This window comes from Spermophilus citellus, assembly GCF_964194105.1.
Source record: "Spermophilus citellus genome assembly, chromosome: 2".
Lineage (NCBI taxonomy): Eukaryota > Metazoa > Chordata > Mammalia > Rodentia > Sciuridae > Spermophilus > Spermophilus citellus.
In genome coordinates, this window is record NC_138183.1 from 227,391,575 (window position 1) to 227,513,470 (window position 121,896).

Here is a 121,896-nt window from a genome sequence, read left to right on the forward strand (position 1 = left end):
TATTAATAATGTTATGGTATTTTGGCTATGTTACTCTAAAGAGTCTTTATCTTTTAGAGATACATACTGAGATATTTACAGGTCAAAAGATACGATGGCATTTATTTCAAAATAACCCAGCAATGGGGAAAGAAGTAGGAAGCAGAGATAGATAAAATGGCCCATTGTGGAAGCTGGGGGCTGGTCACGTGGCAATTCATTATAATTTTCTCTCTACCTTTTCGATAGTCAAAGTGTTTTTTAAAAGAGAATTTTGTCTTCCTTTTGTATCAGAGGTCTCCTTCCCTTAACCACCCCATCTTCTTTCAGTCTTTTTTCTGTAGATAAATGTGAAAAGAGACTGAGCAATTACACTCTTCATTGTTTGATGTATTGAAAATAAGGTCATATTTCTTTGGTCAATATTAATGTGTTGCACATTCTATTTCAGGAATTTCAATTCATGTTTGGTACTTTAATTCTTGAGATAGTCCTCAAAAAAAGAGTGTGTCTATGATCAAATGATCTTGGAAAAAACTGCCTACTATGTACAGTGCTCCTATCCTGGCGAGCAGGGACTAGGTGGGCTTGCTCCCCGCTGACCCAGTGTCTAACACAGGGCCTGGCAGCAGCCAACACTCAACAAGTGATTGAGAGGTGAAAAAATTAAGGACTAGCTCCACAGCAAAGAAACCTGTTAGCCTGTTTACCTGGTGTTACCCCCCCCCCAAAAAAAAAAAACACCTATCTATGAAAGCCTCTTATCAATAGCCTCTTATATTAGTAGCCCTTGATAATTAACATTTGGGGAAATGGTTCAAAGCATTTTGTAAATAACGTTAAAATTAATCTCACAATGTCCCAGTGAGTTGACAGAGAAGACACAAGTTTACAGTCCAGGACTACTTGGACTGTTTTATCACCTGTAAACTGTGTCCAATTTCCCAGATGGCTGAACTGGCAATCAAACCCATGTTGGTACCCTGCTCACCTTCTTTTTGCCCAAAACCCTCTCCCAATGTCTTGGGTTGCACAAACCTATTGTTCTGGTGGAGGATGCAGAAGAAGAGTGAATAGGAACTTTTGGAAGATGTATTGAATGAGGATCAGTCAAGTGTCCCCTTTCCACCATTAATTGTGGCATAGTGGACAGCATCAGTCTAGGAAATAAGTGAAGGACCAGCACACTGACTTGACCAGCCCCACATTAGGAGAAGAGATGGAGGAAAGGGCCCAGAGGAGGAGCCAGGGATGGAGTGAGATGTGCAGAATACTAAACTCTGTTCTCCCCTTTCCCCTGGACTCACAGGTGGACTACATTTCCCAGCTTTCCATGCACATAGGATTCCAGTTGATAGTGTGGAAGTGGAAATGACGGTCCCCCAAACAGGCCTGGCCATAGAAACTTCCCAAAGTGTACTCTTCCATGCTTCTTTCCTTTCCACCAACTGAATGGAAATGACCCCACAACACTTGAAAGTCATGTGTTGAAAATTACAGAACTTTCATCAGCCCAAATTCTCCATCCTGCCCCACCATCCATCTGTGCAGAAACTCATGACCCATTTTATCTATCTCTGCTTCCTACTTCTTTCCAAATGGCTGGGTTATTTTCCACAAAACTAGATGACTCCCTCCCACCCCCTGCCAATTTTCTACATGTTGATCATTGCACATTATTGAATCAATTTGTTTTTATTATTTTTGGTAAACTTCCCCCCACCAAGCCAATGAACTACTGCATAGGAGAGGATTGTCTTGGAGAGTGACTTGGACCCACAGCTGACTTAACATAGCAAGAAATCATCTGAGTAGTTGTGCTAAACTATTGTTGATATTACTGTAGCATAACCCAGACCACCCTGACTCATACAAATTAATCCTCCATTGTGATCAGAGATATCAAATATTAAATATTATTATTTATTTTTTTTCTTTTTGGTAGTGCTGGGAATCAAACTCAGGGCCTAATGTGTGCTAGGCAAGTGCTCTACCAGTGAGCTACATCCCTACTCCTTCTCATCCAATTCATCAAGGGCTTTTACCCAATAAGCTGTAAATTGTTGGAGTCTTATCATAGTAAACCTAAGTTTTCACTAGTAATTATTAAATGAAACCCACTAAAATCATTCCATTGCCTCAGCATAAAATTCAAACTTCTTACCAAGGCCTATAAGACTGCACAAGAGCTGATCTTACCCACCTCTTCAATCTCATTTCCTGCTCTTTGTTTCTCTGTTCACTCTGTGTCAGGCATATTAACCATTTCTGTTCCTCAAAACCACCAAGAATTCTTGAGTCTTTACTTTTGCTGTGTCTTTTTTAAAAATCTCAGATTTGTTCTAGATTGGCTCAAATGTCACCTCTTCTCTTTATGCAGACCTTCCCTGATCACTCTGCACCTTCTTCCCACTTCCTCGGTGATAACAAACTATGAATCTGTCTTTCTGCGCTGTTGTATCCTTAGTATCCTGGGTAGTGCCTGGGACACAGAGGTGTTTCCTTAATCCTGCCTCAACTAATGGGGCAGTGGATCTGCCAACCCTGAACTAGACCATAATCTCTTTGAGAAGTGAGGGCATGTCCTGTTCATTGTTGGCTTTTCCTCTGTGCTTAGGCCATGCCGTGAATACAAAAGGTATCTATCAAGTTCCTTGATGATTAGAAAACTTTTATTTTCCTTCATATCCTGGTGGATTCATGCCTGGGTTTTGTCTTTTCACCTCCCTACACTCTATCAAGATGCCTCTTTCTTCTCTCTCCTTTTCCCTCCCTCCCCACATCCTCCTCTAATTAAGTTCAGTTCATCAAGTCTCTTTCTCACCCACACAGTGCTGTCTGGAATAGCAGTCTTCTGTGGTTGAGGAACAGTATCCAGCAATGAACTTGATTTTGACCTGGCTTCACCTCTGTGTTCCATACGTACATCTTTTCTGCAAGTGTTGATGCTGAGCCCAGTCAAGACTTGGCTGGAGCCTTTTGCCTGAACACTGGAGCCCAGAAGTCTTACCCCATGGGTGTTTAGAATCTGTTGCCATCTGCCAACTCAAAGATTTTTGCCTTTCGGGTAGGCTGTGAGGCACGTTCAGGCAGAAAGGAGCTCCCTGCAAGGGCTGAGAAGGCACGACTCAGAAGACCTGCCACTCATCTGGATTTCTATGCCATCAGGGGCAAATCATCTGGGATGCCTAAGAGATCATTGCATTCTTTGGGTAGAATGAGATGATGTTGGGGAGAGGTCCTAAGTGAGGCTAAGTGGTAAAAAAGAGCATAGAACTTGGAAGACTTGAGATTTCTAGTCAAATCCTGAATTCAAGACCTAGTAGTAGGCATATATACTGTCCACGTGAGCCTCTGTTTACCTGTCTGTAGAACAAGAGAATGAACTCCTGCAACTTCAAGTCCTTTGGGTTGCAAGGAAACCACCTTAGGCTAACTAAGAATGAAAGGAATGCATTATAAGGACACAAGGATACCCCACAGCAACCAAGGAACCTGCAAAGTGCCCAGACTTTAGAAATATTTTATGCTTCTGTTTTTCTCTGAACTTCTGTCTTCTTCTTATTTTGCCTTCTTCTTATTTTGCCTACTCTCCTACTTCATGTGGAGAGAGGTATATGGCTACCCCACAGCTTCTAAATTTGTGTCATATATATTCGACCACAGTTCAGTCCCAAATTTCAGGAACAGCTCTGATTGGCCAGGCTTGTGTCGACCACTGGATCCAGTCAGTCATGGGACAGAGGCTGGGGTTACACAGTGAACTTATGGCTGCTGGGAGCTACTTATTAAGATCAGAGAAGGAACTCTAACTTGTGGGCTGCCCTCAAATCCAAAGGGTCTCATGAGAAAGATAGTCACTGAGTGAACTCTCAGGTTCTATACACAGAATGGTGTTCATTTCTAATCAGAGCACACAGACATCTCATGATGAATCTCTAAGGAATAAAGGTCTAGCATTTTGCAAATCCCAGATTTTCCAATCAGTTTTCAGTGCCTGAGTCTATGCACTCAAAGTAGTTGTATTCTAGGATTCTAATTTTTAGGGAGCTGTGAGAATCTGCATACTCTGTCTTCTACCTTATCAACCCCATTCCACCTCCCCAGCTCCAACAAAAGATTCCAGAGGAGACTTTTTCCTTCTTAAAAGAAACTGACTAGAATCAAACTTGGTGAAGTCTAACTTGAACTCCATTGATTGAGCACTCTTTCCAGATCAAGAATCAGGAAGGAAGAAAACTTTTCTATCCTATGTCTCTGAATGGCAGGAAAGATTTGCTAAATAAAATGAAGATGTGGAATAGTCACCTAACTTATCTCAGTTTTTTTCCGATTTGTAGAGAAGGAATACCTTTTCACAGGATTGTTTTGATAATTAAAGGACACTAGCTCTGACAGGTAGTAAATTCTGGTTATTATTGTTGAAGACAGTGGTGGTTGTGGTGATGGTAGTGATAATGCTAGAGGTGATAATGGATGATGCTGGTGGTGATGGTGGAAATGGTGTTGGTCATGATGGTGGTGATGTCAGTGGAGGAGCTATGGTCATTAATTATGAAAAAACCAAGAATGCATAAAGTTTGCCCAATAGGTGGTGGTCACATTCTAAATAAATGAAGAGGACAAATGTTTCCATGTGTACCAGTCACCACCTATGTATCAATCATAGATCTGACCAACATAAGCCATGTCAGTAGATGTTTACCAAACTGTTCCGCATGAAACGAGAAAAGAGAATTTTAGTTACTATATGCACTTAAAAGGAATAAAGTTACATTTATTTTAAATAATAGTGCACAATTATAAAAAATACAAGCAACAATAAATGTTGGTGGGATGTAAAGAAAAAGTTACACTCCTACATAGCTGGTGGGACTGTAAATTGGTGCAACCACTGTGGAAAACAGTATGGAGATTCCTCAGAAAACTGGGAATGGGGGGCTGGGGATGTAGCTCAAGCGGTAGCGTGCTCGCCTGGCATGCGTGCGGCCCAGGTTTCAATCCTCAGCACCACATACCAACAAAGATGTTGTGTCCGCCGAAAACTAAAAAATAAATATTTTAAAATATTCTCTCTCTCTCTCTCTCTCTCTCTCTCTCTCTCTCTCTTTAAAAAAAAAAAGAAAGAAAGAAAACTGGGAATGGAACTACCATTTAGCCCCAGCTATCCCATTCCTCAGTAATTACCCAAAGGACTTAAAATCAGCATATTACAGTGACACAGCCACATCAATGTTCATAGCTGCTCAATTCACACTAGCCAAGCTATGAAATCAATCTAGGTGCCCTTCAACAGATGAATGGATAAAGAAAATGGATAAAGAAAATGATATATATACACAATGGGATGTTACTCAGCTTCAAAGAAGAATGAAATTATGGCCCTTGCTGGTAAATGGCTGGAGCTAGAGAATATCATGCTAAGCAAAATAAGCCAATCCCCCTCAAACAAAAGGCCCAATGTTTTCTTTGATATAGGGATGCTAATTCACAATAGTGGGGTGCTAGGGAAAAACAGAGGTACTTTGGATTGGGCAGAGGGGAGGAGAAGAGGAGGGGATATGGGGGTAGGAAGAATGGTAGAATGAATTGGACATTTTTACCCTATGTGCATATATGACTACATGACCAGTGTGATTCTACACCACGTACAATAGAAAAATGAAAAGTTATACTCCTTTTATGTATGATGTATCAACATGCATTCTACTGTCAGGTACAGCAAATTATAACAAATATTTAAAAAGAAAAAAAATAATAGCACACAAAACAGACTTTTTCATTGTCGTCCTTGCAAAGACCTTATTATACTCACCATTAATTCCAATTATATCTTCAAATATGCACATTTCTAAATTTGCTACTGTCTGACTGTGGAAATTGTTCTATTCATATACCATTTTGAGCTCCCAGGTTTTGTGTAAACCCATTTTGTGACTGACATGAGCATATCTAGAATTGAGGGGCACCTGTTCCCTGGGCATTTCCAGCCGCACCCACTACTTTATTGACCACAATTTGAAAGCCCTGCTAATCCTAAAGGCTTAGCTCCATGATCACACTTGGTTAGCTTGAGACCAATCATTCAAAGTCACTTATTTATCAGGAAGGTTGCTTCCCCGTTACCTATTTATTTGGACTATTTTAGTAATATTTAATTTATGTACTTTTTAAAAAATTCTCACCAGTACTCATTTGCATGTGTACCATTCACCCCCGTGAGAGTGAACCAAGAATGGATTTCTTGGGGAGTTCAAGTTTAACGGGAATAGCACTCTTTCTTTACTTTGATGGATTGCTCCTTTTCTGGGAAACAGCTCTGTGAAAGAATGGAACATTGTCCCTTTAAAAGAATCCATGACCTGCTGCATTTACAGTCCTTGAATTCAGCCCCAAGTCCCCAGCCTTGCTCCTCGTACTCCTATTCACATTTGGTTGAGATTTGACTTTGCTTAAGAAAAGCAAGATCTATTATTACTAGTCAGAAGCCATTAGGTCCCAGTATTTCAGCAAAAACCCCTAGTCTGCCAGAGTGAGCAATGATGCGGCCCCACCTCACTCTCACTAAACCAGTCTCCCCAGATATGGAACTGCTGCTTGCATCTATTTAGAAATTTTCAAGTTGTCTAAGTGCTTCCACCTATTAGCCCATGTGATTCCTGAAACACCTCTGGCTGCAGTGATGGGAAGGAAAAGAAGAACAGTAATTCATGCATTTGTGTAATGCTTATTTGTGGAGCCAGAGAGATATGGAGAGATATGCCAGAGGCTGGGATGTATCAGACACAGAGACTGAGTCTGTACTGGTGCCCAACACGGGCATGTCCCAGTTCTCAAGTAGCTTTGAGGGTGGTAGATCACTGACCCCTCCATAAGGCAAGAAAAGAGACCTCATGGCTTATTTCACTTACTGCTCATAAACTATGAGAGAGAGCTTATCACCCTCATTTTGTACCTGAAACTCCCAGAGGTTAAGTCACTCAACTGATAAGAGGAGAGACGATGCTCAGACTCTAGCTTTTGAATGCCAAGACCGCTGATTGCATTCTGGATTCTCTCCAAATAGTGTGATCTCATGTCAACCCAGATCAATTCAAACTCTCCTTCCCAGTTTCCCACATGTCCTGGTTCAGCCTAGATAGGTGGCTGGTGCAACACACAACAGACTGACTGAACATTTCAAATGAAATGCTCTAAGGATTTCAACCTTGATAGAGGCTCAGAGGAGATGCTCGCCTGGACTTAGTGTGACTAGTGGTATGGGTAGGTTGTGTTTGGGGTGGAAAGTGGATAGCAGGGTTGCTGGGAAAGGTGATCCAGGAATTCCCAAGGGATGGCCCTGACTCAGTAAGTCACCAGGCCAGTTATTTGAAATGAGTCATTCGGGGCGCGATGGCAAGCAGCCTCAGTCCCTCTCTAAACTATCGGGAAGCCGGCAGCCAAGATATTCCCCTCTGAGAGAATAATCCTAATAATGATTGCTAGAATTTGCATGCCCCTCTACAGTTTGCAAAGCACTTTCAGACCCAGTTGTTTCATTAACTGGTGTTGTTTACTGGACTAGTTGCAAAAGGGAACAGGGCTCACACTTACCTAGTTTGGTGGGTTTCTCTATATTTTTAAGAGTAAAATCCTTCATCAAAACGAAATCTCTCTCAGGGCTCTAATATTTAAACTGATGCAAATGGAATTTCTGTGGTGGGAGGGGACAGGGAAGGGGCCCAGTCCACCCTTAAACCTTTGCTCTGACCACTATGTCTCCAAGGAACCCCCAGAACAAAAAAAAAAAAAAAAACCTGCACAAAACAAACATTCTTCCTAGTGACAACCCCCTTCACTCCCACCTCCTTCTAGAAGGGAACGCTGAAAGCCCTTGGAGGTGACATCAGGTTGAAAAGCCATTCTCATCCAGGAACCCACCGGGGCTGTCCTCTCACAGGGCTATAGCCAGAAGCTCTACCTGGGAGCCAGCCTGCCCCAGGCTTTTCAGGCAAGCAATGCCTTGGTCACAAACAGTAGCAGGGACAGCCCTTTCCTGCTATGGCAGCCTCTTCAGGCGAGGGCTCAGAGGTACTACCTTCATGTCAGATGTGGAATGCCCCACCACTGGGAGGGCAGGCAGTATTTCTAAACAGTGATTTTTTTTTTCAGCCCCAAATATTCTCTCTGAAAATGCAAGAAAATGTAAGGCTCTCCCCAACTGAACAGCTTCAGTTAGACTAGATGGTGGTGAGGGTTGGGAAATATGGTGAGTGCACTGAATGCCACTGAATTACACACTTGAAGGTAAGATGGCAAGCTTTACATTGTACGTATTTTAACATAATAATAATCATCTTAAAAACGTACACTGCTCTTTAGTTCCTACAGGATCAAGTTCAAACTCACTGGCCTAATTTAAAATCTGGACCCTTTCTACCTCTCTAGCTTCAGGTCTTGCTGCCCCCCACCCCATCTCTTCATTTGATCTAATATTCAAGAAGTTATTCCACATACATGGTGCTTGATATATATATATATATACACACACACACACACACACACACACACATACATACATACACACACACACTTACATTTATCTAGTACTTAATAGATGCAGGAATTTTGAATCATTTAATCCTCATCAATTCTATGAAGTAGATACTATTACGAAGCTCACTTTATATTTAAGGAAACTGAGCTACATACAGGCTCATTGTCTTATTCAAGGTCAAGCAGCCCAGATGGGATTTGAACCTGGATGTTCTGTTCCTGAACCTGTAGTATTCCTCACTACAAGACTACTACCTGTGAATGACCTGTCCCTACAATTTTATCAGGAGAATTTCTCTCCTCCTTCTAGACCTGGCTCAAATATCACCTCCCCTGGGAAGTTAGAAAAGTGGGTGACTTCTTTCTCTAGGACTGTAAGACTGATAGCACTCTGAACACACATATAGTCATCCCTTGGTATTCAGAGGGTGCTAGGAGCCACAAGCAAATATACAATGTATGGCACCTTTGGTTGTAAAGTGACGCCAGCTAGCCACTGAGATGATTATGTTAAGATTTACATTCATATGCAAATTGGACTCCCGCTGTTCACCTTGGCCTGCTACCGGACTCATGTTACGGACTCATGTTACCAGACTCTTGGAGAGTTCCCATTGGTTGGGGAAGGATAGTAGGAGGAAATTCCGGGGGAGGTCCGGGGGACCCCGGGGTTCCGGTCGGCGCGCGGTTCCGGTCGGACACCCTCGTGGGAGGACCGGTTTTTGACTTGCTGGCGCTGAGAGTGTTAGCGGCTTTTTCAAAATAAAGTTTTGTTCCTGCTTGATTGGCTCGTGATTCTGTGCCCAGCCAAGACTGCGGCATTTGGCGGCCCGTGCGGGGAACGCCTGAAGCTTAGAGGTGAGTAAATTGCTCGCCCCTGAGGGAAGGCGACAGGATGGATGACCTTCTCAGAAAACAATGTGTTCTTGTTTTGATTTATTTTGTTTTCATTTCGAGCTCCCTAGCCCTAGAATTTTCTCAGGCGAACTGGAAAAAATGGTTGGCTCAAGGTTTGAAGTTATTCAGCCCTGAGAAAGAGAAAATTGATACAACCATTGTCTGCTCCGTCTTTGTTTCATTCTGCTTCGGCTTTGTTTTATCCTACCTTATTGGGTTAGGTTATAGTAGATTAGAATCCAATAAAAAACAAACCGAAAAACTGTTAAGTAAATTGTTAGAGGTCCAGACTATGGTAGAAAAAACGCTAGGTCAAGCAAAAGAGAAGGTCTCTCAAGCTAGTCAGACAGAGGAGAATTTAAAGAAAGCAAGCTTAGAGGACAAGCAGCCATCAGGTGGAGAATTACAACAGGAGGTTTCTACCAACTCCGTTCTATCACCAGAGGGCGTAACTCAGCCAACAGCTCCATCTACCGCTGAGCGGCCCTCAACTACCGTAGTTGATGGACGGAATTCTGAGGCAGGACCCCAAAGATTAGCATGCCCTGTACTTGAGCAGGCAGGAGGGCAACGAATTCACCGTGCTTTAGATTTCAAAACAATAAAGCAATTAAAGGAGGCTGTAACGACCTATGGGCCGCAAGCTCCCTTCACAATAAGCATGGTTGAATCTGTTACCAACTTGGACATGACACCAGCAGATTGGGCTAACATGTGTCGATCTGTGCTAAACGGAGGACAATATTTGTTATGGAAGGTTGCCAATGAGGAATTTTGCATGGAGACAGCTAGGCGAAATGCAGAAGCTGGGTACCCTCAAAGAAATATGGACATGCTTTTGGGGAAGGGACCTTATGAGGGTCAAAGACAACAAATTGAATATGACCCTGGTGTGTACGCACAAATTGCTGTAGATGCAGTTAGGGCATGGAAAACTTTACAGGGGCATGGAGACTTACAAGGTCAATTATCTAAGGTAATACAAGGAACTAATGAACCTTATGCTGAATTTGTAGATAGACTTATTCAGTCAGCCTCTAGGATATTTGGAAATACAGAACAGGTAATGCCATTTATAAAACAACTGGCTTATGACCAAGCAAATCGTTGCTGCAGAGAGGTCATTAGACCATGGAGACATGAGGATTTAAACACATATATTAAATTATGTAGAGACATTAATGAACAGGGGCAAGTCTTAGCAGCAGTACAACAGGCTTTAGATGCCAGGCCAAGAACATGCTATAATTGTAATCAAACAGGACATTTTAAAAGGAGTTGCCCCATAAGAGGAGGGTTTAACAAAGCTGGATATCAAAGGAATAGAATACCAGGTATTTGCCCACGATGCCGTAGAGGGAGACATTGGGCTAATGAATGCCGTTCTCAAACCACCATAGAGGGTATTCCGTTATCAAAAAACGGACAAGGACCAAGTGTTTACCCACGATATCGTGGAGAAAGGTATCAAGCTCCATTGCCAAAAAACGGACTAGAGGGCCCAATGCCCCGGGGCCCCAAACCACAAATATATGGGGCAATGGAGGAACCCAACAGCCCCATCAAGGTAGTGCCCAGGACGCATTATCCATTAAATCCCTCATCAGACAAACTAGAGGGAGCGCAGGGCTGGACATCTGCGCCTCTGCCAGAGCAGTACTAACCCCAGAGATGGGAATTCAAATCATTCCCACAGGAGTAAAAGGACCTCTTCCCCAGGGAACAGTAGGCTTATTATTGGGACGCAGTTCTTCTACACTAAAAGGACTTATGATAAGTCCTGGGGTAATTGATCCCGATTATGAAGGTGAAATAAAAATTATAGCTAGTTCTCCAAGAGGTATATCAGTAATTTCACCAGGAGATAGAATAGCACAGTTATTAATAATACCCAGCCTGCATGATAAATTTTCCAGTTGTAATGTAGAAAGAGGTTCCAAGGGATTAGGCTCCACAGGTGTAGATTGGGCTATGCTGTCTTTAAATTTAGATTCTCGCCCAATGCTAAAATTAAAAATTCAAGGACATGACTTTAATGGGCTGCTGGACACAGGAGCTGACCTCAGCATCATATCTCGTCAAGAATGGCCAAAACATTGGCCATTACAACAAGCCACTCAAACGCTTCGAGGCCTAGGAGTGGCAACAAATCCCCATAGAAGTGCTATGGTATTAGATTGGAGGGATCCTGAAGGATGTGAAGGAACTATACAGCCCTATGTATTGGATCATCTTCCTGTAAATTTATGGGGACGAGATGTCCTAGATCAATTAGGATTGACATTAACAAATAACATCAATCCTAACGCGCCCACTACTAGGGCTAAACAAGGCTTTAGGAAAGAAAAAAGATTAAGAGAACAAGAACAAGGTATGACAGCACCTATTCAAATAGATCAAGAAATAAATAGACATGAATTGGGTTTTCAGAAAGGGCCACTGAGACAATCAAAATTACTTGGAAATCAGAAAGACCAGTGTGGGTTCCTCAGTGGCCCTTGACTAAAGAAAAGATACAAGTAGCCCATGACTTGGTCAGACAACAGTTAGCGGAAGGACATATACAACCTTCCGTATCCCCCTATAATACTCCCATTTTTGTCATTAAAAAGAAATCTGGTAAATGGAGATTATTACAAGATTTAAGAGCCATTAATAATGAGATGGTTATTATGGGACCTGCTCAATCAGGGATTCCTCAATTGTCTGCTTTACCAAAAACCTGGCATGTTTTAGTTATAGATATTAAAGATTGTTTCTTTTCAATTCCAATTCATCCCGAGGATAGTCCACATTTTGCATTTACTATCCCTGCACTGAATCATGAAGGTCCTGATCAGAGATATGAATGGAAAGTACTCCCTCAAGGGATGGCTAACAGCCCAACTATGTGTCAAATTTATGTTAATAAAGCAATCCAGCCACTTAGAAACCAAAATCCTGAACTACAAATATTTCACTATATGGATGATGTGTTACTGGCACATAAAGATAAAAACACATTACTAGAATGTTATGCCACACTTACAAATTTATTGAAAAATTATAATCTAGAGATAGCAATAGATAAAGTACAATTAAATCTTCCAATTAATTATTTAGGAGTTCTATTATCCTCAACCATGGTCCGTCCACCAAAAATTCAAATACGAGTAGATCAACTCAAATCACTTAATGACTTTCAAAAGTTATTGGGAGACATAAATTGGATAAGGCCTTATCTAGGCATACCAACAGGAGAGTTAGGACCTTTATTTGATATTCTAAAAGGTCCATCAGATCCAAATTCACCCCGCATGTTAACGCCTGAAGCAAGAAAAGTATTAAAAATCATTGAAACATATATGGAAAATATGCATTTGGATAGAATTGATATAAGTTTGCCTTTATTATTTATTGTACTACCAACAAAAAATATTCCTACAGGAGTATTTTGGCAAGAAGGTCCATTATTGTGGATACATTTATCTTATTCCCCTAACACTATTCTTACTAGATATCCTGAGGCTGTAGGACAATTAATACTCAAAGGAATAAAAGCAGCTAAGGGAGTGTTTGGGATTTCTCCCAATAAAATTATTACTCCATATACTATGGATCAAATTGATGAGTTAGCTAATGAGTTAAATACTTGGGCAATAATCCTGTGTAAAACTAGTGTTTCATTTGATAATCACTTACCATCTAATCCTTTGTTGTCTTTTTGGTCTAAGCATCCTGTAGTTTTTCCAAAAATGACAAGAAAAACCCCTATCATAAATGCTCCAAATATATTCACTGATGGGTCAAACAATGGTACAGCAGCAGTAGTTACTCCTGATCAAACTTTTACATTTTTAGTACCCAAACATTCAGCTCAAAAGGTAGAGCTTAATGCAGTATTACAAGCTTTTATGATGTTTAAAGATTCTGTATTTAATTTATTTTCTGATAGTCAGTATGTAGTTAATGCTATTAATTCCCTTGAAGATGCTGGTAGGATTTCCCCTTCCTCTACTGTTTTCTCTTTGTTTTCCGCTATACAAAGTCTAATCTGGGACCGAAAAGATCCATTCTTCATAGGTCATATCAGGGCACATACAGGATTGCCTGGAGCCCTTAGTATGGGCAATGAACTAGCAGATAAATCTACACATGACATACATATTTTCTCCACAATAGAAGAAGCTATAAATTTTCATAAAAGGTTCCATGTCAATGCTAATACTTTACAAAAGCGTTTTAAAATAACTAAAGAACAGGCCAGACATATAATAAAACAATGTCAAAATTGTGTGACATTTTTACCACAAGTTAATCTTGGAGTCAATCCTAGAGGACTAATACCTAACCATATTTGGCAGATGGACGTCACACACTTGCCAGAATTTGGAAAATTAAAATATTTACATGTTACAGTTGATACCTCTTCCGGATTTTTGATGGGCTCCCTTCATGCCGGAGAAAAAACTAAAGATGTTATAGCTCATTGCTTACAAAATTTTGCCACTGTGGGCGTTCCAAAACAGTTAAAAACGGACAACGGTCCTGGTTATACTTCCTCCTCTTTTAAACAATTTTGCTCATCATTTGGTATTACTCACATAACAGGAATTCCATACAATCCACAAGGACAAGGCATAGTTGAAAGAGCTCATCAAACTATTAAAATGTACTTATTAAAACAAAAGGAGGGAATTGGAAAGGGGTATATATCCCCCAAAGATAAACTTAAAATAACCCTTTTTACTCTAAACTTTTTAAATTTAGATTCATCGGGACTTAGTGCTGCGGAAAGACATTTGTACCCCAAAAATGTACATAAGCCTAAGGTACTTTGGAAAGATATTCTAACAGGACAATGGAAAGGCCCGGATCCAGTGATAGTCTGGAATCGGGGCGCTGTCTGTGTTTTCCCACAGGATGAACAGCAACCGATTTGGATTCCAGAGAGATTAACTAAAACAATTTCTACAGAAAAAGAAGATGATTTGACTCAAATCCATAACAGCTGACATCCAGAGCTCCAGCTTGGCTATTCTTACATCTGCGACAGTGATTAACCAAGGTTTTTTTTTTTCAGTATCTATTTTATTATTGCATTTTTCCACATCATAAAGTTCTATTTTATTTTTGAGCTCATACAAACCTAGGTTAATGTTTTTCTGATCAGTTTTATTTTTTGACTGTGTTTTATTTTTTATTTATTTATTTATTTATTTATTTATTTTTTTTTTTTGACTGTGGAGTTTTTAAACATTGCAATGGAGATTTCACCTAAGTATAGTTACAAGGCCTTTATTTACTATTGTCTTATGTGTTGTATGTTGTGTGCACACTTCTGTTTTGTGTTGTATGTCTGTATGTGTGTATGTCCATATTTCTTATATGAGGAGCGCTCATGAAAAAATGGATCCGAATTTTTTCTTTATTCACGTGATTTATATGGTTTAATTTAAATTAGGTGAACAGCTGTTTATGATTGTTGTTAAAGATGGTTAACAGATCTGTTTGTTTACTAATTTAAATTTGGTAAACGGCTGTTAAGGATTGTTTTTAAAGGAGTTTAACAGATCTGTTTGTTTACTTTCACCTTTTCTTTTTATTATATTTAATAATTCTGTTCAGGATAATGTCTCTTTACCATCATTGCCAGAATTTCCATCTCCATCCCAATTCCAGTGAAGACTGAGATAAAACCAAACTACAGCTTCTATGATAGCTATCACAGTAAACTGTATAAACTGATGCATCAATGAATATAACTCAACAAGTAATGCTATCAAGGACTTGATTTACTTTGGGAGGATATGGACATATTGATAGACTCCTCCAATTTGAACTGCTTGCAGAACTTGCCTGGACTATATATCAGTTGCATACATTGTGAAATATCATCTGGTGCACCGAATTGTGGTACTGCTGGCATATTTTTGCTGATGGTGTCACCAGTGATGCAATTTCCTTGCCAGCTCACCCCATGTTTATTGTGGTAATACTGGCATATCTTTGCTGATGGTGTCACCAGTGACGCAATTTTTCCAAAGGAGCCGTCAATTGGCTTGGTGTCGTGGCATTTCTGTATCCTCCTCCCTTCTACTAGTGATGGTCTAAATTTGGGGGCCAACAGAGGTGAGGCAAAGAACCTCACCCCCCCACTGGCACCAAGGCTAAATTTGGGGGCCAACAGAGGTGAGGCAAGAACCTCACCCCCCCACTGGTGCATAGGCCTATCCACAAGCATGGCTGAATGCTGGACCGGTAGTCAGCGACGGGTTGCTCTGATTACAGTGGATTCAACCTAAGACAGGAAGCTGACGCCTAAAGGTCAGTTCTCCCATGACGGGTAAGAACCATATGTTAAATTGGACAACCTACCAGGCACGGTCCCTAGCCACATTGCTTGTTGCTTAATTAAACAGAAGGGGGCAGATGCTAGGAGCCACAAGCAAATATACAATGTATGGCACCTTTGGTTGTAAAGTGACGCCAGCTAGCCACTGAGATGATTATGTTAAGATTTACATTCATATGCAAATTGGACTCCCGCTGTTCACCTTGGCCTGCTACCGGACTCATGTTACGGACTCATGTTACCAGACTCTTGGAGAGTTCCCATTGGTTGGGGAAGGATAGTAGGAGGAAATTCCGGGGGAGGTCCGGGGGACCCCGGGGTTCCGGTCGGCGCGCGGTTCCGGTCGGACACCCTCGTGGGAGGACCGGTTTTTGACTTGCTGGCGCTGAGAGTGTTAGCGGCTTTTTCAAAATAAAGTTTTGTTCCTGCTTGATTGGCTCGTGATTCTGTGCCCAGCCAAGACTGCGGCAAGAGGGGATTATTTTCATGATACTCCCCTCGCATGGATAGCAAACTCCTTAGACGCTGAAGTCCCTCATATAGAATGGTGTCATGTCTGCATATATCCTACAATCTTCCCATATGCTGTAAATCATCTCTAGATATCTTACAAAAACTAACACAATGTAAATGCTATGCAAATGGTACTGGATGTATTGTTTAAGGAACAATGAGAATATCTTCAATCCATAAATACAGATAGTCGACTGTATTTGGCAGGATACTTCATATTGTGGGTGACAGGCTGCTGAGTCTGGCTGTCTATTAGAGTATGAGGCCTCTGAACACAAGGCCAGGACTTATTTATCTTGAAGTCCTTGGGTGCTCACTGCATGAATGATGAATGAATGGACGAGTGGATAATTAGGTGCATTTCTCTCCATTTTTCATTTTCCTTTAATAAATTTCAAAATCTTACCTTCCCTCAGAAGTTCTGGCATGGTTCCTTCAGGGTCTTACACAGCCACTGATAACCACTTGCGTTTTTCTGTGTATCTCATCAGGCAAAAATTCCTGCTTTTGCTTTCCCAATATTAATTCATACTATATTATGGGTAGGTATGGAATAATGATTAAAAATATGATTTTTCATGTTTTCCAACTTGAAATGCCTCCCGGGAAGAATATGATAATCTCTGTCCCTCTTCGAGATTTATTGGCCAGGATAAGGGGGGGGGGAAAGTGGATTAAGATTTGCATAAGCAGCATATGTAGAAGCAAGAAAGAATTTGGATGAATGAGTAGATGAATGAGAGGATGGATAAAATGATAGGTGGTTATGTTGATGGATGGCAGATGAGTGGAGGAATTCATACATAGGTGGATGAATGGAAAAGAGGATGGTGGAAAAAGATGTATGGAATGATGGATAAGTTGTATGGTGGATGAGTGGAAGAACTAGTGGTTGGATGGATGGTTGGATGTGTGGTTGGTCTAGTGGATGTTGGGAAGATGGATGAACATGGGTGGATACTGGATGGACAGAAGGATGGATGGGAGGATGTAAAGAAAGATGGTAGATTGATGGATGGGTGGATGAAAAACTACTTGGGAGGATGAATGAGTGTGTAGGTGAGTGGAAGGACTGCGGTATCATCCCGGGACCTGAGAATGAACAACACAGGGATTTGAGGAGGCAAATTCCAGCCCGTGGCTGGCCATCACTAGCTGCCCCTGACCCATCTGAGCAACACGGATTTCACTACTCTCTTAGGGGAAGAAGGATGAGCGCTCCCTCAAGCTCTCCACCCCTCACTCCTCACCATGGCCCTGGAAGCGCCATCTGGGCAGGATCTCGCCACTGCCCCAGCTCCTCTCCCAGGATCTCCAGCCGCCCGCCCGCTGGGGAAAACCAGAGAATCCTTCCCAGCCTGACTCAGAGAAATTTAGCGGGAAAGGAGAGGCCAGAGGCAGAACTCAGCGGGGAGGTTTTAGGACTCAGTCATCCTCCGGCTGGGGGCGAGCTGGTGGGAGAACCCGGCGTGCGTCCGGCGGGTGGGCGCCTCCGGGCGCTGCCACGGTCCCTTCCCGGCAGCTCCGATTTACAACTTCCATTAAGAACCGGGCGGGGGCGGAGGGCCAGGGCCGAGGAGGGCTGGTACGTCTTTAAACCGCTGCTGGCTGCTTAGTCACAGCCCCTCGCTTGGGTGTGTCCTTCACTCGCTCCCTCCCTCTTAGGTCACTCTTTCAACCCTGGAATAAAAACTGCAGCCAACTTCCGAGGCGGCCTCATTGCCCAGCGGCCCCCAGCCTCTGACAGGTTCGGTCCGCCCTCGTCGCCGCGTCCTCGGCCCGCACCCCGCCCCGCGCCCCGGAACCCCCCAGCTCCACTTGCTTGCTCTCGCGGTTCGCGCACACACACCATGGACAAGCTCTGGTGGCGCGCAGCCTGGGGACTCTGCCTCGTGCAGCTGAGCCTGGCGCAGTTGCAGATCGGTGAGTGACCGCGGCCGTCGGGGCCAGCGGAGTGGGAACCCAGGACAGCGCCGCGGGAGCCCCGCGGGCAGAGTGGCCCTGGGGGACTGTAGTCCAGAGGAAGGCGAGCGACTTGGATTGGATTCTGGAAAGCAGGGCTGGGATTGGCGCTGAACTGCCGGTAGACTTTGCTGGTGGGAAGCACCGTTGTGTTGAGGAGAACGGGGAAAGAGAGAGGAGGCTTTGCTGGGCAGGCTGCCCGCGCGCAGTTTTGGGTGAGGTCCTTAGGGCTGGAGCACATGGCCGCAAGTTAACTGTACTCCTGGATGCTTAGCTGGTGTCTGGACTAGCAGGCTCCTGCGCCCAAGGGCTCTCTGAGCCCCACAGGCTGTGGTTGACAGGGCAGAGCTAAGGCAGGGCAGGGGCAGGAGCTGAGGCACATGCTGGCACTGGGACAGGAGGGGTAGGAGCCTGGGTAAGGTGGCCACGCACTTAGAAGCCCTTGGCAATGAGCTTTCCAGAAAGACTACTGGGAAAGTGAGGGTGGCTCCCCACTGAATCTGGTTTCCCAAGTCCTTATCACCCCTCCAGTCACTGACCACCATAACTCTTGTGGAAACTTGAACCAGCTCTGAGGCCAGGTCTGGATATCTGTGAGGGACCATTCCCGGCAGCTGGGCAGTGGCAGGGAGACTGTATAGGAGAGGCAATGACTGGGCCAGCTGCGACCTCCTGGTTCTGCCAATCAGTCAGGGAAAATCCAAACACGGATAGGACTCCTGTTCCCTGCCTGGGAGCCTGGCAGCTGGAGGGAGCTTGGATATCAGGGTAACATCAGCGACCCAGAGGCTAAGGTTCCAGTATCCCATCCAGAGGAGATTGGGGGCTTTTGGTGGCTGTAGAGGGGAGGGACTGTGAGGTATTCCAGCATGGCTCAACTCCAAGTGTTCCCTCTCTTTGTCTATATATGAACAGATAATTTTTACATGACCGATTTGCTTATCACCAGCAAAATTAATTTTTCTTTCAAGTTGTGCCAGCTGGGTCAGAGACAGCTCAGCCTACAGTTAATTCTACTCAGCAAATACTTATAAAACCCAGTTCTTAGGAATACCAAGAAAGCAAAAGACACAACCCAACCTGTGGGATCTAGAATTTTGATTCCTGGAACAGAAGCAATGCAAAAAATGATAACAACAACAACAATAATAGTGCTGTGGTAGCACTAGTCACTGTTGTACACTTTGTGTTAAATCCTTTACATGTGTTATCTCATTTTACCCTTGCAATAGCCTGGTGAGAAGTACCCTGTTATTAGGCCCATAGGAGGAAAACAGAGGCTCAGAGAGGTTAGGTGACTTGCTGAGGTTACACAGCCACAGGTGGTACTGAATATGAACTCAGGTTCATTGAGTTCTGAAGCTTAGGCTTAGAATATGTTAGAATGTATTCCAGGATGGGCGAAGTTGGGTAGGATTTGGGGCAGGAGTAGACCAGAGGCCACAGGGAACTGGAGCTCCAAGGGGCCTTTGAAAGGCAGAAATGCTCATTGTGGGAGGGGAGAGTGCAGGAGCCCTGGGCCCAGCCTCAGAGAACAGAGGCCGGGGAGCTTCCCTGAGGCTTCCAGGGAAGGTTGCTGGCATGTTACCCACCGGTGGTGTCTTCTGCTTTGTCTCTGAGTATCTTGATTCTTCTCAGCCTGTCTCCTTCTAAAGGGCCCTGTCCCCAAACACTCCTGACCCTTGGGGCTCTCCCAGAGACCAGCAGGCTCACTCCTGCCTCGCGTTTCCCTGATCTCTTTGGGGGCATCATTCACAGAAGTGCCAGCTGCAGTGAGCACCTGGGTCCTGACTTCCCTGTGCTTGTGGAGTTGTTTAAAAGGAACTGAGACTTGAAAAGGAGACAGGACTTAACGGCAGACCCAGGGCTGGGTAGGCAGAGGGGGAGGAAGAAGGAAGGGAGAGGAATGGAAAGGCACCGCCATGGCCCATTCTTGGTTGTGGAAGACTCTGGAAGACCATGAAAATAGAAAGGGGCAAGACTTTGAGCAGAGGAAAGAAAGGTCCAAACTCTGCATCAGAAATCAAAAAGCATAGCAATGGTCAAAGCTCCTTTAAGCTCCTTTGAACCTAGAAACTCAGAGTTGGAGAACAGGTGCCTTGAATGAGGTGTGGGGAGAAGAGAGTGGCCTTAGAGGCGGAGGAGTCCTCTGTACACCCATCACCTTTCCTCTGTGGTGAAAGGTCAGTGCTAGGGAACTGTACCCCTGGTTTTGAGAAACAGGGGCGCCTCTGAGAACCATGCTGCCTGGGGATGGCTGGTACCCTTCTGCTCCCACTGGGGCTTAGAGATGCCTCCCCCTGCTGGGAGCCAGGGCTTTGGCTGTGTTCCCATGAGAGGAAACCAGGAAGCAGAGCTGCATCCCCTGGGGGTTAGCACCGATTAATTCAGTGATTCCCCTGGCACACACGGGGCATCCTGAACACGCTTGGTGTGAGTACGTGTGTTGGAGGCTGCAGCCTGCAGGAGAAGGGTCTATTTTCTTCCAAATCTTCCCACGTGGGAGGGGATGCTGGACCACATGAAATTCCTAGTTTATGACACATCCCCTTCCATTCATTCAAGAAATATTCCCTGATTCATTGTCATAAACTCAGAGAGGGGGACTCTAAGCATCATTTAGGGAAACACATACATAGACACACACACACACACACACACACACACACACTCACATCAAAAAATCCCTTCTTTTTCCCAAGGAGGAAGTAGACCATGAAAGAGAGGGACTAGTCACTTGCCCTCTGAGACTGATTAGGGCAGGGTGCCCTTCATACATTTGGTCTCTAAAATACCTCTATCTTGGAGGTCTGTAGGAGGCCGCCCCAACCCTGCTGAGCGCTTGTTTAACACCTTAAATACTGTCTTACCACTCATTCCAAGTCTGTAGTTTGCCCTCACAGTAGTTCTGTTTGAGCTTCATAAAGAATGATAATAAGAAGGGAGGCTGGGGGAGGAGGAGGGAAACACTGGGGGAGAATAGTGACCAAATTTTATGGCCACAACATGAACATGTACAAATATGTAACAAAGAATTGAATCCATTATTATGTATGATCATAATGCATTTTATTTAAAAAATAAAAATAGGAATGAATATATATGTTCATATATGTTCCTATTCCATAATATATGTATATAATATATTCCATTATATATATGTATATATACACACACACACACACATACACACACACACACACACACACACACACACATACATATATATGTATTATGGTAAAGCAAGTTCATGCTCAAGAACAATTCCGCCTTGTCCTGGGGCCTCTGTTGCCTCCTGAGACATCTGTGGATGCTGGTTTTAAAACCTGGCACTTTGCTGTTGTACCAGATGGTTCTATGCAAAGCAGGGTCCTAAGTTTCTAGGAAAATGGCACTCACTAAGCACCAATTCTATGCTAAACATTGAGCTGGGGTTTGCCATGAGTCTCTTACGTAAGCCTCACAGCAGCCGTATGCATGAGTGCGTTCTTCACTCTATTTTCTTGATAAAGAATTTGAGGCTCCAACTTCACCCATCCTGGAGTAAATTCTAACATATCCTAATTTGACTTGCCCAAGGATAGAGTGGTAGAGTCATGATTCCCGTGGTCTCAAATCCCCCCAGGTTGAACCTCAGGGCCTCTGCTCCGTCCATTCATTACTTGCCTTTGGAGAACTTTGGAAACTGTGTGTGATCCTCCCATCCTCCTGTCTTCCGAGGCCAGCACAGCCTGGCATGAATGGCTTTCCCCTCCACCCTCAGGCTGGTTTTGGATTCTCAAATACCCTGCCCTGCCCTGCCCTGTCCTGACTCGTCACTCTGCAGGCCTGGCCACAGCTGTCAGAGATGTCAGCCTTCTTAGTTGTTGCTAAAATAAGTCAGTCGATTCCCTTATCAGAGTCCAGCTGCCCTTCTAGACATGCTCTCATTTGCAAGCTTGGAAAAAATGGAGAGGTTGCTCCCTAAGAGACAAGTCAGAGCAAAGGCCTCTCCTGAAATTGAGAAAGAGGCCCTGCAGATGCTCTCACACTGACCTTGCAGGCACTTCTTATGCAGCAACCCACAGGGGCCCTTGGTCACATGCTCATTAGCAGGTTCTATCTGCCCCAGGTAAGGGGAAGTCTTGGTTCCCCCTTGGGCTGACATGGTTCTCTGCAAAAGTCAAGGATTTTGAGCCAAAACCAGTGTGGAATGCTAGGTGACATGGAGCCACCCAAGAGATGGTGAATCAGCCTGGAGTCTGCTGATGGTCAGGAGGTAGCAGGAGGCGAGCGGGGCCTCCCCAGTAGCCCAGCCAGGGGCTGAGGAAGAGATTAGCTGTGGCTGTTTCCCCAGCACCTCTGTTTTAGTCAGCTCCACCCAGACCCTGAAAGGGAAGTGATTCTTGTGAAGGAAGGAGCTGAAGCAGGTGGCGGAGTCTGCCTCCCACAGCGTTGTTTTCAAAGGGGATCTTTTGGGCCCCAGAGAGAAATTCTGGGGGTTTGCACAGTGAGATGCCAATGACTCAATTTCCGTTGTGTTCTCTGCTTGAATGAGGACACGAGTGTTCTTTAGGGAGAACTGGTTCCTCCCTTTTGAAATTTAAACCCTACTCTCCACTCATGGAGCAGATGAAATTTTTTTTTTTTTTAAAAACACTCCCCCAAACTGGGTCTGAGAAGCCGGCCCCATCTGCCGAGAGGAATAGAAGGGGTATTTCTCTTATCTGTCTTCTACAGCTCTGTGGGAGCCCCCTGATATCAGGGATCATATCCCCTTCGTTTTTTGGAGTCCCAGACCCTAGAGCTGGTACACGTTTGAGACCAGAAACTGTTTGTTGAACTGAATGGAAGTTCTAGGATATAGATCTACTTCTCCATAGGAATGCTAGCTGGCTGGCTGGCTGGTCTGCTTATGAGGCCGGTGCATTCATGTGTACATGCCATCAGGGGGGCTGGCTGGCTTGGCTCTGGGCAGGGCTGAGGGGCAACTGCCTGCCACAGGGCTCATGTTTGGTCAGCCCGAGCAGAAAGCTCACTCATCTGCTTGTGGCTTTAGTGGCTGCTTGCTGTGGCGGGGGAGGGCCGGGCTGTATAGATGGTTAGGCCAAGAAGGGAAAGGGAGAGGATGACACCAACCCCAAACTGAAGCCTCAAAATATAACACTCCCCAGCAGTGCCCAGCGTGGAGGTCTGGCCATTTGGGATGGAATCCACAGGTGAGAGGCCAACCTAACCCCCACGCCTGCTTCTGAAAGGTGATGGCGGCTGAGAGAGAAGCAGGAGGGCTTCACAGAAGATTCTGGTTGTCTCCTGTGGGGCTCTCTGGGTAATTATCAAGCTGCCTTCCAACATGATGGTGCTGCAGGAAAGAGGCCCGTGTGCAGGGAAGCCTGACCCCTGGCAGAGAGCCACACTGACCTCCTCTTCTCAGTTTGCCAAGTGGGAAGTTGTCCACAACTGGGCCAAGTCCTGCCTTCCCGTGGGTCCCCTGCCCCATGAAACTCAGACGGGAACTCAGGCACAAAATGAGTGCATGGGTATTACAGGGGACAGAAACTCATGGAACCAGATTTCTCCGAGTTTGGGGTGCACTGGCAGCCTGGGTGTGTCCTCCTGAAGCAAGTGTCCTTCGTAAGGGCAAGTGTGGGCAGATGGGGCTCAGGTGGGTGTGGAGGGGCTGAGTCACCAACCGCTTTGCAAAACTCAGATCCTTAAAAACTTCCTTGGGTCTTCACCTTTTTAAAATTTTTCTTTCTATTTTTTTTTTTTACTAAAAATATTTTCTATTGGTTCTTTTTAGTTCTGCACGACAGTAGAGTCCATTTTGACATAATTATACAAACATGGAATATATGTTGTTCCAATTCAGACCTCAGTAGGGTCTCGAGCTTTTGAGAGTAAAAGTTAATTGCAAGACTTGGTATGTGTGTGTGGGTGTGCTCATCACCAGTCATTTTGAGCATTTACTATGGTGTCACTGCAAGTCTTTTCTGGTGGTGGCTGAAATTTCATGTTGTTGTTTTAGAGTTCTTGTATCTTCTGCACTTGCTTTTTTTGTGGCTGGTTCTATGTTTCTGAGATACCATCATCACCCTTGGTAATAATAGCAAACACGGGGTGCTGACAATGTGCTAGCACATACCAGTTGTTTCCTTTACGCTAACTCACCACACACCAGCCTCATGAAGGTGATGCTGTTGTTATTATTCTTATACATATGAGGAAACTGAGGCATGGGGAATTTAAGTAACTGGGCCAAAGGCCACCCAATTGGGATTTAATGGAGCTGGGATTCAGACCCAGCTGGTCTGGCTACAGAGTTCATGCTCTTGGTCAAAATGGTGGTGATTTTCTTGGTATATTAAGATTTCAGGGCATCCCCCAAACCTAGATGATTTTACCTGGGAGTATTCTGGTTGTTTCCAAAAACTATTTGGGAATCTGGTTGTGTGTGGGATCATAATGCCCACAGAGCTGGTTTTTCTTTTCCTTTTCAAACACAATGTCAGAGGAGAGAATTGGAATTGCAAAAATGAAGGGGGAAGAAGTCGTCATGAAAACTCTTCCCATTCATACTACGAGTGGCTCATTCATTCCAATCCTTGAATGGAAGTTCTATACTCCTCTACTGATGGGATGTTGTGGAGGGTGTAGGACTGGAGAAGATGGTGAGTTGAGTTCACTGTTACATCAGTATTTCTCACCAGGATGAAAAGTGAAGGCTCTTGATTGGTATTTCTCCATCAGCTAGGACCATGACTCTTGCAAGATTGGGCAAAATGGAAATGAACCAACCGAATAGCAGCAAAATGTCGGCCTGTTTAAAGGCCCTAGGTTCGAGGGTCTTCTTTCTACCACTTTGAATTGGTAGGGAGGAGGCTGTCATGAGTCAGGCTCCCTGCATCCAGGGCACAAAGAATTCAGCCCAAGCCAAGTTTGACCCAGTAGGTGAACATCACATCGTGGAGCAAGTGAATTTTCTCCGCATAGCCCTGGATGAAAAACAAGCCACCCAGGAAGACAGGAGGCAAAGCCCCTTGGGGACATCTGATTTACTTTGCAAGACAGAGTTCAGGCATTTAGCCTGGGAACGGGGATGCATCCAAGGTTCCCCATCAATTTTGGTTTTGGTGCACTCAAGCGGGTCTTTGTGCCTTCTGGAAGGACCATGCACCAGTCAGAGAATTAAGCAGCACCTTGTTGTACTTCATCTCTTGAAGACATGGGTGATGACCCTAATGCCTCTTCACAGGTGTTCACACTATGCAAATTAAGGTGCCAGGGACTAAGGAACAGTTTCATGCAGCCTCTGACCTAGAGTGTTGTTTTCACCCATACCTCTCGCCCCACAATTTGTAAACTATGAAAGTATTAAATGAGTGTCTCCTATATGTCAGCCACAAATGTTGCCAATGCTGAATGTTCCCAGTTCAAAACACAGAGTCCAGCAGACCTGAGCACCATCTTGCAGCCTTCAGAAGACCAGCCCTGTAGCTACTAGGGAGCTGCAGGCTCCACACCTTGGAGGGGAAAACAGGAGCCTGGAATATACTGATGCAGACAAGAGTTTGAAGAAGAAATCTCTTGCCCAGGAGATTGCACTCTGTGCTGGGACCAGCTGTTTTCACATTGTCAGCCTTAGAGGTCAGGTTCATCCCTTTAGGCACCTTAAGTAACTTTCACTTTCCTTTATGATCTTCCAGTTGTTCCCCCTGATAATTTATAAAGACTCTGTGGTATGCCTCCAGTTAAAAAGAGGTTCGAAGGATGCCTCTTAGCTGTGTGATGACTCTAAAGTCCCTTAGGGGAAAGCCCATGCCTTGGATACATTTTTGTACAACTAGAGCTCCCAGCTGTTGGCATATCCCCCCAATTATAGTAAGTGCTAAATAAATACTTAGATGGTTGAATGAATAACATTTCTAGATTTGACTAGCAAAGCAATCCCCATCATTTACCATTCGTGATTTTTATAGGTTCGGTCTAATTCTTTTTCATCTTTTTTCCCCCCTCTTTGTTCTACAGGGGAAAAATATTTTTTCTAATGCCTCTAGTAATGAATCTCAAACCTTGAAATATCTTTTCTCAGCACACTCTCAGGTTTTAGTGGATCCTTCTTGAGGCTTGACATATCAGGCAATATAGGGGAAGTTTAGAGCTCATTCATTTCCTTTAAGACTGGCTCCTTCTATGTCTCAGTTTTTATTTTTGAATCTGGTCTCATGTATCATGAACTCCAACCCTCATAATCAAATTCTCAGTATACTCAGAGAAAATATGTTGGCTTTTTTGTTTCTCTTTTTACATTAAAAGGAAAAAATAAAAAGTGTCTGTTCTTTCAATTGATGATTTAAAAATCTTCCAAACCACGGATCACCTCCATGTAACTGCATAGCCCAAAGGAGGAGGCCGGGCCTTGTGGGAGGGTGCATGGAGGTGTTAGGGTTACAAAATAAGACTTCAGTTTATTCCCCTCTCTCCCACGTGGAAGCAGTATGAGCTCAGGCAATCGCACTGTTAAGCTTCAAGAATGATATTTTGTTCATCATTCTAAAGCTATGTGTCTAGTACATAAAAAGTACCCCAAGGGGCTGTGGTTTGGGCTCAGCAGTAGAGCACTTGCCTTGCACATGTGAGGCCCTGGGTTTGATCCTCAGCACCACATAAAAAAATAAATAAACAAAATAAAGGTATTGTGTTCATTTACAACTAAAAATAAAAGAAAGTACCCAAAGAATAGAAATGATTGTGCTATTTTAGTTCTGAGTACTGATTCATTCATTATATGATGCTCAGAAAATCTTTTTTAACCCAACTTTACCACCATTTTTCCATGTTTAAAACGAGAGGGCTGGATTCTAATTGATGTCTCAAGTTCTTTTCCAGGCCTTGTGTTCTATAAATTTACCATTCTGTGGGCCCACTAATACCTCAGCTTCATAAAACTTAATGGAAAGAATAACACTATTATAACGTAATACCAAAAAAATGTGATGTCTGGTTTACATTAAGTGCCAGAAGTGAATTATTGGTCCATGCCAGAAACAAGCATATGGACCCAGTTACCCAATAACTGCCAATAAGCCAGAATGACTCCTAGGGAGAAGGCACGTTGCCCGGAGTCCTCCACTCTCATCGCCTGGAGAGTGGACAGATGAAGAAGCTCAGGTCAGAGAAGTTGACATGTCCCACCTACACAGCTGACACTCCAGGAATCTAGGCCTAGAGTTACCTGCAGGTTCTAAATGCAAGGTCCTTTAAACTGTCCTTCCGAAATATTGCTCCAAGTCGGATAAAGGAAAGAAAAGATGGTGTCTTCACTCTTAAAGCTCCAGGAACACTTTTGAATTCTCAGCTTCCCTAAAGGAACCTTGCAACATGAACCACAACACTCAGCCAAAGCTCAACTAAGAGGATGAGCTTTAGTACCTTATGGAAAAACAATATGAGAATCTTAAAGAAAAAACAGAAAAGAAAAACAAAAGTACAAAAAGTACAAACCCATGTATGCACATATATACTAGCTACATATAAAATTTAGTCAAGGCTCTGAGTTAGACAGGTCTCTGTGTTGGTGAGCTTCTGCTTCTACTGAGAGTCTCCCAGACTCCCTCTAAGTTTGTTTGTTTTCCCAGGAAACCAGAGAAACTCTTGCTCTAAGTGGGCAGAGGAAAAACAATTTAAAAAGGAATCTAAAGACTTTATTACTGAGGAGTTTGTCTAAATGGGTCAGAAGCTAAATCCTCTGTCTGGTTCCAGTCTTCTATCAGTCTCTGAAAATCCTGGTCAGATTACAGCCTATTCTGATTGTTCCCAATTCACACCCATCATAAATCCTTTGACCGTGGGTTTGGGTTGAAATTAAATTCCAGATAGGTTCAGGTCTCATGTCACATACAATGCCCTCAATTAGAGTTGAATGTGGTTGAGCCATCTGGATCTCCAGCTCATCATTCAGACACAAGTATTATTTTAGGAGAATTGAGAACCCACACATACCCAGCCAAGGTCTAGCATTTCTCCCTTAGACACAGGATGACAAGAGCAAGGTCCTTCCCTTATTGGTTGTTCTCTTTCCCCAGTTGTAAAATGGTGACAAACAGACCCCTTTAGTTTATTAAAATGTATGGTGTGCTTGGTACTGTGGAAAGAAGTGGGGGAGGTACAAGAGATAGTTTCCTCAGAATTTTACAGTTTAGTAAAAGAGAAGTTGAGTAGGTGAAAGAGTTGTACCTAAGAGCAAATAACCAAGTGTTGGTAGATCAGGAAAAAACAAAACAAACAAATAAAACAAAACAAAACAAAAACCAGACATCTTTCTGAGCTGGGACTATATGGGAAGGCTTCAAGAATTTGAGGATGACTTGAATGTGGAAAGAAGATGGATACAGAAGAGGAGAGAAACCCCAGGACAGGATAGAGCATGGACCAAAAGTTTAAAGCAGGAGAAATTAATATGACCGAATCAGGGACAGAAGAGGGGTCAGCCTGCCTGGATAAGAAAGTCCATGTTGGGGCTGGGGCTGGGGCTGGGGCTCAGTGGTAGAGCGCTCGCTTAGCATATGTGAGGCACTGGGTTCGATCCTCAGCACGGCATAAAGATAAATACAATAAAGGTATTGTGTCAGTCCACAACTAAAAATATAAATATAAATATATATATATATATATATATATATATATATATATATATATATATATATATATATATATAAAAGAAGAAAGTCCACGTTGAAGAGCAGTGAGGGATAGCGTTGGACTGATTCTAGGTAACTGGTTAATAGTGGCCCTGCATTACTAACTTCCCTAGCGCAAAAGTCTCATGACTCATCTGTCAGTGCTAACAGAGTTTCAAAGCCTGACAACTTGGCCTGGGTTAGAAAGTGGCAGTTTAAGTGAATCCCAAACAAGTCCTCAGCAGCCATAGCAAGTAGATGTCAGCTCTTGTGACATTTCCCACTGACTCCCAGAGGCTTTCTGAAGTGCTGTACCAAGAAGTCAAACCTTGACTCAGCTACAGGGAGTGCTGTGATCCATTAGTGATGTCTGCCATGGACAAAAAAAAAAATGGAAGATTTGACCCCCAAGTGATATCACTGGGCTATCACCATAGTAGAGCAACAGCTTTCTCCAGCTTATGCTTCTGATCGTTAGCATAGAATGCTCTGGGAGTTCAGCCATTCCTGAAGGTAGCCAACTAGCCACACTGTCAGCTCCACCTCCTTTCAGAGCAGTCTAAAAACAGTCTTACTGAGAGTTGCTTGGGCCTTCTCTTATGATTCATCCCCATTCTGTTTTCCCATCACCCCAAGTGCAGTTAGTTGCTGGGAGTCAGGAATCTCCTCTGAACAAGGGCCAGGCTTCCTGGCAAAGGGCACCTTCCCCGCATTGCCTTCTCCATCTGCAAACCGAGAAGACAAAAAATGATGCCTCACCCATGGGGGTGATAGGAGGAATAACAAGCTAATGGGGAAAAAGCCTTTGAAGATGAAAGGGTTGTACGTTGCATGTTAATTACAACTTTTATCAGCCCTGGAGCTTCTGCATTCTCAGCTGCCACGGGAGCTCTGCTTGTGCCTCCCAAATGCAAAAAATAGCAGCTTCCCATGGACGGGCCCCACTGGGTCCTACTTGTAGCATCCAAAGTCAAGAGATCTGGATTCTGAACTCAGGCTGGCCAGCCAACTTCGGGCCACTCAAGTTTCCTACTACTCATCCCCAAGGGGAAAAAAATAGTCTCCCTACCTGGGCAGGTAAGATAAGATAGAACCAAGGTATAAACAAAAGGCTCCATCAAGAGTCTACTAGAAATAGCCCCTGGGTAAGATTAGGACACTCTGCTCTAGTTCCCACCCTGTGAAAGCCTAATTGTGTGACCTTGGGCTATTGGCCCGAATCTAATGCTTCAATATACTGTGTGAACCACCGGGGGATAATAATCCCTCTGCCTCCCCCAGACCTCTCCACCTTGGCCTCCTGGTGTGAAAGTGTTTTGTGCTGGTAGGCAGGAGCATGTGATGTAAAACTACAAGGTGCTATTATTACCTGAGGTGAATTTTGCCTTTATCTATGGCTCCTGTTGCTGGATGACCCCAATCATTGAAACTGTATTCTTCGGAATGCTCACCAACCTTCTGGGAGCTGCCTGCCATCCCCTGCTTATCTAGGAGGGCCCAGTCCTGGCTCAGACATCTTGGTGGTGACCATTTCCTGAGGCATGAAAATTCATTCAGGCTGGCAGGGGACCAGGTACTCTGCCAAGATGGGTCTCGATGCCTTTGTGGGGGTAACTCCATGGAAGGACTCGGTGGGATGCTTCTCAGATGCTTTGCTAGGGTTGATGGGTCAGCTCGGGAGGCTCAGATTGAATGGAGCCTACACAGTAGCACTCAGAAGTAGAGAAGTTAGCCAGTGCGAAGTTAGCCTGTCCTGGTGACCAAAAGTCAAAGATGGTGGCATGTCAGAGTGGAAAGGGTGGTAGAAATAGTTTTATTGGACTAGATAAGGAAACAGAGCCTCAAGGACTTCAAGAGACTGGCTTGAGGTCACATAACTATTCAGTAGCAAAACTGACTCCCAGACCTTTCCATTTTGTCCTCTGAAATGCCTGAGGAGAGGGCATTGAGCAAGAGGACAATGGGCTGAAACTTCCCCAAGGAGACCTGAAGTTCACAAAGAGAGGAAGACTCAATGAACTGTGTTTTGGTGACACAATGGGAAACGGTGAGGTGATTCCCCTCCGCTGGAGCCCTCGCAGCGCTGGACCTGGTTTCCTGTGACTGTGTGGCATGTCCTTATTTGGTATCTGTTTTGATCCTTTTTGCCTTAATTAATGAACCTTTGGAACCAAAGGGCCCAAGAGCAACCTGAACTGGGTTCTGCTCAGCCTCTCTGAGCGGTTCTGAGTTGGATCAACAACCAGGGGTTTTCAAATGATTCTGTTTTTCACTCCGCGTGTGTGGATGGAGCACCAGTGTGTGTTCTGCTCTGCTAGGCACTGGGGTACAACTTGAAACCAGAGAGCACGGCCGCTTCTGTGATAAGCTTTTACAGTCAGTCCATCGCTGAGACAGATGGTGAACAGCTAATAAGCCCCTATTTAATTATACTGTGTAAGTGTTATGAAGGAGAAGCACAAGATCTTGTGAAAGCATGTAACAGGGAGATCTCATCCCATCTAGGCCTCTTAGAATCTTGGGGTGAAGAGCATCAACTGTGTTTGCCGGGTCCCCATAGTTCCTGGAGGACCCCACTTGTTGGATTTCCCAGAACCCTTCAACTCTCAGGATGAGGATGGGATTAAAGCTCCCCACTGCAGCTCTAACTAGACTGTCCCCTCTCCTGACTGCCTCACAATTGGGACCTCTGAGTAAGAAAGCAAGAAAAACAAAGTTTCACTCCTCAGAAATTCTGAGAGCTACTGGTTTGCCCTATCTGCTCTGCAACAGACAACGATGGGTTGAGAACCATGGGACCCTCCAAGCCGACTCCAGATTTTAGAAGCAGATGGTGGAAGAGCATAGGAACCCAAATTCTAGAGAAAGAGAGGAAAAGGGGTCATGTGGTTTGGAAGTCATTTTAGGCAGGGAAAGGGGAGGGTGTCATAACTGACTTAGGACAATCTCATCCATTTGCTTGACACTTTCTTGGTCTTGTAGCTGAAGCTTAGAACCAGGGTTTACTTAGCATATGTGTGCAGGGGGAGGGTGTTGCAGAATGACTTCTGTGATTAGGCAGGTGCATCTCGTGTGTCCAGGCAGGAGGAAAGGCAGGAACTCTGGGATATGGATGTTCAGCATCTGGCTAAAAGGGCCTCCGTGTTTTACCTCCTTTGCTGCTGGTGACTTCTTGGGGGATGACAAGAGCAGATTCTTTCAAAACAGTGATACGGATGTGGCATTATTTAAGATCCTGTCAAATGAATGCACAGTTAATGATAAAGATATGTAACAATTGATAGAGTGTAGGCAACAACTAATCCAAATGATCAGTGGTCAACAACTGTGTCTGGTAAATGGAACAGATTCAAATATCTGTCTCACCACGTTGAGTCAGATGTACTTTCTTGGGTAGGAGAAAGAGGGTTATAACTCCCATGACTAAAGAGAAGCTGCGATCCATCTATGCATCAAACTATGAGATTGTTATCCATTGGGTCTTGGTTTGCAGCTATCAGTGCAGTGTAAGAAACAGAGCAATCAACTCTCCTAAAGGATTATCTTCCACAGCAAGAAGTCTGGGATAAGACCGTTCCAGGAGTTCAGCGATAATGTCAAGACCCAGGGTATTTTCCCTCCAATTTTCCCCTCCATCACTCCCATTGTTTTCCTGCAGTTAGCCTTCCTCATGTTCCCAAACTGACTCCCACCATTCCAGGCATCCTATGGGGGGAAAAATTCAATATCCAGCAGCAAAAGGATTGATTGCATAGTCCCAACACCCTTCTTATGGAGGAATGGTTTCTTCAGAAGTTCTTGATTGACTTCTATTTACTTCTCATTGGACAAGTGGGATCACATCCCTAACCAGTCCCTGATGAGGAGAAACTGGACCTTAATGCTTGACCAAGGTCAATCATAACCTGTCCACTGGAGCTAGGAGTCTGGGCTTCTCCCCCGCCCCCCCCCCCCCAAAAAGCACAAGTTGAGGGTTTCCAGACAAAAGTTGGGTTCGTCAGAAGAAAACCATGTTGCAGTGATAACAATGTGCATTAGAGTCAGTAAGAGCCACTTGGTGGAGTTGTGGTTTCAAACTCTATCTGGGCCAAAGAAAAAAAGCAAAACTAAGTTCTTGCCACATCCTCCACTTCTTTTTTTTTTTTTCTGAGAAGACACACTTAATGGATAGAATCCACATGGAGACACAATATAATTTGAGGCTTACATGGTCTTTGGTTTATTCTCAGTCATGGTAGTCACAACTTTATCCTTTCTTTTCTCCCATAAAAGGAAATAACTTCAGGGAATAACCTTAAGTTTGTTATAATTCCAAAAAAATAGTCTATCTTTTGCATACTTGAGCACTTTATTATTAGAAACTCAGTATTTAATAGGCCATTTCAGCACTGTTGGAATAGCACCACACCCCAGGACTACTATTATGATCCATTAACAACCAATCACCATGGCCTTGGATGAGCATCTTATCCTGTAAATTATGAAATGACGACCCCCAAGAGATATGGCTGCCTTCCCTTTTCTATTACACTTTTCTACTGGAGTGTTTTAATGGGTGTGAAGTGTTTTCTGCTCCATTATCTAATCTGGTCTTTACATTAATTTTGTGGTTGGCATTATCATCCTTTTGCATGGGAGGGAAACTTAATGACTTTCCCAAGGTCATTACAAGTCAAGTTCATAGCTAATTAGGACAGATTGGAGATTTGAACCCCAGAGCTGATGTTCATGTCACCACACAACATTGGCTCCCCATGGATCTTATGGTTTTTAGGAGTCTGGGATTGGCTATTGAATTTTGGATTAATTGGTCTTTCAAAGGCAGAATCCTTCCTAATAGTTTCTTTGAGTTCAAAACTCAAGGGCCCAACATCCTGGCCTTTTAACACACCCAAAAATGAACAGGAGGGTTTTCTGGGCCAGTCCCCTGCCTCTATACACTTAGCACATGAATGTAACATCCTGGGGGAGGCCTTCAGGAATTTTTTTGTGTGTGTGTGATTTTCACTTTTTTTTTAACACTTAAAAAAAGTTAAAGGATTTATGATGACTCTATTCACGTGTGTTTAAAGATGGTTCTCACAGATGTGGTTGTTTCTTGCACAGGAAGGAAGCCAGTTCTTCTCAGTATCTAACCATGAAGAGCTAGAAGAAATGGATTCTATTAAGCCAAAATGACTTACGCTTTCTTTTGAGGCTGAATTTCCTGACTGGGAGTCTTGTTGAGCATTAGCCTGGCCAGCTAGTTCTAAATCCACCCCTCAGTCCTAAGCTGTAGTGCATTTCCTAAGGGAGGCTTCCCATGGGGACAGCAAGGGCTCTGGAGAGGAAAGGCTTCCGATTAGAAGAAGCTTTCTACTGCAGCAGGCATTTCTGCTAGAATACTTGCCGTGCTGTGGGGTTGACTTGTTTAACATCTGTCTTCCCCACTGAATTGTAACTTTATGTTACCGTGACCTTGTCTGCCTTATCTGAAGCCCTGGTCCCACTAGCACAATGTCGAGCACATGGAGGCACTGGACAGAACCTTGCTGAATGAACAAGGTTGGAATTAGGGTTCTCTTTTGGAAGGCCTGTATGCACTTCAGTGTTGGGGAGGTTTGCGTGAGGTTTGTGTTTTACCATGGTGGATTCAGGTTAGGATTTCCAAATTCAACTTTTAATAATAACTTTATCGGCCAGGGGCAGTGGCACTCGCCTGTAATCCCAGCAGCTCGGGAGGCTGAGGCAGGAGGATCATGAGTTCAAAGCCAGCCTCAGCAACAACAAGGCACTAAGCAATTCAGTGAGACCCTGTCTCTAAATAAAATACAAAATAGGGCTGGGGATGTGGCTCAGTGGTTGAGTGCCCTGAGTTCAGTCTCCGGTACCCACCCCCCAATAAATAACTTTATATTTATCAATCTCTATCATCTATTATCTATCTCTATCATCTCTATTACCCATTTCTCCATCATCTCTCTTCTATTTATTCCTATTGCAATAAGAGACAAGTGTGTAAAGAGCGAAGGAGGGCCAGGCAGCAGGCCACCTCTCTCTCCTCCTTCTTCCTCTGGGCTGTGTGCCTCCCCACTTCTCTTGCCAGCTTTGTTAAGTGGCACTGTCTAAGAGTAGCGTCTCCCATGGCTTCCCACAAGGGCCCCACAAGGGAAGCCGAATACATGCAACATCTCATCACGTAGGATGGATGTAAAGGACAAGGGGGAAGCTCTCTTCTGAAAGGAGAAAGTTGGGACAAGGTTCAGGGAAGCAAACCAGGCTCCTTCTTTACTGGGGGCTGAGAGAGGAGCTCCCTGCAGGTCCCTCCTGGGACATGTGGCAGCTCCTTCTCCCTTCCAACAGCACCATCAGGTAGCTCTCAGGCTCCTCCATCCTTTTGAAGCCTGTTGGAGCTTTCTGTTTTTATATTGTTTAGATGGTTAAAGTCGACAGCCACTTTTGTGTTCTGCATTGTTTGCATTGTTGAAAACTTTGAAAACCCCATCTGGTTTCTTCCCCCAAAGAGCTTCCCAGACCTCCTGGGATATGGTCAGAAACAGGCCCCTCTTTAAACAGGCACAGGAAACAGTGTTTAAAACCAGGTCTCTATCTTCTTCTAGAATCGAGCATGATTACTCCAGTCTACATAGTTGAGTCTCTGGGCTGTCCGGGATCCTCTGATGTCCTGGGTGCTCAGAAACTACTGTGGACCCTGTAGTGACAGCCACACTCGAGTGCTGACACTCAACAATTACGTCTCTTTAAGCAATTCATTTACCTGCTCGGTGCCCTGATTTTCTCATCTTTAAAACAGAATTATAGTACCTATAGCTTAGGATGGTATTAGGACTGATGTGAGGGGGTCCATGAAGCCCTTGATAGAATTTCTGGCATGGAGCAAGCACTCAACAGTAATAATTATGATGGTTGTTATGATCATAACAATCATAGGCCTCTCCCTTCACCATTCACCCCTGACTGTGCTCCCGCCACATTTGAGAAGGCTTCCAGCTGCCTTTGACAGATTTCCGTTCCATTTCTGGGCATAGCGTTTGCTAATAAAATCTCCTTTAATTTGTTGGGGCGGGCACCCCAGAGTGCTGACACACACATGTGCTTACTGGAACCGCTGCTGCAGAGCAGATAAGGTAGGCCGGGATGTTCCAGGAAGCTTTGCTGGAGCTGGTGAAGGCAGATGAAGGCGCACACTCAAGGTCCTGTCTTTACTTGCACAATTATAGTCAACCTCCCAGGCTGCTTGTCTCAGCAGGATCAAGCCTTTCCTGCCTTCTGTCTTGGCAGTTGGTGGTGGGGCTGGAGGAGGAGATAGCAGCTTCCTCCCTCTGGGGAGGAGGTGTGTCTTGACAGTGCTCTCCCTGGCCTCAGACGACAGAAGCGCCCTTAGAGGTGGTTTAACTTGGTCGCTTCCTTCTCATACTGGGAATTCTGGACTTTTCCAGAACCTACTTCCTCCCCTAAAGCCCCAGCCTGGAATCTGTGGGTTGCCCACGGGGAGGGGGCAACTTCTGAGTACCTAAAAGTCCTGTCGATCATTAGGTTGTTCCGTTCTCTTATCTCCAAAAACACTTCATTTTTCTTTAACTGCTTAGTTCTGCTTTCCTCTAGAGGAAGGAGGGTCCGACCACTCTAGGCCACACCTCAGAAGTGAGTAAGACTTTTGCACCTTTTAATGGGAGTGTTTGCATCTAAAGCAGGTTCTCATCTTGCTTTTAATTTCATGAGTGTGGCTTTAGGCTCTTGCTTGGAACGAAACAGCAGATAATCAGAGTGTAAGTGATTTTTGATGGCATAAATATATTATAAATTTAGAACCTATGGGTCCTCTCAGTATTTGGGAGAGCTAAGGCTGGTTGCTCAACGTTTTACCTTCTGGTGGGAGAAGGAAAAGATTGACATCTATGGAGTACCTGTTAGGATACCTACTGCATACTGATTCTTAACATATATTATCTAACTCCCGTTCACTTCTTTTTGAGCAAATATATCTGGAATGAATGAGTGACTGAATTTCATACAAACCACTTTTACAGGCTGAGCGACTTAGGCTCATAGAGGGGAAGTGCTTGCCTCAGATGGCTCAGCTCTTGTGTACAGGCCTGGAATTGAATTGAATTTTCCCTGTTAACATTACACTACAAGTTCCTACTCAGCTTCATGGGGTTAAAACTCATCTTTCAATCCCAGAACTTGGAGGCCTTGAAAACTCAAGGATCTCTTTTTCTAAGAATTTTGATGTTTTTTTTCTTGGCTCCTAGAGAATTAAGAGACTTGACATAATGTAAACTGGCCAGCGTCTCTGGGATAGGAGGCGATGGGAACTTCCCTCTCCAGACTCTTCCCAGGGCTGTAGGGCCTCCAAGACCACCAAAGATCAGGGAGCCATTGGAGGGGCCGTCTGCTCAGCAGCGCCTGAGGACTGTCTCAGGAAGGAAGAATGCTTTGAATTGGCCCCAAATCCTGAAATGCACCACAAGGAGCACTGGTGATGTTTGCAGTAATTGAGAAAGAGCCTCTCGAAGGAAATCAGTCACTGTGTGCCCGCCTCTTAATAGAAACCACTCGTTCCCTCCAGCATCCAGGAGGCCAGCAGTAGGCCTCTGGGCTCAGAGGCTTTGTTTGGTGTCATCTGAGAGTAAGGTGCCCTCTCTCTCTCTCTCTCTCTCTCTCTCTCTCTTTCTCTCTCTCGTTTTGTCTATTCTTTCTTTTTACTGGCCAGAATACCCAGCCTGGCTATCCTCTGTGCCATAGCCACCTCGATACAGTGAAATGCCACTGTCCCACGGGATAAGAGGGAGCCATTTGGGTTCCTGTAGTATTTGGAGGGTAAGTTAGGAGGAAACACAGGCTTCTCTCAGAGGCTGGGAGGTAGGTTGAGACCTAGAGGCCATCAAATCCAACCGCTGGCTTGTCTGATGAAGAAACTGAGACCCAGGGAGGCGAAGTGACTTCTCCAAGTGCTTGCAGCTTCTCAGTAAGCAGCTTGACACCAAACCCCGTGTCACCGGAAATTCAAATTAATATTTTTCCCACTTAAAAAAAAGACATTTATTGGGTATCATACTGTGTGTGGGACTCTGGGTTGTGAAGGTGAATAAGTCTTGGTCCCAAGGGAACCTGCTTTAGTTCCATGGGTTAATACCACTTGTGGCAGGTCTTTCCTTGAGTTTTATAGGTAGACTATTTATGCATCTCCCTCTAAATTGTCATATTGTTTCTATCAGTCTGTCTCTTTCACATATTATATAGACTGCATCTGGAAAATTAGGCTCCTGAATCCTAATTAGCTGGAGTGCTGGAGGTCTCCAAGGGCTGTGACCAAGGATACAGTAAGCAACCGACCAGTTAATCAAGAATTAAGTTAGCCTGAGAGGCACTCCCCATCCAGGCTGCCTTGAGTACCCTTTAATCTTTGAGATGGTTGGCTAATAGCTATCAAGCACCAAGTGCTTTTCTAAGATTCAGATACTTTGCCAAGGGCTTTAGATGCATTTCTTCATGTAATCCTTAAAAGCAGCCCAGGAGAGAAAGGCATGACTTTCCCTTTCCCGATGAAGAAACTGAAACATAAAGGCTAAGAAATCACGGCATGCTTAACATCCCAGAGCTGAGTCTCGGACCCATCTTTCCAAAGACGACCTCAGCCGTTATGATCTTACAATAAATACCATGCGGGTAACACTGAAGTCGCCAGTTACTGTGAAATAATGAATGGCACAGATGCGCAGGGCCCACGAGGTCCTTGGAAGGCGTTAGAGGGCTTGGGAGTGACATATCACAGTGTCACCCTGTTGGGGTCTTTGGGAACTCTCTGCCTGAATGGAATAGCCTTGACTTTCAGGCTAAGACCAGAAGGGGCAGACACAGCCCTCTTTTCACTCACTGTACTCAGCATATGATTCAAATGAAACTTTTGTCCCCAAGGTCAGTCCATTTAGTTGTCATAGCCTTTTCCTTCCAATTCCTGCTTGTGTACCCTGCTGAATTCAAACTCCAAGGACATCTCTTTATGTGCAAGGCAAAGGTGAATTCCAAATCTCATTTAATCTGTGTATGGGAGCGGGGCTCCTTTTACCAGATATCTGATCCACCCCAAACCCCATAATAAATAAATAAAATATGCTCATGATTTCCCAGAAGAGTGAGCATCAGACCACACTGACCACCTGTCCATGCAGTCCCTGTCATTCTCTGTCACATCAGTACCAGAAATGACCTCATTCACAGATTGGCCACTTGTCTGTTTACCATCTATGTCCTCACTCTTTGAGGGCAGGGATGGTATCTGTGTCCCCAGCATCTAGGGTCATAGCTGGCTCATAGCCCACATATGGAAGATGGTGTGACTTGACACCTTATGCCATGCCCAATGGGCTCCTGATGCTTCTGGAGGCACAGATTTCACAGGAAGAAGCCCATTTCTTCTCACCCAGAGATTTCTAGAACTCAGTTCCAGTGTGGTAAAAGAATGAGCCATTACTGGGTGTGGTCCCATGTTCGATGGCCATTTATTTGAAGGCAAATCAACACCTTATTTTCTTCAACAGCTTCACAGAAGGATCATTTGAAGTCATGTTCCTTAAAATCAGGCAGTTATGTTTGGCCCACTCGAGCTGAGCATGCAATAAACGGTAAAGACTTTGGTCCAAACCCCACAGCTAGAGCTGGATTTAAAAGCTTGTCAGCAACAAGTTCTCTGAAGCTTGGCATTTGAGACTGGCATCTGCTGTTACAGATAGGATGTCCCAGATTGAAAGCTCAGGAAGAGGTATGAATTACATGCTCTTCGTGCACAGGGCGATTGGAACTGTACTAATCCTGGAAATCTCTTGGCCCAGATTTTTGAACTATTCCCACAATCCAGGCTCTCCTGCTTTGAAATGTTTGTGTATCTCTCGAAAGAATCTGAGCAACGAGCAACAGCAGAGTCATTGCACTGGGAACAGAGCTCTTGCTTCTCATGTGTGTGCACACATGTACACACGTGCTGCATGCACACACACACACACACACACAAACACACACACACCTCCCTGTTCACTGAAGCACTTGACAGAAAATGAGAAGAGAGAGATTGGGTTATTAAAATATCACCTGGCACTTTCTGAGCTTCCAAGTTCAGAATCAATGAAAATCTAGAACTCCACTTAGCCACTTGAAATGCGCCGTTGTTGCAAGTCAAATAAATATTTTTGTAGCCACATCACTTCCCCATTGACATAATTGAAGAGGAAAAGGGATAACCCCCAAACATGAATTTTGTTCTCCCATCTGTAACTCAGAATTGGTTATCAGTAAACTATAGATAAAGTCCTATTGGCAACCCAGTGTCAAGGTTTATGAATGACTTAGTTTTCTTATAAACCTGAAACGAAATCATGGTTATTTCTATAAAAGTGTATCAACTCACTTGTGTTAGGATGAGCCTTTTTGAGTGACAGGAAAAGAGGCCACTTGGATGATAGGCATCTAGTACCCAATGGAGAATGACTGACATTGTCCTACCTATGAGTTGAAGTGATGGAGTTGGGGGGTAGAGGCTTACAAAGCATCAGTCTGAGGAATATCTGAACTAGATCCTGACTGTCATGAGAAGAGCAGAGCCGTTGACTGGTCCACTACCCCAGCCAGACAGAAATCCAATCCATTCATCAAGATAAGAATCTAGGTCCCTAGAGAGTCAACCCTATTTGGGCACAGGCCTCAAGTCCCAGTGCAGGGCTGACATTTTCTAGGAAAGTCTCCCTATCTCTTTTGGTCCCTTAGCTACCCACTGGAAGGAGAAGGTAGTAATCAGTTGTATTGTCTGTTATTGGAATATTAACTCAACACTGTTCAAACTACAGCAGTTAATAGAGGTGTTGACATGTGGTGGCTAAAAAGGAAGGGAGGAGTCCCTGATCCCTTACAGTGCAACTTTGGACAGTTTTCTTAGCCTCTCTCAGCCTCAGTTTTGTTACCTGTAAAAAAGAATTAGTGATAGAATTGTGTTTACTTCATATAACTATTTTGGGGTTTGAGTTAGATAATATGTGGTATCCCTTGCCGAGAGCTCGATGCATAGTTGATGCTCCGTTAGTGTTAATGTGACTGAGAAACCCAGCCAGGGGCTCACTGTAGGAGCTGTCAGGACCCCAGTGTCCCAACCATACCCTCTGCCCTGTAGTTCTCTTGGATTTCAAGTCCCCAGTGTGAGCTTCTGTGCTTGCCAAGCAGACAGCTATGGCTTTGATGAACCAAGTCTTGACTGACTCCTGTCAGAGATGGTGTGTCGTTCTTGGAGTCTGACTCCTGCCTTTGGCCACTTTCCTAGTGGGATCCAGTTGTGCTGTGAACCTCACTCAGTTCGTCTGTGAAGTGGGAATGATAATTGGGTCTCTCAAGGCTGCTCTGAGAATTATGTGGAATAACATCTGGTTAGACACCTGGACCACATTGCCACACAGGAGCAGCTCCATACATTCCAGAATCCTCTCTTTCTCACTGGAAAAGAGACTAAAAGAAAGGCAAGAGGAAAGACAATCAAGATTGGAGATGCTGTGGACTGTGTGATAAAGCAGGGCCCTGTGGGAACTAGGGGTGGCCTTTCTCCCCTCCACTGGTGTGGCTCTGTCTTAAAGGACAAAATGGCTTAGTTGAGTTTCTGGTTCTATAAATCTTGTCAAGCCCACTGTTCACCCAGGTCCAGTCCCCATAGAGTAGATTGGAAATTCAGACTTGGCTCTCTCCTCTCTGCCCAGTGAACGAAGGATAATCTTTATCTTTATAACCGTAAGTTGCAAAGAATTTTTATGCTGATATGGTAAGGAAAAATATAAAAATAAAATGCTAAGCCTACATCACCCCCACAGCATGTTTGCAGGATGCATTTCCTGAGAGCTGCTACCTTTGACCATAGAACCCTGTGCAAATTGCTTGACCATCTCTTTTCATAGCCATGACATGGGTGACTGACCCTCCTGGTGCATTGCAGGACTTCCTGATAATCATCATCATGGCTATGGTTGGTCCCTACTGCACTGATTTCTAGATTGGTCCGTGTTGCCTCCTAGGGAATAGCCAGACCTTGGTGGGTAATGTGGGCACTGGGGGAGAATGAGCAGCTGGTGGATCAGCCTGATACATCATGTAGTTCTGCCGGATACATCGTGGTGGGGAGGGGAAGAAAGTCTGAAAACTGTCACTGTCCTCTCTGAGTGCAGTTACTGCTGCCTTTAGCCTGTGGACAAACCAAGGCAAAAGGGCAGCAGCCCCAGGAGGTAATGGGGAAATCTAGGGGACCTGGGGAATCCGCATTGACACCTGGGTTCTTCAAACTCTGTAAGATGTTAAGTCTCCTAATCCTATTTCTCCATTTGTAAAATGAGTCCATTGCTTCTACCCTCTGGATTGTATAGGGCTTCTTTTGGGTATGAAAGTGCTTCATAATTGGCAAAGGAAACTCCGAGATGGCAAGACTATCTGCCACATTTTGATCTGTTCCATTCAGCAGAGGGTTAGACTTAATGGGTCTCAATTCATATGTGATTTTTGAGAAGCTTTCTGAGATTTTCATACTGTCCCAAGCATGCATAGTTAACCTCCCCATTTTTTCCTACAAGCTCCAAGGATTTCCTAACTTCTTATTTCATCCTGGGAGGCAGGAAGATTAGGTGTGCCCAGAGGAACTACTGTGAGTTACTCGAGGTCATGTAGCTTATAATTAACAGGATTTAGGCTAGAATCAGTGCATCCTACTCCCAGATAGAGCCCCTGGCTCATCAGCATGTCGGTGACCTACTAATCACCCCTGAAATGCAGTTATTACCTGTGAGTAATAGTTTCTCCTTTTTCTCAACTCTCACAAGGTACTTCTCTCCATCTAAAGTTAACTATTTCTTTAAAGTTCTGGCTGCAGACCTGAAAAGAAACTGGGTACAAATTAGATGATGTGGCAGTCACTGTAACTACCCAGAAAAAAAATATAATTATAAAAAAGGGGAACGATCCTTTTTCTATGTAGAACAGGAAAACCCCTATGTGGTCCCTGAGATGCCTTCTGAGATTATTGACCACATCCTGGGTTTGTGCTAGTCAATTTGCTAAATCAATAAGATCCAAAAAAGAAGAAAACAAAGGTTTTTGACGACAGTGGATTTCCTGATTGCCATGGCGACACACAAGGTACACACTGTGGTTTCTTTCCGTCATCTGTCTTCCTGGAAATTTGCTCTGTAAGGACCACTTAGCCTTACAGAATTCTTGTGCATGGAGGCAACCATTCAGGGCATGTAATGTCCTTTGTCAGGAAGACTGTGGACTCAGGCTCAGGAGTGGGGGCCTCAGCAGGCTTTCAGTATCCAAGTCCCATAATTGCACTTGAGGCGAGGAAAGCAACCCAATATTTTTCTAGATTGTGTGTTCGGTTGGTTATATGGAGGCCTTGGCTGAAGAGCTAGAGGAAAACAGTTGAGATAACCATTTGTAAAGTTCTCTGATAGAGTGGAGATATGGTGGGCTCTACTGGTTCAGATTTGGCTGCCATGACAGTTTCCATGCTCCACAGACAAGAGGCCAAGAGACCTGGGGCTTTAGCCAAGAAGTTGGGGCAACTTTCTTCTCTGAGTACCAGGAGATGAATGGCTCAGTTGAAAGCAACCCAGAACACATTCTGGAGGAAATTCCCCTGGTATGATTGTGTATGACTGTTTTCTCTGCTCATTAAACCCTCATCCACCTCCAGGGCAATTCCGGGAGAGACTGAATCACTCGAGACTCATGGTCTGGACAGCCAAAGGCGACTCGGCCACCAAGTGTGATTTTGGCCTCATTTGGAAACAGATGCTGAACAATATCTCCTTTCACTAAGTGCCCATCACATGGGCGTCAGGAGATGGGAGCAAGTGGCATGGGGGCAGCAGAAAGGCTGCCAGCCTCCTGGACTGGCAGGCCTGGGTGGCAGCAGGGGCTGTAATAGCTCGAAAGAGTCACAAGATTCCCAGAGGGAGACTTCTGGACTTTGAAGACATCAAACGGATGAAGAACAGAAAGACTTCTTCATGTCCTGTTAAGACAGCAGGGCTGTGGCTTTATTGGGATCAGCTTGCTCGAACCTCTTATAACAGAGATTTTGGTGGCAAGAGCCCTGGACGAGGAGTCAGGAATCTGCAGTTATGGTCCCCTGAGGTTCTGCTTTTCTCATAACTGTGTGGGAAACCATGCTCAGTCATTCTTGATTTAATTTTCTCTTGTCTCTCTATTGTTCTTCCTGGCTCTAAACATGGAAGATCTAAGTAGCAATAATGCTTTAAAACATATTTGGCCCTTTCCCTCCCCACTTCAAGTCAGAATCAGCTCACTTAGGTTTCTGAGTTGCATCATCTTCCATTTTGGACACAAGCTCCACAAATCAGAAGACAGAAACGGAATCCTGGCTTTTTAATGATCCCTCCTATAAAAGTGAGAAATGTGGCGAGCTCACCAGTGCCTGGGGCTGCCACTGCCCAAAAGGTTGGTGTAGCTTGACTCCCAGGAGTCCCATCAAGTTGGATGCAGTCAGCCTAAAGTTGGGTGCCAGGTTCCAGCTCCATCAGCCTGGAGCCTAAACTTGATCTGTCTAGACCTTTGGGTTGGGCAGTCGACATCTCAAAAAGGGTAACATGGTGTGGCAACCCAGTGCTGGGCTCACTCTGAATCCCAAGGTCCTCTCCCCATAGCTCTGCCTGACTGTGACTAGAGCACTTAGGCTGTAAATGGCAAGTGGCTTGAGGGCTGTAGCTAGGATTGGACTCTCAATTCCCAAAGACACCATGGGAAGGCCAAAGGGCAGGAACAGAGCAAGGTAGCTGACTTACTGTCGGGAAAGCCAGTGAACATTAGGACTGTAGAACTTCTCCCCCTGGGAGAGGGTGGATGTTCCATGAGTGAGGTTGTTTTCCACTGATGCCTCACCAGGCCCTTGGGCGAAGGCCCTGCCCTTGAAGTCTTATGATCCAGAATCAAGGGAATTCTGTTCTTAAATGATATTCAATAAGCTCAAGTTTTTCTCTCTTGAGCTCTCTTTTAATGATCACCTCCCAACACTTTAAAAACCACGTGGAGAATAGGTGGGGGCTCTTCTAGTTTTAGAATCTGTCCCATGCATGAGCTGCCATTGAACACTTATGAAGGGATCAGCCAGACCAGCCTGGTCTGAAACCTGACTCCACCAGGGACCTAACTTGTGACGTCTCCATGAATAGGTTAACTCAAAAGAAAAATGGGGATAATAAAAGTGCCCATTGCGTCTTCCTGGGAATAAAATGAGTTATTTAGTGTAAAATGTTGAAAACTTCCAAACCAGAATAGATAATGTCTACACCTACCGATGTTATCACTCCTGGTCTGTGATAAGTGAGCGTGGGAATTAGACAAGTCATTGAGTCGCCAGAATGGGTCTGACTCTCACCTTCAAGATAAAGCAACACCTCATCTCCACACACATAGCTGATTCCACAACCAAATTAGGAGGAAGATACCTAATTCTACCTCATCCCTCCTGTGGAGATGACAGACAGGGACCAGGCACATTTGGTTGACTCCTTAGAGAAAAAAATCCTACCAAGAGAAGTGAGGTTTGGAGAAGTCACCTTCTCTCTTTGGGCACAGTATGGGGGCATGTCTTCTTCCTGAGGTCTTCATAGGGCCTGCACTGTTGACATCCTCTTTGTTGGGAGGTCTGGCCTCAGCAACGGCCCTGTAATGGTACTTGAGCTGTAGAGAGGATGGCTGGAAAGTTCAGACAGGTAAAGCCAGTTACAGAACTGAAAAAGGGTGTTGGAAACATTTGCTTTCAAGGAAAAGAGCAAATGTTTCAGACTAAAGACATATTTAGGGCCCAATAGGCAATTCTTATCAGAGCCCCATAAGTGAGTTTAGATATATGTAGGGAAGGGACCAGAGGGCATCCTTCTTTGCCTCCTAAGTCTGCTTGTCCTGTGTGTTTGTGGTGGGGGCGGGGGGGGCATTCATTCATATTCATTCATTCACTCACTCATCTATTCATTCATTTGTTCTCATTTGCTTGCCCCAGACAGCTATATGGAGTACTGGGTAGATAACGGTAGGAAGAGAGAGAGAGAGTCCTAGCTGTCGTGAAGCCCGCAGGGATTTGCAAAGTTCCAGAATCCTTGAATTCCTGATGACCAAAGATAACAATTTGTTATACTCTTTACTGGGTTCTGTCATAGACTTCTTTGAGAAACTCCTGAGACCCAGGGACAGTACACCATCAAATCACCTGTGCCCATGAGTTCACACACACCCAGTCTTACACACAGCCCCACGGGTTCACAGAGCCCTTGAAGACCAGCCTCTGGATTCCAGGTGGACCACCTCTTGTCACCCAGCTCTGTCACTCTCTAGCTGTGTGAATACTTCTACTTGCCTCTTAAGCAAGTTTGGAAAGATGTAGATAATAGCAACCTGAGTGAAAATTACACAATAATTTCCTCCTTGAAGATGTTGCTTGTGATTTTCTACCACTTGGGAAATGACTGGACGGGACCAAGAAGCTTATTTCTCACAGGCTCCACAATGTAGGCAAAGTTTTGAAATGTGTGTGGGTGATTTTATTAGTGAGATTTATTTTTCTTGTTCTGAAGCTTAGGGGAAGCTATGGATAAGATTAGTGGTGTTACCGGTCATCTGTGGCTTATCAAGTGATGATAAATTTAAACAGGAGCCAGGATAGAGTTCCAGCCCTCCCACTTGGATGACTTTGGATGATTTACTTTACCACTTTGGGGCTCAATTTCCTCCTTTCCTAAAAATGGATTTGAGAGTAGTGCCTACCTCATAGAATTTTTATGATATTTGAGTTAGCTAAAGTACTTAAGGCAGATAATAAGTTGCAATATCCATTGGCTCTGTTTATTAAGTGCCAAGCCCCATATCAAGTGTTTAACATGTGTCACAAAATAGTCCCTCAAACACTGAGAGGTTGGTATTGTCATCCCATCAAAGAAGAGGCTGAGCATCTGAGGCATTAAGTAACAAACCAGCTGCGAAGGAAAGATCTGAGCCCAAAGCAGCTTTGGCCGGGTCCCAAGTAAGCTGAACCATGAACCCTCAGTGGGCTCAGGGCTGGAATTGGGCTCTATAGGCTGTGGATTCTCTCTGGAAGAGCTCCTTCCCTGGTCTTCCTGACAGGTCTCAAGCCCACCTGGGTGGATGAGGCTCCTTGTAATGAGCATTCTGCAGGTTGGGTGTCATTGTGGAGCCTTCCCTCTGAATCTGAAAGTGGCCTCAAAGAGTCAATGTTTTCCACTGGGCCTATTCCATCTCTCAGAGTGTGTGTGTGTGTTTGGGGGGAAGAGGGGCTTGGGACAGTTTATTCCTTACATGATACAAAAGATTTATTGGAGACTAGAGGGTTCAATGGAAAACCTAACTTTATTCCCAGTTGCAGAGGCTTGTTGGAGAGATGCAATCAGCCACTTAATATTCACTTCTCGAGTCAGAGTGGATCCTGAATCCACTCTTTGTTTCCCAGAAGACACCTGAAAATATCTCAGGAGTCCTTCCTGCCATGTTGGCAGCATGGGCAGCACCATTGCTGTGGACACTGTCACCCTATCCAGAGATGTTCTGTGGTCCATGAGGCTCAAATGTTACCCTTACTTTAATGCTACTTAAGTCTTGGGACTATTGTCAGCTATGCCTTGATGAGGTTATAAGTTAAAAAAAAATGGCCTAGCTCAAGGTTAGAGGAGTGGACAGTGGCAAAGTTTGTGGGCACCTGGAGCTCAGGCTGGTTAGGGTTGGTCTTGGCTCTACTCTTATTACCTCTGTAAACTTAAGGTTTTTTTTTTCTTTTTTTAAAAATAGCTTCCTTGCTCTGTGCCTTAGTTTCTGTATCTGAAAAGTGATGATGAAAATATAGACCACCTCATAGGGTTGTTTAAGGATAAAATGAATTAGTACTTGTAAAATGCTCACAAAAGTGCCTGGTATGTATGTAATAACTGAATAATAAGTATTATCTATGATTATTGCTGTTGGTATTGTGAACATCCTTTAGGGTGATAATTTGGGTTTTCATAAGTGTTAAAGAAGCCTGTTGGAACATCTTCATAAATTGTCAGGGCTTGTGTGATACACAGCCCCGAAGGCTTGGTCCCTTTTTAAGGCAAGAGGGACTTACAGGAAAAGGACTGTGAATGTTCATGACAGTTGACTTCCTTTTTACAATTCCTAAAGGTTTGAATGCCATTAGAGTTAGGAGTTGAAACTTCTGGTGAGTTAACATAAATGCAAGCTGTGGGATTTTCACTTTGCCAAGAATTTCTTCCTTGATTCAGTATCTCTGTATGGATACCTACAATGTATCAGGCCCTGTTTAAGCCTCAGAGTCTTGCAGAATTGAAGGTTGAGGTTCTCTGTTTCATCCTGTCTCTGCTGGCCACAAGCCTACTACTAGCTTACACACATATCAGCATGCTTACCCAGTGCATGACGGTACTGACTGTAAAGTTACATTGGGTGCTGTACATGGAGCTCAAGGGATTTTACTCAAAAATCTCAGCCTGCATTGATTTCTCTTACATTCACATCTTCTGTCTGCCAGGTGGCAAGCTAGAATTGATTTTGATAAGCAAGAAATTGCCATTCGGTTCCAAACCACTGTCTAGCCTCAGACTTTATTTTTAACCTGGGAGTGACAGCAGCGACCTGGGCCAGGAGCAGGTAGTTTGTCTTTCCTGGCATCTGATGGAGGCCTCCCCTGGCAGCCTCCCCTCCAAGAAGCTGATTGGGATGTTTTGTTTTTCTTTTGCATGCTGGACAAGGAAAGGCCCCGGAAAGGTTACAGAGTGACAGGTTCCCTTTGTGAGATTGGCCAACTGAGACTCAAGGTGAAAATGTCAGTAAAAACAAATAGTATTTCAAAAGGGCCTGTGTGTTTCCTTCCTCCTCATTCTCATTGCCTCATGAGCCAAGTGTTGCAGGAGTGGTCTGGGAGGACCCATCAGACCTGATAAGGAACACTCTGCACAAGAGCATATTTTGTATTTCGCTGATTCTGATGTTTTTTTAAAAAAATATTTATTTTTTAGTTGTAGTTGGACACAATATCTTTATTTTATTTATTCGTTTATTTTTTTATGTGGTGCTAAGGATCGAACTCAAGGTCTCGCACCTGCTAGGTGAGCGCTCTACCACTGAGCCACAACCCCAGCCCTGATGTTTTTTCCTTTAAGCACCCACTTCCTAATGACACAAACAAAAGAAAACACAGTTGACGTTGGCTTATGTCTTTTCAAGTGCCACTTCTTATTTCTTTTACTATTTTCAGAATAAGGGAAGATAATGTATAATTTTAATATTTCTCCTGTTTTTTTTATTTGCTGAACACTGATTTCTAGAGTTTGGAACCTCCTTTAGGCTCTAGCAGGGGAGAGCAGTTGGTTGTCACCTGTGCAACTCCATAAGAATGACCCTATCCTTCTCATCATGAAGCAACCATTCACGTGTGCCTCTCCCTTTCCTATAGCTGCTCTAGTGACATAAAAGGACCCCCACAAAGCAGTTCAAAGCATGCATTTGGTGCTAAACACACCTGGGATTGTTTTCTAGCTCTAACATTTAGTAGCTGGGTGATTTGGGGAAGCTGTTCAATTTTTTTGAGCTTTGGTTTCTTCACCTATACATAAAACTCACCTCTCAGAGTTCTGTTGAAGTTGAGGCAACACAGCCCCAAAGGAGCTGGGTACCTAAGGATACTGCTGTGAAACATCTCTCCCACAGCTGTCAGCTCAGAAAGGCAGGATAAAGCAACTGGGATTCAGGAGAAGCCTATGATTCTAGAGGGAAATATTCATTTTATTAGGCAACTCATTTATCTGAACCTCAATTTTCTTATTGATAAATAAGTAGAATTTTCCCAACTTTCTTTGGACTTGCCCAAAGGAAAAGCCTGGAGTCTGGCTTGAAACCAACTTGTCATTCTATGTCTTAACTAACAGAATGCTGCCCTACGTGGCACCTGGGCGTTTGTCCATTGTCTCCTAGAGAAGGACTGGCCCTGAGTCTCAAGGAAGCACTCAGAAGGAATGGAACCTCACCAGGCCAATTCCAATGACTTCATTTTTCTGGGTGGAATTTACTCACGTGCAGATTGGGGATAATAGACTTCCAAAAGAGTAATGAGTTTTCAGTTAAGGCCTTTGAAGTCTTTTGAGATTGTTACACACAGAATCATGCAGAACCAGGATGATTTCCAGCTCCCAACTGAGATTTCAGAGTAATATCTACAAAAACTCACAGATTTCTTCGTGTTAAATAGTCATTTACCCACTGGAGAGCAGTTGAGCTTCCATGCCATTAATTCTTGGGAACAAATAGCAGGCCATGGATCTGTCGCTACATTACAGATGTGTTTTTGAGGAAATTTCAAGGAGTCGTTCATTCATTTGACAGACAGTTGAGGAGCCTCTGCTCTCTGTGGGGCACTGTTACAGATGCTAGAGATACAGCTGCCAACAAGTGAAAGGCCTTTGCTTTTCAGACTGTCACTTCAGGCAGACAAAGAGCCAAATGTCCAAATGGAGGAGCATGTTCTTATGCAGACCCCAAAAGCCAGCGGAAGGAGAGGGAGAAGCTGGGGGCTGGTACGAGTGATCAGGGAAGGACTCCAAAGGAAGGGGTCATAAAGTTGAAATTCTGAATGATGAACATGAACCACCCATGTGAATCACTGAGGATGGAACATTCCGGGCAGAGGGGAAGCAGGTGTGTGTTTTAAGGAGCCAAAGTACCTGAGGGAATTGATGGAAAGCTTTTTGCTTAGAGCAGAGCAAACCATGTTGAGGCTGGAGAAGGAGACAGGAGCCAGAGGGCTTTGGTCTTACCATGATGAGGACCTTTGTTCCGGGTACAGCCAGAAGGTATTGGAGGTTATGGGTGAGGAGGCAATCATTCTCGAGTGTGGAATAATGCTCTGAAGGTTAAGGTGAAACAAGATTCCCAAATATAGGACTGTGTATCTGGTACTATTTCCACTATGCAGCCCTATGTGTGTACATATACATACGCAGAGGTGTTCCATGTGGGGTGTGTGTTCAGTAAACAAACTGGAGGAACATTCAGCAAAAGGCTCTGGCTTTCTCAGTGGTACTCTTGTTTTTCTTCATTATTGTCTTCAATTTTGGAAGGTTTCCATGAGTTTTTTTGTTACTTTAAATCAGATGCTTTTGAAAAAAAAAAAAAAAACTCTTTTGTGTAGTAACCCATGGGGATCGTAGCATGATGTGCTTTATTTACCATGTCTCATCTCAAATTTGAGCTTATGGAATGTTGTTTTGATGTGCCTGAGTGAATCTTGAAGGCTCTGGTCAGTAGAGATGTTTATTTGAATATTTCCTGAGTCTTCCCTAAAATGATGCAAAGTCTGTCTGCAAAAGAGCTGACGTTTCTGTTTCATCCCACAGATCTGAATATAACCTGCCGCTACGCAGGTGTATTCCATGTGGAGAAGAACGGTCGCTACAGCATCTCTCGGACGGAGGCACCTGACCTCTGCAAGGCTTTCAACAGTACCCTGCCCACCATGGCCCAGATGCAACAGGCTCTAGCCAAGGGATTTGAGACCTGCAGGTAAGGGACCAGCACCCACCACTGGGAAAGCCAGTGGTCTGGGTCCAGGGGACCAGGCTTAGAACTGAAGGCCCCTCCCCGGCAGCTGAATGGATTATTACCTAACCAGTCAGCCCCACCTATTAATTTGGCCAAGTCCATGTGAAACCAGCCTGACAACTGGAATTTCAAGTCAGCTAAAGGCACTTTTGTGAGTCATAGAGAGGGAGGCCTGAGGAAGACGTGAAGGGTCATATCGGTTGGAATCCTCTTGGGTAATGTGCTTCCACAGCGCTCTCCTGGCTTTGAAGAAGCATGCAATATCATTGTCGGAACCACAAGAAAACATAAACCAAATAACAGTGTTTAAAATAAATAGGTGGCTGGTTGAGTCTTGGCCCTGCAGACTTGGCCCAAAGCGTGTTTTGCAAACGTGTGTGTGTGTGTGTGTGTGTGTGTGTGTGTTTATGTTGCTTTCATTTGAGAAAGTCGATAAATAGCCATGAAATAGTTCAGCACATGTTCCATTAAGATACATCAATATATGCCTCAGGGACCCCAGTGCTCTGGAGAGCTTTCCTCAAATCAGTTCGTTCGTTTGTTCTAAGGTAATCACAATGGCCAGGGGCCTTATTTTTTAAATTATTATGTCAAGGTTGCACGCAAAGAGTAAGCCATGGTGACAACCACAGCGGAGTGCCTGGTTTGGTTTAATTTCACTACAAGAGGTCAGAGTAGTGTTAGTAAACCCTCTGAAGTTTCCACTCTAGCTTGTGGTTCCGGAAAAGTGGGTCCCCTTTCTCTTCAATGCACACACATACACACAGGCTGCTTTTGCAAAGTCAAGCTGCAGCACTTTTTATGAAAACTGGTAAGTGTAAGTTAAATGCTGCTGTCCCCTGCCCTTGGGTACAGTCATGCATTCACCTCATGAGAGGTAGCTGAGATTCTTTTCCTAAAATGGAAGGGGAAAATCTTTAGTCTATGATGGTACTCATATGGTAGCCATTAGCCACATGTGCTGATTTCTACTTATATTAATTAAAATTTAAAAAAAAATATGAAAACTTGAGTGACTCTGGCTACATTTCAAAAGCTCAACTAGCCACAAATGGCCAGTGGTTGTTGTATTGAATGACACAAATTATATGCAGAACATTTGCATCAGGGAAGAAAGTACTCTCAAGCAGTAACACTCTGAAACAAAGAGCAGATGTATTTGACATCTCTGTGTCTATATAGAGCTAAGTCTGGAGAATGTAGAAGGAGCAGAGAGAGGAAGATTTCTCCTGTACCTACGGAAACTGAGATGAAAGAAGACCCATTAGCAAATCCATTTATTGGATACCCAAGGTTAATTGTTTAAATTTGGCCTTGACTAGGCCACTAGACTAAGAAAGTGGATTTAGTAAGTGGCACTTTGACTGTGAAATACAGACAAGTCTTTTGAGAGACGGAGAGGTGGTCTCATATGCTGAAACCAAGAGGAGATCTCGTCAGGGCCATCAGGGAGTGCTGAGGTGCTGGGAGCCCTGCTATATCTTCCACTTAGTCTTTAAACCATGCTGTGGATTGATTTTACTACCCTGCTTTATGAATAAAGAACTGAGGCTTAGGTAAATTCCGCAGCTTTTCCTGAATCACTCAGCTTGCGCAGGAGTCAGGATTTGGTCTGCTTAGTCTGAGCCCGGGACAAGATTTTAGTTTTCAAGCTTTCCTGAGGGGAAGAGGGGAGTTAAGTATGCTGTACTGATTTGCTGAACATTTCTTTCCTTCTTGTGCATCACACACCATTTCTTTCCTCCTTGTGCATCACACACACACACACACACACACACACACACACACACACATCAATTTTAATATCCTCAGCTTGTATATAGTGCACCACATAAAAATCACAGACAGCCGGGCATGATGGTGCATGCCTGTAATCCCAGCAGCTCAGGAGGCTAAGGCAGGAGGATTGCAAGTTCAAAGTCAGCATCAGCAACTTAATCAATATAGTGAGACCCTGTCTCTAAATAAAATACAAAAAGGACTGGGGATGTGACTCAGTGGTTAAGCACCGCTGAATTCAATCCCCAGTACCAAAAAAAAAAAAAAAATCACAGACAACATGATATTAGGAAATATCAGTAATAATTTACAAAGCAAGTGTGTATTCTAGAACATTAGCGTTGTACTTCCTTGTCAATGTGACATGATGCGGTAGGGTGAGGTGAGGAGGTAGGTTCACCAAGGAGTATTATTTAGCAAAAAGAAAAAAGTAAAACCAAGCCAAAGAACTAGATCATTTCACCCATCACTGGTATTAAGTGTTGCAAAACTCCTTTCCATAATTTCACTCAGCTCTGAATCAGACACCTGCCACAGGACAGATAGCAGAGTCTCACGGGTGAGAATAAAACCTCAGCAGCTACTCTTCTTTCACTTGCCCTGCCCTGATCAGTAGCAACACTCAGATACATGCAAACCTATTAACATTTAATTGTGACACTCCCCCTCCCCAGCTAAGAAAACTTTGGGAAAATCAGTCTGTTGGTTCAGAGGAGGAATTAGTCATGCTTGCTATCGTTGCAACATAGACATAATGAGCTCTGTATGCTTAGAAACTTCCAACTCACACACATTTCCATGGATCTTGCAGGGCCACGCACTCTGGGCTGTTGCCCCTGGCAGGAGAGATTAAAGGTTCTGCAGAGAGCCCTTTAGTCAGCGCTGCATTTTCAGAAACCTGCTGGATTTAGCTTCTCCCTCTCTGCCCTCCCGCTGCCATCACCCCCTCCCTTGAAAATGGCATGTTCTCATTTTTTGAGTCATTTGCTATTTGGGGGAAAAAAAAAAACTTGTGTCATGAGTATGTAGCCACTAGCATGTTACTGGAAGAGGCTGGGCACTGCACGCTGTAATGAAAGGCCTCCAGTGACACATAGCATGCTTCCAGAGACACCTTGGAAGGGGGAGAAGGGTTAAACATCCCCTCCCACCACCACCCCTTTGCTGTGTCTGAAATGTTCTCTAACTAAATGAGCCATTGCTACCTACTTCCGTAATTGCTCTTTCTCTCATTTTAATGATGGTCAATTTATTTCCACTGGCAATGGAATTGTGCACAGGATCCTCAGGAGACCAAACATGCTATGCAACTGGCATATGAACAAGGGTTCATGTTCAGAATAATGGAGTGTGAAGTGAGGGACTCAGGATAAGGTCAAGCTGGGAAAGAAGAGTGGTGGACAGGAAATAAGGCAGATATGAAATCTGTGCCCTGAAATGAAGAGCCAACCCTTTCTGTATCATAGGAGTGGTCTTTTTAGGTCTTTTCTGGAAAATATAATGGTCCTCGAGTGCCAGAGTGAATCTCTCATCACTTTTCTGGGACTCAGTTTCCTTCTGCTTGTTCCAACCAACTTGACATGGTTGACCACAAGTTTTGTTTGGAACTACTGTTTTTTTTTTTTTTCTTTCATGAATTTTATTTATTTGGAAAGAAAAATAGCTGGGGACAGTGCACATGCCTGTAATCTCAGCGGCTCAGGAGGCTGAGGCAGAAGGATTGTGAGTTCAAAGCCAGTGTCAGCAATTTAGCGAGGCCCTAAGCAACTCAGGGAGACCCTGTGTTTAAATAAAATTTATAAAAGGGCTGGGGATGTGGCTCAGTGATAAAGCATCCCTGGGTTCAATCCCTGGTACCAAAAAAAAAAGAAGAAGAAAGAAAAAAAGAAAGGAAGGAAGGAAGGAAGGAAGGAAGGAAGGAAGGAAGGGAGGGAGGGAGGGAGGGAAAAAGTAAAGGCTGTTCATGGATCTGTAAATAAGATAACTTTGTTTCTGTTAGTCTGGTTGATCTCTTTTACTCTCATGTGATGTTATTATGGGATTTCACATAACTCAGTTGTTGAAACCTCTAACATCCCTAGGGTTGAATTGAAAGAAATGCTACACTGCATTAAATGTCATTTGATGGGATATTATGAAATTCCCACGGCAGCCATGCAGGTCAGTAACCTCTTGCTTTTCCGTGGCAGGTACGGGTTCATACAAGGCCACGTGGTGATTCCCCGGATCCATCCCAACGCCATCTGTGCAGCAAACAACACAGGAGTGTACATCCTCACCTCCAACACCTCCCACTACGACACGTATTGCTTCAACGCTTCAGGTTGGTTCTACGTGCACCGTCTCTGTGTGGCCTTTGGCAGCATGGTTGGATGACAGCAGTTCAGTGTTACCATCTATGGGGATTTATGTAGCTTCTATCAGACAGCAGGCGCTCACTGAGTATCTCTACAGCAGAGAGAAGGTGCTAAGTTGGGGAGGCAAATAATGAACACATAAATATTAAATACTTACTATGAACGCAGAATGCTGTAAGTGCTCAAAAAGAAAGCAAAGTAAAAGAAAAGGTTAAAAAGTGATAGGAATGCTTTTTTTTTTTTTTTTTTTTTTTTACCGAGTAGGCGCATTTAGGAGCCCTGATCAAAGTGATGCATGAAGCCATTAGCAGAAGGGGCAGCCAGTGCAAAGCCAGGTATGCAGGAGCATCCTGTCCTGTTCCAAGGACATAGAGGAGGCCAAGGTGGCTAAAGTCCAGTGTTCAGAAGGGTGAATGCCAGGGAATACAGTCAGAGGGGTCGGCAGGGGCCAGCTCACGAAGGGTGATTCATTCAGTATAAAGGGAAAGTCATTGATCTAATAGTGGGGTGCAAGCCAAATGGTTTAGCTGAGAATATTTATTATATATGGGACTGAGAAGAAGCTAAGAGAGTGCATGATTGACCATCCACCTTCTTGAATGTCACTTACCAACAGTTGACACAACTACACAACTAGAGAATAAGAAAGTTAAATGAAGGTGTAGATGCTGGATGGCTCCCCACCTATGCAACTCTTCCAACCCCTAGCCCAGAAATTCATGCTCACACATCTAATTCAAGCCCCAGAAAAATCAAACAATTCTATGTACTATGAGTCTTCAGGTTCTTTTGAGAAGGATCATTTCCATAAATGACAAATATTTCAATGCCAACAATCAGAAGTCTGACTTCTCAAACTGAGCCTTCTGTTCCACCTGAAGGTTTGAAGCTGCATTAAAGGAAAAGGTGAAGCTTTGAGGTAAACATGACACATCTTCATGAAGTGTCACTTTTCCTTAAAGGTGAGAAGGGGGATGCTAAATTAGCTAGCTCTAAAGTGACTTAAAACATTAACTATATGAAAAAAAATATAGATATTATCTATGGTAGTTTATAAAATCTGCATGAAATTTTAAGGGACATTGCAGTCATTGTGGGGTTGCATCAGGGGCTGGAATCAGGCTGCATGAGAATTCAGAGAGGAAATCTAGAATTTAGGGGAAAGGAAAAAATACAGAGTGGATAGTAAAAACAGAGTATGTGAAGTTGGTGAATTCTGCCTATATAGGTTACTACGACTACAATATAGGTTACTACAACTATGGAGAGACACTCAAAACGATGAGAAGAAAGCTGTAGAACATTGACTCCTCTCTGTTGCATGGATAGAGGATCCAAAAAGAGTTTGATCAAAAGGGGAAAAGTCCAATGGAGGCTAGACAGTATGTGGCCCATGCCTGGAATGTCTAAGGCTATCCTAATGAACGCAACCACATGGGGATAAACAGGAGCTCCATGCCCAGCCAACTTGGGGACTGCTTGATCCATCTTGGCATGAGAAGTGAGATAAAGGGACTGGTCAGGTGCAAGGGCTGGCATGGGCCTGTAGACTCCAAGCCTCTGGGCACTGCTTGCTGCTTCTCCTTGCTGTGACCAGGACATATATTTAGTGAAGTATGTAGTTGTGTTCTCATTTTCTCTTGCCTGTTTTACAAGTCCATGTCATCTTGGTTAAGGTATTGAGACTCTTCATTCAAAAAGGCAAAAGCTTATGCTATTTTCTGGGTCTGGAATCAAAGCCCTGTAGGCAGAGATGGATGAGGCTTTTCTCCTTGCCTTTAATTTTGCCCATGATATTGGGTTCATTCCCAAAGCCAGGGTCAATAGCATTGATTAACTTTTCTCTCCTTAGAGAGGGCTTTGTTAATTTACTTGAAAAACTTTATACTAGAGATGTATTTCATACCCAAATGGCTCTATTAAAGGAGCAAAATTAGAAGTAATGGTTTTCTTTTTCTCTATTTTCCTAATTAACTCAATGTGGTTTTGCTTTTTGCAGTATTGGGGATTGAACCCAGGGCTTGGCTCATGCCAAGCAAACACTCAACCACTGAGCTACATCCACAGCCCAACCGACTCAGTGTTGATAGGCTTCTAAGTTTTAAGTTTAAAGAGAATATTTATTGATCAGCTGTCTGTACTCAGTACTGCTTGAGAGAGTGGGGATAGGAATCAGAGGCTGTATTTCTGTCATGTTTCTCTTGGCCCTTTTCATGCAATGGAGCCTAAGTTTCTGAAAACACAGCCCACCAGGAAGCCCACCTTAGTGTCTGACAAATCCCTGGGCTCAGGGACACCTCAGCGGCTAACTCTCCCAGCCGAGCAGAGCTCATTAAGCAGAATGAAAAGCTGTCTAATGAGGTCCCATGATCTGACATGGGAGCATGAATGTATTAATTGGAAATTTAGGTCACCAGCCATCACAGTATACTTGCTAGAGTTGATGTTCTTTTATCAAAGTTCAGGTGAAGTGGAGCATGAAGGGGGTCTATGTGAGCACACGCTGTCACCATTCACAGAATGGTTAGTGTTCTTGCCATGCCCCATCCCATTTCAATGTATCTCTTGGAGATTCTCAGTGTGCTCTTCTCATCTGCCATTGTGTCTGAATTGAGGGGAGGATGCTGCATCCCTGGCATAAAACATCCATAATCCAAAACCCATTTCTGGGCATCTGCAGCATACAAATACCAAAATCATCCCAAAGATGGGACCATTCTCTGGCAGCATCTCCAAGATAAACAGAATGGAAGCCCCACAAATCGCCCAAGTTGGCTACATGATCGTATTTTCAAATAAGAAAATTTGGGAGGATTTTTTTTAATATTGTAAAGAGCTAAAGAAATAGTACTATCTTCTCCTATAATCTTGTGAGTTGATCAGGAAAAGGGACAGAAATGTGTTCATTTGTTCTTTTATCTCCATATATTTTTTTAATGACTTGGCATAGAAGTGTCAAGCAAATACTGACAAATAATTAATGAACACCTGTACCTGTAATTTCCTTTAACATTTCTTATGGCATACCATTCAGAGTATATCTACATGCTGCTTGACCTGCTCATATTTGCAAACCATTTGGGGGAGTTACCATCTTTGGTATGCTTCCTGGGAGAATGGATCTTTGGGAAATTATATTGGTGTTTTTTGCCTTTTTTATTAATTGATCAAAAATTTATTAAGTGCTTTTCTGTTCCCATCACACATAACTATTGTGGCCAAGACAGATACGATTATTCCTCAGGATGGGAGTGTGGCTCAGTGGTAAAGTACTTACCTAACATGTATGAGACCCTGGGTTCCATCTGCAGCGATGCCCCCCGCCACTTACTAGTCATCTTTTGGAGCTTATAAATTCCTATGGGTAGTGGTAGCAGGAGATAGGGGTCATGGTAAGATCCACCATGGACTGCTATCAGGTACAATGAGAGAGATAATTTTAGACAATGGTGAACAAGAATAAATTAAAGCAAGATGATACACATTGGGGTGTGTGGAAGTGACGAAAGGCTGGTTTAGATTAGTTGGTAAGGAATGACCCTACCAAGGAGGTGACCTTTCCCTTTGAAGAATCTGCTAGTAATTTTCACGATGAGACCAAAGATATGGTCAGGTAAAAGATATTCCCTTTACTTGTGGGAAAAAGATGTCAGAGGTACTGGGAAGCAACCAACTCCTGTATAGTCCAACTCTTGTTTTGCCTAATGCTGAGTATCCAACAACTTATGGCAAGATACTTAAAATGCTTGTGATAGCAGCTCTCCTTGTGACAGCAGTCTGTCTACCGCCATTCCTCCATGCACAAATGCATGCATGCATGCATCCCTTCCTCTCTCCCTTTCACTTCCTGTTTGTCAAGAAGCACTCCAGAAGAAACCAACCATACAGATATACTGCCATATCACATTTAAGCAAATGCATGTATGCTCAAACACACACACACACATACACACACACACACACACACATTACGAAAACTGTAATGCACAAGTAAATCCAAGCTTCCTTTAACAGCAAAACCAGTTCAAAACTCTGAGTTTTTAGGGCCCAATACAAGGTATGGCATGCCTGAGTGGGATGGTGGGTTAGGCTCTCTGCAGCCTGCTTATAGGACTCCAGGGAAGGCATGCAGGTAGAACTCCAATGCCTGTTTTCCAAAGGTTTCAAACAGTGCTGTTCAGGGGGTTTCCCAGCAACATCTGTGGATGATCAGACAGCCCAGAAATCTTGAAGAAGGGTTAGGAAAGGAGAAGATAAATGGAGAACAAAAGAAAAAGAATCCAGTGGTGCCCATGATGAGATATGCCAAGACAATATTCATAAGAGTTATTCTGGGTGCCTATGTCCAAGATGGCCGACCTCAGCTGAGACGCAGTCTATACCGATTAGGTACTTAGGAAGACCAGTTAAATTAATGAAGTAATAAAGTACTTAATTAATAAAGTAATTAGTATATTAATAACAATTAATACCAAGACTATAAATTAATTGGTTTTAAAATATTTTGATCAGGCATTTTCCTTATTGACTATTTTAATCTGCAGATCAACATGGTGTTCATGCTAACCGTGTGTCTGCCATGTTTTTCCATCATTTCTATTGGTTCCTGGGATTACAAATAATTTTCTCACGATACTTTATATGTTTCTTTGTTTTTTAATTTTTTTTTTACAGGATCCTACATTACTTTTACAGTAAAAAAATTTAAAAATCTTCTTTAGTATATATATCACTAGAGAAGGACCCATGTCTATCTTGTTCTCAATTAAACCCTCAGCCTTCCATAGTGGCTGATACAGAAAACACAGATTTTTTAATGAATAAAATTGTTGGAGAGAGGTAATAAGTTTCCAGGACCTTATGAAATTAAACAAAAATGGAAAATGCACCACAAAGGGCAGAGAACTTTCTAGCAAAATACCAAGTTTCATGAAAAGAAAATCACTTGGGATAAATTTGATAAAATCCCATCCTTACTAACTTATAGAAATTGAGTCAATTTTGCTAGTGACTTTTTAGAATTCTTATGCTTTTTTTCCCCCCACCTCCCAGCTCCACTCGACAAAGAAGATTGTACATCAGTCACAGACCTGCCCAATTCGTTTGATGGCATAGTTACCATAAGTAAGTCTCTCTCTTCTCATCTTGAGTTTTCTCTTTCTTGGGAAGGGCATCCGGTGTGTTCTCTATAGTTTATATTTGAATAGAATATTAGTCATTTCCCTAGGGCTGGGGAAGGTTGGCTCTGATTCAGGGTTTCTTCCCCTTTTGGTTTATCCTGAAGCAGTGTTCCTCAATCTTCAGTCATTTGGAAACCACTTTCACATTCTGGATGCATATCTCTAAGTACTACACAGCACTCTCACTTTACCTGACATATATATATTTTTAATTTATTTGACCTATTCTCTTATACTTAAAATATATTTGTATTTAATCATTTAAAAATAAATTTATTTATTTAAAAAGAATAAAAGCTAGATAGCAAATGGAAAACCCACCCCACTTGTCATAAATAGAAGATAACCTTAAAAATAAATTTAAACATAAGTAACATTAAATAATATTTTAAAGTTCCAGCTGCTGACACCCGAATCCTTCTCCTATAAAGAAGGATTAAGAAGTGTCAGGGATAGGGGCATTCGGGCTCCAAATGTAAATTTTATGTTTGCTATCACTCAAGTTTTGAAAGATAATTATAAAGTGTTAAAACTTCCTGATATGTGTTGTGGCATCATTTATACCATGCCCACTCCCAATCATCTTGATTATCTGCAGAAGTATGTATATGGGACTTTTAAAAGCAAAAAAAAAAAAAAAAATCTTAACCAGAACTTTTTAATATCTCAACCTATTAACCCTGATCATACTGTACCTGGGATTCATTTCTTTGGTAAGTAGCCCAGTGTTGAGGAAATCTGCTTTCTGCTTGCTCAGAGCCACGGGGCTTGGGCTTGGTGGTAGTAGTGATGGGTGATGGGTATCTTCCTGGACCATACAAATTCAGCCTCCCCTGTTATGTAAAGAATCTGTCCTTGGCCTGTGCCTTGCTGCAGGAAGGGTGGCCTCACACAGCAATAGTACAATGTGAGATGTGTTAGATCAGTTGGGCCAGTTTGACATCTTACTTCCTTAACCACCTGGCTGACAATAGAGAATGCCTTACTTTTTCTGAGCCTCAATTTTCTCTTATGTATAATTGAATGACATGAAAGGATTGTCATAAAACTTAAGAAATACATTTACTGTGTGCCTGGTCCATGGTAAATGCACAATAAATACCTTGATTCCCATAGATCCCTTTCAAAGCCCAGATTTGTACACGTTTGATCAGTGGTGTATTTGAATATGTCCCCTCAAAAGTTCACATGTGAGAAACAACCCCCAAATTTGTATGTTAATGGTTTTTGGAGATGGGGTCTTTGAGAAATAATTAGGATTAGATGGAGGGGGTCAAGAGAAGGGGGCCCCCATGAAAGTAATGCCTCGATAGTTTTATAAGAACAGGAAGAGAGACCTGAACTAGCACACTTGCTCTGAATCATTACTGGGTAATACCCTCTGCCATATTAGGATACAAGAAGAAGCCCCTCACAAGATGCTGTGAACCATGTTCATATTCATGAACATGGACTTCCTAGCCTTTAGAACTGTGAGCCAAATAATCTTCTATTCTTTACAAATTACCTGTTCTGAAGTATCTTGTTACAGTAACAGAAAATGGCCTTAGATGGTCTTCATATTTCCTCAGATCATCTACAGAGATTATCAGGGAGACTGAGATTTGGGAATTTTTTTTTTCATTTGTGTTTTTTTTTTTTCATAGTTCCACTTGAGCAAGCTAGATAGTGGACAAAAGGAAACTTCAGTCGCACTGATGCAATTCAGCAGAAAATAATTTCTGCTAAATGCACATGCATGTAGTGAGTGGCCCAGACTTGAAGGCAGCAAATATTTTAAGCAGGAACAATGAATAAATTCATCTGAACTTTTCCCCCCTCTAGTCCATTCTAGCCATTTACTTGTTTAAGCCAAAGATTTAGATCTTTATGTACATCCGTGTTTGTTAACATCAAGGTCAAATTTCACAGAGGATGGCAGAGCCTCTGTCAATATTTAGACACACTGATTTCCTAGCTTAGAGTGGAGGTTTGCTTCAACTGACAAAATTTGCCCTTTAGAAAGAAAATCTGTTCCTTCATGGGTCTGCAACCATGCCTTCCTTGTGGAGGTTCCTGGTCTGCTATTTCAAATCTTTTCTGGAAATGGATAGAGTTAGTAACAACACACTTTACTCGTCCTTCAGAAGGCAGAGTCAGGAACCAGGTAGGGAATTATCATTTATAGAGCATTCATTTATTTTGAATACTGTGCTGAATGCTTTACTCACAATGTCATAAGGCTCGTGATAATTCTATCCAGAAGGTGACATTGCGTTTGCTTTAGAAATGAGGACCTTAAGCTCACAATTGTGCCTCATCCAGAGCTACGTGAAGCTGAGATTCAAATATGAGGGTTCCCCAGAACCTCTTCTTTCTCCTGCTCATTTCCAGGCTGTGTGGGATGGGGTGCAGGGAGAGCAGAGAAGAATGTACTTTCTGGGTGCAACCCCCCATGTCTCCTCACTAGATAGAAAGGTATCCTTCCTACTAAAGAAGAGTTTCAGAGCCACTGTGCTATATGACAATTCAGTCTTTCTTCAAGACTCAAAAAATGTCAGCTGTGAAGTTCTCAAAGAGCCCTTCTCTCTCCCAAGCCATTGTCAACCGCGACGGGACCCGCTACAGCAAGAAAGGCGAATACAGGACGCATGAGGAAGACATCAACCCCAGCCAACCTATCGACGAGGACATGAGCAGCGGCTCCTCCAGCGAAAGGAGCACTTCAGGGGGTTACACTATCTTCCACACCCACCTGCCCACTTCACAACCGTCCACAGACCAAGAGGACACCGGGGTCTCCGAGAACAACCCCACCACCAGTAAGGAGAAGGAGCCCTTCTGCTTCCCAGTAGCAATTCCTTGGCCACACGCCTGGGATCTCCTGAGCCACATTCCCTTGAGTTTTGATTTTCTTTTGTCTCAGAATTGGAGACGGTGGTGACGTCATTGGGGCGGTGGGTGGCCCGTGCTGGTCCGTGCTCTATATGCCTCGACAACCGCAGCCTGCAATTGTCTGTCTGTCTACAACTATGTTTCTCTTACCGTGGAGTAAGAAGTGCCATGGGAAGTGTTTTAGAAGACCCTCCCCCCACCCATCCCTGATGCTCTGATCCCTGGGGATATAGTTAGGGTTCAAACCCGATACAGAAACAATTTTTGGTTTTGCTTCTTTCTTTCTTCTTATTCACTGTAGATACAATTGTTTCCATAAAGGTGGGAGTGCTGAGTATGAATACTATTCCATAGGCTCCTTTTTCTACCTAAGTGTATATTTTTATATTTGTAACCGGATTTACAGTCATTCATGGTATAATAATATTAATTCATAATCATCAATTGTGATTTACTAAACAATTCCTTTGCTTTGGGTCTAAGGAGGAGTTTTATGATCAAATTATATCAGCTTCAGAGTTTAGATGCCAGCCTGCGGGGAAGGTCCTTAATGCTTAGCTGGTGTGTGGGTCGTTCATTACTTAAGACTGTAAGAGAGGACAGATGCAAATACTGCATTTGGGGGCTCTGGTCTCATGCCACTGGCTGCAGTTCTATTGCACATCCTCTCTCTCCTTTGTCACTTTCCTGTGTCCCTTTGTGGTTTGTTTTCAACAGGTTTCCAGATGGGCTCTGCTCCTGTGGGGATTATTCATACTTAAATAGTGCAACTGGGTCTTGGGTGGATTTCCTAATATGGTGCCGATTTCTCTTTTCCTGGCTTCAACTCTTGAGGGGTGACACTCCGGCCTCCAGACAGTGTGGCAGAAATATACTTATTTGTCAATACTCAAGATGAGGTCCTTTCTATCCCTTATCACCCTGAGGACAGGAAGTTTCCACATGGCTCTGATTTAATTTAAGGTTATTTGCTCAATGGCATTTTAAATTTCTGTTAGAAACTTGCTGAGAGACTGATGCAAGTAGGTCTGGGGTTCTGGTTATTCCCAGCAGATTCTTTGAAGCATCTCAAAAAGTGCATCTATTCAAACTTCTCATGCGTTCCTGGGCCTGGGCTCTCTGAAGATCGCACCCCTGTTTTGTTTGTGGTTCCATGGGCAATACTTCTCAAGACAGACATCTGGAAACCTGCTGTTTCCTGGGTGCCTTGCCTTTATTTTAATACTTTTTTAGCACTGGGGATTGAACCCAGGGACACTACACCACCAAGCTACACCCCCAGCTCTTTTAATTTTTTTTTTTTTCTTTTGAGACAGGATCTTGCTAAGTTGCTGAGGCTGGCCTTGAACTTGCAATCCTCCTACTCCAACTTCTGGAGTAGCTGGGATCACAGGCACTCGCCCGGCACCAGGCTGGTTGCTGGCCTTTTTAACATCACTTTGTTGTTAAGGTGCACAGTTCTGTTAGACACTGGCAAATACAATAATTAGGAGTGTCAGCAGGAAGTAGAACAGTTCTAAAGTCCTATTTCCCACCAAAGAAGAAAATCCTGACAAAATTCATCTTGTGGGGATGACATGAGTCCCCTACCCCCTTGCGCTTTAGAAAAGACAATTATCACATTTTTATTAGCATCTTTTCTAAGTTAGTCAGTCAGCAAATGTGTTTTGAGGACCTACTATGTGCAATGTCTATTCTAATGCTTGGGATCCAATGGTAAAAACCCTAGAAAGTAATATTGAAAAGAATAAGTTTGAGTGAGATTTTCATTTATTCAACCAAGATTTGGAGTCTGCGCCAGACACTGCTTTGGTTACTGGGGCTCAATGTTAGTCCTTCCTTGATGGATGCAACATGCTAGTTCAGATATTAAGGAAAAGAAAAACATACTTAAGAGAATAATTATGTTTTCCTCCTTACAGAGTACTTAGCTGTTTCTTTTAATAGTTAAGGATGGAAGAGAGAAACTAATTTGTCCATGTGGGTGAGTCCAGAGCTAAGTGGAGAATTATTGAAGTGTTCTAGGATTCACTAAGGCCAACGGCAGCTCCAAGAGATTAATCCATGCAAAGAAGTATATCAAAACAAAGACCAGAAAACAGAACAAATAAAAGCCGGGTGGAAACTTGAATGTAGCCTGTGGCATACTGGGAAGAGTTAACAATGCTGAGCTCCTAAGTAGAATCAGATTTTCTGAGTCCAGGAAGGAGATTCCCTGGCCTTATCACGGTTGGACTGAACTGGGCCATGGCCAGAGGCAGTGTCTGCAGATCCTCCCTAATGCATGCAGGGAGGCAGAGGTCAAGAGGAGGGCTGGCTGGGGACGTGGAAGCTGCCTGTCTTTGGCTTGACTGCTTCATTCCTTCTTAAGGGTCCTTAGTGGGTGGCAAAGGGAAAGCTAACAAGACCAACCATTTACACGGCTCTGGACTTCCCATGGGCTGTTTATCATAAGTGTTATTTTTGGAAGAGCCCTCCTGGAGGTGTGTCAATCGGTGCCTTCCTATTGGTGATTGGAACTCTCTGGAATCAAGAAACCAAAACTAATTCAGGAAGCCAACTCCTGCTTTGGAAGTCTCAATTTCCTTGTCTTCTGGGTGTCAAACAAGTAATTTTTTTTTTCTTTTGGTTTGGCATGGCCTACTTGGGTGGGGCAAATTGGAAAGTGCTGGCAAGGGTGAAGCTGTTTTCATCTTTCCCTCTCATACGACTCCTTTCAGGAAGATGAAAATAATGCCTGTTTCTATCTTGCTCTTTTATATTCATTTCCTTTGTTGCTATTTTTTTTTCCTGGTGTACTGTAGGGTGAAAGTGGCGGGAACTAAGCTATTTTCATAAAGTTACTGAGGTGAGAACAGGGTGTCTATGGGCTTTCTAAGGGACGCTCAGGTTTACTGGGGACATAATAAGGGAAATTGGCTCCTATCTCTCTGCTTTCTGTTCTGAACTAATGTGTTCTTTATAGCATGGACCATGTTGTGCCTGTTATAGGAATTTGGCATGTGTAACGCCAAAGTTTATAATGAGAAGGTATTCAGGAACCACTTGAAACAACGCACAAAATGTTGAGTGTTTATGTATAGGGTCACTTTTTTTTAAGGAAGAGTCCATAAGTTGTATCACATTTTCACAGGAATGTATGATTTGAAATATGTCTTAATAATTTCAAATAATGTTTATATATTTGTCTTGATGATTTCTACCTTTCTGTTTTTATGGAGAAACATTTTGGACTCAAGTCCAAGTTGAGAGTCAAGTGAGAGATTTTTAAATTACAAAATGCTACTGTTATCCTTTTTCTAATTTGAGTAGACTTCAAAATCTTTAACTTTGACATTTTTGCCTCTTGTCTGGAAACACAGACTGAATTGAATCCAAAGTGACAGAAAGTGATGAGTGGATACTTGAGAAAGTTTGATCTGATTTCAATACTTGGAGCACACACCCTTCGTGATATTCTTGCTCAAGTATAAAATGTGGTCTGAGTTTTATGTGTATGGGTAGAGCTTTGAAGTCCCAGTTGTTGTCACAAGCTGGGTGTGTTGTAGATAGATCCAAATGATACATGCAAGCATCTCCAAAGATACTCCAAAGGTGAATGAATGAAAGCAACTTTATGTCATGCTGCATTGAAGACCTTCTAGCATATTGCATGGTCCAGTCACCCAGTCAAGAAAAAAACAAATCTCCTTCCATTGCAGTATTAAGCTGTGGCTTGATTTTTGCTCTGATCATTATTTTAGGAGGTTCAATTGGGAGATTGAGAAGCACTGGATTGATACCCATACAAATTTGCATTTCTGATGTTGTTCTAAGATGTTGGGAGATGTTAGAAAGAAGGCTGGAAAGATTAAAAAAAAACCACACACCTCAATATCTCTTCTTTAATCTTCATTCTATAAGAGATACAGATGTTTTATATAGAATGGAGAGTAAACTCTGACAGAGAGAATCTCACTCAACAATGTTTTCATAATCGATCCAGTTACCTCCACTGTGCACTCAAACAGCCGTGCATCAGCTCAGAAGAGAAGTAATTGGATATGGTCCTGGTTTGGTAATTCACAGCCTAAGACTCAGGATCTCACAACAACAGCAGCCACAGGTAAATCGCTATGTCTTTTGCTCATCGATAGTCTTGAATGCCAGGTCTTTTAATGATAAGAAAAAGAATATCCATTATCATGCCCAAGTATCCCACTGAGGGCCCCTCAGCATCACTAGTGAGAGCAGGATCTGCGGCTGTTTTCCTTGTCAAAAAAGCAAATAGCTCTGGGGATATGACAAGATCCCCTAAATACCTAATTTGTTCTTTTAATGGCATCATGTATGTAGAATCAAAATTATTTTTCCTTCAGATGCTTTGATTATGCGATTCATTGAGAAAAATATCTTCTAGGAAAAAAGTCTATTGGAAGATGCACACCTTTATTTCCTGCTGACCCAGTTATCACAGTTAGTAGTAAAAGAGGGAACCATGATTTACACCTGGAAAGGGCAGGTCCTGGACACTCGTTTGGATACTTCAAACCTTTACTGTAAGGTAGAAAATGATGTGGTTCTACGTCAGAGTCTAGGTCGCCTACAGGTTCCTGGAGGTTTGCCTATGATTTCTAAATTCCTGCAAAGTATTTTAAAGTGGGAGCTTCAGGGAGAAAGGTTTTGTCTATAACAATGGCAGGGGTTTAGAAGCATATCTCCATTTATTAGCTTTTGCTGATGGAGAATATGATCATATTTCAAAATAAGCAGGCATCCTCTCTGCAAAAGGGAAGAAATAAAAATAGAAAGATGATACTTCACATTTGCTTTTGAGACAGAATAAACTATATCCTTTACTTCTATAAATAATCATATATGACAACAGTGCTATGTTATGTTATGGTTCCATGTCACACTGATTAGGATATGTTGGGGTCAGGTGGGAGAGAGATTGCAGCACAGTGTTGACCTTTGCAGAAAAAAAAATAGTGTGAAGGAAAAGGTCTTCTTTGGCTGTGTTTCTTTTGGGATCATTCTGGGCTTTCTTGAAATCTGAAAAAAGAAATCTCACTCGTCTTTTGTATTTGGGATTTTAATGATGGTCTCAGCCTCTCTGCTTGAACTTGTTCTCAATTTTTTTGTCGCCTCTCATCCGCTATTCTTCCGTTGCACGTCATGGTGGCAGAAATGTCAATCTTTGGAAATTTTCAAGTCAAGATTCTTGCTTCTGGTTTTATCAGTGGGACACTTTGTCTCTTTTCCTGTGTTGCTATACTATTTTCAACTCATATGGGACTAAAAATGGACTTTTCTGCTTTGTAAAATAATAGTGTTGATATAAAATAAATGACTCTGGGCAAGGTTCCCAGGGGATTTGGAGTCTCCATGGAGAAAGTGGAAAGACATCTTCTTCAGTCTCCTACTTTACATGTTCTCTTTTCCTGTGTTTTGGATTCCTGGGATTATATCTGGCAGAAATATCATACCCTAAATTCTTGGAGAATGATATTGGTTAGCCAAGATAGAGTGTATGGAAGATTAAGGGGTTAGGACTCTAAAGACCTGGGGTGTAGAATCATAAACGCTCAGATTTGGAGAGGATCTTAAATAGTCTGGTTCAATCAGCATTTCTAATCATTTAATTACTTACACAACTTTCCTGCCAAGTGATCTTCCTTATCATGGGGAACAAAGCTTCTCTTGAAGAAGTTTGATGTTGGATTGTTCAGATTATTCCATTAATCTAAAGGAAGCTGTAGCATGGCTGTTGGAAGAACACCCATCCCCCTGAAAGTCTTACCACTGGTCCTAGTTTGGCATCATGGCGGAGTAGACAAAATTTCCATCCCCATTTTACATTGTAAACTTCTAGAATTCAGAGCTCTCATGCAGTTGCTAATTAGCTTTCTGACTTCACACAAGTCAGCAAATTTTTCCAGCACTTTTATTTTTCATCTTTAAGATCAAGAGCTTGAGCCAGATTATATTCAAGGCCCTTCCATTTCTCACATTCTATGAATTCTAGTCTGGGCCTCCGAAAGAAATGGAATTTCTTGGCCTTTTCCCTTTTTTTCCATCTATTGAGAATAGATGATTCTCTTGAGTACGGAAAAAAAAATAGTGAAAGCATACACAATGCTATTTCTTAGGAACTCACAATTCACTTTTCAACAATCCGTTTAGTCGTGGTTACCACCGCTTTGATGAGCACTAGTGCTACTGCTCCTGAAACAGCAACCAAGAAGCAAGAGGCCCAGGACTGGCTTTCATGGTTGTTTCAACCATCAGAGTCCAGGAATCATCTTCTTACAACAACAATGTCTGGTAATGAGTTATGGTTATCTTATATATTTTCTTGACCATCTTTAATGATTTTCATTGCCATATGGGATTATGTTCAAGTCTAAAGTCCATTCTGGTCACACAGATATTTGTGATGATTTTGGAAGGACTATGAGTTCTGAGATCATTATCTTTGATTACATGGAACTAATATGCAGTTTTCTTCTTTCTTCTCTGTGGGATTTCTAACTCCTAGGAGGAGGATAGTAGAGGAACTATGAACAGGGGCAGGTTTGTCTTGAGGATAGAACAAAATTATAACTTTGAAAGAATGCTTATGCCTACTCCAAAATTATTGAAGTCATAAAAGGCTTGTAACTTTTTTATGAGAAAATGAAATAACCTAGCTGAGATAGGAAAATATAGAAAACCTCCATCAGTTGTGTTATTGGGATGGACACTAATGGTATGCAAAGCAAATGGTCATTTCATAAGATAGCCTGAGCCTCATTCAGAATGCAGAAAACTTCTTTTTAGTAAAAAAGAGGTCTTCTGCAGTAACCACTGAGAAGCTGAAAGTTTCCATCTCCTTTTCTATGATTGATTTCAAAAGAAAAGAAGGAAAAGTTCTAAGAATTTAGACTGGAGTCCACTTTCATCGTCTCTTCTGGTTGACTAATAAAATGCCAGACATTATTTGTCTGTTAATTGACTTTTTTTTTTACCTTCTCTGTCTGCCAAAGTACTGTTGGGAATTACAGCATTACTTCCATTTGCATTTCGAGAGATACCATAATCTGATGCTAAAGATTAAAAAAAATAAATTAGAAAATTATGAATGCTACTGTACCATTTTAGAAATCATTGACATGATTTCAAAGTTTTTCTGAAGGTGTCTTGATAAAGCAAATAGGCATATGTGAAACCTTTCCACTCTTTTCTTGGAACTCCAGCTTTTAAAAAGAATGTGAATAATGAGTTATTAAGAACTGCATCTGAAAGCACAGGGGAGTTTTGACTATCTTTTCGATGTTTTTAGTTTGCTGTGTTCTGTGTTTACTTCTTTGGTGGAGCCGTGTCCGTATTTATTCTTCCTTAAAGTGAAGGTTCTGATGTAAGGTTCATAGCAATTGCTTTGAGATCTATAGATTAGATTCAGGTGCAAGTCCGAAAGAACCCTCTCCCTTTCCTCTTGAAATCTTGGGAAATCCATTCCACCTGCTGTGCCTGACTTTCTTCCTCTGAGGAATGGGTTACTTGGCATCCAGCTCTACCACTAACGCAAGTCACCATAACAGGTATGGATTCAAATGCCATCTCAACAGGCTGGGAGCCAAATGAAGAGAACGAAGATGAAAGAGACAAACACGTCAGTTTTTCTGGATCAGGCATTGATGATGATGAAGACTTTGTCTCCAGCACCAGTAAGAATGATTAATTCCAGTAGAACCACTTTTGCATGTTTTACTAATTAACCTAAGTGACACCTGATAGTATTTCTCTTGGAAAAGAGTCAATGTGAAAAATGGGTGGACTTATGATGATCCCTTAGTTATATCCCCATATGATTGTGGAGGAAGAAATAAGATACGATTTCTTTCTTTTTTAATGACAACCTAAACATATTTGGAGAAGTGAACCAAATGCCTTAGGTTCTTCCTATTTTGTTTATCGGTGAGATTGGCTACTATAGATTCTCTTTGAGTTATCAAGGTTTGTCAGAGAATGACATGTGAAAACATCACAACAAATACTCACTGTCTACCTGCTCTGCTGGGTGCTGGGAGCACATGGATGAAAAAAGCCCTTGCTTTTGAAGAGTGATTAAGGGAGTATTAATTCAAAATTGCCAATGTCCCTGAATTGAAGGCTTTTAGAAGGGCCTAGAAAGGCTTAAAACAGGGGAGTGAGAACTCAAGAGTTGTCTTAATCAAAACCTGGTTGAAGTCAAAGGAACAAACCCAGAATTTTAGCAAACATGTAATTAAAAGACATTGAAAAGAAGGGTAAATATTAGCTCACTTAAACAAGGCATTGCTAGTTATTACAAGCAAATAGTGAAATTGCTTAATAGTATACAAATTTGTGACCATTATAAAACTTTTTGAGAACTAAGACATGAAAATTGAGTTGAAAAAAATATTCTTTTAAAATTAAAATATACCAAGTTTGGTCAAATATTCTGCCAGATGACTGAGTTTCTCACATGAACCTGTAATGACCTATGGTTTTGCTGGACAGAATGAGAATCTTGAAAGTACTCCATCACAGCTTTGCTTTTCCTTAGAGATAAGGCTCTTGAGGTGTTACATGAGCTCTCCCAGGTCACTGAATTTCTGTCTGTCCTGTTGAAACTTGAGAGTTTCATCCCCAAATGAATAGCACCCAGGGAGGAGGGGATCTAAAAGAATAGCCCAGATTTTGAAAGCACCTGAGCATATGGCAGCGATACAACAAATACTCAAAATGAACTCCATTCTTTATTTTACAGCTTTAAAATATATATTCCTTAGACTGGACATCTCTGCAGAGCTTAGTCTATACTCTTTTTTAAAAAAAATTTTTTAAAATGTTTTTTGTAGTTGTAGATGGATCCAATAACTTTATTTAATTTATTTATCTTTATGTGGTGCTGAGGATCGAACCCAGGGCCTCACACATGCTAAGCAAGCACTCTACCACTGAGCTACAACCCCAGCCCCTCTATGCTCTTTTTAATACTTTCAGAAAGAAAACCAAATAACCAAAATCACTGGAGTTTATGAGTACACTGTCTCCTGGGTTCAGGATGTGGCCCAGTCTTAGGTAGGTCCATCTGTTAAAAAATATGGTTTTGATACTTGGGAAACCAAAATCCCTTGGATGGTGACCCCAAAAGATCAACCTGCAAATAAACTGTATGATCAGGCTCCAGGGGAAAACTCCCTTCACTATTTCTTCATCTCTAGAGCATATTTTTCAATTTCCATTCACTTTTTTGCTGAGTGTCTATGCCTGTGATTCAACAGGATACCCTTTTCCTTTTGGAGGGGAAGGATAGCTACCATTTTTCATGCCTATTGAGAATGTGTTTCATGATTCTAGACATTATTCTCTTAACTTGTGAAATAGTTTTGTGTTATTTGGGTATCAAAATAAGCTTTGAAAGAAGATGGATTTGCAAATAGCCTTTTCATAAAAGACATTCTAATTTTGTCATGATCCTTCTGTTAGATGTTTATGCTATTCTAACCCAAATATTTGTGTATGACAATATCAGGGAACTGTTATATGGATATATACCTCTTTTTTTTTTTTCAACGCACTTTTCTGATGGTGATGGGTTACTTCTGGACTTTTTCTATTGACTGTAATCCATCTTGTTTTTCTTTCATTGGCTATGAATGGCTTGCTCATGATATAGTTTGTATTTGATGCGAATTACCATGGGTGTCTGAGAAACATTCAGAGTTATGAAGCTAAACCATATTGCTATTCTAGGTAGATGTTCTTTCTCAGAACCATCTACAGAAAAGCTCTCGCTGCTCAGAGTATTTGTTTCTCCAGCAAGATTACTAACAAAATAGTGATCATTGTGGTATAATTTTCAGTCACCTGCCTCTTCCGTCTGAGGTAGCAAAAATGCCAGCGATACCAATTCTTTGGCCTTTCAAGTGCAGAGGGCCACCTACCAATCTGCATGGATGGGCAAAGCTCTGTCATCTCTGGTGATCCTCGGTGGAGGGCTGGTGTATTCAAAGCTGTTCTTCCTGCTACCACAGTTTCTTTGGCTGCTTTCTCCAAGAAGATCTCATGTTCTGAACCCCAACGTATTCTATGACAGAATGCAAAGGACATTGAGATGCTTCACAATATGGTGGATCAAGCTGAAGGCTCTCTCTGCTTTCTCTCTCCGTTTCCATGCAACCATCTATACAACCTGGTATAGATGCCTCATTGTATAGACTACAGAAGGAGTAAATGTGCAGTACGATTTGTGAAGGCTCAAGAAATAACATTTCCCTAATCGCTTCAATCATCGTTATCACAGTTTCAACCACTCCACGGGTTTCTGACCACACAGAACAGAACCAGGACTGGAACCAATGGAGGCCAAGCCATTCAAACCCAGAAGCACCACTTGAGAAAACCACAAGAATAACTGGTAATGGGTTATATGTAATTAACGAAAGATATTTTTCGAAAGATATGATGCTGCAATTGTCAACCCTTAGGACACAGTGGAAAATTTAGTTAATGTTGCATCACAAATTCTCAGTGAACTTTCATAAGGATGCTCAATTCCATTTAGGAGTCAGATATCAGTCATACCATCTGGGCACAAGGTAATTTTTGTGTCCTTATTATAAAATGAATACATTTGAGTGGTCTATGGCACCATCTCTGACAAAGTGCTTATGGTGGAATACCAAGTAATTGTGAAGAAATTTCATGCCCATTCATTTTTTTTCTTGGGACATATTAGTGAAATCATTCAAATTTATGAGAGTGGATGCTCAGAAGTACTGTTCAGACATAACACCTTTAGATAGCATGTACATAAATGGAAGAAGAAAACCAATAAAAGTTGATTGATTAAAAAAAAAATCACAGCATGTATAACCTCACCATAACAGACGTAGACAGAGATGGCCCCAGTGCTCATGGAGAAAACCGGACCCAGGAACCACAGCCTCCTCTCATTCACCACGAGCATCAGGATGAAGAGGAGGCCCCACATTCAACAAGCACAAGTAAGGATGGCGGTCGGCAGCTCTGGTTACGGGAGTGAGTAAAGACATTCGGGGGACTAGGGAAGACATTTTTTAGACATTGGCCATACTCTGTGTCTCTGAACAGTCATGATCTCTGCGGAGGCTGAAAAGGGGCCAAATCTGCACACAATTTTTAGAAACTGGAAGAAAAATGCTGACTTGTCAGGTTGCACGAAAGGCCAAAATGTGTATCTGAGATAAATTCTATATCTGAGATAGAATTTTGTGTTAAAGATTCCCAGAGGTCCCATGTGGGTGATTTGTGTGGGTTTATGGAAATGTATGGTGAAGAGTGCGTTCTTTGAGTGCTTGGTGGAGGATCTGGAAGGAAAGTTTGACAAACAGAAGGATCTTTGGAATATTTCTCGTCTGTGAGGATGTATGATAAACCCCCTTTCTATTTCATGTTCTCTTCCTCTGTTATAAAATGGCATCCCTTGAACTCTTGGAGAAAAGTCAGTAATATACATGGTCTGCATTTGAATTCTACAACTGCTCTTTTTCTGTTTCCAAACCCAGGGGAACTTGGGGGACGCTTTGATACTCTCACTGTCATTTCTCCTTATGCACAAACACCTCAGAATTTTTAAATGAATCTCCAGTCTCACCGCTTGACTATCAAAATAGGATGCAAACAAAAAGAGAAAAAGTAAAAAAGTATGTTCTCTTCTTTCAGATTTGTAACTCTGAGAGATGCCTACCTTATTTGGAATAAAGTAAGCTTTTTTTTTTTTTTTTTTTAGATAACAGTTTGTAGCATTTTTGAAACTGTGGTTCAACTACCACTCTAACAACCTTGAATACCCCTGTAGGGGACATGTAATAAACAGTGACTTAGAGGCTAAAGGAGCTTTTGGGAATCACTCATCTGAGGGATCCCAGACAACCAAAGAAAAAATTAGGACACTGTTCAATAAGTCCTGCACATTGTACTGAACATGTCCAACAGGCTCACATGTGATTTCTTAGCCTAATATATTTGATATAGACATAATGATTGTGAGCTGGGTTAACAAAGAAGAGTTCTAATAGGAAAAAGAAGAGAGAGGAAGTCTATAGTCCCTTTTGGGCTCTAGTAGTGTATCTTAGAAGTTATTCTAAACATTTTGTACTGAAGCAGAACACGTCCTAAAAGACCTGGAACTAATGAGCCTAATGTCAGAAGGTAGTGGTTTGGGGACATTGCCATAGGGTTGTAACCATGTTATAGGTCAGTGTTGAAACACCCTAGACATTCCAACAGCTTTCACAATGGGTAAAGCCATTGCTGGTACATTTTTGCTGAGTGTGCTATAGGGAACGTGACCCATGTGAGTTGTCCGACTATACTCATGTCATAAGTTGTTATACTCTTCCTCCAAAGTCAGCAAAGAGTTTATTCTTTGAACAGTTCTCTTAGACAGGATATGTGGGGCCACTCACCACAGTAAGATAAGAATAGTCCTGGAAACTCATAGGCTATGGCCTGGCCTTAACTTTGTACCAATCCAGCCACATGATTTTGAACCAATTAAAATTTCTTTGGATCCTAGTTTTCTCAGCTGAAGAATTAAAGGATGGGGCCATTTCATTTCTAATATTCCTTTCTGAATATTAGTGGTGTATCTCCTTGTTGTCTTCCTTTTCTACTGTCTCTCCTCATGAGTCTGTGCCCTTAAAGTATAAGAGCTATTGATGAGGAAATGGGACCACAATGGCTCACAATTGACATTCTTCTCACAGCCTGGGAAACTTCTAGTAGTACAACAGAAGAAACAGCCACGCAGAGAGAACAGTGGTTTGGGAATGGATGGCACGGGGGATATCACCAAACACCAAGAGAAGAGTCTCATTCAACAGCAGGGACAACTGGTAATGGATGGTTTAATAAGCAAACTTGAGTGGGAACTTCCTTTTGAATTGAATACTGAGCACTGAGGACACAGGACAAAAGAATAATGAAGGAAAGGTCCTGTTAGGTTTCTGAAAAAGTCATGTTGTGGTGAACACAGAGGCAAACCCTAAAGGCTCCTAAAAATCACCTGAACAGGAATAGCTACAAGCACACAAAGGAAACACAGGGAATATGCCCTCGAGAATATCACTTTCAGATCTAGCTTTGGGCATCCCTTAGTGAGATTATAACAGAGACACTAAGCTTATAAAATGCTTCCTTTTGTAAAGAAATCTACTATCTAATGTGGGCCCATCCTTATAATATGGTCATGCGAAATACTAGGCTTCAGAGAAAGAATGTTGTTAGAACCCTAGAGTAGAAAGAAGCAGAACCCAATATTATGAGAAAAATGACACCTAACTGACATCTTTTGGGCTTTTGTGCATATCTGTTTGGTGATTTCTCCTTGAGTGTACAATTGCTTTCCTCATATGTATAACCAATTCACCTCCTCTATTCTTGAATCGTGGGACTGTAGAAATTGGACTCAAGTCATATCATTCTCTCTAAGTGATGCCAAATCACTTAGTTCTGCAAGCTCTCGTGCATGATTCTTTTTGTCTGTGTGACTGAAGTATTGAGATACACTCTGCTTTGTAAAGAATGTGAATTTCACATTCTTACTTGCTACCAGTGGAAAATAGTCCCATGTTTCCATTTGCAATATAGAATATAATGCAGAATATCTTTCCAGTGCATGGCAACTTTTGAATGAATTCCTAGTAGAGCAAGGGATTCAGTGACTGGCTATGTGGTTATGGTTGTTGCTGGGGAGATACTGTTGTGAGCTTTTTTTTTTAATCTATCCTTCTCCATAGGTGAAGAATGGGCAGAGGCATAAGGCACATTTTTATGTGTCATTTGTGCCATGAGTCCCATTGTTAAGAGGTTATGTTTCTAATGGATTCCATTCATGCTTTGGTGATGAATGGTAATGACTTTCATGTTTAGCCCGTGGCAATACGTTATCTATCTGATTCCTTCTCTAGATCACTAACCATCTTTTGTGTATTTCACTGGAATGTGGTTTTCTCTGCATGACATCATGCACTTGGGTGCTTTACTTTCCCTTTAAGGGGATTGACACAGCACGGATCAAGAGCTGTTTCTTCATCTTCCCTTGATGCCTATAACTCATCCTGCACCCACTGCAGAAATTGTTAATGCTTTGTGTCCTCTAGTTCACATGCCAGTTGCCAAGAAAATGAGCATGAATGAACCCAAACCTGCTAAAACATTCTGTATATGAAATCTCTTTGCCCTGTGTACTAGAAAGAGAGTTGTAATGTTTGATCTAGAGAATCTTTTGAAAAATATCAGTGTTTCCCTGGACAAATGTCAATTAACACTTTGACAATTGCTTGAACTGCATGGTCATGGAAGCTTCAGCCCACGACGGCCATCCAGATCAAAGAATGACAACACAGCGTCAAGAGGACGATTTCTGGACTGATTACTTTGACCCAATCTCACATCCAATGGGACGAGGTCATCAGACAGAAAGAACCATGGGTAATAGTCTCTGAACATTTGAAATTTATATATGAATTTGAATTTTATATATATATATATATATATATATATATATATATATATATATATATATATATAAATTTATATATAAATTGTAATGCAGAATGCATTACAATTCTTATTACACATATAGAGCACAATTTTTCATATCTCTGGTTGTATACATAGTATATTCACACCAATTCGTGTCTTCAAACCTGTACTTTGGATAATAATGATCGTCACATTCCACCATCATTAATGAATATATTATGTTTTTAAAATCATGCAGTTATTTCTCTTAGCAATGTGTCCTGGGTTTTAGGCCAATCTCCTTTCCCTGGGAACTTGAAATTTCTTCAGAACTCAGTTTTCTTGGCAGGAGAAATAGACACATTCATCCGAATATGAAGTCCTGATATTAGAATAAATAATTTTGCAAGAGCATTAAAGGATTATTATTTATATAGTGTGAAAGTGGAAGTCTTTTCCCATGTGGAGGGGTTAGTCCCAAGATTGCTCTTCCATTTACCTTTTTTTTTAAGTTGTAGTTGTAGTGGGATAAAATACTTTTATTTATTTATTTATTTATTTAAAATAGTGGTGCTGAGGATCAAACCCAGGGCCCCACACATGCTAGGCAAGCGCTCTACCGCTGAGCCACAATCAAAGCCCTCTTCCATTTACTTCTAACCCAAGGTTTTCAAAAGAACAGGTTACGGAGTCAGTGACTATTTCCATTGCAGTCTAAGAAATAACTTGTCTTTGGCAGAAAAATCAGAGAGGTTAAAGAGTTGATGAGCAGTTATACCAAAAAAGTGACTAAAAGGCTCAGAAAACTTGATTATTCTTGTCATGTTTAGAGATAATATGGTATTTAATGATTTGGAATTTAGACTCTTCTTGGCTTTCAGTGAATGTTCATGAATTTAATGGGTGAACAACTTTTAAATGAGATGGAATTCCTGACTTCTTAAATACCCTTCTTTCTTACTTACCTATGAGCAATTCAAAAAGAGAGAAAGACAGTAGTTATCGTTCTGCAAGATTAGAATATTGTGAATTGATCCTATCAACTTGTATGCTTAAAAGGAATTTCTCTTCATCATAACAGGTGACAATTTGCTTGGGAGAAACTTCAAGAATTGTTAGTATGTAGTGCTCCTCTTTTATCAGTAGTAAATAAGTTGAATAATCCATAGCCCATGCTCTTTAAGAAACACAATTAGCTGGCAAAAGAAAGCATTTAGCATCAAAATAGACCTAACAATGTGAAGCAGAAAGAGATGTGAAATCACTATTGCCAACAGTAATTGCTCAATAAATTCAGAGCATCCCACACCCTCCAGAGAGCATTAGAGGAAGATGGACTGGATCTGTTTGGGGGGGAAATGGGAAAAAAAAAAAAACTTGGGTAGTTAGAGAAAGGAAGTAAAAGATTTTCTTTTTAACAAAAGGAGATTCACATAAGGAAGGCCACAAAGGAAGAAAAGGCAAGAAATAACTATGTCAGATTGGTGGATCCCTTGTCATAGGGAAGAAGAGTTGAATGGCTAGGTTGGGGCCATTGCGTTGAGTTCCTGTAGTGCCTCATGCAGCCTCTGCACACATTTTAGTGCAACATGGCTCCTGGGGGATCTGATGACATGCAGTAGAAAACAAAGGCAGTAAAAGATCCTCAGAATCAAACTAAAGAGTCTTCAAACTGAGGCAGAGAAAGGGATCCCATTACATGGTGAGCAGGTAAGGACAATACAGCTGGCTTCAACTGAGGAGGAGCATACTACCTCTTGAAGGAGTCTATGAATAAAAAGGAAAATGAACAAGAATATCTACTAGGAATTTTAATTTGAGTTAGTTGGCCTTTCCTCTTCCTTGAAATCTGAGATAGTAGAGTCGGCCATACATTTCTATCCTACAAAGATCTTGATGATCTTTTCTTTTAGATTGTGAAGACTTCCCTGTAGATGCAGTGCCCAGTATTTCAGCACTCTCCTCTGGAGCCATTTGGAACTGATTACATTTCCCCAGAGGCAATAGTGTGGGTGGATTGACTCAACCTTTGGCCTCTGTTTCCCTCAGGATTTGTTTTTTCAACAGAATAGACCTGTGATAACTATTAAAAATAGGATCTCAAATACTTTGGTGCTAAGTTTCTGCAACACTCATCACTATAGAGAGTAAACTTCAAAGATACCTCGTATTTGTGCTTCTTGGGGAGGGACTCAGTGACATTCACTGCTTCTTGTTTCTTGTCCCTGGTACTTCCTGTGGCCTCTGCCTAGGTAGTATTGTGTAATGATTGTTTGGGTTTTTTTTTTTTTTTTCAGTTTTATTTACATGTTCACTTTGTGAAACAAAAAAGGACTCATTGAGGGAAGAAGGGTGTTAAAGAGTTATTTTGCCTACTAGGTGGGAGGTGATTCTGCGTGTCTAAGAAAGGCCATGGGCACGGAATGGGACTAACATGGGTTATGTTTCTGCCTCTGCAAGGCTTGGGAGTCCCATCCTGTGCTCATGTAGCATCTTTCTAGACTCAGCAAAAACAAACCAAAATCATGATTTTGAGACCACTCCGCCCTCCAGGGAAAGCTGGTTACTTCTTGTGACATTCTGAGAAACAACAATCATCCCCACTCTGGAGCTCTGAAATCAGTTATGTGCTTTCTTTCCTCTGGCTACAGAACATAAATGACCCTTAGGCGGTGGTTTAGGAAATAAAGCAATAACACTGATTTAATTCCTTCAGATGTGGACTCCAGTCATAGTACAACGCTTCAGCCTCCTGCCGATCCAAACACAGATTCAGTGGAAGTCGTCAACTGGACAGGACCTATTTCAGTGACAACTCGTAAGGATGATGACACTCAGCCATGTTTGTTGACCTCTCTTCCTGCTTCGGCTCTTTCCCATGTTGGTCAAGATGCAGTGTTTGGTGGTGGAATCGTGTGTTGGTTTTTTTTTTTTTTTTTTTTTTTGCTACGTGGCTCTGCTCAGCCCAGGATGTTATGCTGTCTTTGTTGTCTATATTTCTTGTGGGTCGTTGAAACCTGACATTACCTTCATTCTTGGTGCCCTCCAGATTCAATGACTTTCTGCAGGGGGAGGGGAAAGGAAGGAAGGAAAAGAGGAAGAAAGAGCGAAAATAAGAAGGAAGGAGAGAAAGGGAGGAAGAAAGAACAAAGGAGAAAGGAAAGATCAGGAAGGAAGGAAGAAGATAAAAATGGATGTCCAAATGCATTCTAGGTACTCATATCAGGGACACCCAAGACCTCAGAGAGGACAGAGGTTTCTCTTTGTTTTAACTGACCACCTCCTTGGACTCCCAGCCTTGCTTCAGTAGAGGCAGACAGATTGCTTTTATGGTTGTGAAAAGACAATTTTGGGAGCCAGATCGCCAGAGAGAGGAGGGAAACCACTTTAACCCACAGAGGAGGGACAAGGCACATTGTTGACAATTGACAAGGGTGGCAGGGTCCCCGAGGACCTGGACAAAAGAAAGGAACATTTGCCAATGCCCCTCCCCCTTTTTTTTTTTTATCACTAAGCATTCGGTAGGAAGCAGCATTAAACTTCAAGTAGCCTTATTTTTCACCATATGCAGGCAAATCCTAGAGATCAGGCTAAAGTCATTCATAATTTCTTGGCAGAATATGAAGGAAATCCAGAATTGAGAGGGTCTCATTTTACTGCTTGCTACTCATAATGGGGAGAGTCTTTTATATGAGCCCTTGAGGCCCAGCAAAAGATCAGCAAGCATGTGTTGATTGTCGGCCATATAAATAGCACAGTGTGAAGCATCAAAGGAGCTGGTAAATAAGCCTATGAACTGGCTTCTGCCAATGAAGAGCTTGTATTTCCATTTTATGTTTCTTCTGGCTTTTGTTCTGATGTTGGGTTTGGGATTTGGTGGATGTCTGTCTCTTGGTAATGTTTATTTGGTGGTGGTCATGGCTGATGGGTGTGTTTTATGGAGTGCTTGCACCTGCAACTCAAAGGTCAGTACCTTTCCTAGAAGAATGCAAATGAAATGAATTCAAAACACTCAAAGTGATTTCAGTTATGGGCAACGGTTCAACCTCAGAACACTGAGGGTCCTGTGTTTGCCCAGGGAACCATTTCCTTGGTGTAGTGATGAGAATCCCTGTCCACAGACGAGATCAAAAAACCAATAATAGAATGAAATGGTATCTTTCACTTAATGGTTTTTAGAAGGGAGTTATGTATTTCCTTGTATAAATTTGATTTGAGTTACTCAAGCAGGTCATCCTAAATGGGATCCTTTCTCTTCTGTGGTTACAGGTATCCTACACAGTGTTATTTTTTTCCTACAGTCATGTTTGTTGACCCGCAATTAGATGCTTTTGACTACTGATAGGAACACTAACATTTAAATATTCCTTTTCCATGTCTCCGTGTTCTCTGGTTTTCTTGAGGGTCTGGGTGCCATGCTATAGTGGGAACTGGGCTGATCCATGGTGGGTGGGGAGTTCTGGTTCAGGCTTCACCTTGGCACTTGACCTTGATGGGTTGTATCCAGAGACAAAGGGGAAGAAGGTAGAGACAAAATGGAATTCTTCTGCATATTTCTCCATGCGGTATGGCACATCTCGTTCTCCCCATGCACCTGTGCGTAGATCCTTCCTGTTAGCAGATCTCAGAGGACTTGTATTATGGTTCAAAATAACACTGGCTTCATCCCTCATTGAAACAGAGCACAGTCATTCCCAGAGCTTCTCTACGTCACATGGAAAACTGGAAGAAGATAAAGAGCAAACAACTGTTTCTACTATCACGTCTAGCAGTAAGGATAAAAAAGCTCAGTTGGCTTCAGCTGTTGATAAACACCACTATTTTAAGGGTGCTTTTTCCATGTCTTTGGTGGAGGGACCTCAGCTGGCTGTTGCTATACTGCTTCTTTTGATCAAAAGGTGCATCTGGTGGTGGTCTCTGCATTTTCTGCTCTTTTGACCTCTTAGAAGCCATTGTACATTAAATGTAAACTGTGTTGCTTAATCTCTAAGGCCATACTTCTCAAGCTCTAGAGTTGGTGACTTGGTTTAAAAACAATGTATTGCTTCTATACTATTTGCGATTGCTGTAAAAGTCTGATTCCATCACTTTACATTCTTTACATTAACAATATTATTTTGCCATTTGACCTCTGGAACGCAACTCTGTGGTGCTGGTGACCAAGAAGCAGTGCCCTCCTGGAAAAGGAAGGAAGAGTTAAGTTAGTAGCCTTAGGTCTTTGAAAACTTGCGTTTTCTATTTCACTTGCAGGCAGCATAATTTTGTCTTTCACGCTTTACTTTTCAATGCGGTGTTCCTTCTAGATCTTTGAAGGTGGATTCCGCTGAGAAAGAGCACAAAATTGTCTAGTACCTGAGCTGACTTCAAGGCCACAGCTGTCGCGGCCTAAGCCTTACCTTAACAGCTCAGGCAGATGTTTCAACAAATGCTTCTTCTGGGTATTACAGTCACTTCTGTTGAGTGCCGTCCAGGTGGCATCTATTGAAAAATATCAGTTTTGTTCAATAGTGTGACCAACTTCCCTGTCTTTTGCTTTTGTTCTTGGATAACAAGAGGAAGGCTTTTGTAGCAATCACATGCTCTGAAAAGAAGCACGTGGAGGGTGGTGATCTTACACATGTGGGGTTTTCATCGATTCCACCTCCACACAGATAGGAATGATGGCAGAGGTGGAAGAAGAGGTGGAAATCCTCCTGAAGACTCCACTATCTCTTTGGAAGGTAAAACCTCCCACTACCCAGACACAAGGGAAAACAGGACCCTCATCCCCGTGACCCCTGCTCAGCCTGGGGTCTTTGGAGTCACTGAAGTTCCTGTTGGAGATTTCACCTCTAATGTTGATGGCTCTTTACCAGGTAATTTGGCCACTTGTTATCTGGTTTGCTTTCTTTACAGAGAGAAACCACATGCACTTTTTTCCTATTAAAGGGCTATTTTCTACGTAGGCTGTGATTAGGCAACTTTGTGACTTTCATCCTGGACACCAACTCTACTGTCAGTAAACTCAGGTTTATTTAGGATAAAAATAATGCTTCCATTTACCAGGGCACTTTCCATTTTTTTTTGTGTGTGTGTGTGTGACTTGGTTGCTATGGTGAGATTTCTTTCTTTGTCTTCTTCCTTGATCTATCAAGTTGAACCATATGAAATTAATGGTTTTGTGGAAATAATTGAATATTGGCAATTTCATTTGATTCAACTAATATATGCTGCCTATTTAGTATAGTTTACCCAATTGTGTGAGTAATTTCCTCTATTATCTTTTTTTGGTGATGGATCGATCAATTTTACCTTTGGTGATGGGCTGGTGGCTAATCTCTTCTAGTTATGATGAACTAAAAGCTTCATGATCCAATCTACTATTAATGAATAGAAACCACTTCTTTAATTGTAATGGCAAAGAAATGACTTATTCAATTAAGTCTGATATGCACTTGGAATGAGACTTTTCTTCTCAAATAAGCAGTTCTCTAATTATTCTTTTGTTTGTTTCTCACTGTGCATTAAGAAATCCACAGTAAAAAGGGGGGAACTAGAAAACATTCTCTCTAGCTAGGAAACTAAAAACAAATTCCCTCTTCCTAGTATCAGCTATTTGAGTACTTCTTATGGCTCATTAATATATTAAAAATCAGTGAATTTAAATACACATTTTTTTATAACAGAGACCCTCCCTCCGCAATCCTTCCTCCCAAAAGAAGAAAAAAAAAAAAAAAGAAACCTAATATATAAAACAGGTGGCTGTGTGATGCTATGCCTGATGTAGGAAAAGAAATTCTAGAAGGTCACTTGTTTGGCCTTTCTTTTGGGCTGCCCACACCAGGATTTCAAAGAAAAATACTGACCTCAGCAATACTGGCAGGACAGAGCCCCCTCACATTTCTTGTTTTTTTGTTTTTCCATTTAGCACGGTTCTATTCTTCCTTGCTAAAAACTCCAAGAACCATTGTTGGATTTCTTCTGGAGAAGTGAGTGTTATGAGTACTACCACCTGGGAGCACCTCGTAATCTCAGCAGCTCTGGAGGCCGAGACAGGAGGATCATGAATTCAAAGTCAGCCTTAGCAAAAGCGAGGCGCTAAGCAACTCAGTGAGACCCTGTCTCTAAATAAAATACAAAATAGGGCTGGGGATGTGGCTCAGTGGTTGAGTGCCCCTGAGTATAATCCCTAGTACAAAAAAAAAAAAGAGTACTGCTAGTTTCTCTTGGCAAAATAAGGCCTGTTGTGCAACCTAATGGATTTAAAATTTTAAACAGCAATTTTAATAGTTACCGTATCCTATAAGGTTTACAAAACCTTGGTGATAAAAAGCCTTCTATACAATCTGTATTCCCAGATACTGATCCCTTCTATGGAGTGTACAAGAGGTGGTAACCATACGGACAGACTTTTCATGGTTCCCCGTGGAGTAAATGATTAGTGAATAGTCTGATTCCCATCCTTGGTTTTCATTCAAACACTCATCCAAGTGTATTTCTGCCCATACATTTTTCTCAGTCTCTATGTTTATAACTAAGAACTAACTCTTTCAGAACCGTGGTGGCAGTGCTGGTGATGGTTTTGGTGATGGTGGTGGTGCTTTTGGTATCGGGGATTACAATGGGGCATTTCAGCAAGTGCTGCCGTCTGTTATTCTAACCATCAACCAAGGAACAAAGCAATCTCTCTAATATAATTATGAGGTTGATCACCTTTCCTCATCAGGGAAATGAGGATGATCAGGTTACTGTTTTCTTTCCAGGTACCTTCTCAATGGATGACTACAGCCACTTTATGAAACCATTATCGTGATTTTTTTAAAAACAAGATTCTAGTATGCTTAGTATTTTTTTTTTAAATATGGTGTTGGGGTGGGGTGGAGAAGACAGGAAATTTCCATAGGCTAAATCTGGGATTTGACCTGTAGATATAGATTTTAGCAATTCTTGAGTTGGTCTAAGATTAAGCATCATAGTAATGGATGTTTGAGAAGATGGGATTATATCAACTATTTGTATTGAGAATATAGACTTGACTTTTGAAAAATCATTAAGAACTAATTCTAATACCTGGATACACATTGTTCACACGTTACCATCTCACAATTTCTTTTTTCACTTTTATTTTACCCCCTTTCCCCTAAATAGGTGGTTGACTTTTCTTTTTGAATCTTTAAATCATTCCATCACAAGATTTTTTAGTTTTAACTCATTACCTGCCTTCAAGAAGTCTCTTTAAGTGTTCCATGCCCTGAGCCAGAGTACACAGTGATCACAAGTCTCATAATCCAATTTTTACTGTCTTTATTTAAAATACACAATGTCCAGTCCCAACCTCAGACCTGTGAGGGCATCATATTTTTGTGGGAGAGTTCTTTGCCGCCGTTCTTGGATTTCTACCAAAAGCACATCTCCTAGGGTCATCCTTGAGGACCTATGCTACCTCAGCTCCCTTAATTCCGATTAAAGTTCAAGTGCACTCATCATTGCACCAAGCAGTGAGCAGTCATTAATATCATGGGCCCATTCCAGTCTCTTTCCATCGTTCCTTGCTTACCTTTAAAAGATTGAACCCAGTGACGGGTTGTATGAAAATGCAAGTGCACCATACTGACCTTCCATCATTGCTCATGACAGGAGACCAAGACGCAGGTGGGAGGTCCCATACCACACGTGGATCTGGATCTGCTGGTGAGTTTGAAACCTCTGTAGTCATTTACTGTTATAATCCTTGAACCTGAAGATTACCAATGAAGTGTGAGTCAGTGTCTCCTGAGAAGTTGTTCACACATTTTTAGCATGTATTACAATCGCAGGGAGGGTGAGTGAAGTCACATTGCTGGGGCCCCACCCTGAAAGTTTCTGTTTCAGTAGATCTGGGGTGCAGCCCAAGTATTTGTACTTCTAATAAATTCTCTGGTAATGTTGATGCTTCTGGGACAGGGACCACACTTTGAGAACTACTGCTCTGGAGGCAAGTCTTCCATCTGAAAGGATCAGCGAGAATTCAAGCAGGGCTGCTTGTTAACATTTGCCATCTGCCAGAATGACTAAGAGTGTGAGTCTGAAAGAGGAATATCCTGATCCCAGTTCCTCTACACATTAACCAAGAAAGATACACAAAGGGTTGGAGATTCAGTTTCATAACTAATAAATTTGCGATAATTTGTCACAGGGCATTGATTTAAAGTCACATGATACAATGGCTAGCATTTAAGAGTTTACTGAGTTGTTAGCAGCGTTGTTCAAAACACTTCAGAGGTTAGACCATATGCGACTGCTATTTCTTCTATTTCTATAGGGCAATAATTATCAATAATTATCAAATTCAAAGTTCATCTAATATTGATTCATTTAATTAGACTACAAACCCTGTGTCATATATAAGGACCATTTTTTATTCCCATGTTCCAGATGAGGAAACTAAGGCTCAGAGAAGGTAAGTAAGTAACCAAATTGGCATGACCATTGAGTGACAGAGTCAGGTGTTAAACCCAGAGATGCATTCCCTCTCATAAGCACAGTCTAGAGAAAGCAGCCCATTATGACCATAGTTACTGCCAGGCACACATTATTAAATAGATTCCTGTTTGCTCTCAGATCTCATGCCTGAAAACAGTACTTCCGGCAGCAAAAGTTTGACGTGAGGCAGCTGATCTCTCATGCTGGGGCTAGTGAGAGGCTCTGCCATTGCTGCCTACTGTGGTTCCTGTTAGCATTGCAAATCCAGGTGACCTCACACAAACCAGTTAATCCATGTAAATTATCATCCTCCCCTTCATGCCCAAATTGGGTCAAGGATCGCCTACAGATTTAAAGCCAATCTGAAAATGGATAGTTACATGGTGGCTTTGATAATAACCCTTTATGGAAGAGCATGGGAATGTAGGGCTCATTTGAAATACTTCTGAAGTAGAGACAGAAGTTGAAGGTTCCTTGGGTAGGGCCCTTGACCTTTCCCAGCCTCAGATCCTATTAGTAAAGAGCAGAGCAGATCAACTAGCCTCAGTTACCCCCTAGAGTTTTTATGAGGAGCACAAGGTGTCAGGAATGTGCAAGCATTTTGGAAACAGTAGGGAGTTATTATTAAAAGTCCTGCTCTTTGAAACCAAAAGACTCCAGCTACTCTGAAGTGTGGTCCTTGGACCCGCAGCAGAGACACCACTCAGGAGCTGGCTAGAAATGCAGAATCTCTGGCCAACGCAGACAGACTGGATTAGTATTTGCATTTTAACACCCCCCAGGTGGTTTGTGTAGAAGTCAAAGTTTGAGAAGCTCTCTCCTCCACTGCCTTTCTCACAGCTGAAGCCAAATGAAGGCTCTCTGCCTGTGTCTCAGGTTGGGTCTCACCTCCCAACAGGGTGCCTGGTGCCCCTCTTTACAGAACTTGCTCTCCCTGCCAGTCCTACCCTAGATGGATTTGTGGAACTCTCTGGCTCAGGGGAGCCTGCTGTCTCTTGTCCATCCTCTTCAGCTTTTGCTTGAAGTGAGAATCTGGTGGGCGGGAGCTGGTCTTTTTGTTTGGCTCCTGTGCAGGTGTCTATTGTTCAAACAGGAGGTTTCAGGTTGTTGTGTACACACCCAGATCTTTCCTTGCTGGGAGCACTTTTTGGAAAATCAAAATAAAGAGATTATGATCTATTAATGGTCTCCCTTTCAAATATCAAAGGCTGCTGTGAGTCAGGAAAAAACAAACAAAACAAAACAAAACAAACAAAAAAAAGACCAGAGAGAGTGACTGTACCTTAGGTGGTTTCCAAAGCCAAAGATCTCCAACTTAGATGGCCACTATCCCACAACTTGTGCAGATGAAGACCTGCCAATGACCAAGGACCCTGGCAGGCACTTAGGGTAAGTGCTTTGGACACTTTTGAGGTTTGTGGAGTAAAAGGCCATTGTCAAAAATGGGCTGGAGTATGTTGAAACAGTAAGACATCTGGTAAGAATTTGCTCTATTATGAGTTTTAACTAAAACATCGAATTATATAAACAGGAGTCTTCCTACCCCAAATAATCACTGTAATCAAGATTTCAGGGTCTTTTCTGCAGATTCCAAAGTCTGACTCTCTAAGAAAAGCTATTCATTTAAGTCCCTGCTGTCTAAATCTGCTGACTGGCTAAACATCTGAGTTTTCTCTCCTCAGTGGCCTTCGGTAGATTATGGCAGGTTCCTATTTGCTAGAGGAAAAAGCTCATTGTAGTAGGACATTTTCAAGTTTTGCTCTCAGGTAGTAGAGGAAGCATCAAAAGGCAAAAACAAACACACAAAATTCATGAAGCTTTAATTTAGGTAAGTCTCTTAGCAAGGTGTTGTTGTTGTTGTTTTAATTTTAATATGATGCCCTTCTCATTTTGATAAGCCACCTATTGTTTTGACTTGTGGATTGTAGGTCTTGCAATGCTTCCCTCCCATCTGGGACTTTGGGATCATTTCCTTATTATTACAATATTTAGTAGTAGAAAATGTTCATTTTTCCAACAAAGGTGTGTTCCACTAATACATGGGTAAGGAACCTACAAGGGTGATTTTTTCATTGACACAAAAGGTCATCGCTCCCAGATCTTTATTATTTGGTGTTTGTTTTGGCTTCTGTGATGATACTAGAGGTGATCTTTAGATTCAGTTTAGACATTACATGTGCAAGCAGTGAGAGGGGTGGACACCTGACTTTTTTAAGAGTGTCAAGATTTGAGACATCTGAAGCCGATTCTTTATTTGGCTCAGGACCAGAACTGACCATTGCATCCCCTAGAGATCTAGTTAAAATGAAGACTCTGCTTCGGTAGGTTTGTAGGAAGGCCTGACATTCTGCATTCCTGGTGAGCTCCCAAGTGATGCCTATGCTGCCAGCCTAGGGGCCACACTTGGAGGAGCAAGGTCCTGAATTAAACATAGAGATTAATAATTACACACAACTACCATGACTGCATAGTTCTTTGAGTCTCTGTGAAATGATGATTAAGTAGATTCTATTATTATCATCCCCATTTCATAAGTGAGAAAACCAAGACTTAAGGAGGGTAATTTGACCCAGCCCACATTGTTAGCAAGAGGCAGATGTAGGACTGGAATCCAAGGCTGCCCAGCTAGAGCCCAAAGTCTTAACCACTGCACCACCCAGCTTCTATGAATTTTCATGTTCCTTGACACAAAATAACATTTCTGAGCCTTCCCCTTAATTGCATGGAACTCTTGAGGGGGGTGGATTGTCTTGCAATGTCTTTTACATAACACCATAAATGTCTATGGCTTCAATCTATAAATAGTTTCTTAGTGATGCAGACCTTGGAACTTGGCCCCACGTGTTGCTCTGAAAAGAACTCCTGGTTGTGCATTCCAAACTTGAGCTAAGAGATCTTGTTGCTTTTCCCCTTAGGACATTCAAGTGGGAGTCAAGAAGGTGGGGCAACCACGACTTCTGGGCCTATAAGGAAACCCCACATTCCAGGTGAGTTTCAAACTGTGAAGCAAAAAAAAAAAAAAAAAAGATATTCAAAGAAAGTTTCCAGGAAGAAGAAGAAACCCAATCAAATGCCCATTCTCCTAAATTAAGTTCCCCTGAACCTGATGGCTTCTCTTCGAAAGTTTGAGAATGAATGAGAGTACCATGCTTCTTGGAAGAAAAGGATGGAACACTCTTGTTTCCTTGGTCCCCTGGGTCACCTAGATGGGCTGAGCTCACATTCAAATCCCCTGGCCTGTCTCAGGGAAGTGCTATGTTATTTACTAAAGTTTTCTTCACAAATGAGTGATTACCGGAGCTCTCCTAGGACCTTCCTATTCCCACCCACTGTCCCCTTTATTTCTTGGGCTGGGTTTGTTTTTTTTTTTTTTGCATTGCAAATAAGGAGGAGACATAAGGACCATCTGTATTGGGTGGAGCAAAAACATTCTTCTTTTCCCTTCATTACTTTTTTCATGAGGGTCAATCCACTGATCCAGTCAAAAAAAAAAAAACTTTTCAGAAAATATTACATGTGCAAGTAGTGAGGGGAGTGGACACTGACTTTTAAGAGTGTCAAGATTTGAGACATCTGAAGCCAGTTCTTTATTTGGCTCAGGATCAGAACTGACCATTGGTAAAGGGCGATTACAGAAGGGAAGGGCTCTCCCAGCATAGTAAATTACCCTTTTAATTCTCCCCTCTTTGGAGGGCTCCAAACTGAGGCACCCGTAGGGAAAGAGAAGAATGTGGTGTATGCCTGGCTCCTCTGCCTCAGCTTGTCTGAGCACACTTGAAGGCAGAGCCTCTGGAGAGAGGGGATGGGCTGCCAGGGAGGAGAGGGAAGGAGAAGGGAAATGCAGGAAGCTGTGATTGGCAGTAGACATCTTCCCAGCTCAAGTGAGAGTGAATGTGGAACATCTCAGGACCAGAGACCAGGGCCAAGGTGCAGGGTAGGCTGGAGAAACAGTACACTCCCGTCAGCCTCCCCACCAACTTGAGATGAGCCAAAGGTGGTACCCAGCAGGAAATAGGAGGAAATCAAGACTTCTCAAGAAAATGGACAATGAATGACTTTCCATCTTTCTTCTTTCTCAAGCCCTGGTTCATTGCAAGCATATAAAACTTGCACTTGCCAAGTCCTACCTTAATCCTATCAAAGCCTGATCTTAAAACAAGGGTATAGTATTTCAATAGGGCACAGTCATACATAGTATCAAAGAGGTTTTCAAAAATATAACTAAACAAATGGACGAAAATATCTGACCATTCAGAAGCTCCATGGTTACTATTTTCATCTGTATTCTTCCTGTTGTCTTTCAATGTAATTTATGTACAAAAATAGAACTGTATGGCACGTGTGGTCTGGTCAACCATTCCTGGTGGTTGACCACAGCTTTTCATATAATTTACTATTTTCTTCTTGGATATATACAATGGATATATCCTAATTTATTTAACCAATCCCCTACCATTGGGTTGTTCCCAACTTTTAATATTAGAAACAGCACAGTAAAGTGCATCTTTACAGCTAATTTTGAGATTCTATAAGTTCCAGTAAGTATAATTATGGGATCGAAAGCATGAATATTTTGAAAACTTTTGCAAATGGAGCCAAATGACCCTCATTACGTGTGTACAGATTCACCCGCTTTCTACCTCCCAAGCAGGTCCTTTGCCACACTCACTAGAATGTGACCTTCATTTTTGTTTAGAATGTTTCTTTCAAAAGAAGCATAAATTTCCTTTAATCTATTTAATAATACTGCACCAAAGGCATCTACAAGTCTCATCAAGTCACTCTAGGTGTTTTTGGAAAGAAATTTCTCGTGGTAGGACTTGAAAATGCTGACGGATGATAAAAGATTTATTCAGGAGGCCTGTTGGACAAGCAGCTACAGAAAAATTCTTGTTTTACAATGACCTGTCTGGTGGCTGGACCTTTTGGTTGGAGGGTTCTCGGTGCTGACTGTGGTTCTTATTTGAAACAGGTTGATTTTTAAACTGCATTTTTGGTTTTACAAAGTACATTTCCAAAGCTCACGCGTGTCCTTTGGTTCCTTCACACCAGAGTGGCTCATCATCTTGGCCTCCCTCTTGGCCCTGGCTTTGATTCTCGCAGTCTGCATTGCTGTCAACAGTCGGAGAAGGTAAGAGGATGCCCCTTGGGGCCTGCGACTTGGGGGAGGCATCATTCAAACTGAGGCTTTATGTCCTTGCTGCTCAGAGTGTAGTTCCTGTGACCAGCAGCCTTGGCTTCCTGGGAGCTGGTTAGAAATGCAGAATCTCAGTTCCATCCCAGACCTCCTATCTTAGAGTTTGGGCTTTAACAAGATCCCAGGGCTTGGTGGGCATGGCACAATTTAAGAAACCCTCCTGTCCCATTCTTTAGAGAAAGGAGACATTGGTGATTAGTTGGACCCCCACTTTTAAATGGTGGTTGAATCTCATGGTTTTTAATTTTTGCAGAGTTAAACCCAATGAAGACTCTGTCTCATAAAAGTTATGAAATAGCTCACAGGGAATGTACAATGAAGTATAGATTCACTCATTGATTTGTTAAATAAACATTTATTAAGTGCTTTGAGGATCCACAAAATATGGAAAGATTCAGGGATCTTTAGCCTGAGGCCCATGGAACCTTCCAGAACCCTTGCCTGAAGCATGCATTAGTTTTGTGTGTCTTGGTTTTTTTGTTTGTTTGTTTGTTTGTTTGTTTTTTGTTGTTATAATAATGTTTTCTATTTTCTGGAAGCTGCAGTTACAAGAATTCAGGTTATAGCCTAGGAAAATTTGCTAACATTGAGATCTATGGAACAATAAAGAACTTTCCTTAGGAGAGTGGGTAAAGACAGAGCACTCCGGTGGATAAAGACAGAGAAGACCTAGAGAGAATGGGCAAGTGTTCTCTTTGCCTGTCCTTAGAGGCCCCCCTCTCTCTTCCTACCTCAACCGGGGCTTAGCAGTTTGAAGATTATTTGCATGGTACATACACATAGTTAAGCCACAAGCAGGCACCAGAAGTAACGCTACCCAGGGTGAACAGGAGGACAGTAATAATTCTCGCAACAGAGGAAATGAGCATTAACCAGGAAGACTTTAAAATAAAGGTGTACTTTTATATAAGTGGAAATTTTCTGCCCAAGACTCTTTAAAGACTCATTATGAAACCTTTGTAACATTAAACCGTTCATAGATGTCCCCCGGGATTGCTTCTAAAGTAAGAGAATCTTATTTTCAGGTAGGGCTGCCTGCATTGTGCCTCTGAATCATCTCACAGGCCAGAAAATGCCCCTTAGTTTGGGAGAAGACCTAGAGAGAATTATAGACTCTTGGTTGTTCGCTTTTAGAAAACAATAAACAACTAATACCACGTTGTGCATAACCTTTGTAGTCTCCAATTATCTGAGGAAATCAATAGTACCAAATTTATACTGGTACAAGTTAATAAAAGTAGTATATTTTGGTGCCCCTGGGTTCAATCCACAGTACCAAAAAAAAAAAAAAAAGTACTATATTAAAGTCAATAGCTGTGTTTCTCTCTATACAACAAGAACCAGGGGTCTAAAAAACCTATGTGCTCCTATTAATGAAAAGGGATTTTTTAAAAAGTTGAATTTAAATAATGTGACTTGGGGAAACCGTTACAAAGAATCTTTGTACTTCCCCCCGGCTTCCTTGTCTTCTCTTGGATTACTGTTGCTCAATTAAATATGAATTTCCCATTGTTTGAAATTAGTCCTTTTGTCCCTAGAATGTACCCCTAATGCTCACATATACGGTCCATAAGTTTTGCACATGTCACCATGGAGACCTTGGCCTGCATTCTGTCAACGTGGGGAGCCCTCCGAGAAGCAGCTCAGCTGTCCCCAAGAGCAGCTGGGGTCTGTACATGGTGGAGGGTTAGTTCCCTGTCTTGTCAGCAGCAGCAGAGAGGACAGAGCCTCATGGTCCCGGGTCCCCTCCTCCCAAGACCAGCAGTCACCATAGCAACAGCCCAACAGGGACACACAGGACCCAGCAGAGCAAGTATCTCACTGGGAAAGTAGCTGTGTGGATGCCATAAATTACTGTGTCCCGATTTGATAATTGAAAACAGATTTGCCACTCAGCTAAAGGATGGTTAACGGCTGCACAGGCCCCTGGATGTTTACTGCATTCCTAAAGCCAACAGCCCATTTCTAATCCTGTTAGAAGGTTGGGGCCTTTCTGCTTTGGGTGTTAACACTGAAGAGTGATGCGGAATCCTATTTTCATCAAAGAACGTTTGGTTGAAAATAGGACCTCAAAGCAGACTTATTCATTCAGCAAACATCTTTTTAAATTTTATTTTGGTGCTGGGCATTGAACCCAGGGGCACTTTAACACTGAGTCACATCCCCAGCCCTTTTTAAAATTTTATTTAGAGACAAAGTTTCACTGAGTTGCTTAGGGCCTTGCTAAGTTGCTGAGGCTGGCTTTGAACTCTCGATCCTCCTGCCTCAGCCTCCTGAGCTGCTGAGATTACAGGTGTGTGCCACCGTGACCAGCTCAGCAAATATCTTTTGGGTGGCTCCCGGGACCATCAGCACTGGTGAGAAGGAAGAGAAAAAAGGAAGAGTGCTGTTCCTTCCATAGAAGAATCTTGAGTTTTAGTGGCTGTGTAAGCCTGTCAGATTTGAGTCACTTATTATTTGTGGAGAACATCCTCAGTGCCAGCCATTGTATAGGGATTATGGTTGAAAGAGGAAAGGTGCTAGTGGCTGATGTTGACGTGCAGGATTGACCATGACAAAGTGCTCTGTGAGTCACTGACGTAGGGTGTCCCATGACTTTTTCAGCTTTCCCCACCCTCCACCATATTCCAAAATTGCTTTCGATGATGTTCTTTATGAGACCAGCCTCAATGAATGACAGCTCTCCCGGGGAAATGCACTTGATTCACCCCCACTAAGAGCACACCATTTCAGGAGTCAATTGGGGTGGTAGATATTAGATGAAGCCCAAGAGAAGCAGCCTGCAGGCATCTTTCCCTTAAAGAATTTTTCCAATGTGTCTGAAGAGGAAAAAAGACCTGAGGACATTGTCAGAGAAGACTTTCCAAGACAGGAGGGATTTAAGGACATTTCTAGACTGATTGTACAGAAAAGACCTCCGCAGGACTCTGCTCTTATGGGAATAATCATATTTTCTGTGAACCCAGAAGGCAGTTAACCCACCCTCTTCTTGGTAGGTCCCCTCCATTAATCTCCATGATTTAGAAATGTCTTCCCCGTCTATTTCCACTGTCTAGCTTGCTGGGATCCTGCTGTCTACAATAGTGCTGTTCAATCACACTTTCTGAGTGATGGACACGTGCTGCATCTGTACTGTTTGTCCATAGCCACTAGCCACCTGAGGCTCATGAGCACTTAAAACATGGCTAATTCCACCAAAGAAGTGAATTTTAATCCCAGTGGCTCAGGAGGCTGAGGCAGGAGGATCTCGAGTTCAAAGCCAGCCTCAGCAAAAGCTAGGTGCTAAGCAACTCAGTGAGACCCTGTCGAATGTCCCTGAGTTCAATCCTCAGTACCTCCCAAAAATAAAATAATAATTTTAAATATTACTCATTTTGTTTAAATTCAGTTGACACACCTGTGGCTGGTGGTTATTGTATTAGATGGCACAGTTCTAAAACAACGTGAAATAAATTCCTAAATATCTTTTAAAGATTTTCAGGGAGAAGAGACGTGAATCAGTTGTTAAGTTAGTTGCCGAAGAAGCCTTTTGAGATAAATTCCACCATGTCCTAAAAGTTTGTTACCTGGATTTTAAAGCCCATCCAGCCTGCCCTGCCCCCTCCTGGTGAGCCCTTCATCTGGTGGTCACTGTGCTTGGTCACAGCGGGACATTTCCATGAGAGAAGACAAAGGCAAAACACAAGTCAGCAAGGATCCCCGGCCTTGGGAGTCATAAGGTCTAAGCTGTGACTCTGGCAATGTGACTCTAGACAATACCCGTGACCTCTGGAATAAGTGTTCAGTTTACATAAAAAGGAGTTGAGCTGGATGATCTCTAAGGTCTCTTCAGCTGCTGTTCCTCCTTCATTCCTAGAACTAAGGAAAATGGAAAATTTAGCCCTTATCTTTTGAAACTATTTATTAAGCACCTAGATCACTCAATATTGGACTGAGTTATTTATGAGAATCGTCTTACCCTCCTCCAAGAAGAGCTCAGACAGATAATGGAGATACATAAATCCAAAGAGGAGAGGAGCCAGCCAGAGGTCAAGTGTAGTATTCCTGTGTTGTAAGGTCAAGTGCTATTTACTTCCAAAATCAGCTTCATTTGGATTAATAACATTCGTCCCCGCCCCTGCATGCAGAGACAGATTTTTTTTTTTTTGTTTTTTAATGCTTACAAATCACTTTGCCACAGTACTTCATTCTCCTGCTCACCCATCCACCGGGCAGGCAAATAGAAATTACTTTAATGAGGCAACTTTCCTCCAAAGAACTCAGAGAATTTAGAATCATGCAAGTGGCAGTCTACTAGTAGCCCTTTAAACCCTTTTAATAGTACACAAAACATGGTAGGAGGAGGCAGCCAGAGGAAATCAGCCTAGTCCATTTCACATGGCTCTCGCTATGCCAGCAATTACAGCCAGCCACTTCTTGATCGCTTCCTGTATTCCGGATATCCATCTAAGTGCTTAGTGTCCTCAACCCACATTGTTCACAAAAGCAATAAATAATATCCATAATAGACTCTTTTATTGAGTACCAGGATCTGTCGAGGTCTTTCCATTCTCCTGTGAGGCTGATAACTCTCAATTGCCTCATTTCACAAGTAACAAAAGTGAAACTCAGAGAGGTTGAATAGCTCCAGGTCACACAGCTGCAAGGTCTCCCAGCCCAGCCTCCCAAACCCTGCTCTTGACCATGCACCCTACTCTGTGGGCTTTATCCACGCTCCTTGTCCTCGTAAATTTGCTCCGTAGTTCAAGCATCTTTCCCTCCACCCTTCACCAAGCCTCGTGCCAGAGGATATAAGATCCACCTCCTGTGGAGGAGGTATAATTTCAATTTCCCCAAACAAGAGATTAAAGTTTATAGCCTTGGCAGTCCTACAGGGAATGGCCTGTGATCATGAATAATAGAGGCTTTGTCTCTATAACTCAAATATCCAGCGGCAAAGTGAACAATTCCGACTTCATACTGTTTCCAGATATCCAGATGGTTGGCAGCACTGATAAGAGCCAAGCAGGGCCGGGCTTTTAGTCATAAAAGTCTAGATCTGAATATTGACTCTGTCAGTCTTATTCCTTAGGTGACCTCAAGAAAGTTATTAAACTTCTCTGGGCCCCAGTTTCCACTGCTGTGTAATGGGGACGATTGCTGCTTTGTGGGACTATTATAAGGATCATAGAAAATTATTTGTGAAGAGTCTGGAGTTCAGAAAGTATTTAACGAAAGCTAGACCTTCTCTCCTCCTGGTAGTTGTGAAACTGTGCAACTTTGTGCAACTTTGCTTCCGTTAAGCACCATTTTCTAACTGCTCTGTGTATAGCTGTGATCCTGTTACAGGAAAGAGGAAGCCCTGCACCAGGCCGGGAGGGTGAGGCAACACTATGACAATAGCAGGACAGTCTCATGCTCATTTGTAGAAAACCTTCTTCTGCATTTGAGTCTTAAGTAAGGTTATGAAGAAACCTTAACGTAACAGCGAATAATTTATCTTCTACCCAGGGTTATATGTGAGTGAACCAATGTTAGGGAAAATAAAAAATATGGCCCCTATTTCTAGAATAATGTTGTTTTATTCTTCTCTGTGCAAGCAGTAATAACACTGACAAGGCCAACGAAATGTTGACTGGGAGAGGAAGTGGTGCAACTTTCTTGAATACACAAATCAGAATGATTTACAATCCTCATGTTGACAGTTCACCTGAGTCTGCAGGAACTGCTGCACTGTCACAAAAGTCAACATTTCCATTGCATGGTGTAGTGGGAGAAGAATTAGAGCTTGGGAGTCAGACCGACCAGGGTTTGAATCCTGACTCTTTTACTGCTTGTTGAATATTTTGGGAAAAATACTAAATGTTCAGATCTCCAATTCTTCCTGTGACAGGATGATAATAATAGCGCTGGGTTCCCAGAATGGTGATCACAGATTCTCCAACTTGACCGTGCATCAGAAGCCCCCACGGACTTGTTATACCTCAGGTCCTGGGCCCCAATCCTAGAGTTTTCTGATTCACTGAGAATTACCATGTCTAACAAGTTCCAAAATGATGCTTTTGCTGTTGGTCCAGGGACCTCACTTTGAGAAATGCTGGTTGTTAAGAGTTGATAAGATAAGTAGAGAAGGTATCAAGCTCAGTGCTTTTAGGTCATTATAAACTGTGTTGATGGTCATGGTCATGACTGAACAGTGACGATGGTCATGATGATGGTGATTGAGTCATTTGACCCTGTCTCCACTTTATCTTAGTCAAAAGGCCAGGAACCCATGCTCATTTTACCCTTTCTCTCGGTGTTTTACAAATGATTAGGTGTGGGCAGAAGAAAAAGCTGGTGATCAACAATGGCAATGGGACCGTGGATGACAGAAAGCCAAGTGGACTCAACGGGGAAGCCAGCAAGTCTCAGGAAATGGTGCATTTGGTGAACAAGGAGTCATCGGAGACCCCAGACCAATTTATGACAGCCGATGAGACACGAAATCTGCAGAATGTGGACATGAAGATCGGGGTGTAACATCTACACCATTAACTTGAAAAGAAACCACATTTTGAAATATAACCATTACAGGGAGCTGGGACACGTCACAGATGCAATGTGCTACTGATTGTTTTATTGGGGACTTTTTTTTAAGCATAAAATTTTCTACTCTTTTTTGTTTTTTTGTGGTTTTTTTTTGTTTTGTTTTGTTTTTAAAAGTCAGGTCCAATTTATAAAAACAGCATTGCTTTCTGACATGAGGACTCAGTTAATAATCCACAAGAATCTGACAGTTCCAGTTCCCCACTAGAGGCCTTCACCCCTGCAGGGTGTGCTAAAGATGGCTTCTAACAAAGACCACAAATACATGTGTCTGATTCCCAACCTTCTCCATACCCCACCTCCCAGCTAATAGTCACCAGCTAAGGACATTCCCAGGGGCTAAGAGGGATTGGTCCCTGGGAGGAAATCTGAATGGACCCATATTGTCCCTCCGGCAGCCCGTCCCTGGGCATTGCTCTCCAGTGAGGGTAGGGTTTGGGGTGTACTGGATATACATCCCTTTTAAAAAACAGACCCCCCCCTGGAAATTTTTCAGATGCTTCTGGGAGACACCCAAAGGGTGAAGCTATTTATCTGTAGTAAGCTATTTATCTGTGTTTTTGAAATATTAAACCCTGGCGGTCCTTTGATCAGTATGATTTTTTTTTTTTTTTAGGTTACTTTGTCAGAGGCATAAAAGGGTTTCAGCTGATACATAATAAATATCTGTACTTCTTCCATTTTAACCCTTTGTGCTGTGATCCTTCTGTCTCTAAAACCAGCAACTTCTGGGTCTCTAGAGCTCATTGGGATAATCTGAGAATGGTCCTCCCTAAACTCATCTCAGAGTCCCTGGACTCCCACTCAGGATCCCTCAGCCAAACCTCACAGACCAAGGAAGACAGCACTGTTTGATTTCTGAGGCTGTTCAAAAGCTTTCTCTTGGATTCTGGAGTCAGAATTGTGAGCAGAAGAGCTTGACCCGCTTTGGGGTTTTAATGGCCACCTTTCTGTCCCCTTGAAGGGTTTTAAGAAATCATATTCCATTTTACCACCTGACCCTAGTGGTGATTTCTAAAAACCATATCATAATGCCTTTTGACCTCTCATGATTATAAATGAAAAAGTATGGTCAGTGGCCAACTGATTGGCATAGGTTGGTGGTGGTGGGGTAGGTGGTATAGATCTTATTCCACTATTTTATGGCATATTTGTTTGTCTGCCCCCCATGCAGTTTCTGACTGGGATGAGTTAAGTTCCTGGGGAATCCCTCAAAATGTTACAGGGTTTCCCACCACTGGAATCTTATCACTAGAAAAGCAGGTTTATGGCTAAACAAGAGAATAATGGCTTTATCCTCTGTCCTGTGTTTTTCCAACTTGGCAAGTCCTTTGGGGCACCTCTTCATCATTCAGGATGTGCCATTGGTCCTGGAACTTCCAAGGGCTACTCATAACCCATGAGGTTGACGCTCTTAAGTAAGGGTTCTCCTTTTTTAGGCTTCCAGAAAAGTTGCTCATTGCCTGAACTGCTGTGCTTCGCAGGCAATGTTTTTCAAGTCAAAAATAGGAGAAGAAGGGGGAAAAAATGCCTACTTAAAAATGAGGATTGGTTTGTACAAAGAGTTGACAGGAAGGATATATTTAAAGGAGAGATGCAAACTTTCCATGCCTTCCCAACCGCTGCTCTTCCTACCCGCTCTGACCTTCTCCCTCCGCTCTGGCCACAATCTTAAAAATGAAAACTCCTTTCTCTCCTTCTGTGAATGTTTTTGGCTACTTGCATGTTCAGATACCTGTTTTTTTTTTTTTTTTTTTTCCTTTTCAAGTTGAAAGAAAATGGACATCAGGTTTCTCTGGGTTGTTACTCCCACCAGTATTAAAAATTCCCCTTTTTTCTAAGGGATTTCTTGGCTCTGCCACACACCCAGACAGGCTCCCTCAGGCTCCTTAACCAGAATGCCACAAGCCACTCTGGGATCGGCTTTAAGAGGGCCCTGCCAGGCTCCACCTGTCCCCCAGATTCTTTTGGGGGAACATTGGAGAGTCAAGTCTCACAGCTAAAGATGATTTCCCACCCATTCTAAACATTTTCCAACAAATAGGCGGGATAGGAAATGATTTGACATAATGGCCATGACTCTGAAAGCATAATTTCACCACATGTCACTCCTACCAATGACAGGCCAGGTGGCCTGGACTAAGTCTTTAAACTGGGCCTTGTTACGAAAGTAAGGGGCTACCATTTAACTATATCACAAAGCAGCCCGAGAGCTTAAGGCATAATTTTCCCCGCAATTGTCAATCTTTTATGTCTCCTAAGGGCCTTCCTTAAATTAGCTCTGGGTGAAAAATCAAATGAGGCAAAAGACACCTTCAAGTCCCCATTTTGCAGGTTCTAGCCTGTCAACATGTATTTTTCCAGCAGAACCTCTCAAAAGGTTTTGCACTGAAACCCATAACATCAAGAATCAGTTTTGTGTCAACATTCACTCAGTGATGTCACAGCAGAGCAGTAGAAGAGAGGAAATATCCAACTTCTCTGGAAGAATGAAATATCCTTAAGAACAAGAATAGCAGGTTCGTTTGCTTTTGTCCTAGGTGTGTCTTGTTATAAGTCCTTGGTGTGGAGTTAGCAAAGACTGGCCCATTGTTCATGTTTGTACAATGATCATTGCTATTGCTACTTGGATTTTTCAGAGCACACCCTTCCTCTGGTTTTTGTATATTTATTGATGGACCAATAATAATGAGGAAAGCATGACATGTATTCTGCCCGGTTGAAAGCACTTATTGGAAAATATTAAAAGGCTAACATTAAAAGGCAAAAGGAAATGGACTCAGAAGTCTCTAATTCAAGGGAAATGGGAGGCTGGGAGGGACGAGCTGTGGTTGTCTCTCTGGGTAAAATGGAAGCACAAAGTCAAAGGTTTCTGAGGTGGTTGAAGCCTCACACTCATCTTGTTTGTTTTTTTTTGTTTTTTCCTAAAAGGAAAAACTACATGGTTTCCAACACTCAAGAGTCTTTTATTGAAGAAAGTTTGATTTTTACATAAGAGGTGTGTAGTCTACATTTTTCAAACTAAGTGAGATTCTGGGACGTGTTCATTCTTTAAAAGCAAATAGCTATTCTTGGACTCCCCGCTGACGAGAGGAAGGTGAACATATCCTCTGTGCCACTGAGTATTCCTTTCACCTCCATGCCCTTAAGCAGGCCTATAAATAAAGACAATGAAGAGATACTGACTAAAGGATAAAGCAAATCAGAGATTGGAAGAAGAGACGATAGCAACAAAAATTTGAAACTAGATCAGAGAAAAATATTCAGCCTTTGGTTTTTGAGGATTGGCTTATTTCACTTAGCATGATGTTCTCCAGCTCCATCGATTTACCTGCAAATGCCATAATTTCATTCTTATTTCAGGCTGAGTGATATTCCATTGTGTATATATTTTCTTTATCCATTCATCTGTTGAAGGGCACTTAAGTTGATCCCATAGTTTAGCTATTGTGAATTGAGCTGCAATAAACATTGATGTGGCTGTGTTACTATCATATGCTGATTTTAAGTCCTTTGGGCATAAACCGAGGAGTAGAATAGCTGGGTCAAATCGTGGGTCCATTCCAAGTTTTCTGAGGAATCTCCATACTGCTTTCCATAGTGGTTGCACCAATTTGCAGTTCCACCAGCAATGTATAAGTGCTGTCATGTATGACATGACAGCATGTCATTTCCACATGTCATTTCCACTTTCATGTATAACTAATTAGAACCAACAAAAAAAATTGAAGCTAGAAAATAATAGTCAATTGGTAACTGACTGAACAATCTGGGAGAGCTAACCTCTAAGTCAGCAGTGGGGAAAGTTAAGAAACAAATTCATGCAGCAGAATCCCCAAAAGTTCAGGAATTGGCAGCATTAACTACTCTGAAAGTGGTGGGGAAGGTGGGGATAAGCTGGAGAGGCTTAAAGTCTATTTAGGAAGCAGTCAGAATTGCAGACCCCCTTCCCCACTCCATGCAGCTAAGAACTGTTCTATCTCAATCCCAGCAGAAGACCAGAGTTTATTCTGGTCTAAAAATAGTCCCTGGTTGAGTCAGGGTTTTATGATTTGGACCTGAAATGCCTCCACAAAGCACATGTGTTGTATACTTGGTCTCCAATGCAGCAGTGATCAGAGGTAGGGCCTTCAGGAGGGGACTGGATCATGGGGGTTCTGACCTCATCAATCCATTAATCCATTGAGGGATTCACAGTTTAATAGGCTATGGGAAGATGGTGGAAATTTTAGGAGGTAGACACTAGTTGGAGGAAGAAGGTCACTGAGTCCCTGTCTTTGGAGGACATATTTTGTCTTGGGACGCTTCTTTCCTCTATCTTTATCTCTCTCTGCTTTCCATCCACCACAAAGTGAGAAGCAATGTCCCACCCCTTGCACCATGGTACACTCCACACCATCATGTTCTGTTTTCAATGGTCACAAAGTGATAGGTCCAAGTGACCAAGGACTTAAACCTCTGAAACGATGAGCAAAACTAAATCTTTCTTCCCTTTATTTTCCCAGGCATATTATCCCAGTAATGGAAAGCTGACTAAAATTAAATTGATACCAAGAATGGGGTTATCACCGGGCATGGTGGCACACGCCTATAATCCTAGAGGCTCTGGAGGGCTGAGGCAGGCAGATCTCGAGTTCAAAGCCAGCCTCAGCAACAGTGAGGAGTTAAGCAACTCAGTGAGACCCTGTCTCTAAATAAAATACAAAATAGGGATGGGGATGTGACTCAGTGGCTTAGTGTCCCTGAGTTCAATCCCTGGTAACCCCCCCCCCCAAAATGGAGTTAACTATATCTGACAATGAAGTGAGACCCAGGCCACAAGATCAACATGTAATAATAGGAAATGTAGAAAGAGAAAACACAAAATGGAGAGGAAGAAATCATCCAAGAAATAAATCAAGAAAATTTCCCAGAACTTAAGAACATGAATATTTGACTAAGAGCAACGGAGTACTTAATGGAGGAAAACAGACCCATGCTAAGCCACATTATCTTAAAAATTCATAACACTTGGGGCAAAGAGATGATCCTGTAAGTTTCTAGAAAGGAAATATAGGCAACACATAGAGGACTGAGAATCAAAATAGAATCGTACTTCTCAGTTGCCACATTGGAAGGTGAAAGGCCATGAAACAGTACCTTCAAAATTCTGAGGGAACTTTCTCCAAGCTAGAATTCTATCATCAAAATCTCAAATTAAGAATAAGTCTAGAACAAAGATATTTCAGATATGCCTAGTCTCTAAGCCTATGCACCCATTCACATGTGACTGCCAAAGGATGTACTCCACCAAAACAAGGGAGTTACCAAGAAAGGGGAAGACATGAGTTTCAGAAAACAAACTAAAGGGGATTCCTAAAATGATAAAGGGGGATACCAAGAAGATAGTTGCCCAACAGGTCTAGGGAACAATGAGTCCAAATTGGGGTACTGACTAATAATTGAAACAATACAAGTTTTGCCTTTATTGCCTTCTAATTAAAAATAAAATTATGTTTTTGTTGTTATCAGTTAACTATTGATGCACTAAAAGCCACTTCAAAATTAGTAGCTTAAAACAACAAACATCTATTTATTTCTCATGAGTCGACTAGTTGGTTGGCTGCTTCTGCTGATCTGGGCAGAACTCAGCTGACTCACACGTATGTGTAGTTAACTCACTGGTCAGATGGAAGCTGTCTGATCTAGGATGGCTTGATCTGGGTGGCCTGAAGCCTCTCTGTCCATGTGTCTATCACATGCTCCCCTCTGGCCATTCCAGACCTGGTAGGAATCCCAGGGAGAATTGATGCTCAGATGACTTCTGGAGGCCTAGGTACTAGCACTCTGCCATTCCACAGTATTGTATTGGTCAAAGAAAATCACAAGAGCAGTCCAGATTTAAAGGAGGGGAAATAAGTTCTACCTCCCAGTGGGAGGAGTTACAAAGTCACATTGAAAAAAGTGAAGCCACAAAGAGGTCAATTATCAGGGCCACAAGTGCAATCTATGTATGACAGGTATGTTGAAAGAATCTTGTGCCTCAAGGGTACCTTCACATTTACATGCAAAATATACTCACAATTTGGTCTATGTAGACAATAACATTAATTTTTAAAAAAAACATAAATAACTTCATAAATGCAGTGCTTATTAGAAAAAGAAGAAGCAGTTATGTGTAAACATATGTTTGCGAGATTGCAGAAGGACCATGAGCTTTGGAATCAGACATGTCACGGGGGTTTTAAAACTGATCCTGCCGTTGCTTAATCGTGAAAAATACTGCTTGCACAACTTAGATAATTTGAGTCTTAGTAAAAGAGGAACAGTTAAACCCTTATAGGATTGATAGGAGAATTCCATGAGGTAGTTTGTGTAATTCTGACTGAATGATATTATTTGATCAAAAATATTAATTTCTACTGGCCAAATTCCACATGTGCACAGTAGGTACTTGATTTATTTCCTCTAGTCCCCTGGATTCTAAATCAGGGTTTAATTGTGTGTCGCTATTAAGTTAGAGCCAGATTATTTCGGGATCCATGGCACCTCTTTGTCATTTAATTATAACAGAAAGGCTTTTGCTATTAAGCCAAGAGCAAGGAGGCCAGGCAGCTAACAGCTGCCATCCCTTGGTAAACTCTTGGTCCTCTGAGTTGTAACTGCACATTAACCAAAATTGGGCATCCATCCATAGCTTTGATCATCACCTCTAGGAAGTCATCTCACTCTACCTCTGCCCAGATGAGCTCATTTCTCTCTTCTTGCTATCAACTCTTGACCTTGTCTATCACTGATGTAGTTCTTACCTGGCAATTTCACTAATTTCCGACAAAGGCCTGCTCCATTCACTTCTGAAAGCAAGATCTGGCTTTGTATCTCCAAAGCACAACAGCACTCCCAGCTCCATCATGGCCTCCAAAGTGACCATCCGCTATCGATCACTTACAGATATTGAGGTTCACAAAAATTCACATCTTTTAATTTTCCCTACCACCCATAAGGAAAAAATTCCTATTCCACTTTTAGCTGCGGGTACAGAGAAATTCATTGTGGTCCCCAAACCACATTGGTAGAAAGCGGTAGAACCTGCATGGAGACCGGCTCTGCCCAAACTCTCTGACTACACATGTCTTACTGCCTATTTTCAGAAGCTTGGTGGATTGAATTTGTTGACATTGAGGGATCATCTCCAGATGTTGCAAAGAACCCAGAGCTCTCTGTGCCTGGTGCAGCCAAAGGGAATCTCCAGAAGCCACTGGGGAGGTTTGGAGATGAGTAAGCTAAATAGATGCACCCTGGGCCATGTTGGCAAAGGAATGAATTCAGGAATCCATAAACAACCTCATAGATGCTGTGTTTATTGGAAGAGAAAGGATCAGGTCATGTGGAACTATGATTTTTTGCCATGATGCCCCAGGCGAAGGGTCAGGAGGGGGAAGAAGTCTGGCTGAACAGCGTAGCCACAAGCCCCATTCCTGGCCTGTGCTGACATTTGGTCTTCAACACCAGTAGTTTGCTTGTAAGGGCTCCCCATAACCCGCCTCCTCAATCCCACCCCCTCAGGCTTTCAGACCGCTGACCTCATCGTGCAGTGACTACTATTTTCCACAAGTCTCATCCAAACCACTTTCTCCTTCCTCGATCCCTAAAGAGGAATGGCAAGAACCCCAGACCAGGGAGCCAAAGTCTAGTTTTCAAATGATGGTCTTTACCACTAGACTCTTTGTTCATATCCAACCCTAGTTATTTACTTATGGGTGAATTTACATAAGTGATTTCACAGCCTTGTGCCTGGGTTTCCTCATCTATAACATGGGAATAACAATTTCTACCAGAAAGGTTGTGAATATAAAGTAGGGACCTGGATAGAATATGAACCATGATTCAGGATGTTCTGAGAAGTTCTGAGCCTTTCCCAAACCCTCCCGAGAGTGTGGGTTCTGAAAACTTATGCCCTCCCCACTGAGATTTCAAATAACCACTAGGAGGAAGAGAAGGGGGTTCCTGTTTTGTTTTTTGTTTTTGTGGGGTGGAGGGGGTGGAATGGTGAAATATGCAGGTTTGTTTTTGTCAATATCTTATTATACAAAGCCCTTGCCAGAGTCAAGCTTCAGGGTGGCTCCTAGACAGGGAGAGAGAGGAAAGGGGGTGAAATTCCAGGGCTTGGCTCTGTGATGATCCTCGGCCTTGGAAACTTGTCCATGCAAAAGTGGAGAGACAGGTTTTCAGCAACAAAGGCTTAAGGGCAATTCAAACTTCAGGTTGGGTTACTGGAGTTCGGTAAGAGCTTTATTGTTTTTTTTTTTTTCCCTCCTCCTAGGATTCTTTAAGTCTCATTATGAACTGAAGAAAAAACAAGTCAGGAAAAGCTGTCAGAAGGGTAAAATTAGTTAGAAGAAAGAAAAGAAGAGCAAGACTTCGAACAAGTGTTTGGAAAGAACTGAATTTAGTAGCTATTTATTAAGTCTCAGCTATGCATAGAGCTGATAGATAAATCATAATAGGCATAAAGTAATCTCCCCAATGTCTCTCTCCTCTCTTTCTCAGTGGGGCTTGTCAGTTACATTTCCAGGGCAGGATGGACTGGCCACACTTTGGCCCCTCTTCCACCCACTGGAGCCACTGGTGCTGGGTTTGGGCGGGCGGGGGGCACAGTTCAGAAATACAGTCTGACCTGAGTTACAAAGTCAATGGCAAGGCAGGCTCTGTCTCTGGGCTGTATCATATTGGGATTCCATTTAATTGTCAAGGAATCTCTAACCTCTTATTTTGTATCATTTCCCCTTGGAAAAAAGGCAGAGCTTTGTGTGTAAAGCTGGGAAAAGTCCTATGTGTTCATAGGACAAGCCAAGGAAGAACAGAATGGGAATCTTCCCATCCAGGTTCACATTCTTTCCAGAACTGATGTTTTCTCTACTGTTCCCAACCATCTTGTTGGTTTTCTGTGGCCTGTTGATAATACTCCCCCTAGTGGCTTCTTCAGCACTTCCCCTTGGTCTACCTGGAAGTTGAGTCCTGCTGGACTTCAGTCCTTGGATCCTCATGGAAAAAACAGAAAGAATCTCCACACTGTTTTCCAGAGTGGTTGCACCGATTTTTAGTCCCACCAGAAATGTATGAGTGTAACCTTTTCCCCACATCCTTGCCAACATTTATTGTTACTCATTTTCTTGATAATTGCCATCTTGACTGAAGTGAGATGGAATCTCAGTGTAGTTTTAATTTGCATTTCTCTAATTGCTAGAGATGTTGAACATTTTTCATGTATTTATTGACTATTCATATTTCTTCTGTGAAGTTTCTGTTGGGTTCCTTTGGCCATTTATTGATTGAGTTATTTGGGTTTTTGCTGTTAAGTTTTTTGAGTTATTTATATACCCTGGAGATTAATGCTCTATCTGAGGTACAGGTGGCAAAGATTTCTCTCCCATTCTGTAGGCCCTCTCTTCATGCTCTTGATTGTTTCCTTTGCTTGGAGAAGCTTTTTAGTTTGATACCATCCCACTTATTGATTCTCAATTTTACTTCTTGTGCTATAGGAGTCTTGTTGAGAAAGTCAGTTCCTAAGCTGACATTGTGGAGTGTTGGTTCTATATTTTCTTCTAGTAGATGTAGGGTTTTTGGTCTATGGAATCACCATTTGACCCAGTTATCCCACTCCTTGACATATACCCAAAGGACTTTAAATCAGCATACTACAGTGACGCACACATCAAAATTTATAGTACCTCAATTCACAATAGCTAAACTATGGAACCAAGCTAGGTGCCCTTCAACAAGTGAATGAATAAAGAAATTGTGGTATATATACACAATTGAATATTACTCAGCCATAAAAAAGAATGACTTTATGACATTTGCCGGTAAATGGATTGATCTGCAGATTATTATAGAAAGTGAAATAAGATAATCCCCACAAAAGCAAAGGTCAAATGCTCTCCCTTATATGTGGATGCTAACACACAATAAGGGTTGGGGAGGGAAGAATAAAAATTCAGTAGATTAGACAAAGGAGAATGCAGGGAATGGATGGGGGCACAGGAATAGGAAAGAATGGAATGAATCTGACTTAACTTTCTTGTGTACATATATGAACACACCACAGTTCCACATCATATAAGACTGGGATCCAAATTAGAGTAAGATGTACTCCATGCTTGTATAAATATATCAAATGTATACTCTACTGTCATGTATAACTAAAAAGAACAAAAGAAAAATAAATGATTTTAAAAAACATAAAGGAAAGTAAAGTTGGGGTTCTTTGCACTAAAGGCTTAGTGTGGAGGAGTCGAACCAGGTTGCCTGGGTGGGAAAAGGGGTCAGATTACAACCGATGACCCAATATTTTCTTTTTAATCAATATTTTGAGCTTTGAAAAGGACCCATGGGTCATGAAGGAAAGGAAACATTAATGAGTTGCAATTTAACTATTTTTTTTTTTTACTGAGTATCTACTGTACTTTGGTCACTCTGCTATATGCTGCACTACACAGCCTTGTCTGAGGTCCCCAATCACCGCAGTCAAGCACCTGCCATGACAGAGGGATGCACACGAGATTGTTGATCTGTGACAGCTGACACTGGGCACTGTCTGGAACATGTTGTATTACTCAGTTTAGTCATTCATCCTCCCTGTGGTGGATTATAGATAATGGGACACAGCTCACAGAGTTACCAAAACTAAACGAGGCAATCTGTTAGAGATCTCAAGACAGTGTCAAGCAGAGAGCACCAAAGGCCGTGCTAAAGTAAGACAACTGAATGAGAGCCAGCACAACTCCACGAGAGAAAGTTCCATCTTGTGTTCATCCTGCAGATGGGGAAACCAAGACACAGGAAACACAGTCACTGCACTAGTAAGTGAGGAAAGGATGCTCCGTGAACAACCTGGGGCCAAACACACTCAGTTACCTTCCATGCCACACGGCTTCTGCCTGAAAATACTGGTCCTTTGAATAGGGATATTTTTCTTTCAGTTCCCGAGGAGCAATGGTGTCAGCATGCACAAGCTATTGAATGAGTTTTGAAATGGCCAAAAGATATCAAGGCTTTAAAACAGGTTTTGCTTAAAAAATCAAATGGCGAATGTTTTCTCTGATATAAGGTGACTGACTCATAGTGGGGTAGGGAGAGGGAGCAGGGGAGGAATAGATAAACTGTAGATAGGGCAGAGGGGTGGGAGGGGAAGGGAGGGGGCAGGGGGTTAGCAATGATGGTGAATGTGGTGGACATCATTATCCAAAGTACATGGATGAAGCCATGAATTGGTGTGAACATACTTTATCTACAGAGATATGAAAAATTGTGTTCTCTAGGTGTAATAAGAACTGTGATGCATTCCACCGTCATGTATTTAAAAAGTAAACGCAATTAAAAAAATAAATAAACCCACCAAGCACATTACCCCCCCCAAATAAATAAATAATTAGATAGATAATTAGAATTTTAAGGAAGTAAAAAAATAAATAAATAAAACAGGTTTTGCCTTCACTTGTAGATTCTAGGTAAATCACAGATCAAGTGTCTGTCTGGTGTTTGAGGTTAAGGTCAATACTGTGCCAAACTTTGGCTCTGGATTTTCATTTGAAATTATCCTTTTCACTAAATGTTCTTATTTAAAACAAAATAGTGTGGGACTGTCACACAAAGAAATTGATTTATTGACTGCCTTTTATTGTCTTTGAAAAGAATTTAATATTAAAAACGTATAAGTAACAGTCTACTCCATTCCCATAAAACGATGAATAAGCAGTCACACATCTATTCTTTGGAAATTACTTTGTTCCCAGAAATTTTATTCTGGAAGAGTTTTCTGTTCCAAAAAGCGTCCTCTAAGCTTATGAACATATTGTGTAAATGGGCAACACTTTAGATAGTATCAGTGAGGCTGAATGAACTGAGATTCCCTCTCTGCCTCCGGAGTTTAGGGAAATGTGATTCAGTCAGGATATTCTTTCTTTATTGTCAGATAACAGTTAAATTACCTCAGAGGCAAGATGGGAGTGAATATTCTTTTAGTATACAATACTCCCAAGATACTAATTCTGCTAGGAGAGATGTCAAAACGAGTAGGAGAAAATGGTATTTGTTGTGTAGGTCAGAACAGGGGGTTTCTGACAGAAATTAATCCTGGAGGTGTTGAGCGATGCTTATTTTTAGGTAGTCCAGGGGAAACCCAGCTGCAACCCAGGGTGGCAATATCTCCAGATGTTTCTTTTTCCATTCCCTCCAGTTCCCAGATGTAAGTGCTCACTCCTGGGGAACCCAAGGGCACGGAGACAATATGCACTGTTGCTCCTGTGTGAGAACAGATGGTCCATCTGGGTTTTCTATTAAAGTCCACAGATTGAATACACTCACTTTTGTATTTTCGTCCCTAAGAAATGCTTAGATCATGGTACTGAATCCAAAGAGGGCAGAGCCACTAAAAACAAAGAGGAAATGAAGGGACTCTAGCAGAATAAGAGGCGAACAGATTTTGGAGGAGAGAAAGAACATAGCTGAGGAGTCTCTTCTTTTGCTGGTGTAGGAAGCAGTAACCTAAGATGTGGGCGGAAAGGGCACCTTGAGATGGGGTTGCTTATCCAAGAACAGCCCTGGAGATGTTTATGAACTGGAGTCCCTAAGAGGGCAGAGATGGGAGTCAGGAACTCAGGGGGGTCCTCCTGCCCAGGACTTTGAATCTTGAGCAAATGGGACATGCAGGCGACAGAAGCAAAGTCACAGCAAGGGCAACACACAGCTGTGTCTGGTAGGCAGATCCCCTCTCTGCCTCTGTGGTGGCCACAACCAGACTCCAAGTTTCCAAGAAAAAAGAAAAAAAAAGGGGGAATCCCTCTCTCCCCAATCTCCAACTTACTCATTGGAAATTATGACTGAGGACTTCTTAATACATTGGGGCTCAGTTTTATTGCCTGTCCAATGGAGTCAGTGACGGTACCCATGCTATTGACTTACAAGGATTCAAAGACTTATATATATCAGAAGATGGGGCTTGGCACACGATCAATAAATTTTGATCAAGAGCATCTTCTGTCTGTTTTACTGGACAGAGAAGACTTTCTGTCTCTTTAGGGGTTAGCTGCCTATCCTACATGAGCAGAAATAAAGGTGCAACATCAGTGTTTGGTCATTTTTAAATCAACCGATTCATTGCTTTAGCTTCCCATAATATCAGTGTTTAAAATAATCTCTTTTCATTGAAATTAATACAGAAAAGAATTTTTTTTTGAGAGATCCCAATACTGTGTCGCCTCAATCTTAGGAAAGCAACTTCAGTATCACATTAGAAGCTGACTGTATCTATCCTGCCTTCCCCTCCATCCTGCCTTAGAAGGGAGTCTTGGGTGACTGAGCTCCCCATTCTCTGGGAACAGTTAAACACATATCATTTTCATAGGCATCATTTGCTACTGGCACGGAAGAAGCATTTTATTTTGTTTTCAAATGAGGCTACACCAGGGAGGAAACATCTAAGCTGAAAAGTCCCCACAGAAGATAAATTTGCCAGGCAATTGTTTGCACTTCACACAACTGCAGCCTCCCGGTGGCCTGGAACACAAGGTTTATTGCTCATTGGTGCTGAATGCTCATCACAGGTCCCAGGCTGGCTCTGTCATCTTAGTTGCTCAGAGACACTGACTAATGGCACAGTTTCCATCTCCAATGTTTCTATTACCTTCTAGAGGGAAAAGGAGATTCTATAAGTGCAAAAACACAGAATTGGAAGACCCAACTGCTTCTCAATCTCAAACAGCCTGAGATAAGATAGATGCTTCGTGCAATAAAACCACTTTAGCTTCATGGGCAAAGGCAATTCCAGGGCCTGATCATCCTCTCTATTGCTGAATCCTCTGCATGGATTCATGTGGCATCCAGTTTATTCTTTCATTTAAAAAATAGCTTAGGAAAAACAAATGCAAGGATGTGGTTCTCCGCCATAAGCCTGGGCTCAAAGTTCCCACAGTAATGAGACAGGGGCGTGCTTCTGAAGTGCTGAGGCGATGGCTGTTGGAATATGAGGCTGCTGGCATTAGACTATCACTAGCAGAGATTTTTAAGAGATGTAATGTCAAGGAAACCACAGACTTTACCTATGAAATTCTTAAGTGTTTAGATTTTCACCCCCCAACCCAATTCCAGGGATCAAACCCAGGACATTGAGTATGTTAGGCAAGAATTTGATCACAAAGCTATACCCTCAGTCCTGTTCAAAACTTAAAAGAAACCCTAAACTCTAACTTTTGGTGAGCAGAAAATAGAGGGTGTTGCTAAAGGAGCAACAGCAATGGGGTACGGTGGAAAAAGACTTTCTAGAAAGTGGAATGAAGGGCTCTGGGGTGGGTGGTGGGGAATGGACTGGAGAAGCCCTCTCAAGGAGCCAGATCAGGATCTAATCAAGAAAATGTCCTTATCTATAGTGCAGGGGCCCTCTAATGTCTGCCCATCAGGATTTCTGAAAAGGGATGGCTCAGCCCAAGAGTTTAAGTCCAAACTGGGTAAAGAGAACTCCCCCCTTACTTGGTGACTTGTAAGTCTTCCAGTGGTCCATTTCCAGATGGGAGTGTCTGCAGGGCCTGACCTATCTCTGTTCCAAATGGCAGTGTGTAAGCTTAGGATGGAGCGGACGGGAAGAGCTGCAGAACATCTGTATGATTCCGCTGTCATTGGGATCTACATCTGGACAATGCCTAGGAACTTCCGCACAGCACACTGACATCCCGGACTCTGAACCTAATGCCATGACTGGATTAGACTTTTGTGTATCTCCCTTCGGAAAGAGCTGAGTGCATTTTGCATGTGGGGAACAAAGTGTATCAAATACAAGGTGACCAGAGAAGTTAAACAGGGTTATGTATGTATGCTGTTACCAATGTTTCTGGATCTCCCCTCCCCTTCCTGTTCTGAAAATATGGTGGGATGGCATTTCATTCTTTCTTGGAGCCAGATGGGAGTACGTGGCTAGTTTGGGCCCATAGGTTATGAGATGGGGTGACATTTAAACTCCATGTGAGGATCTCCCTAGAGCTCTTTTCCCTACTGGTGTGGCAACAAAAGCCTGCTTAAGATAGTGACTGGTCAAAAAAGCAACACTAGAGACAATACCTGACTTCAAATTATACTACAGAGCTATAGTAACAAAAACTGCATGGTGCTGGCCTAAAAACAGACACACAGACCAATAATACAGAGTAGAAGACACAGAGACAAACACACAGAGAGATAATCACCTGGTTCTCGACAAAGGTGCCAAAAACATACATTGGAGAAAGTATCCTTTTTAACAAATGGAGCTGGAAAAACTGTTTATCTACATGTAGACAATGAGACTAGACCCTTATTTCTCACCCTGCACGAAAATCAACTCAAAACAAATCAAAGACCTAGGAATTAGATAAGAAATTATGTAACTCCTAGAAGAAAACATAGGGTCAATACTCCAATACACAGGCACAGGAAACAACTCTCTCAATAGGATCCGCAAAGCTCAGGAAATTATGTCAAGAGTTAATAAATGGAATGACATCAAATTTAAAAGCTTCTGCACAGCAAAGGAAACAATTAAGAATGTGAAGAGAGAATCTCCAGAATGGGAAAAAAAAAAAACTTTGCTAACTACTCTTCTGACAGAGGATTAATATCTAGAATATATAAAAACTAAAAAAAAAAACTTTAACCCAATTAATAGGTGGCAACTGAAATAAACAGATGCTTTTCAAAAGAAGAAATATAGATAGTCAACAAATATATGAAAAAATGTTCACCATCATTAGCAATTAGGGAAATGCAAATCAAAACTACCCTGAGATTTCATCTCACACCAGTCAGAATGGCAGTCATCAGGAATACAAACAAATAAATGCGAGAGAGGATGTGGAGAAAAACGAACACTTCTCCACTCTTGGTAGGATTGTAAATTAGTACAACCACGATGGAAATCAGTATGGAGGTTCTTCAAAAGATGGGCATGGAACCACCATATGATCCAGCCATACCACTCCTCAGGATTTATCCTAAAGAATGAAACTCATCCTACTATAGTGGTACATGCACGCCCATGTTTATAGTAGCATAGTTCACAATAGACAAACTACAGAACCAGTCCAGGTGCCCATCAATGGATGAATGGCTAAAGAAAATGTGGTATATATGCACAGTGGAGTTTTATTCAATCATAAAGAAAAATGATATATCATTTGTAGAAAAAAATGGATGAAACTCAAGAACATCAGGTTAAGCAAAATAAGCCCAACTCTTCTGAGGTCAAGGGTCATATATTTTCTCTCATATGTGGAAGCTAGAGAGGAAAAAGGAAAAGAAAAGTGAGGGGGATATCTCATGAAATTTGAAGGGAGAGCAATAGAGTCAAGGGACGGAGGGAGGGAGGAGGAGAGGGAAAAGGGAAATACTGAGGAATGATATTGGCCCAATTATGTTATATGTTCTATGAATAGTTAACAACAAATCCCACCATTATATACAATTATTATGCACCAATCAAAACATGGAAGAACAAAACACAAAAATGCAAATGGCTAAATAAGTTAGTTCAAATTATTTTTCTTTGCTAATAAAAAATAAGAGGCATTAAAAGAAAAGAGAGTGGATAGTTTGTCACATAAGGTCTCTGAACAACGACAGTGAGCGGAACCATCTACAGACCTGCAGTGGAACCATGGTGTGAGCCGATAATAAACTTATCTTGTCTCGGTCACTGAGATTTCTGTATCATTCACCAACAGCATGACTCAGCCCATCCCGATACCATGAAAGATGGCAGATGTAAGACAAATGTCAATCACTCCTCTTTCCTTCTTCCTTTGCAATCAATGATAATCAATTTTGATTCTTTCCTGGACATCCTGGAGAGTGTCTGAGAATCCTCCTCACTCTCAGTAGATGAGAGTTGACATTCAAGATTGACACTCATTGGCCCATTGACTTTCAGAGGTTTAGGAAAGAGAATGATTTGCTCGAATTAGTGAGGGCAACTATTACAGGTGCACCTAGAGACTCCAGGTATCCTTTGAGACAACCTCTTTACCAACCCTGGGTTTCATGATTCCAGAAGGCAAATGGTGATATATAACCCTATGGCATGACCAGCAAGACCAGTCCTCCTTGAGTATCCTGAAGTCATGTATAACTGGACTTCAGGATTAGACACCAAAGGGGGGTTGCACTCAGCACAGAGGTCCATACACTATAAGGAATGGGTAGCATTGGCACTGTATTCACCAGGTTGTTCAGGGAAACGGAACAAATCTAGGGAAGCAGTGAATCTAGAAAGACCGCTGGGCCAGCTTCTTTCTAGGTGTGCGCATTTCCCCCTGTGAGTATCAATTTCCTTATCTATAAAATAGGGAAAGTGATAGCATCTACCTTACAGAGTTGTGGTCATAACCAAATGACGGAGGTACACAAGAGTGAGCCTGCCATGTGGAAGGCACGTAGGGGATAAAGCTCCAGGAGATGCCATTGGTGCTCTGCCCGGGTCCCCTTTCCAGGCTGGAGCACTCCTCCCTTAACTGCTGTGTTGACAGTTAATCACTAACAGCTGCTCCCTCCCATTTGTAGCCCGTGTCTGACTGATATGGTTGCTCCGAGAAAAGCTTTGTTTCCTTGAGAGGAGAAATTCACAGACTTCTTCCAAACCTAATTGCATGTTCAATGTTCTCCATTCCATGCACGGATTCCCCATACCCTCGCAAGTCTTCCTAAAAAATACACTCTCAAAAAAATTATTTGAACTGGAATCCTGCCTCAGACTATGCTTCTAGGAATCCCAACTTAAGATAATTAAAAACTATGTTATTATTACTATGGTGATCAATTCATACTTTACCATTAATAACAAGAAGCAGACCCCGAAGTTGCTAAAAACCATTGGCATAGCTGTGGATGAACTCCCCCAGTCAAAAAGCTCTCAAAAGTTTCCTGTCAATCTCTGCCTGGAACTATTGGGGAGAAAGCAAACCTAATGTGTGGGTGACACACATTATGATGGGTAAGGCAGCTGCTGGGAATAGACCCAGCCAGGGGAGTTCTGGATGGTTCTGCTAGGTTGGGCACATTCCACAGAAATGGCCTTTCTCATGACATTGGTCTCTACGAGTGCATGCAACTCTGGGAACTAAGGACTCCCCAAGGGACTTTTCCAGTGAGGAAAAGACTTGCTTCATTTCTGAATGTCCTGCTTCCTGTTGGTAGGGCCAGCTCAAGCTCCCATCTCAGTGAGAGAGCACTTTGGCCAGGCTGAGACTGACCCTGAAGGAATTCTGTGCTTCTTGTTGCCAAGCGTCAGAGCAAGAGAAGGCATCAAATAACACCACTTCATAATGACCAGGGAGCTTCCCTGGAATAGAGGATGGGTATCCCTTGCTCAGTCAGAAGAGACAAGGATCCGTCACTAAAGCCCAGATTTGGGAGAGGGCAGTTGAACTGTAGGTTACATGCTGATGTCCAGGTGATATGACTGGGAAAAAGGTCAACCCAGGAGAAAAGATACATGACTGCCTCCAGCTTAGTCACTAAGAAGCTGTGATTGACAGCAAGAATGATGAGGAGGAGGATGTTGATAGCTATCGTTGATTAAACCCTTACTCTGTGCCAAGTACTATGTTAACTGCTTTATCAAAGTTCTCTCATCAAGTCCATTATATTAAAGGCATAATGAGCACCATATCACAGAGGAGGAGAGTGAAGCCAAAAAAAATAATCCAATGGACCATAGCTAGGAAGGGGACCAGGAGGTAACCTTGGTTTGGCACTGAGTTACCTCTAGTTCATTTAAATTAGAGTATCCATTTCCTCATCTGCAAAAAGGCATGGGCTAAACTTGAAATAGTCTCCCTCTGAGATCCTCGATAGTCTCGCCTTCTGGAAGGATCCCTATCCTCACCAACATGAAAGTCTGGGACCAGGTGGAGAAGGAGGACTGTTCCAGCTGGACCTTTCACTCAGATGAAGGCAACTGGGAAGTTCCACACCTCCTCCCTCTGTGATCAGGGTGCCCTCCAGGCCTGGAAAATATCTGAGAGGTGACAGGAACCGTTGGAGAATTCCAACAGAGCCAGGTCATACAACAGAAAGAGGGTAGTACAGACAACGGCAGTTCTATATTTGCCTTTTTTTCCCTTAACTGGAAGAAACTAGATTTTCCCAGGCAATATTTGGAAAGTTAAAATCTAATTACCCTAAATAACAGACAAAGATTTTGAGGTTGTGCATGTTTCTTGTGACTCAGTAAAGAGGGCAGGGGGAACAATAGAATAATGTTTTACTCATCCACTTAATGGTATCCATGAAAATTGAAACTCAGTGCTTCAAAATGTTTGAAAGTAAAAACCATATTCCTATTGGGTGGATTTGTACTCTTTTTGGACAAGCTATGCAGACATAATCGGCACTCCTGAACTTGAACTTCGCTGTGTGTGGCTCGGTTTTTCTTACAACAACATGGAAACTAAATATGGTTCCTCAGTGCCTCGTTGGGAGCCATGATGAACTAAACTTAGAAAACTACCAGGAAGAAAAAACATTAAACTAGAAACATTTGTGTTCTTGCCAGGGACTCCATGGTCTCTAGCGTGAACCACGTCAAATATGGGCAACATCTCCACTCCCACCTTCCTGTCTGGGCTGACAAGTGGGAAGGAGAAAAGTGGCTGAAACTTCTCTCACCTGTGGCTCTTTGATATGCAGAACGCTGGCTTCCTGTTTATGACACTGTGCCTGGAAAGAAGGTACCCACAGGGTTCAGTGCCTTAGATGGGAGCCACAAGCACATCCTCTTCAGAGATGCTGCGGTTTATGGTCCTGTGGTCCTCCATCATGCGGTAATGAACAGAAGGTTTGTATCACCTTCAAATCTACATTTTCTTTTTCTTTTTTTTTTTCCTGAACTGGGTATTGAACTCAGGGCCACTTATCAACTGAGCCACATCTCCAGCCCTTTTTATTTGTTTTATTTTGAGACAGAGTCTTGCTTAGTTGCTTAAGGCCTTGCTTTTTACTGAAGCTGGCTTTGGACTCATGATCCTCCTGCCTCGGCCTCCAGCCACTGGGATTACAGGCATGAGCCTCCACCCCTGGCAATTCACATGTTAAAATCCTCACCCCCAAGTGGATGGTATTAGGAGGTGGGGCCTTTGAGAAGCTATTAGGCCATGAGCATGGGACCCCCATGGAGGAATAAGTGCTCTGGTAAAAGGAACCCCAGAGATCTTTCTTGCCCTTTTTCTGCAACCAAGAGGAGGGCTCTCACTAGAACCCGAACATGCCGCCTCCAGTCTCAGAGTTTGAGCCTCTAGAACTGTGAAAAATAAATATTTTAGTTTATAAAGTACCTAGTCTATGGTACTTTGTTATTGCAGCCAGAACTGATTGAGACAAGGGTGGAGCTGAAGGGGCTACAAGCAGTTCTTGGGTAGGTAGAAGGGTTTTCTGTGACTTCCTGTAACCTCTGTCAAATGACGGAAACGAACATCACAGCAAGCAGCCAGCTGCTTTTGGGGGAGCCTACTGGGCCTCACAGGCTGTTGCTCAAACAAGACACCAAGGACCAAGTGGGCCCTGCCCAGCTACCATCACACCTGGGCTCAAAGGCCTGACCGTGTGAGCCTCAGGAAAGAAGGCCTCCACTTTTAACCTTGAACTCTCCTCCTAGAAATGTCCCTTGCTTGCCTCAGTGCTCTCCTTGGAGAAGGGGACTCCATGAAACAGGTGGCATTTTATGGATTTCCAGGGGTGTCATGGGTGGTGCATAGTGGGGCCCAGTGAGGAGACTGTGGACACATAGGTAGGCAGTGTAGGAAATTTTCATTCACATACACGATATCATTATTTTTATTATTTCACCTAAGAATGCATGTAGGTTATACATATAGGAAACAGAAAACTAGAAATAAGACAAAGCTTATTGGCTAGAAAATGAATCAACAAAATGTGTCATATTTCACATATTATGATACAGGAGTGAAAATTAATCAGACACAGCTACTTGAAACAACACGGATGAATGGAGAAGTACAATATCCGATAGGAAAAAAAAAAAGGCATGTTTCAAAAAGACTACACACAGCCCAGTGTATTGGTGGATAGCTGTAATCCCAGAAACTCAGGAGGCCAAGGCAGGAGGATCTTAAGTTTAAGGTCAGCCTCAGCAACTTAGCAAGACCCTCTTTGTAAACTAAAGAGTAAAAAATAAGAAGGGCTGGGGGTGTAGCTCAGTTGCAGAGTGCCTGTATTCAACCCCCAATAGTGTAAAAAAAAAAGAAAAGAAAGAAAGAAAGAAAAAATAGAATTAAAAAATAAAAAACTTACATGCAGTAGTATGTAGAAAGACTGATATAAGCAAAGCTTGTTTAGGAATGCATATATGTGGATGAAACCATTCTTTAAAAAGCAAGGAAATCATATACCCAAATTAAGCAAAAGAATATAGTATGGGAGGGAGAAGCATCAGAGTTCCGGCCCTGGGCAATGGGTTTGTGAGATTATAGTCCATGTAGCATTATGACTTAGATCTGGGTTACATGTATTCTATTATGTTAATAGTAGAATAATAATGAGATATTATGTTAATAAGATCAACAAATAAATAAGTAAATATCTGTAGTCATGCCGATTTACCTGGGCAGGATAATTCAAATTTCAGTGTTCAAAAGGCCAGAAATTATCTAACCCAAAGCCCTAATTTTATATACTTCCAAAGAGAATTGGCCACTGCTCTGGTTTGAATCTGGAATGTTCCCCCAAGGGCCCTCGTGTTAAAACCTTGATCCTCAGCTTGGTGCTATTGGGTGGTAGTGGAATCTTTAAGAGGCCCGCTGGGAGGTTTTAGGTCACTGAGGACGTGCTCTGGAAGAGACTGTGGGTCTCTGGTCTCACCCTCTTTCTCCTTCACATCCTGACCATGAGGTGGGTGGCTATTTGCTCTGCCAGGCACTTCCTACCCTAGTAAGTTGTCTCACCACAGACCTAAAAAGCAACCAGGGTCAACAGACCATGGATAGGAAACCTCCCAAACTATGAGCCAACATAAACCTTTTCTCTTTATAAGTTTATTTATTGCAGGCATTTTCCCCCCAGTAATAGAAAGCTGATTAGCATAGCCACATGTGCAGAAGTCTTGAATGACTCAGTGGAGATGAGAACTCCTATGTGACATTACTCAGTCCACAACTGCTCTTTTCATACTCACCCTCCAAAAATATTTTTTCTCCTCCCTCTTCTTTCTCCTCTTCTTCCTCTTGACCTTCTCCTTCTTCCCCTTCCTCTTCTTCTTTGGGAACAAAGCCACACTTACCTGGCCTGCACAGCAGATGGATTTAATACCTCTGATCCAGGAGAGAAGGAGTCATGGTCCCAGCAAAATCAAGTTTCTTCCTGGATAAGTCATCTTTGCAAGGACTGGCTGATTTTGACCAAGATGCATCCATACTAAAGTGTTTAGAAGTGGACTTCATTTGTGGCTCTTTGCTTTCTTAAA

General features: G+C 42.4%; 1 protein-coding gene across 5 annotated transcripts; it reads left to right on the forward strand.

Annotated features, from left to right (window-relative positions):
• Window positions 1-17,748: 17,748 nt before the first annotated feature.
• Window positions 17,749-102,197, forward strand: CD44 (CD44 molecule (IN blood group)). Of its 5 annotated transcripts, XM_081280097.1 has the most exons (17): window positions 17,749-18,181; window positions 51,321-51,486; window positions 55,494-55,627; window positions 60,714-60,785; window positions 63,418-63,642; window positions 71,278-71,403; window positions 74,010-74,123; window positions 74,596-74,712; window positions 76,456-76,584; window positions 78,053-78,181; window positions 80,931-81,032; window positions 82,896-82,985; window positions 83,866-84,069; window positions 86,831-86,884; window positions 90,571-90,642; window positions 92,708-92,786; window positions 99,149-102,197. In XM_081280097.1, exons 1-17 carry the CDS (start codon window positions 18,109-18,111, stop codon window positions 99,351-99,353), a joined length of 2,091 nt encoding a protein of 696 aa, XP_081136223.1. In that variant the 5' UTR covers window positions 17,749-18,108; the 3' UTR covers window positions 99,354-102,197. The 5 variants fall into 5 exon arrangements, with proteins under 5 accessions (XP_081136223.1, XP_081136219.1, XP_081136220.1 ...); XM_081280093.1 differs by lacking the exons at window positions 71,278-71,403; window positions 74,010-74,123; window positions 74,596-74,712; window positions 76,456-76,584; window positions 78,053-78,181 and having other exon boundaries at window positions 17,827-18,181; XM_081280094.1 differs by lacking the exons at window positions 71,278-71,403; window positions 74,010-74,123; window positions 74,596-74,712; ... (1 more) ...; window positions 78,053-78,181; window positions 82,896-82,985 and having other exon boundaries at window positions 17,836-18,181.
• The last annotated feature ends 19,699 nt before the right edge of the window (window positions 102,198-121,896 follow it).

What these genes read in the sequence shown, in the direction of transcription:
- CD44 (XM_081280097.1), top strand. Translation starts at nt 18,109, where the DNA reads ATGGACAAGCTCTGGTGGCGCGCAGCCTGGGGACTCTGCCTCGTGCAG. An exon ending in GTATTGCTTCAACGCTTCAG is followed by an intron (nt 55,628 to 60,713) that starts GTTGGTTCTACG and finishes CCCACCTCCCAG; the next exon opens with CTCCACTCGACAAAGAAGAT. An exon ending in AGACTTTGTCTCCAGCACCA is followed by an intron (nt 71,404 to 74,009) that starts GTAAGAATGATT and finishes TCGTTATCACAG; the next exon opens with TTTCAACCACTCCACGGGTT.